Consider the following 144179-nt stretch of genomic DNA (forward strand, 5'->3'; position numbering starts at 1 on the left):
CCCAGGAAGAGGAAGATTCTTAGAAAGGAGAGTATCCCTTGGGGGCTTGAAGGTGAAAAGAAAGAAAAACATGACCCCACCCCACAAAATCCCTCAAGCAAGGCAGTATCAAAGAATCAGAAAAAGTCAAATTAAAAAGCCCTGTTTGTTAAAGGATCCATTCTTCTCTGTAGCAATGAGAAAGAGATTTTAAGCTTAGAACCAAGTAAGCCACTCACACCACTCCCTCCTATCTCTATGCTTATCTGTTAGGAAAGTCCAACTGAAATAAATAATAATAAACATTAAAATAACACAACATTCACACAAAGTTACTTTAAAAAGAAAATGGAAAATGAGAATCAAAACATTACAGCAGATGAAAACAATGCTCACACAAAGACATGCCACAGGAAAACTATAACACAACACCCCAATAGGGGTTAAAACACTTAAAAAATCAATTTTAGATATTAAAGACTGATACTTTTTGACAAGTTCAAAACTCAAAATATAGTGTCAACAGGAAGGCATGAAATAGGAGCTGGCTGGACTCGAGAAATGGAAAGAAACATAAAAGCATATGAAAAATAAAGAATAAATTACAAGAAACCCCAGGGGAGAACAGATACACCAAGAAGATGGAAATGAAAAGAGCCAAGAAAACAAAGCCAGAAGAAAAGGTTTGAAGGATTGGAGAGAACATGACAGAGACTGAAGACAGGCAAAGAAGATTCACGTAAGTATCATCAGAGTTCTTGAATTAGAAAAGAAAAACAAAGGACCAGGACCCTTAATTAAAACAATAATTCAAGAACTCTCTGAAACAAAAGAAGACATGAATTTACACATTGAAAGGGATGCTCAGAATGATCACCTCCAAGTCATATCCTAGTAACAATATTAGATATTCAAGTAGAAGAAAATACCCTCTGAGCTTTCAAACATGAAGACCAAGGAAATAAAATAATCTTGGAACTACTTTTATCAATAGCAACTGTCTTTTTAAATGTTTATTTTTTTATTATACTTTAAGTTCTGGGGTACATGTGCAGAACATTCAGGTTTGTTACATAGGTATGCACATGCCATGGAGGTTTGCTGCATCCATCACCTCGTCATCTACATTAGGTATTTCTCCTAATGCTATCCCTCCCCTAGCCCCCCACCCCCTGATAGGCCCTGGTGTGTGATGCTCCCCTCCCTGTGTCCATGTGTTCTCATTGTTCAACTCTCACTTATGAGTGAGAACATGTGGTGTTTGGTTTTCTGTTCTTGTGTCAGTTTGCTGAGAATGACGGTTTCCAGCTTCATCCATGTCCCTGCAAAGGACATGAACTCATCCTTTTTTATGGCTGCATAGTATTCTATGGTGTATATGTGCCACATTTTCTTTACTCAATCTATCACTGATGGGCATTTAGGTTGGTTCCAAGTCTTTGCTTATCAATAGCAACTGTCTTAGCGCATTTGTATCACTATAACAGAATACCTAAGACTGAGTAATTTTACAGAGAACAGAAATTTATTTCTCATGATATGAAGGCTAAGAAGTCCAAGATTAAGGTGCTGACATTGGTGCTGGTCAGGGCTTCTCCTTGCTTCCAAGAAGTACCTTGTTTCTGTGTCTTCACATGGTGGCAGGTGGAAGGACAAGAAAGGGATGAACTCTGTGTCCTCACATGGCAGAAGACTGCAAGAGAGTGAACCCACTCCTGAAAGCCCTGTTATAACAACTTTGATCCATTTTTGAGGATCCCTCCTGGGACCTAAATACCTCCCAAAAGGCTCCAGCTCCCAACGTTGTGGCACTGAGGATTAAGTTTCTAGCACATAAATTTTGGGGCACACATTCAGACTACAGCAGCAATATATACAGCTAGTCATCCATAGAGTAACGTTTCCAAGAAACTCAAGTTAAAATAAACCTGGAAGGAAGGAATTTTATGTTCAGTGATCTGTCTTTCCATATAAAGACTAAGAAAAATAGTTCAAATGTAAAAAAATTATAGAATATTGCATTCATGAGTCCCTTTCAACAAATCTACCAGAGGAAGAACTTTATCCAACCAGGAGATGATTGGAGAAATGTTGACAGAAGAACAGATTTTGATCATTGGATATATTTAATCATAGATATATAAATCTAAAATTTAGATTTCCACAAAGATGGAAGAATAGTATATAAATGTTCTATATTCTGAGAAAGTTGAAATCACATGACTAAAAAGGAGCAAGGGAGAGAAGAAGGGAAAGGTGAAATAAGCTAATTATTGCTGCATGGTGAGAATCGAAGAGCATCATCTAAAGTCAACAAAGCAAAGAGTAGTTAATAAAAGTAAGGAAAGGGGACCAACAGCATTAAGTAAAGCTGTTAGTATGAATATAACCACTAAAGCAAATATTCAAACCTTTCTAAACACCAAAGGAAATAAAAACACAAAACAAAAATCAGATTGGCTTATGAAATAAAACTCAACTCTACCCTGTTTTCAAGACATATATCAGAAACTGAGTGAGTTGGTAAGGCTAAATAATAAAGGATTGAGCCAAAGTATGCAAGGTGAAAAGAAATCTGATACCTTGACCTACCATAAGATAAAATTCAGGCCAGAAAAATTAAGTGATACAAAGCAGAACACTTAATAATTACAGGCTGCAGTTGACGATGAAGATTTAACAATATGGATATCAACACAGAAAATAACATAGAGCAGCAGTCCTTAACCTTTTTGGCACCAGAGAACAGTTTCATGGAATTCAGGTTTTCTGCAGACAGCAGTGGGAGTGGGAATGGTTTCAGGACGAAACTCTTCCACCTCAAATCATCAGACATTAGATTCTCATAAGGAGTATGCAGCCTAGATCCCTCACGTGTGTAGTTCACAACATGGTTCACAGTCCTATGAGAATTTAATGGTGTTGCTGATCTGACAGGTGGTGGAGCTCAGATAGTAATGCTCACTCACCCGCCTGCTATGCAGCCTGGTTCCTAGCAGGCCATGGACCAGGGACTGGGGACCCCTGACATAAAGCAATCTTCACAAGCAGAAACTATAGGAAATGCAAACAGAAATGTATAGAAACCACTAATGATGGGAGATTTTAAATATCACTCTCACTCCAAAAAGGTGAAGTGGACAAAAGATAAAAATGGATAAAATTTCTAAACAACAAAATCAGTAAGATAAATCTCATGTATAGCTATCAAAATTTACACCCTGATGGTACAGAATACATCTTTTATTCAAGTGCACATGAAACATTCATAAAAATTAATGATACACTGGATTACAGTGGAAACTTTTATAAGTTCCAGGAAAAACAATATAGACAGACTGCATAGACAAACTTTGTCATGAAAAATAATCAGGAAGAACAAATACACGAAATAAGAAATGACAAGGAAGAAATAACCATTGAAACAGAAGAAGTCAGTCAGATCACTCTGTATAATTGAGTGTAAATTTTAAAGCCTAGATGGAATGAATGATTTTCTAGGAAAAATATCATTTACCAGAATTGACACAAAGGGAGAGAGCTTAAATAGATCAATGTCCATAATAAATAAAGTTATGGAATAACCAACCATAAAACTACTGGGTCCACATGGTTTCAGAGGGGAATTATACTATTCCTTCAAAAATCAGACTATCCCAGTGCCATTTAAACTGTTTCAAATAACAGAAAAATAATGCAAATTTTGAATTTCATTTGTACAATGAAAATAATATTGATACCTTAACCCAATAAATGTTGTGCAAAAACGCTACAGACCAATCTCACATATCAATAACTACACAAAAATCGTATCAAAAAGCCCAATAGCACATTGAAAATAATACATATGACCAAGTTTTATTACAACAATTCAAGAATGATTCAATATTAGGAAATTAGTGTAATTCTAAAACTTAACAATTCAAAGAAGAAAAGTAATACAGTTATCTTCATAAATACTCTTCTTAAGATAATACAACTCAATATATCCTCAAAGGAATAAATAAATTTAGGCCAATTGCAGTAAAAATACCAACACTTTTTTTTTTCTGAAACTAGACAACTTGATTCTAAAGTTCATATAAAAACAAACAAGAACAGCCAGGGAGCCATCAAAAATTTAGAGCAATAGTCAGAGGAGCTAGTTCTCTCAGATACTAAACTATATAAGAAAACCTCTAAAATTAAAATTATACAGTATTAACACATAATTTGACAGATATATCAATGGAACAGGATTAAAAGACCAGAAATAGACCCACTACACATGGAAATTTGATGCTACTAAAAGGAGGAATCTCAAATCTTTGGAGAAATATGAACTTTAACACAAATGATACGGGACAACCAATTAGTCACTTGGGAAATCATAAAATTGGATTGTTACATCATACCTAAATGAATTTATGGGTAGATAGAGGAATGGATAGAAGAAAAAAGATCCACAAGACTGCAAAGTGGAACACGGCCTGGAACAGCAGTTGTTCCTGGATTCTGGGGGGTGTTGGAAGAATGAGGGGAGGGACTGAGCTAGAAAGGATGGTTGAGCCAGGTCATGGCGGGACTTGAGCGCTGTGCAGAGAAGTCTGGGCTGGCTATACTATACTAAACACCCTTGAACACAAATATTCTTATGCACTTTGGTTATTCCATAGATTGGCGATAGGGAGCCATGGAAAGTTTGTACATGGGGGAGGACATGGGCAGACAGTGATGTGTTCACCACTTTCTTCTCAATAGAAGACCATTTCTAAACAAATGCAAACAAACAAAGCCTACAGAAAGAATTGGAGCAAATTTTTGATGTGTTATTTATAAACTGAGAATTGGTCAAGTGGAAAAAAAAACCTTAACAAGATTAAAAATTGATGCACAAAGAACCACTCCGTGGCTTGTAAAAGTCCTTAGTAAAGAAGGAAAAAATGAAAAGCTGTTTCATAAAAGATTGAAGCTCCAGGGTACTAAAGGTTTGAGCACAAGCAGAAAGCTCTCTTGGCACCATAGTTCTGTAATAAATTGGAGTCGCTATGGTGGGAAGGCTTCATGGGGAGCAGGCACTTTCTGTGCTGGTTGGAGCACTGGTTATTGTCCAAGGGCTTGGGAACCACCAAACCTGGAGTGGATCTTTGCATCCTCTCATCACACCACACAGCCAGAGGCCAAAGTTGGGGGCATCACAGAACTAGAATCTCTCAGATTTGGAGAGACTAAAATGGTCACAGCATCCTCTGTGCTTTCTCATCCCCATCAAGAGATCATCTGTATTTTCTTCTCCATGAAACAAACAGAGCATTTATCATTTGTTTCTGACCACAAAACTAACAGATGTTCAATAGTAATTTGAAAAATATGAAAAAGCTCAAAGAACATTTTAAAAATCACACATCATTTTATCATCCAGAGATAGTTATATACATTTTTTATAAAATATAATCATATTGAATATGCTATTTTATAATATGCTTTCTTTATCTAATCATGTATTGTAAAATTTTACCCATATGAATGAACAATATCCTACGATAACATTAAAAACTCCTACTTAACCGATCCCCTTTTCTTGGACATTAAGTTTGCTTCCAATTTTATTTTAATGATAAATAATACTATAGTAAACACCCTTGAATACAAATATTCTTATGCAGTTTGGTTATTCCATAGAAAACAACTTTTTAAGATAGAAAATCATGTTTTTCCTTCCACATGAGTCATATTGTCCTGTGGCTCTCCATTCATTAAATCAACGATCTTTATTTCTTCAGGAACAGGTATGAGTACTACCTGGCATTTAGGCCAAAAAAATCATTGTTCTACTTTAAATCAGACTAGAGTTTTGAGGCAATAGCTTAAAAGATAGGTTTTTTTTTTTTTTTTTTTTTTTAGGAGTGTTCCTATTTCTCCACATCCTCTCCAGCATCTGTTGTCTCCTGATTTTTTTTTTTTTTATTGCATTTTAGGTTTTGGGGTACATGTGAAAAACATGCAAAGTTGTTGCATAGGTGCATTCATGGCAGTGTGATTTGCTGCCTCCCTCCCCCTCACCCATATCTGGCATTTCTCCCCATGCTATCCCTCCCCAACTCCCCCCCCGCTGTCCCCCCCACTCCCCCGCAACAGACCCCCGTGTAGAGTGCTCCCCTCCCTGTGTCCATGTGTTCTCCTTGTTCAACACCCTCCTATGAGTGAGAACATGTGGTGTTTGGTTTTGTGTTCTTGTGTCAGTTTTGTTAAGAAAGATTCAAGTTCTTTAAATTCTAAATGCTCCTTTACCATCCAGAACTAGAGCCTGATGATCTCGGATTGTGCGATTTTTCCATAAAGTCACATTATAGAGAAGATGATGATTGATAAGGTAAGTTTCCACCAGAGAGAAAGGGGAAGGAAAGGAAAAATGAGAAAGGAGGAAATACACCAAGTGGAGACTCAAGTGTCCTGGCTGTCTTTACAGTGGAAATCCCAGGATGGGGGCAGGGAAGGAATAGGTAGTAGAAAGGTCTCACGTATATCATAGGTGGAAGGTTGAAGGCAAATACACTTATGCTCCATTGTACCTTTCATTACTCTGGGAGGCAGCACCTTTATAGGGCACTCTTGCACCAACATGGGTAGCTGAAAGGAATTCAGGTGTCGTAAAATTAGGCTGAGAAAAAGCCCAGTTCCTTTCTCTGTATCACATAGAGGAGCTGGAAGTCCCCATATGCCCTAGCAGGAAACACGGCTGAGGTTGCCAGGGTGTAAGCTCACCACAGATACACACAGTCACTAGCAAAAGGGCCCTGAGCAGGGGTGATACAAGATGAACCACTGAATCTGGACGTGAAGTAGTATATTAGCCAAAATCCAAGGAATGTAGTACTGGCAAGAGCTGTTGACATGGGGACCTTGGTTAGCAGGGGAAAATGGCGGAACTTCCTGGGAGCAACCAGGAAGCATTTCCAGGGCACTGTTCCTGCACTGAAGGGCCTGTGCCTCCTATTCTTGATCACTAATCACTATCCTTAGCTGTTAAGGCAATTTGTCAGATATAACCACGGGTCTGAGCTCTCAACACTGGAAATGCATCCCGTGTACCAATGAGGGCTCAGATGCTAACCTTGTCACTGGACACCATCATGGGAAGGAAGGGAGAGAAACAGCCTCTTAACATCATCTTAAACAATGATGTTCTAGAAACTCACTGTCCCCCGCATCCGAGGATACTCCATCTTTGCTTCTAACAACATGTGTTTTTATTAATGTTAATGAGCTCTCAATCATTGTTCTAGACAAAGTATCACAATTTTATTTTGTCTTCTGTGTTCACTCCATTCAATTTGAGTGAGGGAGTTTGAGACATTGTGTTGGAAAGGGCTCTGGGACTTGGTCTGGCTCTATAGGAAAGCATCTATGATCAATTGTTGTTTGCCACTAGGTTGGAAGTGGCACATGCTGGTGCTTGGATTGGTTACCAGCAATCCTTGTTCTAAAGCCGTATCAAAGTAATCCAGCTTTCACGTGCTGGTCCTGCAGTTATTAAGATGGGGCTTATTTTCACCCTGCTTTCCTTTATTCAGGTTAAATTTCCCTTTATTTTTCCAATGTCCCTTCAGTGGTATAGTTTTCAGGCTCCCTATTAGCTCTGGACAGTTTATTATTGCCTCCCCATAAAATGGGGTACACAGAAACAAATATATTCAAGAATTAATTCAGAACTTAACCCATCGAGCATTTAATGAAAACTACCACCTCACCATGACGTGTTCCTTTTTATCTTTGGCACCAATGTAAACTGCAGCCCTGACTTGATTCTAGATGGTTGGACCAGTGAGGGTTACTATGAGATTGCCACTGGTCTCATTTTTGTCTTGAGGAATCTATTCAAACAGCCCGAATTCCTATCTGCTGACACCCTTGAGGTCTTTGCATGCCTGTGCCTGTGGAAGCCCATCACCCACAGCCTGCACCTGCACAGTGGGGTTGGATCCCGGGACAAGGCTTCCCTCTCGTCCCTATCAATTCCATCTCACTCTATTTGGCCCAGCTCTCCTGGCTGTTGAGATTTCTCTGACTCCAGACACGTCCACCCAGCATGTGTGTTCTCAGGCTAGTCTCTTCAGAATCTCTAAAGGAACTTGATGAGGTCCCCATTACTAACGGGATGAAAAAGCAAAGCCAGCCCCACCAACAGAGGGCCTCGCTGCAGTGAACGTATGAACACTTAGTCATCCCCAGTCATCTGTCTCACACACCGGGGTTCGTCCCTGAGTGTCCAGCAAGGTTGGGAATCTACAAGCATGTGATAAATTCCACATTTATCAGAGTAATTGCACATCTGCTGTGTGCCGGGCATGTCAATGAGTCTACCAGGATCCTAGCTCTCAAGCTTACATTCCAGCAGGGGTGGGAGGGGTGAGGGTGGGAGACACAGACAAGAAACAATACACTGTATAGTGTGTCAGAAGGCAATGAGGATGTGGAGAAAGAAAACATGGATTGGGGTGCTGACAGAGTTTGCAGGGTTAGGGCAATATGGTGGTCAGGGTAGGCATTGCTGAAAGTGACATTTGAGCAAAGACTTGGAAGAGGGGAGGAGGTGAGTCATGTGGACACATGGGATGGGGGTGGGGACAATCCAGGCAGAGGGAACAGCAAACATATGCCTGGAGCATCCCAGGAACAGCAAGGAGGTCAGTGTTGCTGAAGTGAAGCAAGTGACAGGGAAGATGCTAGGAGATAAGGTCAGAGGAGCAATGGAGGCAGGTGACACGGGGGGTTGGTCTGTCTGGGAATATGGCCCCTTCCCTGGGTGAGATGCACAGCCACTGCTGGGAGTGACGTGACCATGCTGATGTGTTTCAGGGTCACGCTGGCTCCTGGGTAGAGAATGGACTGTATAAAAGGGGCAAGGGTGGAAGCGGGGAACAAAATCAGAAAAGCCAGAAATGGAGCCCAGAGGCAGGCATGACCTGTCGGAAAGCACCCAGGAAGTAGGCGACAGAAGCAGGAAGAGGCTGGTTTTCCTGACTGCTACGCAGCCGTCTCGCTCTGCCCCTCGCCACGTGGGGTGCCCCAACCTTCAGATCAACAGGCTGCCCTGTCAGAGGCTTCAAGCTCATCCCCAAATCCCGAGTGAGGCTTTCATGAAGAAATGGTGGGGGCAGCTCTGGGATTACAGCCTTAATTTTGCTCTGATTCAACACAGCTCTCCCCTCCGGCATGATTAGTCAGGTACCATTACCATTTTGTAATGAGATTAATGAGAGAATTCATTCAGAAGTCATTATCTTACCTAATAATGACCTTACTGATTACTGTATCTCCTTCAACTAGGTTACTGATTTTGATGAAAATATAATAAATATAGCTTGCAGCACCTGGAAATTTGTTCTCTGCCTGGAATAGTTCTGAGGTGAAGACTTATTTTTAAGAATTTCTTGAAAGTGATTAAATATTTTGGTTCTCCTGAGGCGGTATTTCTGTGTTTTCACAGATGACATTTTTGAAATGTATGAAATATTTGATGATAAAATATTTAATAAGGCTGGCGTTCATATTTTTCAGACATCTGTTTCTAGTTTGAGACTGTCTGAATGTGATTTTACATGAAATTTCTATTTGCATGTTGTGTTGGTTTAAGAAAAGGGCTTGTGCTATGCATGACATATGCGTCTCATAAAATAATGAATGCCCGCGCCTCGCAGTCCAGAAGATATTGTACAAGGAGCATTGTGGTCTGCATATTAAAATGCATCTAAGTAAATCATTAAATAAAAACAGAACCATTTCCATGGGGGAATAATGGAACTCAACTCCTGTTGAGAACCTACTAGGCATTATGGTAAAAAATAAGAATAAGGCAAAAAAAAAAAAAAAAAAAGATCGATAAGATATATGGGCTTCACCCTCAAGGTTCAGATTCAGTAAAGGTTTATTAAGCTCTTACTCAGTATCTGGTGCTTTTCGACTCACTGTCTCATTTATGAGATAGAGTGGTACAAGGATATAGGTTTCTGGACTCAGATATAGGGGTGTGAAGCCCTGCTTCATCCCTTGGTGGTCTTGTCACCTTGAGCAAGTCATTTGCCCTCTCTGTGCCTCAGTTTCCACATCTGTGAAATGGGGATAATAACTCACTCCTTGGTCTGTTTGAAGGATGAATAATAAAATGAGAAAACAGACTCTTAGGGGTTAAAGGGCTTGCTGATGGTCAAAAGTCTAGCAAATAGTGGCGCTGGGAGTCCCAGCCCTTCCGACTTCAAGCTCCAAGGCCCTTGGATTGTGACATTCTGTCTCTTAACCCTGAAGTTTAACAATGCCGTGAAAACAGAGCAAGTTTCCATTTGGGGACTTGGTGTAAGCTCTGATATGATTTTCATAAATCTAAATAGTTATTCTATGATACCCACTTCACTCCACGTTCATCTTAATCCATGTGTCACCTGCAAAGATGGATGAGTAATTTGGAGGCTTGATTGATGTGGGTTTTGCCTTACGACTTTCCTCGAAGTTAATGGGAGCCATGCGGTCCCAGATCATGAATCACTCCAGCTGGAAACGCTCCATGAGAAGGAAAGAGAAAACGAAAGATCAGCAGGATGCCTGGAAAACAGTCACACTCAGGGCTGTGAGTGGATGGTAAAGAAACTCCGTGTTTGGAAGCATGGAGAAGGTGCAGTGAGCACTGGAATTGGAGTCAGCGTTGGCTCCCTGCTGTGCTGCCATTCTGTGGGCTCTTGAGTGCAAGTCATTTCTCCTCATTGGGCCTCAAGTTCCTCGTCTTTAAAATGGAAGTAATAATTCACCTTTCCCACAGGATAAAGGAATCACAACATTGCTGACTACAGTCAAGTGCCTACTGTCAGGCCTATTCTAGATGCCTCATATACATCTTATTTCATCTTTACAAGGACCTCACAAAGCAGCATCAGCCACATTTTGCAAATTAGGAAACTAAGACACAGAGAGGTTAAGTAACTAAGCCGAGGCCACCCAGCTGGGAAGTGGCAGAGACAGGATTTGAACACAGACAGGCAGAATGTGGAGCCCTGGCCCATAGCCTCTACCAGTACTACCTTGTGGGCATGAAACCACTTTATGCACAGGTGACACCTGTCATTGCCATGATGGTATCTTTTGTTGTGCCCTGATTCAGGCTTGCAATGAAAAGGCAGGATCAGAGAAAATGAAAAGAAGTGACTGTGTGATAGTGAAAGAGCACTCAGGGGACATATGTGGCAGACACAAGCACCAACACGATGCTTCATGGCTGCCCAACTAGGGAAAGAGGAATAGACGAGATGGAGCCAAGCTGGGGAGAGGGCTCTGCAGGAGCAACTGATGAAAACAAAGTAAGAGGCAAAGAGCCTCCGTCCTTGAGTTTATAGGGGCAGCGGGGGGTGGTGGGGGGGGGAGGGCAGGCGGGGAACCTCCCATATGCAAAACTGAGACAACTCCACGATGGGATAAATAGGTCAAGTCTTGACATTTGAAATGTGGTACATCAACCGGTAGTGACACCATGCAGGGCTTGTTAGAAGTGCAGAATCTCAGGCCCCACTGCCAAGGCCTATTGAATCAGAATCTGTATTTCACTGGATACCAGACATTTCCTTTGCACATTAAGCTTGGAGAAGCCCTGCTTTAAAGCCGTGTGCTGACAACTTGGGAGACTGTGGGGCAGTGGACCCAGAGGCAGAAGTCATGACCTCTTAAGCAGATTCTATTTGAAAGATGCCCAGTTTATATTTTTTCAAAGGCAAAGGTGCACAGTCATGGAAATTGAGTCACAGACAGTATAGGAATGTGTAACAGATACACATATATGGGATGAGGCTGGGGTATGCCCTGAAAATCATTCTTTTCAGAGTGACAAGAACTCTTAGAGTTCAGTGGCCCAGCTCAGTAGAAATGACACCGCCTGGGGTCTCATCTGGGCCCTGACACTACTGCCCTGTGGGATCTTCAAAGAAGCCAGATTGAGGAGCGGACAGCTGGACACCTGCCCAGGGCACAAATTCACCAGGGGAGCTGAGACACTGCTAGAATATATTGGTGGAATAATAGATGGTTCCACTTCCACCAAAGTAGACAGCGCCCTCCAGTGGAAGATAAAAATACAGCGTTTCTTCCATGCACAGCCCCCTGCTCTTCAGGAGGCACCAGAAGTTCTGTAAAGATGTGTTCCATGGACTGGGACTGTTTACGGGGAATAAGTGACTTCTTTCATCATCTAAATAGAAAATCCTTTAACATACCTGCCAAAAGTTGTACAGATTAGCAAGTTGCAAAAGAAAACGCTAGAGAGTCTAAAGACCACAGAAAAGTGGGAAATATTGGGCAGGCATTTTTCTAGATGTTGATACCACCACTTCTGCCCAAGATTTTTTTATTATTATTATTTAAGACAGAGTTTCACTCTGTTGCCCAGGCTGGAGTGCAGTGGCACAATCTCAGCTCACTGCAACCTCTGGCTCCCAGGTCAAGTGATTCTCCTGCCTTAGCCTCCCAAGTAGCTGGGACTATAGGTGCCTGCCACCACATCCAGCTAATTTTTACATTTTTAGTAGAGACAGGTTTTCACCATATTGGCCAGACTGGTCTCAAACTCCTGACCTTGTGATCCACCTGCCTCAGCTTCCCAAACTGCTGGATTACAGGCGTGAGCCACCGAGCCCGGCTCCAAGATTAATGAGTAAGAGAAATTCTTTTTCTGTGCAATTTCTACTAACAGCCAGTCTCTCTCCTCTTGAAATACATGTTGGGCAAATATTTAAGGATATTTGTTTGAAGGATTACCAACTAAACCACCAGCCTGGCCCACCCACAGTCCTTAATCCCACACTGCCCATAATCTCTTCCCCACCCTGTTCTTCCCTCCTCACTGGTAGGAGGCTCAAGGGAGAAAGTGAATTTCAAAAAAATACAACGAAGTCCCTCAAACTATAAACCCAACAAGGGGCTGCTCAGAGGCAGCGGGACTGACAAGGTCCCGCTGGGATTGACAAGGATTGCTCAGAGGCAGCGGGATTGACAAGGACTGACAGGTAGCATCATTGGTTCCTGCTCTGAGGCGAACTGTCCTGGTAAAGAGATTGGCTAGCTGGGCATGGTGGCTCACACCTGTAATCCCAGAACTTTGGGAGGCCGAGGCAGGTGGGTCACCTGAGGTCGGGAGTTCAAGACCAGTCTGACCAACATGGAGAAACCCCATGTCCACTAAAAACACAAAATTAGCCAGGCATGGTGGTGGGTGCCTGTAATCACAGCTACTCGGGAGGCTGAGGTAGGAGAATCACTTGAACCCAGGAGGTGGAGGTTGCGGTGAGCTGAGATTGTGCCATTGCACTCCAGCCTGAGCAACAAGAGTGAGACTCTGTCTTAAAGAAAAAAAAAGGAGAAAGAGAGAGTGAGAGATTGGCTGAATACGAGACAAGGACAAAGAGGCAACATACATGGACCAGAACCTGGAGCCTTTATACCAAACTCTGTGCTGCGAGCCTTTTCATGAATAGACATTTTGCTAGCTGCTGCTGGGGAAGTAGAGATGTTTGATTACAATGCTTCCCTCAAAGAGATTATAATCTACTACAGCTAGGGACAATGGCCAAGGCTAGAGAGATTTGGTTCCAACATTCTCTGCCATCTGGATGACATCTCAGTGACCTTAGCAAGTCACGGCACTTCTTGCAGTGCTGATTTCCTCACCTGTAACATGGGCAAGGCAATTCCTCTCATTAGAGATGGTTACAGCAGAAACTTCGTTCCTTTTGCCTCTCATTTCCATGTGGATGGAAGGCAAGAGTAACACTCCTGGCCTCTTGCCCTACCCCTTCCTCTTCCACCCCTCAGAGAGGAAGTAAATGAGTTACGTGATGTGGGGCCACGCACCCTTGGGACCACAGTTCTTGGTGGGCAGAGCTAAATTATTAAAAGTCTGTAAGACTAGGGTTTTCCTCTTCATCCCTTTTCTCTGCACCAGTGCTAGGCAGGAATCCTCGGTAGATGAGTGACTCTAAAGCCCAAACTTCCCCCACTAGGCTTTTCCAGGGTCTGTGTGGGGGACCCTGTATGGGTGCAAAGAGGGTTCTTAACCAACCCTTTGCCCACAAATACTAAGCCATGCTCTCCAATCCGTTTATTAATAAAAAGCTAACATTGATCTCCATTGCCAGTCTCCTGGATCTTATTTCTCAATTGGTCCTCATTTCAGAAGGGAAGAGAGAGTGATTTTCGCTGAACCCCTTAAAGTCTAACAAGAGGTCAGGTATAGTGACTCACACCTGTAATCCTAGCACTCAGGTAAGTCAAGGCAGGAGAATCACGCTTGAGGCCAGGAAGTGGAGACCAGCCTGGGTGACAGAGTGAAACCCTGTCTCTTTAAAAAAAAAAAAATTAAAAGTCTCATAAAGGCATGGTGAGAAGAAAATGAGATATGTATATGTATTTAAATTACCTGTTTCATAAGAGGCATCGATAGAAGATAATTATAGTCATATTGGCCCAGTTAGTAACCCAGACAGAGACTTTTTATCTAGACCCGAGAAAGACTGAAGTTATCAGTAGAGGCCTCCATGAGGAAATCAAGTACAAATCGGGTCTGGAGAAATGAGGAAGGAAACGAGAGGGCATTTCACACAGGAAGATTTCCATGGGTAAGGTGTAGATTTCCTCAACATTTCTTGCCATTTGTCCATCTTTGATGTCACCCTCTCTTTTGTTGGACTGGTTAGGTCTTCATCTTCATTCCTTCTGGGTGGTCTTTCTGTTCTCACAGCTCTCATCCTCATACGGCCATTCTCCAGTGCCAGACTTCCCCTTTTCTCTCATAAGAACAGAGCCTTCCCAGAATGAAAATGACACTCCCCCACCTTCCTTGCAGCTGGGGTTTGTGCCCATGTGAGTCAGTCCTGACTAATGGCGAGTGTGCGACAATGATGTGTGCAACTTCCAGGCCATGCCTTTGAAAGAGAGGACGCCTGCTCTTCCTGCGTGCCTGTCCTTTCCGTGTTGGAGGACTCATTTCTGCCCTTCCTTCTTCCCAGAAGCCTTTCCTCATAGCAGTGAGAAATGAAAGCCACCTTGGACCATGCCGATAAAGAATACATCCTAGACCGACACAGAAGGAACCTGCCTTACAGGCAGCTTTGTAAAGCAGAGCCTTCCTACTAACTAGAACTTCTAGGTGAGAAACAAATTAGCTACTATTTTATGCCAACTACTGTTATTTGGTCTCTGTTAGGCACTGCCAGAATTATCCTAGCCAATACTAGCTGCTGATCACTGTCACAGGAGTGAAGGCTTCCTAGAGGGAAGGGCAGGGATGAATCTGCAGGTATACAGCACAGCATAGATACAGGTAGAGAAGCTGGAAGAATCCACAGACCTGCAAGCAGCTGGGTGTGTCTGGGGCCAAGTCTAAGGCAGAAGGAGAGTGGTGAAAGAGGCTGACAGGGTCCAGACCAGGCAGGGTGTTTTATGGAAGTTACAGAATTTGGACTTTATCCAGCAAGCAATGGAAAGCCATGGATGTATTCTAGACAGGTGAATGGACTGTCTAAAACAGAGCTCCCCAACCTTTCTGGCACCAGGAACCAGTTTTCTGAAAGATATTTTTTCCATGGACAGGGGGTTGGGGAGATGGTTTTGGGATTAAATTGTTCCACCTCAGATCATCAGGTATTAATTAGATTCTCACAAGGAGTGTGCAACCTAGCTCCCTGGCACACACAGCTCACGATTCCCATGCTCCTGTCAGAATCTAATGCCCCCACTGATCTGACAGGAGGCAGAGCTCAGGCAGTAATGCTCACTCACCCACTGCTCACCCGCTGCCTGCTGTGTGACCCAATTTCAAACAGGCTAGGGACCAGTACCAGTCCATGGCCCTGGGGTGGGGGACCCCTGATCTAAAACACAGGGTTAGACTGTGTTCTATAAGGACAATGCTGGCCTCAGTATGCACAGGGTTGGAAGAGTCAGATGAGAGATGGCTTACGAGAACCTAGCTGCTCTCCCCATTCCCAGGCTGGTGTCACCCATCTGCCCCTAGAGGCACATCCCACACTCTTCTCCAGAACTTAAGAGACCCCACACTCAAGAGAAGGTTTGATTTTATGTTTGTTAGAAACAGGTTTACCTGGAACTACATCTGTACCCCCTCTAGATCTCAGCATTAAAATAACTGAATTTCTGTACCCTTCAGAGCTGTGTCCTTAGCCAATTAATATCAGTTCCATTTTTGGAGAACTGAGTTGATCTAACGTCAGTGGGATCATGTTGACAAAAAGTCAATAGGAAATTTTCAAGTAAAGCCACTAAATGTTTCCTCATGGCAAGGGTTTCAACAGGATGTACAGGTGAGATTTGTTCTTAAGTATTCAGGGGCCATAGAAGTTGCCTAGTCCTCAGGCCCGTACTCAGAAAAAAACTTCTCTGAAGGATATCAAGCCCACATAGACCACACTATGAGCCCTCAAGTTATTTTACTTCCCTTCCCACCTCCTAGAGAGCAGGAATGGTCTTTGCTCACATCTACATCCTCTCACTGCCTAGCACAAGTTGTACCATGTAAAAATTCAATACAACTTGGTCAAATTGGATTAGGCTCATCTATTCCTTACACTTCTACTTCGTCAAAGTTTACTCAGTTGGACATCACAGTTTTTCATCCAGGTTCATAGGTATGCATGTAAGTATTGCAATTGGATGAAGCCATGGTTTTTCTGAGATTTACTTCTATCCTCCACAGAGCCATCTCTTCACCCTCATAAAATGTGCTTGACAAAAGAAAAGGAAAATTTCCTTGTTATGGTGATCGGCGCCTTATTTCTATGTGTTCCTAAAATGCAAAACCAAGATAGATGTTTGGTGTATTTATACAACTTTGAAAGCAGCTGGAATAGTTTTGTCAGAGAAATATACCCAGGAGTACTGCCCCCAATGTGTAAGCATGACCTAAATATGTATTATCATTTTTAATCGTTTTAGGTTAATTTCCTCCTCTATCAAAGCAGGGAATCAACAGATACTGTCTCAGGCTAAAAAATCATTTTAAAATGTAAATGATGGCAGATTTCATACAATGCATAGTCAAGATAACAGTGTTTGCTTGTGTTTTGCCTACTCCTCCACCCCCCAGCCCTCTCCCTCCAAACACACAGTAACAATATCTAAAATGTAAAGAGGGAAACTTAAAAACACATAGGCATGCTTGAAACGAGAAGAATCTCCATGGACTGGAAATAAAAAGTGGGAAGAAGAGGCTGTACCTATGAGCCTCCTGGGCTGAAGGTTGGGAAGCAAACAGAAAAAGTGTGAATTTGGATTCTAGGATGTTACCAGAAGTAGCAGCCTTCAACATGAGGTGGGGCACTTGAGTCGGGCTCCCTGCTCCAAACCAGGGGTTTGAATGGGTATGTTTTGCTCTTGAAAGGAAGTTGAAATTGTCTGCTGACAGCTCCCAGTTATATCCCATATGAAACTGAAAGCTTAGGGAGACAGGGGGAGGACAGATCCTTACCAACAGGACATCAATCAAGCTGCTGGCTTGATGAAAGTATCTGCAGTATCCCCAGTGTCATCACTGGAGCTCCAGCCTGTTAATGCAAAACATGGCTCTGAACTAAGGGTCCCGAGGGGCTGGGTGGAGACAGCCACATAACTGCCAGACAGGGAGGAATGCAGGGCAAGAGAAAGAGCTCCCCCATTCAAAATGAACCTGTATACCAAAATTTAAAAACAACTGAAAAGCTGATACCAGTAAAATGGAAGTGCTAATGCTTCAAATATGTCATGAAAATACTAGCAAAAAAATTTTAGAATCAACTTTTTTAGAAGTCTGCAAGTTAATCAAATTCTCGTAGCAACCTGGGGAACAATTATCAAGCAAAAACAGCTAAATCTTAGTAAAGGCAGCAAGTGTTGTGGTATTTTAATTTGCCCTGTTTTCATCTCACGCTCTCCAGCTCCACAATAGCCTTGAAAATCAACAGCCTAAAATCATAGTAAAAATCAGCAGACTGCCAGCCACCATGAGAGCATAACAGGGTTGGTGTTCCTTCATAGCCTCATTTCCAGAAAATTGTCATCGTATGACAAGTCTAACAGTTGTCTGGAAGCCCTCACTTTAAAGAACTGTCTTTATTTGACCTGACTCAAGGGTCACACAGTACAAAAAGCTTTTTCCCTAGGGGTGTTTGTTAAAAACAATTAGAGGCAATTGATTACATTTGTAGCTTCCCAAGGCAGTTAGATAATTGGGGTAAACAATAGGCTAAACAAAAAGCTTAAAAGAAAAAGCTGAGGCATTAGATGTCCATAGGGGCTTTAAAAAGTTTTCACATGTTCCTGGCACTCTAGAAGGCCACACACATGCAAAGGTCTATACACATGCCTGGGGCTGTGCACAGACTCAGGAAAAACCTGAGAAGGTGCTAAGCTCCCACCTTGGGTTGACTTTGAGATCTTGCACAAATAAAAAGTGAAGGGTTAGACAGAGTTGCTAACAGCCTGGCTGAGTTTGGAAATCATGCACCAACACACACACACACACACTACAGTCCTTTGACAAAGAGAGGGAGATTTACTGATTGCAAGAGTTTTAAGGAAATCTCTATCCAATCATTTGCTCACCACTAAGGTAAGAGACTTAGATGACTAAACACAACTAGTAACACAGACTCTACGGAGTTAGTTCAGAAAAGTTACTAAAGAAATTAACAAAAGCAACAAACAGTAACAACAAATCCTGGAGAATCTGATTTCCAGAGTTGCCAAATTTATAATTTCCTATTTTCCATAAATTATTAAGAGATATTTAAAGAAACAAGAAAGTATTTTATTTGCAAGGGGACTTAAGAAAAATTAATCAATTAATAATAAAGAAACAAGAAAGTATGGCCCATTTACAGGAAAAAGATCAATCAATAGAAACTGATTCTGAGGAACACCACACACTGGTCTTACTAGACAGAGACTTTATTTTTCTTATTTATTTATTTATATATTTATTCTTCTTTTGTGTGTGAGACAGGGTCTCACTCTGTTGTGCTGGCTGGAGTGCAGTGGCACAAACATGACTCACTGCAGCCTTAACCTCCCAGACTCAAACAATCCTTCTGCTTCAATCTCCTGAGTAGCTAGAACCACAAGTGCAAACCACTATGCCTGGCTAATTTTTGGTTGTTTTTTTGCTTGTTTTTGTTTTTGGTAGAGACAGGATCTTGCCATGTTGCCTAGGCTGGTCTCAAACTCCTTAGGCTCAAGCAATCCTCCTGCCATAGGCTCCAATAGACAGACTTTAAATCATTTATTTAAATTATGTTCAATGAGCTAAGGAAACTATGTCCAAAGAAGAGAGCATGAGAATGATGGCTCATCAAATAGAGAATATCAATAAAAATGTAGAAAATTATAAAAAGGAACCAGTTAGATATTCTGGAATAGAAAAATAACTGAAATAAAAATTTTACTTCCAGATATGGCTTAAATGCAATATTTTAGCAGGCAGAACAAACATATATCCACACAAAAATTGTTCATGAGAACACATGAACACAGGGAGTGGGGCATCACACACTGAGGTCTGTCGGGGGAAATAGGGGAGGGACAGCGGAGGGTGGGAAGTTGGGGAGAGAGAGTATGGGGAGAAATGCCAGATATAGGTGATGGGGAGGAAGGCAGCAAATGACACTGCCGTGTGTGTACCTATGCAACAATCTTGCATGTTCTTCACATGTACCCTAAAATCTAAAATGCAATAAAAAAAAAAAAAGAATGTTTAAGGTTCTCAATGAGATAATGAAAGCTGTCATCTGTCAAAAGAGAACAAGAATTTATGAAACAAATACTGATGGAAATAAAACAAGAGCAGGTGAATATAAAAAAGAACCAAGTATAAATCTTAGAAATAAAAATCTTACCATTTTAATTATAAACACTGGACATGGTGGCTCACACCTGTGATCCCAATGCTTTCAGAGGCCACAGTGGGAGGATCACTCAAGCCTGTAAGTTTGAGACCAGTCTATGTAATATAATGAGATCCTGTCTCTACAAAAAGAAAAAAAAGACTAGCTGGGCATGCTGTCATGTACCAGCAGTCCCAGCTACTTGGGGGACTAAAGTGGGAGGATCACTTGAGCCTGGGAAGTCAACACTGCAATGAGCCATAATCATACTATTGCGCACCAGTCTGGGCAACAGAGCAAAACCCTGTCTCAAAAATAAAATAAGAATAAAAATAAATTATAATCACAATGAAGAAAATAAATTCTACAGTGATACAGTAGGAGAAAGAATTAATAAATGGAAGATAGTATTGAGGAATTCATCTAGAATAAAGCACAAGGTAGATACATATATATACAAACATATACACACATGTGCTCACACACATATATACATATACACACACACACAGAAGAATGAAGAGTTAAGGGAGAAAGGATAGTTTAGGAAATCCAGCATACTTTTTTTTTTTTTTTTGAGACAGAGTCTTGCTCTGTCACCCAGGCTGGAGTACAGTGGCACAATCTTGGCTCACTACAACCTCTGCCTCCTGGGTTCAAGCAATTCTTGTGCCTCAGCCTCCCAAATAGCTGGAACTACAAGCATGTACCACCATAACTGGCTAATTTTTGTATTCTTAGTAGAGATAGGGTTTTTCCATTTTGCCCAAGCTGGTCTCCAACTCCTGGCCTCAAACAATTCATCCACCTCGGCCTCCCAAAGTGCTAGGATTACAAGCCTGAGCCACTGTGCCTGGCCTAGAGGATTCAGCATACTTCTAAAAGAATAGCCAAAATAGGAAAAAAGAAAGAATAGTGAAGAAACAATATTTAGTGAGACAATGACTGAGAATTTTTCACTATTAAAGAAAGATATAGCCGGGCGCGGTGGCTCACGCCTGTAATCCCAGCATTTTGGGAGGCCGAGGCGGGTGGATCACGAGGTCAAGAGATCGAGACCATCCTGGTCCACATGGTGAAACCCCGTCTCTACTAAAAATACAAAAAATTAGCTGGACATGGTGGCACGTGCCTGTAATCCCAGCTACTCAGGAGGCTGAGGCAGGAGAATTGTTTGAACCCAGGAGGCGGAGTTTGCGGTGAGCCGAGATCGCGCCATTGCACTCCAGCTTGGGTAACAAGAGCGAAACTCCGTCTCAAAAAAAAAAAAAAATATATATATATATATATATATATATATATATATCCCAACCTTGAAAGCATATAATACTGGACAGGAAAAATAAATCCACACCTAGATGCATTATAAAGAAATGTCAGTAAATGAAGGATATAGAGAAAACCTTAAAAGCTGCCAGAAAACAAATAAATGATGCTAAAAGCCAACCCTCACTGGCCAAATTAAAAGCTAAAAGAAAATTAAAGAATTAACTTGAAAGTGCAAAGGAAAAGTGCTACCAACCTAGACTTCCATATTTTACCTAAATATAAAAGTCAACTATCATTCCAGAGGGAAGGTAAAACAAAGATTCCCTCCCCCCGCCAGATAGACCATTTATTACTCAATGGCTTTTCATCAAGAAGTCTGAAATCAAAGAGGACAGAATACAAAGAAAATGATTGTTAAGGTCTGAATTTTTGTGTGCCTGCTGCCCCTACCCTGCAAGTTCATATATTGTAATCCTAAACCCCATGGTGATGGTATTAGGAGGTAGAGCCTTGGGATGTAATTGGATCATGAAGGTAGAGCCCTCATGATTGAAATTAGTGCCCCAGAGAGCAAGCTAGCCCCTGCCACCATGAAAGGACACAGCTAGAAAGTGCCATCTGTGAACCTAGAAACGGGCTCAAATCTGTTGGTGTCTTGATCTCGAATTTCCCCTTATCCAGAGCAATGAGAGATTTCTGTTGTTTGTAAGCTACTAAGTCTATGGCATTTTGTTATAGCAGCCTGAATGGACTAAGAAAAACAGAAATTGATGAAATTGATAAAATTTAATTAACTGTTGACTACATGTAATAATCACACCGTCTTTTATAATTTAAACAGAAATAATACTAAATACCTAGACTGCAGGAACAAGGATGATTGATTATGAAATGTGAAAAACGTATGTCAAGTTGCACAAAAGATGACTGGAAATATTGAATAATTTTAGATTGTATTTGAGAAACTAATCAGTAAATATACATATATGTTAAAATTTTAATTGTAACCACTAAACAAATATAAATAAAATCTAAGCTTCCTAATAAGGAGGGGCAAAAAGAGGGAATATATACAGAAAACTTTATTAACGCAACAGAAGGCAGGAAAGTAAGTAAAATAAAATAAAAGGATAATTTAATTTGAAAATAATTCCAAACATCAGGGATCAAATAAATATAAATAGATTAAACTGGCATTAGCAATAGGGACTATCAGATTTAATTGAAAGAAAACAACAATGGTTCTGACCAATTAAAGTTTTTCATATTTCTTCCTTTAACTTTAAAGGGGTCTTAACCAACCAATTTCACTTGTTTGAAGAAACATTTATCTGAAGTTTCATTCCATTTTTATTTTTTGGTTGCTAAATTTAAATGTAACTAAATCTAATAATTTCAATTTTAAACTAGGAAGGATAGGCTGTTCTTATAAAATGTTTTATCTCTATCTTTTCTCTCTTTCTTCCTCTCTTTCTTGGTATATTCACATTCAGATGCTGAAATAGGAAGCTGCAACCAAAGCCTTGATTTCTGCACTGGGCCGATTTTGAAGTAGGACCTAAAAGTGCTTCAGGTTCATCATAAAGAATCCCACTTATGGCCAGGTGCGGCGACTCACACCTGCAATCCCAGCACTTTGGGAGGCCAGGGTGGGCGGATTTCTTGAGCCCAGGAATTCCAGACCAACCTGGGCAACATAGCAAAACCCCATAGTAAAAATACAAGAATTAGCTGGGCATTGGGGTGTGCAACTATCGTTTCAGCTACTCGGGAGGCTGAGGTGGGAGGATCATTTGAGCCCAGGAGGAGGTCCAAGCTGCAGTGAGTTGTGACTGCACCACTGCACTCCAGCCTGGCAGACAGAGCAAGACCCTGTCTCACCAAAAAAAAAAAAAGAGAGAGAGAGATTTAGTGTTTCTAACAAACTTTTCAATGATGCCCAAGATACTAAGGACAATCAATTGTAAAGCTTCCTTCTGTCCTGATCCTTGCTTTTTTTTTTATTTTATTTTAATAAGAAACTAGGTCTCACTATGTTGCCCAGGCTGGTTTCAAATTCCTGGGCTCAAGTAATCTACCCACCTCAGCCACCCAAAGTGCTGGAATTATGGGCTTGAGCCACCATGACCAGCAAAACACTACATCTTAAAGAAAAGATTTTTAGCAAACAGGCTCACAAGTTATTAAATTATTCCAAAGTAGATTAAAAAGGAACAATTACACACAAAAGACTAAAAATAATCCCATAATAAAGGGATGGTACCCATGTTTAAAATAACTCTAAGAAATATAAAACCAGGCCCAGGCACTGTGGCTCACACCTGTAATCCCAGCACTTTGGGAGGCTGAGGCAGGCAAATCACCTGAGGTAGAAGGTTCAAGACCAGCCGGACCAACATGAAGAAAGCCCATCTCTACTAAAAATACAAAATTAGCCGGGCATGGTGGCACAAGCCTGTAATTCCAGCTACTCGGGAGGCTAAGGCAGGAGAATCTCTTGAACCCAGGAGGCAGAGGTTGTGATAAGTCAAGATCATGCCATTGCACTCCAGCCTGGGCAATAAGAGTGAAATTCCATCTCAAAAAAAAAAGGCAATATAAAATCAGAAGTACCCTTAGACAATTTATTAAAAACACTTAACATGTCAAAAGATGGCAAAATGGAAAAAAGAATGATAATTGAATAGACACAAAAACACCTATAGGCAGAGTGGTAAATTTTTAAAGAATTGGTTATTAGATGGATTGATAATTAGCAAAGTGATTTTTCAGGGATTTGGTCTGTTACCATTTCAACCTTGTTGGAATCTGAGTATTCATTTTATCTTCTATTTCCTTTTCATTTCACATTATCACTTAACTATTTTCTTCTTCATCACATACTCCGTATAAAATTAATTGCTACTTCAATGACGGTAGTTTTTTCTGGTTATAAAAGTCATATGTGTTCATCATAGAACATTTGAAATATACATAAAAGCATAAAGAAGAAAACAAAAATTAACCATAATTCCATCATCTAGAAGTAACCATTGTTTCATTTTAATGAGAATTAAAACGAAAAGCATCCTAGTCTTGTTGATGTTAAGAGAGAATATATATACGGCAATTACTATTTTTAATGTCAATTTATTATTCTGTCACAAGTTTTTCTATAATTCTATCATCTATTTTCAATTTATGGGATATTTTTGTTGCTTCTGCTTTTTTTGTCTTTATAGATAACTTTGCATTGAACAGTTTTAAACATATAACTTCCTGCTTTTGTTAAATTTTTTCCTTTGGGAACATTTTCTAAGTATGGAATTGCAGGATCAAAAGTTTTTACGCAAAATTCAACCCCTAGGCTGTTAAAAGAGAAAATTGAGGCTTAGAGGAGAAAAGAGACATCTAGCCTTTGAGTAGCCTAGGACCCAGGTCTCCCAACTCCCAGCTACCACCGTAGTCTTGTACCATCCAGCCTATTTAGGACAGCAAGACATTCCAGATATGGGGAATCCACTGTTGTTGGATTTGTTGTCCTTCCCTGATTAAATTAAAGAGATTATAAAAGTTTTCTAATAACCAAATCCTTCAAAATGAACTGTTGGAAGGTTCTAAAATTTCACCCTAGAGCAAGATATTTACTAGGCTAAAATAAATCTCTGCAATGCCTTTATAGGATCCTTAAAACCCAATTTCACAACAAAATGCTTGTTTTTACTATAAATTGAGTTTTTATTATCAGCATGAATGCAAACAGTGCTGCTGAGACATGGTAAACACGAAGCATGTGTGCAGTCATAAATATTCACACACCTTTGGCAGAAGTAATTGTGACCTAGAGCAACAGTTCTAGCCAGATTCTGATGGGCACTCCCAGTGAAATGGAGGATTTAAAATGTGAGACAATTCCCATCCCCTTCAGAAAAGGACAGAGATGAGCAAGATCACAGTGGCCCTGCCTCTGAAGCCCAGGTGGCTGGTCTTTGGAAATCATGAGAGGCAGGGACAGAAGGGTATCTGTCTGCGTACAACTCGTGTCACTGCAAGGCAGGATGGGAAGACTGGAATAATTGGACATCACAGGCTGATCCACTTTTGGTTTGTTTGTTTGTTTACTTTAGGACAGAGTCTAGCTCTGTCGGGCAGGCTGAGTACAGTGATGCAATCTTGGCTCACCACAGCCTCTGCCTCCCAGGCCCAAGCAATCCTCCCACCTCAGCTTCCCAAGTAGCTGGGACTACAGGCACGTACTACCACACCCGGCTAATTTTTGTATTTTTTGTAGAAATAAGGTTTTGGCATGTAGCCCAGTCTGGTCTTGAACTCCTGGACTCAGGTGATCTGCCCTCCTCAGCCTCCCAAAGTGCTGGGATTGCAGATATGAGCCACCGAGTCTGATGTTTTTTGTTTTTACTGAGGTAAAACTTATGTAACATAAAATTCAGCATTTCAAAGTGTACAGTTCAGTTGCAGTAATACATTAACAATTTTGCGCAGCCATCAGCTCTATCTAGTTCCAAAATATTTCCTTCACCCCAAAGGGAAACCCTGTACCCATTAAGCAGTCTCTCCCAATCCTCCCTCTCCCAGCCCCTGGTAACCATCAGTCTGTTTTCTGACACTTTGGGTTTACCTGTTCTGGATAGTTTATATAAATGGAATCATACAATATGTGACCTTTAATGTCTGGCTTGGTTCACTTAGCACAGTGTTTTCGTGGTTCATGAACGTTGTAGCATGTATCAGAACTTCATTCCTTTACATGGCTGAATAATATTTCATTGTGGGGATAGACTACATGTTGCTTATCTATTCATTCAGTGATAGACATTTGAGTTGTTTCCACCTTTTGGCAATTGTGGCTAGTGCTGCTATCAACATATGTACAAGTTTTTGTTTAAATTTTTCAATTCTTTTGGGTGTATGTCTAGGAGTGGAATTGCTGGGTCATATGGTAATTTTGTGTTTCACTTTTTAAAAAATAGCCAAACATTTCCACAGAGGCTGCATGATTTTACACTTCAATAAGCAATATACAAGGATTCCAATCTATTTACATCTTTGCCAATGCTTATTTCCCATTAATTATTATTATTGTTACAGCCATCCTAGTGGGTGTATAGTGCTATCTCATTGTTTTGATTTGCATGCTATGATATTGAAAATCTTTTCAAATCCCTTGCCCATTTTTAAATTGGATTGTCTTCTTGTTGTTAAGTTTTAGGAGTTCTTTACATATTCTGGACACAATTTCCATGTCAGATATACAACTTGTAAATATTTTGTCCCATTATGTATGTTGTCTTTTCATTTTTTTAATATTGTCCTTTGGTATACAAAAGTTTTTAATTTTGATGAAGTCCAATTCATCTATTTTTTTCTGGCTTCTGCTTTTACTGTTCTATCTAAGAATTTATTACCAAATCCAAGCTCATGAAGATTTACTCCTGTTTTCTTCTAACAGTTATAGTTTTAGCTCTTTTAGGTCTTTGACCCACTATGAGTTAATTTTCATACATAATGTGAGAAAACATTATTTTTTTTTTGGTATCCTTGTGGGAAATTAACTGACAGTAATATGGATTTATTTGTGGCCTCTCAATTATTCCATTGATCCACACATCTATCTTTCTGTTGGTAATACACTATTTGGATTACTGTAGGTTTGTAGTAAGTTTTCAAATTAGGAAGCATGAGCTTTTGTTCCTCTTTTACAAAATTGTTTTGGGTATTCAGGATCCTGTGCAATTTCATATGAATCTGGGGATCAGCTTTTCCATTTATGCAAAAACGCCATTGGGATTTTGATAGAAATTGCATTGACTCTGTAGATTGCTTTGCGGAGTACTGACATCTCACCAATATTAAATCTTCTGATCCATGAACATGGGATATCTTTCCTTGATTTCGATTTTAATTATTTTCAGTAATATTTTGTAGCTTTCAGTGCATAAATCTTGTACCTCTTTGGTTAAATTTGTTCTTATGTATTTTATTGTTTTTGATGGTATTTTAAATTGAATTATTGTCTTCATTTCCTTTTTGGATTGCTCATTGCTAGTGTATAGAAATGTAACTGATTTTTGCATGTTTATCTTTTATCCCATAACTTTTATCCCACAAATGTCTTAGCTTGAATGTCTTTTGTTGATTCTTTAGGATTTCCTATATATCAGGCTATGTCAACTTTGAATATAAACAATTTTACTTCTTCCTTTCCAATTTGGATGCCTTTAATTTCATTTAAGAAATTGCCCAAAATTCGTCAGGTGTGGTGGTGCATGACTGTAGTCCTAGCTACTCAGCAGGCTGAGATGGGAGTATTGCTTGAGCCCAGGAGTTCACAGTTACAATGAGCCATGATGGTGCCATGGCAACTCCAGCCTGGGCAACAGAGAGAGACCTTATCCCTACAAAATTAATTAACTAATTTAAAATAAATAAAATAAATTACCCTTTCAAGAGATCTACCACACAACATGGTGACTATAATTAATAACAATGTATTTTATACTTGCAAATTGCTAAGAGTAGATTTTAAGTGTTCTCACCACAAATAAATAAGCATGTGAGGTGACGCATATGGTAATTTGATTTAGCCATTCCACAATGTATACTTATTTCAAAACATGTTGTATGAGTGTATAATTTTTGTCAATTTAAGAAATAAAAAAGTCTTCTTTTCATACTGACAAAAAAAAAAAAAATTATCCTGATTGCCCTAGCAAGAATTCCCAGTACAATGTGTTTTATTTTGTTTTGTTTTGTTTGAGATGGAGTCTCACTCTGTTGCCCAGGCTGCAGTGAGATGGTGTGATCTCAGCTCACTGCAACCTCTGTCTCCAGAGTTCAAGTGATTCTTGTGCCTCAGTCCCCTGAGGAGCTGTGATTACAGGTGTGCACCACCATGCCTGGCTAATTTTTGTATTTTTAGTAGAGACAAGGTTTCACCATGTTGGCCAGGCTGGTCTCAAACTCCTGACCTCAAGTGATCCACTCACTTCAGCCTCCCAAAGTGCTGGGATTACAGGTGTGAGCCACTATGCCCGGCTCCCAGAACAATGCTGAATAGAAGTGGCAAGAGTAAGCATTCTTGCCCTGTTCCTGATCCTAGGGGGAAAGCTTTCAGTTATTTAGCACTGAGTATGGTTGAGGATGGGTTTTTAATAAATGTCATTTATCATGTTGAGGAAGTTCTCTGCTGTTCCCAGTGCGTTGTTTTTGTCATGTACACCCTACTTCTCATCCAGTCATTCCACAACACCTGCTGAGATTTCTGCTGCATGCCACATCCTGTGTTGTGTGCTAGGAATAGGACAGCCAGGTCCCTTCTCTTTTCTAGCTCACACTGAAGTCAGGGAGGGGGTACCTAGACAGATAAATAGTACACAGAATTGTACGTGGCTTAAGGAGGGATAATAGAAGGGCACCTACTCCTGTTTAGATGAGAGAAGAGGTGTCTTGATTTGCATCTCTGAAAGCACAGCCTGAGACAAGGACATGTGAGCAGGGGGTTTATCTGGGCAGTGATCTCCAGATACAGAGCTGAGGAATGCAGAGCAGAAGAAGGGAAAGAGGGAGAGCAAATGCAGGTGTGGAACTGAGCTGGGTATACTTAGGGCTACCCAGGGCTCAATTCAAGGAGACTGAAGAATTGTTCAGAATATGCCTAGAATTGGCATTCCAAAGGAAGGAAGGGTGGAGCCAAAAGCTTCAGTAGGCACTTTGGGTAGAAGCCTGGTGATAGGAACAGGTGATGTGCATGAGAACCACCTGTTCCAGCTCCAGCTGCAGGTGGAGGTAGGAGTGCCAGGAGGTGGCGCAGACACTAATAGCGTATCCTAGAAGGGGTCGGGGAGCTTTCCAGGAAGAACAGCTCTGTGATAGCCTCAAAATGGGGAGAAATGAGCTGGATAGAGCAGGCAGGGGATAGACCCTGCAGGGTGCATTAGTTGGCTTAGCCACACTAACAAAATGTCTCAAATTGGGAAGTTTAAACATCAGAAATGCATTTTCTCACAGTTCTGGAGACTGGGAAGTCTAGGATCAAGGTTCCAATCAAGTCAGTTTTTAGTGAGGACTCTCTTCCTGGCTCACACACGGCCGCCTTCTCACTGTGTCCTCGCATGGCAGAGAGTGAGCTCCTCTAACAGTGTCCTCCTCTAAGGACACTGATCCCATCAGATCAGGACTCCATCCTTGTAAGCTCATTAAACCCTTATTACCTCTTAAAGACCCTATCTCCAAATAGTCACATTGGGGTTTGGGCTTCAACATATGAATTTTAGGGAGAGACACAATTCAGTCCATAGCACAGGACTTTGGACACTGTCCTTGGGGCAACAGGGGAACCAGGGAAGGATTTTAAACCCAGAAGCATCACTATGAAACCTGCTTTCAGTCAATGTCTCTGGTCATGGTGCAGAGAATGTTCAGGAGGGAGGTGAGAGTGAAAGCACCTCTCCTAGAAATTCTACAGAGGTCCATGCCAGAGCTGATGGGCCAACAGTTGAGTCAGGGGAGTGGAGAAGAACAGTCAGATTTGAGAGTCATCAGAGGGCAGCTCAATGGGAGGGGTCAATGACTGAATGTGGGCTGAGAAGGAAAGAGAATCAGAGATATTGCCCAGTTTTCTAGCTTGAGCAGTTGGGTTTCTGATGGAGACAGGGAATCTAAAAGAAAGAAGAGATGAACAGCATGAGGTCGGTTTTGGACACGTGGAGGTCGTGGTATCTGGGGAAGAGAGGTCCTGCAAGATAGCTCTAGCATTATCTTGCCACCCCTTGGAGCCAAGCTGACATGCTTTCATTCCTGTAAAATTGCCTGGCCTCAGCAGGTACTCAAGAAGTGTTTGTTGATTGAATAAATGACTGACTGTTGGCCCACATAGATCCATTGCTCACTTTGTTCTCTGTTCTCTTATTTCTTCTCTTTATCAATTTAAATCTTGCCCTTCCCATGAAAAGCCTCCTTCTCCAGGAGCCACCAACTCTATGGCCAGTCTGTAGACCCCAGGACAGGAACCATGAGAAGCCTTGGGGAGGGGCTCAGGGTAACACACATTTGGCTGCATCATCTGGGGACGGCCCCCAGGGTCCAGAACAGTTGTATCCTCTGTCCTGACATAGATACAGGAACATTGGAGGGCCTCCAGGGCAGAGCCCAGGCTCAGAAGAAACCTTCATAGTGGAACAGGCCAGACACACTTGGTCAGTTGAGGAGCACAGAGCTCTCCGGCCCGGATTGTTTCTTGTCTGCTCACCCAAGTGAACAACTCAGTGAAAGCAGCCATGAAGCACGAAGGCACTGCCAAGGAGCCTAGAATGGAGCTTGCAATTGCTTGTGATATGGGTCCGTGTAGCAGATGCCAGTGCCTGGGAAGGAGCTGAGGAGGACAAAACATTCCTCCTCTCTTCCAAGGCTAAGGAACAAGCAGTAATGGACGTGCTGGGAAGGGCAGCTCAGGTGCTTTTCCAAGTACTTGGGTGCTTTGCCAGGTTCTTGGGACAGGCATGTGCCTTCTGCACCCACTGGCTTGTTTTTCTCATTGTACCCAATGCACTGTATATTCAAGCCTCGCCTCCCTGCCTTCATTTCTGCAGTATGATCATCCATAACACTCTCTCCAGTTCTCCCTGCCCGTCACATCCTAGCCAACATACAGAGCCTAATTCAAGGAGATGCTCAATCCTTCTCAATGGTTACTTTCTTTGATTAAGTGACACTTCCCCCAGGAAGACTTCCCTGTGTCTTCCAGCCCCTTCCAATCTCTCCCCACTGAGTATCTATAATCCTTCATCTGAGGCAGCCAGTAGAGTTCACAGGTTCAACACCCAGAATCTGAATCCAGCTGGTCTAGATTCAAAGTCTGGTTCTACCACTTAACAGCAGTAAGAGCCTGGGCAAATTATTTAACCTCTCTATGCTGCAGTTTTCTCACCTGTCAACTAGTGTCAATAATAGTTTCTACCCCACAGAGCCCTTGGTGGGACTAAGTGAAACAATAGCTGTGAAGTATTAGCTGTGTGTGTCCCTTAACCCAGCTGCCAAACATGGCACCCCCTGTCCAACCAATGAAAAGAATAGAAATCCACAATCCACCACATGGGAATCTTTGTTACAGGTAAACCCAAAACAAAGGTCCAAATCTTGGAGCTGAGTTATTGAACAGCTTAAACTAATTTGGGGCCCATGAGGCTTGGATGTGAATCCTGGCTCTGCCAGCCTTGTGAGCTTTTGCAAGTTATTCCATTGGTCTTGGCCTCAGTTTCTGCATCTGTAAAATGGGGATAATCATGCCCAATATATAGGAGGGATAAAATGAGATGATGTTTGCATAGTGGAACTGTGGTGCATGAACAAATACCCTCCTTCACATTGGAGGTGCTCGTGCTCCAGCATACTGTGAGAATGGGTGACTGACGGCTCTCAAGCCAGACGATCTGTCTTCATCCATCTGTGCTGCTATAACAAACTACCTTAGACTGGGTAATCTATAAAGAATAGGAATTTATTTCTCACAGTTCTGGAGACTGAGAAGTCCAAAATCAAGATGCCAGTGGATTCAATGTCTGGTGAGGACTGCTCTCTGCTTCCAGGACAGCGCTTTGTAACTGTGTCCTCACATGGCGGAATAGAAGTAAATGAACCCAATCCTTCAAGCCCTTTTATAAGGTCCCTAATCCCATTTATGAGGTGATTAGTGATAGTGTGTTATATCAAAACTTAATCACCAATGTGATAGTGTTAAGAAGTGGAGCCTTTAGGCAGTGATTAAGTCCTCATGACTTAATCTAGTGATTGGTCTATGCAGAGAAATAATGGCCCAGCCTCCCTGCCTTGCTTCAACTGGAACAAGAACCAACCCAGCTTCCAAGCTCCCAGTGGAACCAAGGGAGGCCTCTGCTGCAACTGCATTGCAGCCTGACTTTTCTCTGTGCCCTGGCCTGTTTCCCTTACTCCTCTAAGATGCTGTTTCCAAGAACACTTGCCTACACACTATCTGCATGCACCTGTCCAGCTCACAGTGGCAGTTCATTTTATATGTCAGTTTGGCCACATTACCCAGATATTTGGTCAAACTCCAACCTGAATGTTGCTGTGAAAGTATTTGTTAGATGAAATTAACACTTAAGGCCAGGCATGGTGGCTCATGCTCGTAATCCCAGCACTTTGGGAGGCTGAGAGGTGGGCAGATCACAAGTTCTGGAGTTGGAGACCAGCCTGGCCAACATGGTGAAACCCTATCTCTACTAAAAATACAAAAATTAGCTGGGCGTGGTGGCATACACCTGTAATCCCAGCTACTCGGGAGGCTGAGGCAGTAGAATCGCTTGAAGGTTGCAGTGAGCAGAGACCATGCCATTGCACTCCAGCCTGGGCAACAGAGCAAGACTCCGTCTCAAAAAAAAAAAGAAAGAAATTAACATTTAAATCAATAGACTTTAAGTAAAGCAGAGTACCCTCTATAATAGGGGTGGGCCTTACTCAGTTAGTTGAAGGCCTTAAGGAAAAACAGACTGAGGGTCCCTGAGGAAGAGGGAATTCTGCCTTAACCCTGTATTCAAACTCAAGCTGCAACATCATGGCTTCCCTGGATCTCCAGTTTGCCAGTCTAACCTGTAGGATTTGGACTTGCCAGCTTCCATAATCATGTGAGCTTATTCCTTTAAAAAAAAATTTCTCTCACATACACACACATGCACACATACCCCATTGGTTCTGTTTCTCTGGAGAACCCAGACTAATACACCCACCACTCAAGCTAAGACCTGCAAAGTGCCTGTGGGAAGCACCCCCAGGTCGGTGGTTTGTATTAATGCATTGAGAAGTTGAGTGGGTGTCTGTCTTCTGATCTATACATCACAGATGTATCTTCAGAGTCTCTATCAGCTCCCACACCCTGTGGATCCATGCAGGTGCCCCTGGTTAGGCTGAAACGTGAGGTTGGAAATAACACACAAGATTCTTTACTCAGATGCTTTAGAATTAAAGGAGCTTTGGAGGAGGAGGTTAAACCTGACATCCTATGTTTCCCCTTTGATTTCCTTTCTGGTACTGTATGTTGAAGTTAGTCTTAGTAAAAATGGTTTATGACGTATTATTCTTTCTCTTCCAACAAGTACAGTGTGGTAGGCAGTAGTCTATATACTTAGGGAACATCTGATCACCATCACTGGGTTTTGGTGTCTATAATAGTTTCCTATAAACAGACATTTTAAAAGGCCTTCTTTAAGACTTACTCTGCAGTTACGATTATTAACATCTGTTCATGTTTACAGAGAGATTAAGTTAGAAAATCAAAGAATGTACAAGGAAACACCTACACCTTTCAGGTTTCATTTTTATCCACAAACATGACAAGGTACTCAGGGCTCAGATTCATGGCCATCAAAGCATGAAGCCCATATATCCAAGGAGCCCATTCTACCAGGATCCTCAAGGCAGGATCTGTGAGATGTAGGCACGGTTTTAAAGGCTGGCACTTGACCAGAAGTTTGATGTTCCTGCATACACAAGCTTCACCTCAAAGCACGCTCCAAGGTGTGAGTCCTCGCCAAGCAAGAGAGGCCATGCATGACCTAAGAGGCCCCACAGAAATGGTTCAGCCGGTTTGTGGCTTGGAAGAAAATCACAGGCTTTGTCGAATGATGTCATCTCGCCCAGCAGCCCTGACGTGCCTTGAGAACAATTTGAGGCCAATCTTGACATGGATCCACTGGCAGAGGTTTCCCTTGCTATTTATTTCATTCATTTTTATTTTGTCATGAGGAAGGAAGGCTGACTCTCAGAATACTTTGATAGGAAGGACATCCTTCTGCCTGGGCTCCCTTGGTGGCTGACTTTTGTCATACAAATGAGGTGCATATTTCAGGGCCTGTGGTAGTTTACAGATTCACTGAAAATTATCCATTTAGATTGAGGCGTTTCTGATGTATACCGTGAAACTGTGCATTGGTGTGTCCTTATCTGAGTTAACCTCTTTCGTATTGGTAGTTACGCCCGATTCTCATTCATGAGTTCTTTTTTTCCCTGTGGTTGGATTTGCCAGAAGTTTGTATATTTCATTAGTGCTTTTAAAGAGCTAGCTCTTGGTTTCATTTATAAATGCCACTGAGTTCTTTTGTTTTCGTTGTCCTCTAATTTCTTTGCTTCAGCTTTTATCTTTATTATTACAGTATTCTCACCATTTACCTTCGCCTTTTGTTCCTTTCCTAGTACATAAAGTTGTTTGGCTCCTCTTTTTGAGGATAATATCATATAAAGTTGTGAATTTCCCTGTAAGTACTGCTATGTCTGCATCCTGCAAAAATCACTCTATTATTTTGATTGGTCTATACATGTTTTTTATAGACAAATTAGAGGTTTCAGAGAAAAACTAAACAAAAACAAAAGCAAAAATAAAATCACCAGAAATCCGACTTCCCAGTTATATTGATATTTGAATATATATCTTCTAGATTTTCTTTCTTTTCAAATTTGTGTGTATTTTTACATATCTTGTAAAATATGTAAAAGTGAGGTCACACTTTACACTATTTTGTAATGTGCTTTATTTATCTAAAGAATAAAATTAGAACATATTTTCTTGTTATTAAGACTGAATCTACATTGTCAAATTTAGTGGTTGTTGGGGATTTATTGTTGTGTGGATTGCCCATAATTTACCAATATTTATTATTAAACATTTAGGTTGTTTTCAGTTTATTTTGTTACTTAAAAAAAAAAAGCTTCGGGCCGGGTACAGTGGCTCACGCCTGTAATCCCAGCACTTTGGGAGGCCAAGGTGGGCAGATCACAAAGTCAGGAGTTCGAGACTGGCCTGATCTACATGGTGAAACCCCGTCTCTACTAAAAATACAAAAATTAGCCAGGCATGGTGGCACATGCCTGTAATCCCAGCTACTCAGGAGGCTAAGCCAGGAGAATCACTTGAACCTGGGAGGCAGAGGTTGCAGTGAGTGGAGATTGCGCCACTGCACTCCCGCCTGGGTGACAGAGCAAGACTCCATCTCAAACAAACAAACAAACACACAAAAATCACTGCAATGTATATTCTGGTTGCTAAATAGTTACATACATCCACGATTACTTTCTCAGGATAAAATCGTAGAATTGCCAGCAGAGGCAGTTGTCGTTTTAAGATATTTGATGCATCATATTTTTTTTTTTTTTTTGAGACGGAGTTTCGCTCTTGTTACCCAGGCTGGAGTGCAATGGCGCGATCTCGGCTCACTGCAACCTCCGCCCCCTGGGTTCAGGCAATTCTCCTGCGTTCAGGCAATTCTCCTGCCTCAGCCTCCCGAGTAGCTGGGATTACAGGCATGCGCCACCATGCCCAGCTAATTTTTTTTATTTTTATTTTTAGTAGAGACGGGGTTTCACCATGTTGCCCAGGCTGGTCTCGAACTCCTGGCCTCATGTGATCCACCTGCCTCAACCTCCCAAAGTGCTGGGGTTACAGGCATGAGCCACTGTTCCCGGCCACATCATGTTTTACCTACCCACAGAGTAGTCGTACCAGTGATTTTCCCTTAGCCTAAAAGCTCCCATTTCTATCTACACTCACCAATACTGAGTATTTCCAATGTTGGACTACTGGTGAGTGCTATGGTTTGAATGCATCTCCAAGTTTGTGTGTTGGAAAGCTAATCCCAATGCAACTCTTGATGCAACAGTGTTGGGAGTGGGGACCTTTAAGAGGTGATTAGGCCATGAGGGCTCTATCCTCATAAATGGATTGGTGCTGTTATTCTGGGAGTAGGAATGGATTTGTGATGGTGGGAGTGACTTTCTTAGAAAAGCATGAGTCTTGCCCCCTTCTCTCACTCAGAGGCGTTCTCTTGCCTTTTTGCCATAGATGATGCTGGCATCTTGATATTGGACTTTCCAACCTCCAGAAGCATGAGAAATATATTTCTGTTCTTTATAAATTAGTCTGTGGTGTTTTGTTAAAGCAGCACCAAACAGACTGTCAGTGAGAGAAGAAGTGATTATTTTAACTCTAACTTATTTTATCATTGGCAAAGGTGAATACTTCTATACATTTATTAGTCACCTATTTTGGGGCTGCCTTTTCATATCCCTTGCCCTTTCATCCTTATTCTTGTTACTTTAAAAGAGCTCTTGACCCTTTGCCATCTATGTTCCAAATATTTTGACCATTGTATTATGAGACTTTCAAATTTGTGTAAGTATTCTTGCCTTATGGAATTTTCAAAATTTTATTCAGTTAAATACATCGATCTTTTTTCTTCCATGGTTTTTGTCTTTATGCATATGTTTAGAATGCTCTTACAGAGTGAAGATCAAATTCTTTTTGGGGGGGGTAGAGGTGTCTGTCACCCAGGCTGGAGTGCACTGGTGCGATCTCAGCTCTTCAAGTGAGTCTCATGCCCATGCCTAAGCCTCCCGAGTAGCTGGGAATACAGGCACACGTCACCACACCTGATTAACTTTTCATATTTTTAGTAGAGATGGGTTTTTGCCATGTTGCCGGGTTGATCTTGAACTCCTGGGCTCAAGCAATCTGTCCGCCTTGGCCTTCCACAGTGCTCGGATTGCAGGTGTGAGCCACTGCATTCAGCCGAAGATTAAATTATTCTACATTTATTATTATCTGTTTATATATAAATCTTATAAGCATCTGGGATTTATTTTAGCATGTGATATAAACTGATCTGATTTTTCCAGTAGCCTGTCAGTTTCAGCAATACCCCATCCTTTGAAATGGTAGTTATTATATGCAAATTGTATATAGATACGTATAAAATCACACCTTCACACCTGTTTCTGGCTTTCTGTTATTATCACATTGACTATCTAATCATGCACAGACCTGGCTCAACTTAACTGTAGTGGCTAAGAGGGCCAGCTCTGATGTCACCTGGCAACCCATGAACCTGTCCTCTCTACTGACCTCCCTAGAGAACAGGAGAGATGGTTAACCAGAAGCACATTCCCAGAGCCTCTCCTAAGCCTGGTGCCCTCCCCATCCATGCACATCCTTACAGTAAACCTTCCTTTCTCAAGACGGCACAGGGGACATCCAGTCTTTGCAACTGAGATTCCAGTGCACCTCCATTTTATAGATGGGGGACACAAGCTCTGGGAGGTTTCAGAACAGGGTCAGGTCACACATTTCAAAAGTGGCAGAACTGGTGGGGCACGGTGACTCACGGCTGTAATCCCAGCACTTTGGGAGGCTGAGGCAGGTGGATCACAAGGTCAGGAGTTCAAGAAGAGCCTGGATAATATGGTGAAACACCATCTCTACTAAAAATACAAAAATTAGCTGGGTGTGGTGGCCCACGCCTGAAGTCCTAGCCATACTACTCAGGCGGCTGAGGCAGGATAATCACTTGAACTCAGGAGGTGGCGGTGTAGTGAACCAAGATCGCAACACTGCACTCCAGCCTGGATGACAGAGCAAGACTCCGCCTCAAAAAAAAAAAAAAAAAGAGTGGCAGAACAGACACAATCCCAAACCAGAACTCCCTGATAGCAGAAGCCTTGATCTTTCCAGACCTCAACACACAGGGTTTACCAGCTACCCAAAGGTGCCACTGCCAACCGGGAGACACCAGCTCCTCCTCTCGTGTGTCACCTAGTCTCCTGGACCAGCCTGCCATCCTTAGCTACACTTCATGGAGTAAAAACAGCATGTATTCAGGCCTTTACCTACTGCACAGATCTTATCTTCACAACCCTTTAAGGTACATATTATTCCAATTTTACAAGTGAACAAACCAGAGTTCAGAGAAATAGAGTCACTTGTCCATAGTCACAGAACAAGAAGCGATGGTGCCAGGACTTAAAAGCTACCAGAGTCTCTGCTCTTAACTCCTATGGTACATTTCAGCAGTGGAGGCAGGGGTAACACTGTTGCTCCTCCTCCAGAGCAGCCAGGCCAGTCTCCTTGCTGCTCCTTGTGCACATGATGTGCTGTCAACACATTTTCTCATGCTGTTCTGTTTTCCTGTGAACATTCTACCCACCCCTACAATTACATCTCCTCCAGGAAGTCCTCCCTGATTCCCCTGTTGACAGTTCTCTCTCCCTCCACCATTCCACAGCTGTCACTCTACCTTGAGTGGTGGGTCATCTCATTATTTAATTAGCTCCCTAGCAACAAGAGGCCAGGATCTCTGTTGTGTTCACCTCTGCATACCTGGCACCTAGTACTTCATAGTTTACAAAGTGTCCTTAAGTCCATTCTCTCTCTATGTACCTTTAACATTGACCAAGAGTCAGAGGGACAGAGACAATGATTTCACTTCAAAAATGAGGAAAGTGATTTCCTCTGGCCTGATCAAAAAGCTTTGTTCTCTGAACTTGGCTTTGTGACGCAGATTTCACAGAAAGACTGGGCAGTGGTGACTCCAAATGCATATTTACAGGTTTGTCAAGTGTTGCAAGAGCCTGCAGATCCCTAGCTTCTGCATAAAGAGGCCTCATGAAAGCCAATGAAGTCACACCCCCACACCCAGAGCCCTGCCTGCTGGCACAGTGCCGTCCCTCTCTGGGTGAGATCCCACTGAATACATTCACATCACCTGAGGGCCGGCAGCAGGCTGGGGACACCTGCGCATGCTCCTAGGAACGAGCCAGTGGACCCTCATGTGGCCATTGAGGAAGCTGAGGAAGAGGGCCCAGAATGTTCCCGGGTCTTGAAGCAAATTCGTGGCAGAGCCTTTCTCCCTAACAGGGGAGAACGGAATTGAGATATGAGCAGGTGGCAACTGCAGGCCCTCCCGACATCTTTCCCTCACTCTGTACTTTTGTCACAATGATGTGGCTGATGCAGGAACAAATAATCCCCAAATCTCTGTACTCTCTCTAGTACCTCTGTACTAGAAAATTAATTTCATTCTCATGAAAATCCACAGTGGTCCCAGGAAGTGACTCAATACAAGCTGCTTTGATTCTGCGGCTCCCATCAGCACCTGAGGCTCCCTCCACAACCACTGTGGCAGGGGAAGAGAGAAACTGTGGGAGGACACTGGAATGCCACTGCCGTGGCCTGAGAGTGGAGTGCCACCTGCATTTCTGATTTTTTTTTTTTTTTTTTTTTTTGAGATGAAGTCTCACTCTGTCACCCAGGCTGGAGTGCAGTGGTGCGATCTTGGCTCACTGCAACCTCCGCCTCCCAGGTTCAAGCAATTCTCCTGTCTCAGCCTCCTGAGTAGCTGGGACTACAGGTGCACACCACTATGCCCAGCTAATTTTGGTATTTTTAGTAGAGAGGGGTTTCACCATGTTGGCCAGAATGGTCTTGATCGTCTGACCTCGTGATCTGCCATTCTCAGCCTCCCGAAGTGCTGGGATTACAGACGTGAGCCACCACTCCTGGCCTCAGATCATATTTCACAAGCCAGAAATATGTATGTGGCCCTGACAAACTTGAAGAGGGCTGTAAAGTTTCCCATATGCTGAGGGAAAAGGGAGACCTGGGGATCAGTAATGTCTATTGCATGATCTCCAGGGACTCAAACATCATAGCTCTCTCCATGTCCCTCCTCTTGAGCTGTGTTAAAAGGTACCCTTTTAGGGAAGTGTATTGGTCAGCAATTGCTGCACCAAGGTTGTGTAACAAACCACTCCAACACTCAGTGGCTTCCAATGATAAGCATTTATTTTTCCTCCTCATGAGTTTGTAGATTGAGTGGCTTGGCTGTGTTCCAGGTTGCAGGTTGGCCTGGGTTGACTGCAGGCTTTGACATGGACTCAGTCTGCTCCTAAGACCAACAACTGTTCTGGGCACATGTTTTCATGGCAGATCAGAGGGCACAAAAGGCCAAGTCAAACCATGCCACACATTTAAGACCTCCCTCTGCACACATCACATGTGCTAACATTCCTTTAGCCAAAGCAGGTCACACAGCCAAGCCCAAAGTCAAAGGATGGGGAGGTAACCTCTGCCCACCGTGAAGCCACAGCAAGTGTGAGGAGGCACCATTCTATTAAGGGAGGAGGTAAAGATTTTGGGGCAATGAGCCAATCAGCCATGAGTGGTTGTGTTAGTCTGTTTTCACACTGCTGATAAAGACATACCCAAGACTGGGTAAATTATAAAGAAAAAGAGGCTTAATGGACTCACAGTTCCACATGGCTGGGGAGGCCTCATAACCATGGCAGAAGGTGAAAGGCATGTCTCACGTGGCGGCAGACAAGAGAATAAAAGCCAAGCAAAAGGGGTTTCCCCTTATAAAACTATCAGAACTCATAAGACTTGATCACTACCATGATAATAGTATGGGGGAACCACCCCAATGATTCAATTATCTCCCACTGGGTCCCTCCCACAACACGAGGGAATTATGGGAGCTACAATTCAAGATGAGATTTGGATGGGGACACAGCCAAACCATATCAGAGTTCTTCGGGAAAGTCGTGAGATTTGGAATCACACAGATAAGTGGTTTGAATAACAGCTCCACCACTTATGAGCTGTGTACCCCTGGGTAACCTCTCTACCTCTCTGAGCTTCAACAACCACTTCTATAGAATGAGACTAATACCTTTCTCTTGGGATTCCTGTGCCATTCAAAAATCACAAATAACAGTTACTGAGTTCCCACCACATGTTAGAACCAGGAGAATGTTTTACACCATCATTAATTAGCTCTTCATCCCCTAAAGGTACTTGTTCTCTCATTATACCCACATTAGTGTGGATTAGCAGATTTGGGAGTTAGGAGCCAAAAGACCCACCAGGGCAAAGGAAAGGATACTGAAAGGAAAGCAAAAACAAAGGCCCAATGTCGATGTCACCAAAATCACAGTGCCTGGCACTAGGAAGCATCCTCCAGAGAAAAAGACCCAATAGAATATATATATGCACATAGACATGCATGTATATGTATAAACACATTATATATGTGTGTATGTGTGTGTGTGTATAGATTATAAAGAATTGGCTCACAAAACTATGGAGGTTGAGAAGTCCTAAGATCTGCAGCCAGCAAGCTGGGAACCCAGGAGAGCTAATGGTGTAGTCCCAGTCCAGGTCCAAAGGCCTGAAAATCAGGAGGCCAGTGGTATAAGTTCCTGTCTGAAGGTTGGCAGGGTTGAGAACCTTTCAGTTCAAGTCTAAAGGCAGGAAAAGACTGAAGCCCCAGCTCAAGGCAGTCAGGCAGGAAGAGTCTCCTGTTACCAGTGGGAGGGTCAGCCTTTTTGTTCTTTTTGGGCCTATCAACTATTGAGTGAGGCCCACATTGGGTAGGGCCATTGGCTTTACTCTGTCTACCCATTCAGATGTGAATGGCAGGGGCCAGCTTGGAAGCCAGGCAGCCTGATCCCCAGGGTCTATGCTCTCACACCAAGCTGGCATCTCGCCTGGTTTCATCCAATCAGAATGTCAATATTTGTTTCTAAACAGCCAGCCAGTTAACCTGTATCCTCCAGAAGATTCACTTTTGAGGGACCTTCTGAAACCAACTGAGTAAATTATGTAACAATCTAAATCATTCAGCCATCCATTCCCTTATGTGGTCAGCCCAGTGCTAAACACACAAACATGTGACAGAGGTCTCTGCCTTCAAGGACTCCCCAGATTCCTGAAATGCCACCCTTCCAGGATTTTTCCTTTGGCTGAAGGGTTCCTTCCTGTGAAAAGTCCACTTTAAATGGAAGGTGTTCATTTGCCTAACTAGCTACAGGAAGATGACCCCAAATCAGAGGCTTAGCCATTGCTCCATTTTGCATCTGAGCACCTACTGCAGTTATACTGCAACAAAAATGGGCCCAAGGTCATCTTGGTTGTAGGTAAACCAATATTTGCTCTTGATTTTGATAAAGGGAGGGGATTAAATCAGCCTGTCCCAGCCATGCCTGGCAGAGCTTATGAGAAGGTGACTTTTCCATTAAAAGCCCAGCTTATGTTTTATGTATTTCTAAAGTGCCACAATTTGAACTTAATTCCTCCTTTAAGACAAGAGCCCCAAAGTTAGTATTTAAAATGTCACACACACAGCCAGAGGCTTCCGGTGGGTCATGGAGGGCGGGACAATGTATACTGAGAAGTAATAAAATTGACACCAAATGACTTCAAGACTCAGAGAGTTGCCCTAGGAGTTCAAGAATAGAACATTTGAAGCCAAACCATGAATAAATCTTAGGAAGTTGATAGCAGAGCTTTAAAAAAAAAGAAACGGGTAAATAAGCTGAGCTTAAGCTTTGAATTCGCATGATGAGGGTTAAAGAAAGTGACCCCTAGGGTGGCAGTAAATTGTGGAGAGTTGTGTGCAAGAAGCGGGCGCCTCGCCAAGGTCACCTCCTTTCAACAGTCTCCTTATTTACCAAGGGACACTCCAAGAAGGGAGGGAGTGTCCTCCCTTGGGACCCAGAGCTAGTAAGTGGCAAAACCAGGATCTGAACCCAAGTCTGCCTGGATTCACATATGTGAAGGACTCAAAAACAGCGCCGGGCACATAGAAAGCACCATATCTCCATTGACCATTATTGTTATTGTATTTCGAAGCGTAAAGACAAGTCCAGTTTTTTTTTTTGACAGAGTCTCGCCCTGTCACCCAGGCTGGAATGCAGTGGTGCTATCTCGGCTCACTGCAGCCTTGACCTTCAGGGCTGAAGGGATCCTCCCACCTCAGCTTACCAAGTAGCTGGGACTACAGGCACACACCACCACGCCTGGCTAATTTTTTTTTTCTTTTTCTTTTTAGTAGAGATGGGATTTCACCATGTTGGTCAGGCTAGTCTTGAACTCTTGACCTCAAGTGATCCACTCACCTCAGCCTCCCAAAGTGCTAGGATTATAAGCATGAGCCACAGTGTCCAGCAAGTTCAGCTTTCTTCATCACGAGTCTCATAGTGTAATCCCTTCAAAGACCCTTTACGGTGTCACCTAAAAGTTACCTCAAGTATTCTGGAAACTCTAATGTGTTGCCAAAAGTGGATCATGGCAGAAACTATTAGCCATCATGACTAATTCCCCTGCCCACTGCTGCCCCAAAACACTATGTGTAGTGATAGCTTTTATCACCCACCCTATCTTGCAGTTTGCTTTCTTCACTATACTAATAGATGTGTACATCTCTCCGCCTGGGTACGCAGAGCTTCCACGTTGTTGGCAATGGTTGTTTAGCCATCCATAACACAGCTGTATGACCTTTTATGTAACCATTCCCTCATATGTTGGTCACTTTGGTTCTTTTCAGTTTTTCACTATTAAAAACAATACTGTGCTGAGCACCTGGTATAGTAGTCTGGTGTATTCATGTTAGTATTTCTGTAGAACAGATTCCTAGAAGTAGAATTACCAGGTCAAGGGTGGGTGCATTTACAATTTTGATAATTAACGCACAGTAGCCCTCCCCAAAAGTCCTATTTACACTTTCCCCAACAACATTGGAGATTTCTCATTTCCCCTCACCCCACAATATAGGTCATATCAATTTTTTTTTAACCAGATGGGTAAAAATAGCTGTATTCGTCTGTTTTCATAATGTTATAAAGAACTGCCTGAGACTGGGTAATTTTTAAAGGAAAGAGAATTAATTGACTCACAGTTCAGCGTGACTGGGGAGGCCTCAGGAAGTTTACAAGCACAGCAGAAGGCCAAAGGGATGAAAGACACCTTCTTCTCAAAGCAGCAGGAAAGAGAAGGGCTGAGAGAAGGGGGAAGAGCCCCTTATGAAACCATCAGATCTCGTGAGAACTCACTCCCCATCACAAGAACAGCCTGGGGAAAACTGCCCCCATGATTCAACTGCCTCCACCTGGTCTCTCCCTTAACAAGTGGGGAGTTCAGAGATTACAATTCAAGAAGAGATTCAGGTGGGGACACAACGCCTAACTGTATTAATAGCTATATCTAATTTATATTTATATGATTATTAATGAAGTTGAACATCTTTTATACATTTACTGGCATATAAATCTATATTTTTCTGTACATATTTCTTCTTCTGAAAATTACCTCTTTTGTCATTTGCCCACTTTTAATAGGTCGTTGTCTTTTTCTTATTAATTTGTAAGCACAGTTAATGCCTTATGGATACTAACCCTTGGTTTGTTATACAGGTTGCAAATATTTGCTCCTAGCATATCATACATCTTTTTGTTTATTGCTTATTTTACAAAATAGAGTTTTAAATTTGAGGGGAAGCCAATTTGTCAATCTTTTCCTTGTGACTTCTGCAATTTATTATGTTTTGAAAGGACTTCCTCACTCCAAAATTATGAAAATATTTCTCTACAAGGAATTTTATTCTTTGAATGTATATTTTTAATCTATATGGAATTTATTATTATTTGCAACATGAAGAAAGATCTAGTTGAATTTATTAGATGTATAGTCAGTTGACCCAGCCTCATTACTGAAAATTTACCTTTTCTCTCCAATCCTAAAATTTCACTTTTATCACATACTAAATTCCCACATACACCTGAGTCTGTTTCTAGATTCCCTAATCCAGTGGTTCTCAAAGTTTGCTGCACATTGGACTCACCTGGGGAGTTTTTTAAAAATTCCCCACACCTGGTTCATACCCCAACTAATTAAATCTCCCCGACTAATTAATCTCTGGGAGTGCAACCAAGGTGACAATGTTTTTTAACTCCTCAAGTTTGAGAATACTATAATGCACTGGTTCTTCAACCTTGGTTAACATACAGAGGCTCAGGTTCTGTTCTTTTTTCTTTTTGAGACAGGGTCTCTCTCTGTCCCCCAGGCTGGAGTACAGTAGTACATGGCTGGTGCAAACATGGCTTGCTGCAGCCTTGAACCCCTGGGCTCAAGCAATCCTCCAACCTCAGCCTCTTTTGTAGCTGGTACCACAGGTATACACTTTATTTTTTGTAGAGACGAGGGTCTTGCCGTGTTGCTCAGGCTGGTCTAGAACTCCTGGGCTTGAGCAATCCTCTTGCCTCAACCTTCCATAGTGCTGGGATTACAGGTATGAGCTGCACCTGGCCTTGTTCTCGTTCAGCGAGCCCTTGTCTTAACTCATTGCATTCTAGGTGATTCTGACACACCTGTGTCTGATAGCCACAGCCTCCTCCTCAGAGGATTCCAGAGAAGCATAATTCAACAAAGAATCCCACTGCTCCACTAGCAACTAAGGGCATCTGAATCCTGAATTCCAAATATCAGGTGTTGGGAGCGAGAGGGTGGCAGGTGTTGAGATCTGTTCTCAAATCTCCCTCTAGGGTTTGAAGGTACAGCCTAGACTAGAGACTTAAGAACCACTGGGCTGGGTCACACAGTGCACAGCCTGCATAGGACCTTCCTTCCCTGAAAACCCAGGGAAAGTATCTGGGGTCACCAACTGCTGCACCTGCTTCATGAGGAAGCCCAGACACTTCCAGCGGCTTATGGCTGGCTGGCTCAGGTTGGGGATTCCAGCAAAGCTCAGGACTAGGAAAGGCTGTGTTCCTTTGCAGAGAGGGATTTTGCACTGCATAGCATTTCTCCCTGTAACCAAACCTAATTATTACCATCCCTCAAATGACATTGAGCAACCTGGCCATGAGAGCTGAGCATTTCTACGAACTGACTCCATGAGCACACCAGGGCTTAGAAGGCAGGGCCACCCCTTTTTGTTTTCTTCTGTTTTGTTTTGCTTAGTTTAAGCATCTACACCCCCAAAGCAATTCTTTTTCATGTTTTTCCATACAAATCATCCACTTCAGCCCTGCTTTGCCTCACGCTGCTCCCAGAGCACAGCCCACTCATCTCTCCAGCCTTCCACTGCCAGCAGAATCATGGTCCCCCATCGAGCGCTAGCTCTCCACCTTAGCTGCGCATTTGAACCACCTAGGGGGATTTTTAAAAATCCTGAAGCCCAAGCCCTGCCCCAGGCCAATTAAAACAGCACCTCTGGGCGGAATCCAGGCATCAGGACTTCTAAAGCTCCACAGGTGATTCCAGAGTACAGCCAGGGGTGGGAACCACTGAATTCTAAGCGGAGCCCAAATGCTGCTGTTCTGTGAAGTGGCCTCTAACTTCTCCACTCCCAGCCTGACCTACACACATACCACAATTATTTTCTTGTAAATAAGAACGTTACCTTTATTTGTTCATTTTGGAATAGGGAATAGATTCAAAACGCAGAAGGTACAAAAGAATGCAAAGAAGTCTTCCACTATTTCCTGCTTAGATGCCCTCCCCAGAAGGAGGGCCTCAGCAGAATCAAAGGCTCCACTGCTGCCCTGTGACAGTACCATGACTGAGGGAACTGGCAAAGTCTTGGGGTCACAGAGGCCTGGGTTTGATTTTTTTTTTTTCAATAGAGACAGGCCTTGCCATGTTGCCCAGGCTGGTCTCAAACTCGTGGGCTCAGGTGATCCTTCTGCCTCGGGCTCCCAAAGTGCTGGGATTACAGGCATGAGCCACTGCACCCAGCCAGAGGCCTGGGTTTCAATCCACTTCAGCCATCGACTTCCCATATGATGTTGAACTAGCCATTCACCTATCCAATCCTGTTTCCTTATCTGTAGAGATAACAGCACCTGCCTCTCAAGGTTATGCAGGAGAATTAAAGAGGTGGTTTTGGTTCTCTATTGGAGCCTAGCAAACTGCCCCAACACTTAGTGGCTTATAAAAATAACCATTTTATGTGCTCATAATTCTGTGAGTTTGGGATTCAGGCCTCGGTGATTCTGGTAGTCAAGGTGTCTCCTGGGGTCATTCTCCTGGCTGGTGGATGGTCCAACCATGACAACTTCACTCACAAAACTGATGTATTAGGGCTCTACTACATGGCCTCTGGCCTCATGATAGCTTGGGCTTCCTCACAGCATGGTCTCTGGTAGCCAGTCATCTATGGCTAAGACCATTTACAGCAGGAAAGTAGACATGCTATCAATCTCTTAAGGCCCAGTCTTAGAAGTTACACAATCAACCCAGATTTAAGGGGAGGAGAAATATACACCAACTCTTGATGGGAAAGTGGTATGGTCACATAGCAAAAGAGCATATAGGATGCGTTAGAGTTGCAGGCATCTCTGGAAACACAATCCACCATAAGAGAAATGAATGTAAAGTGTCCAGCACACAGTATGTGCCCAACAAATGTTAGCTCCCATCTTTCTCCTTGGCACACAGTTCTTTTGCCTTTTATTGTAGTTCAATGTTTATAAAGCCGTTGATGTTCCTTCCTAGTGCCTGGCCAAGAGCCTGGCACAGAACAGATGACCAGTGAATGTTTATATAAAATCTCAGAAGTGGCCATGAAGCCAGCATTCACCCAGTCCTGTGAGTCTAATGTGCTGAATTCCTAAAATGCCAAGCCATGAGACTCTCCCTCCCTGACCTCCACCCTCACTATCCCCTCTTGCATGCTGTTACTCTGGCCTGCTATGTCCACAACCTGAAATACCTTCCTTCTCTCTTGTTATCACCTGGCTCCCACCTGGTTGGCCACAAAGTGAGTGAGAAGGGGAGATTTGGCAACCAGATTAAGCAAGGTCTCAAATGCTCTATAATGAACACAAGGGAGCCATTGCAGGCACTTTTAGGGAAGGTGAAACATAATTAGACATGCAGGCAGTTGTGCAGGCATCAGATGCACAGAGAGTGAAGAAATGACGTTTCTTCATGTACCATCTTAGTACTCAGAGTTCATGAAACCTGAACAGTCTGAGCAAGGCTATCCACTGCAAATTCCCCTCCCTATTGAATGCAGAAAGACTGAGGCCTGGCGGAGGAAGGGGATTGCCCATGGCACGGGCCATGGGCCCTTGGCCATGCGGCTGGATTCCAGAGACTACGTCTGCGAAGCATGTGTCTGACATTGAGCAATGTCTCAGCAGCATAGGGAGTAATGATTGATGGGTCTGATGAATGCAACCCCATTATTATTGAAATTTATACACGTACCACTGATGGAAGAATCTCAGGGCATGTGCCTCATTTAATATTCACAGCTGTTGTTTTTCAACTAGGAACCCAAGAGTCAGGCCCTAGGATTGACAAAGATGAAATCTGGGGACACTTTCCAGAAAGCCAATTCTGGACACAAAGCCCCCAGGTGGAAACTGCCCTTTGCCACTCACTTGCATGTGACCTGGGCAAGGTGTCTATTGACACAGAGCCATGCTCTGGGTGGATGCACCAGGTCACTCAGATCCTCTTAAGCTGGAAGCCTCCAGTCCCCTTTGAGTATTCACTTGGCCATTCTCCTGCAGCTTACTGTCATGTGGAGTAGACAGACTATAAAGCAAACAAATTAAAAAGCAGAATAAAAGCCAATACAGCTGTGAGAAGGGCCATGCCTCCAGACAAACAAGGTGCTGTGACAGGCACCTGGCAGGAAGTGATTTGGTTAGGGGCTGTCACCTGACGAAAGCTCCTGAGCCCTAAGACATGTTGGCCACCAGACTAGGCCCTTATGCTCCATTAGATAGAGTTGGTCCAAAATCACAAAGAGAGAAGCGACCCACGGAACCAGGCATGGCATGTAGGCAGGCATCAGCATCAGCCATTCTGCACACACTGGGGTCTTGTCTTCATAAACTCAGATGTTGCCTCTGCCATGTTCCACCTCCATTACTTTCTCTTTTTTCTCTTTCTTTCTTTTTTTTTTTGTTGGAGACAGAATCTTTCTCTGTCTGTCACCCAGGCTGGAGTGCAGTGGCATGATCTCGGCTCACTGCAACCTCCATCTTCCAGGTTCAAGTGATCCTCCTGCCTCAGTCTCCCAAGTAGGGGGGACTACAGGTACACACCACCACACCTAGCTAATTTTTTTGTATTTTTACTAGAGACAGGGTTTCACCATGCTGGCCAGGCTGGTCTCGAGCTCCTGAGCTCAGGTGATCCACCCACCTCAGCCTCCCAAAGTGCTGGGATTACAGGCATGAGCCACCGTGCGCAGCCCAACTCCATTACTTTCTGTCAGACCTAAGACAAGGTGCTTAGCCCTTCTATGCCTCAGTTTCCTTATCTGTACCATGATGCTTTAGTGTCCTTATCTGTACCATCATAGACTCTCTGAGGAGGGTCCATCAAATCTATGAGGCTTGGGTGAGTTAGTACATGTGAAATGCTTAGAATGTGTCTGGCACTGAGTCTTCACTAGTATTATTCCCCATATCCTCAGATGGGGTTCCCATTGACAGTTGGGTTTGAGAGTTTGTTATGCAAAGCTGGCTAAAAGGTTCCAGGAGGGACCTGTCTTGGTTTGAGTTCCCCCAGAAGCTCCCCCTGAGGCAAGGATTTGCAGGCGAGTTGTTTATTTTGGGAGGCGAAGAAACACCTTAAGAAGTGGGGAAGCAAGAGAGAGAACAGTGTGTTCCCAAGCCCACTAGTGCCTGGAGCTTCATCTCAGTATTATCCATTCTCACACTGCTATAAAGAACTACCTGATACTGGGTAATTATAAAGAAAAGAGGTTTAATTGACTCACAGCTCTGCAGGCTTCGCAGAAAGCATGGCTAGGAGGCCTCAGGAAACTTACGATCATGGTGGAAGGCGAAGGGGAAAGTAGACAGCTTACTTACAAGGCTGCAGGAGGGAGTGTGTGTGAGAACAAGGAAGTGCCACACTTTAAAACCATCAGCTCTCACGAGAATTCACACACTATCGCAAGAACAGCATGGGGGAAACCGCCCCCATGATCCAATCACCTCGCACCTGGTCCCTCCCCTGACACGTGGGGATTACAATCTGAGATGAGATTTGGGTGGGGACACACAGCCAAACCATATCAATCTCCCTGGAGAACTCTGGAGCCAGTGTGGTTCACAGCCTCAGATTTATCTCATGAAAGGGCGAACCAGCTAGGGTATTTACCACCACTCTCCTCAGTTATTAATTGAGGGTTATGGTGGTGGTAGAGAGGCGTGCTCATTTTCTCAAGCCTGGCAGGCAACATGGGCCCTGGCAACCTCAAAAAGCTGTCAGGCAAGCAGCACAGGCTCCAGGAGGCAGTACACTGCAGGAGTCCCAGTGAGTAAAATGGGCTCAACAGGACTGGGAACAGCCCCAGGGTGAGCAGGGAACAGTGAGGCAAGTAGGGCAGCAGGTCTTTCACCTCCAGGGGCTGACGAGGATCAGGAGGAGATTGATGTCATGCTGATCCCAGGTTAGAAGGGCCTGGAAAGCTAAGGGACTAGGACTTTATTCTGTGGGTGGTAGGCAGCTGCCAGAGGTGTCTGAGGAGGGGGAGGACACAGAAAAGAAACAATTACCTCAGTAAGGTGTGGACTTAACACCAAGCATCTAGCTCTATTCCCACTAATACCACTCTACAGCCTGAACCTGATTAACAGGCAGGCCAGCCAGGAGGTTTCCTAAAGACACAAACTCTAAGGGAAGTATATTAGTCTGTTCTCTCATTACTATAAAGAATTACCTGAGACTGGGTAATTTATCATGAGAAGAGGTTTAAAGGCTGGGCGCAGTGGCTCACACCTGTAATCCCAGCACTTTGGGAGGCCAAGGTGGGTGGATCACTTGAGGGCCAGGAGTTTGAGGCCAGCCTGGCCAACATTCATGTAGAAACCCATCTATACAAAAAATATAAAAATTAGCCAGGCATGGTAACACATACCTATAATCGCAGCTACTCAGGAGGCCGAGGCATGAGAATCATTTGAACTTGGGAGGCAGAGGCTGCAGTGAGGTGAAGAATGACACCCCACGGACCTTCTCAAATAACAGCTCGGTCTTTCACCACCTCCCTAGATTGGTGATGGCTAATAAAGAGTCATATATGCAAGTTTGGGGCAGAGTTGAATTCCTCAGCTTGGTAGTCCAAGGGCTTCTACTAGAGCGTCTTCTCCGTCCCTCACCCCAATGCCTTCTCTGAACAAATGTCAAAGAAATATTAAAGACTGTCATTTGCAAGGACAGCCATACTGTAGCATTCACATGGTGTGTATGTGTCTCAGCCCTGTCTTAGCATCCAAAGCAGGGACAGATGGGGGTAGAGAACTACAGTCCCTTTGAGCGACTGCAGGCACTATACTTGCATGCTCACTGTGCCAGATCCTGTCTAATTCTCTCAATGACCCAGGAGGATGGAGTGTTTCCTCTCCATCATCCAGAGGTGAAAACTCAGACTACAAGAGGTTAGACACTTGTCCCAATAGCAGAGCTGGGATTATAACTGGAAGGTTCTGAATACTCCAGATTAGGGGGTTCAGACTTACCAAAGGCCTGTGGTCAAATGTCAAGATGATTCCATCAGAGCTGGGAACCCCTGAAGAAGGAGGTGCTGCCATCAGATGGGTCTTGAGGTGAAAGAGGGAAAAGAAATAGGCCCAGAAATTAAACAACATCTGAGTATTTGTGTCACCACAATTTATAGACAAGACACCAAGTTGGGAGAAAGGAAGCAAGAGACAAACCACATTAGAAGGGAATGTAATGCACATGAATCACCCGCCAGTTTGCAGTAATAACCAGAAGAAAATGCAGAATGCCAACGCTGTTATTCAAAGCAATATTTTGCTGACATGAGTGAATCAGAACTGGGAAAGAGTGACAGAAGGGGAAGCCAGTGGATGAGGAGTGGGCTTGTTGCTCTGGAAGCTTCAGGTTCCCAGGCATCCTTGCAGAGCTCCCAGAGGCAGAGAAAGGGAGCCTGTACTATATTCTGGAGGTCTGCGTATGTGCATGAGTGTGTTTGCGTGCACATGTGTGCATGTGGATGCCTATGTGTCTGTGCATGTACATGTGTGCATGTGAAAGCATGGTGCTTATGTGCATTTGTATGTCCATGTGTACGTGTGCACACATGCATATGAATATGTGCATGCATTTGTGCTTATATTTCATGAATTGTGCATTGTGCATGCATGAGTGCATCTGTGCAATTGTTTGCATGTCTGTGGGTGCTCATTGTGTGTATGTTAGTGAGCACATGCTCATATGCATGCATGTACATGCATGTGTACGTGTGTGTATGTGTATGTTTGGGAAGTCTTGCTGTCACATTGGTTATCCCTGCCCCTGCCAATGTCAGTGGCAAATCAGGTTTCAGGAGCAGTACACCACTTGAAATTTGGGCCACTTACAGCACTTAGTAGGGTTAATACTTAACTAGTCAAGCCTACCGAACTTGGGTTCTTGCCCAGGTACTCACTGTCTGATTCCCCCCAAAAAGGAAGAGTTTAGGACAAGAGATTCAAAGTGGGGTTCCATTTTTCACCAGTAGAACGGGAATTTCTCTCCTTTCTTTGTCTGTCTTCCCTGCCCATGATTCTTCTCCCTCCTCATTCCCAACTCCGTTACTTCATTCCAGCCACACTGCCCTTCCTTCAGCTCCGGGAGTCATTTGCCCTCCATGGGACCTTTGCCCAGGCATTCTTCCATGATGAAGCACTCGCTTTCCAAACCTCTTCCTATGTGCCACCCACAATCCAATCATCACCTCGCTCTGCTCACACCATGGGTCTCTGCTTAGGCATCATCTGCTGGAAACCTCCCCTGATCACTCAGAGCTTTTATTTGTTAACAGCTTTATTGAGATATAATTCACATATGATACAATTCACCTACTTAAAACATACAATTCAATGATTTTCACACGGTTGTGCTACCATCACCACAATCTAATTTTAGAATATTTTCACTCTCCATAAAGAAACCCCATAACCATAAACAGTTATTCCCTTTTCCTCCCTCCCCTAGTCACTCATCTATTTTCTGTCTCCACAGATTTGCCTATTCTATTCTATGGATTTATACAGGAGGTGGTCTTTTGCAATTGGCTTCTTTCATTTAGAATAACTTTTTCAAAGTTTATGCATCTTGTAGCATATATCAGTACTCTACTTCTTTTTATTGACAAATCACATTCCATTGAATCGATATACTGCATTTTATTTATCCATTCATCAACTAGTGGCCATTGGGGCTGTTTGCACCAAACTTTTTGGCTGTTATGAAAAAGGCTGCTATAAACATTTGTTTACAGCTTCTACTGTACAGATATATTTTTCTTTCTTGTGGGTTTGTACCTATGCATGGAATTTCTGGGTCATATGTTAACTGTTTAACCCTTTGAGGAACGGCCAAACTGTTTTCCAAAGTGGTTGTACCATTTTACACTCCCACCAGCAATCTATTGAGTTCCAATTTCTCTACATTCTTGGTTCTTTTACTGAAATCATCCTAATGGGTGTGAAGTAGTGATTTAGATTTGCAGTTCTCCGATGACTAATGACGTTGAGCATCTTTTCACATGCTTATTGGCCATGTATACCTCTTTAGAGAAAAATTTATTCAAATCTTTTGCCAATTTTTTATAATTGTCTTTTTGTTGTCGAGTTTCAAGAATTCTTTTTCTGTTTCTGGGTACTAGACTGTATGAGACATATGATTTGAAACTATTTTCTCCTATAAGTTGTCTTTTCATTTTCTTGGCAGTGGTCTTTGAAGCTCAAAATTTTTAATCGGATAAAGTTCAATTTATCTATTTTTTCTTTTGTCATTTGTGCTTTTGGTGTCATATTTAAGAAATCATTACCTAACTCAAATTCACAGAAATGTATTTCTATTGTTTCTTCTAAAAGTTTTATAGCTGTAGTCCTTATATTAGGTCTATGATCTATTTTGAGCCATTCAACAACTATTTATTGGGCAGTTACTGTGCTGGTCATCAATTTAGGAGTGGGTATATATACTTCAATACACCAGTAAGCAAAATAAACAACCTTGAAGAGCTAACATTCCAGTGAAAGAAACAGATAATAACCAAAAAAACAAACACACAGGATAAGGACAGTTTGAGCTGGTGTTGGTGCCCTGGGGAATGAAACCACGTGTGACATTCAGGAAACGGGGTAGTTTCTGTACTGTACGGGAGCTCTGGAGCAAGTGTTAGGGGCTGCAGTAAGAGACAGGGTCACAGGAGCTGGCTAAAGGAGCCTTCTAAATCTACCCAGTTTATTTATTGTAATTAATTATTATAACATTTAATTTAATGTTTAATTACTGTAATTTTGATCTTTTGTCATTTCTCTTATTACTTATATCATCAGTACTATTTATTTCATTTTACTGTGGGATGCTCCCCCTTCCCACTCCTGGACCCCTGGCAGACATGAATAATCAATCCAGGGTTCTCGCCCACTAAGCCTCTTGGTGTCCCTGGCTAGCAACTTTCCTAACAGCAATATAATCTTATTAAATTAAATGGAAAGGCTCAAGGAAGAAGCACCTAAACAAAGCATCTGGGTTCCAGGCTTCAACTTCTCCTACCCCTCTCCTGAGGTTGGCAGCCAGGCTATTGCTGGAGAGATGCCATACATTTTCTGCACAATTAGGTTTGTGACCGGTAGGAAGCAGCAGAAAGTGCTCTGACAGTACCTGAGCAGTGCCCTGTGTTACATACTAAAACCCTCTTAGATTAGATAATCTGCATGATTTTTATGGGCAATCCCCTCACTGTCTTGATGAATGGCTGTGCTCTTAGATAGCTATTTCTGTTTGGAAAAGATAACATCTCAGTTAATCCATTTCTCTGTTTGCCTCTGCTAAAACTTCTCCCTTAATCTTCATTATCTCCAACCATGTGCTTTTGTTGGGACTTTACTGAACCTAATTCACCCCAAGGGCCTCCACACAGTTCTAAGAAGAGGAGATAAAATTCAGAGCATCTTGGAACTTTGCTGGCTTGGGAGCTAGGTTGGCTGTCACTTACCTGAAATTTTATCAACTGGACTCTCAGGTTCCCAGGTCATAGGAAATCCCTCAGCCTGACACGTCTTCCCTTTGGGGGGTCTGTGACTACTTTGTGGGATTCTCCTGGCAATAGAAAAGGACAAAAATCCAACTATTAGCTGCTATAAGGGGTCCTGTGTCAGGAATCAGCATTTCCGAATTTTAGTAGTGATGAGAGTCATCTCCATCTGAGACAGCAGATGGGGTTCATCTCGCAGGTTATCACCGACTCTGTCCCTGGGAAGAAGGAGAAGCAATTCGCCTACTTTGGCTGAGGATGGAAGAGGGGGCCTCTCTGCTGGTGGAGACAGCACTCCACCAGGAATCAGGAAACCTGGGTATGTACCACTGGGCAAGTCTCCGGGTCTCAGTTTTCTCCAGGTAAAAAATAGCAGATTTGGCTTGAACAGTCTCTAAGCCTCCTGGAGAACTAAGCTGGCTTCTGAACACATGCACACGAGGCACAGTGCTGGGTGACAACATGTTCACTTTGGTAGGGGTGAAGTAGACGTTCACTTTCTAATGAGATCACTGCTGTAGGTTTAGCTCTGCTAAGCCCACCCCAGTCGCCACTTGCCGCATGTACCTATTGAAATTTCAGTTGGTTTAAACTAAATACAATGTAAAATACAGTGCTTCAATGCATTAGCCACATTTCAGGTGTTCAACAGCCACACGTGGCTAGCAGCAACTCTATCAGACAGTGCAGATAGAAAACATTTTCATCCTCCAAGAAAGTTCTGACAGCGCTGGTGTAGATAGCGTTTTCTTATCACTCTCTTATAACTTTGTGTTACAATTCAGGGAGATGAGGGGAAGGGGGCTAAGACTAAGAGATTTCATTCCTACTCTGCTTTCTCGGGACTGCTTTCACATACCCAGCAAGCACAATCCACTCAATATCTTGTCCAAGAAAACATCATTATTTCCTTTTCCTAGGTAGAAAAATTGTGGCTAGTGAAGCACAGAGTTATTCAGCTGGTAACCGACCCCACTATGCGGCACAGCGACAGCAGAGCAGGCCCAGACATTTGCCTTTTGCAAACGAGGAGACTGAGGCTCAGGAAGTCACGTGGCTCCAGCCAGGCATCCCTGCCCTGCAGTGGCTCAGCAAGGCCTCTCACCACTCCAGGCAGCAGGGACCCATGAAATAGAGGCTTCCAGGGGCTTCCTGCAGCTGGTCCTGCGCTCCAGGAGGAACATTTTTCTGTCTGGAAAGTGACAAATTAACAGAAAATTCATTCTTTTGCAGTGATGAAAATATCTAATTTGCTAGTCAAAAGCATTTCCCTGTTTAGAGATAAGAGTAAATTTGAGTCTTTGTTATCAGTGATGAATACAGCACTGTGCAGAGCTTTCTGAGGCTCTCTGGCTCCATTCTGTGGTCCGGGAATGGTGTACCTGGCTGTCACAACGGGCTGGTCCCCAAATTTAGGCTTGCCTGATCTCGTTGCCAACACTGCTGGGTAATTTTTTCTTTTTTTAAGGAAAGTCTGCCATGGAGGAAGGATTTACGTGCATGTGTTTGCATGTTTCACGGTGTCTGGAGCTGTCTCATTAGGTCAGAGAAATGGGAGGACCTTTGAAGGAAGGAGACTTCTAAGTGATATTTGCATGCAGAGCACTGGATTGGGTGGGTGTCAGGAAATCCAGGCACTGAGCCTAGCTTGCCTCTTCCTCCTTGAGCCTTTCAAGTTAATTTAATAAGAATTTATTGCCTTTAGGATAGTTGCTAGCCAGGGAAGCAAAACGGGTCTCAGCTCTCATGACAACTTCAATTGATTGGTGGTGACTACCTAGAGTGTTTGATGGAGAAGCATTCCGAAGGCATGAAGAGACAAAAACTCCTGATTGATTGCTCATGTCTGGGGTTACAGGAATAGGAAGTGGCAGCATCCCACAGTAAAATGAGATAAATAGTAATGATATAAATAATAATAACAGTAATTAGAATAAGGCTTTCCTGGTCAAGTTGTATGGTGGGGCGGGAGCAGACACTTTCAGTTTTCCTGATAGGATATGCCCAGGTCCTCGGCCTCTCTTGTCCCAGGAATGGGGGAAGGGGCCCTGGAGGCAAGGTGAGCTTACTGTTTGAATAAATATCATGGACCCAAAGAGTTTAGCAGAGAGCGATTTATTAGGCAGAGAGAGAGACAGAGAGAGAGGAGAGAGAGAGAAAGAGAGGAGAGAGAGAGCTCCCATGCTGCCGTGGAAGGGTAATCTGGAGGGGATATCCGTATAGGTAAGGAGCAGTGGGTTTTTAACCTTGGAGTTATTCCCGCCCCATTCATGTTCTTGTCCAATGAGAGGAGTTCTTTTTAACTTCCGCTGGAGTGATTGATCTTTCACTTCAATACTAGATTGGCTGCTAGGTCCACAACAGAGGCCCTTCCTCCCAGAGCTTTTCTTGGGCTTTTTGAACAAAGAAGCACACCTGGAATTTCTACCTAGCTGGAGTACAGGAAAATCAGGCAAAGAACTTTACATTCCCAGATGCAGGTGTGGATGGAGGTGTGGCGCTGGGGAGCTTCTGCCTTTGAAACCACGCCCTTCGTGGACACACACAGTCTCTCAAAGTCATTGGTCAACTCATCAAGTAAAATCATGGATGTGAAGGTGCTTTGGGACCTAGGTAGATAGACTCATGATGTCTAGACTCAATTATTAAGTGCTTTGGTGTGAATCATGAGCTCCTTGTTCATGCTACTTGAACCTTTTCCCCAGAGGATTGCCCAGCCTTGTCATGAGCCTGGAGGCAGCAGCGATGTGGAAGGAGACTGGTGGGTGAATGCACATTCACGCATTCATTCCTGCACTCGCCCTTCGCAGCTCTGTTCATTTATTCAAGACACATGTCAGAGGGTCTTTAAAGGTCCAGGTAACTGGCACCAAGACAGGTCTTCCTGACCCCTCCCTCCTCAGAGCTCCTGAATAGGAGCAAGTTTGGGCAAGTTTTGATCAGTTGTAGCACTTAAAGTTCATTGGCTTAGCCATTTTATTACCAGGATGGGGAAAATGAGAGAAGGTAAGAGACATGTGCAAGTTCACATAGCAAGTTCCTAGCAATGGTACTCTGACCCTAGTGCCTACTACCTGGGAGTGACTTTGCATAATTATCTCTAAGTCTTGCCATCACCCCACCAGGCAGAGGTTACTGTTCCATTTTATGGTTTGAAAAAACTGGGCTCTGGGAGGGGAGGCATTAACTCAAAAGCATAAACAGCAGAGGCAGATTTCAAATTAGATCTATCTGACTCCATAACCTTGGGTCTTTTCACCGTTGTACAGAGCCAGCAGGAGCTTCCAGCAAAGACTGGGAGGCTCAGAGCCTGGGGTTCTACCCAATGCCTCACACAGTCAAGGCAGGGGGCACCTCCTGGATCAAGGCCCTCAACCTGGCAGGCTGTTTTAAACTCCTTCAAGAGCTCAGAGCTAGTCTATTGCTGGGTATCTCTGTACTGAGGGTGACCCCTCATCCTCAGAGGAACAGCCTTAAAAGGAGATGGGAGAGAGTTGGGAGCCAATACCCTTCAGAGAGGTCAATGGGGACATCCCCGCTTCATGACACCATGAAGGAGCTGTGGAGGGAGCCTGCAGACCTGGACCTTCCTGCTTATCAGTTGTGCACCCTAAAGAAAGGCACCCAGAGCCTGGAGCCTCAGTATCCCCACCTGCAAAATGGGGCAATTATAACAACAGCCAGCACTTACTGGGGAACACATTGAATTCTCAAACTAACCATGGAAACTAATGTCATCCCTACTTATAAAAGTAGGGATGATCTACTTTTTGAAAATTCTATTCGTAAAGTAGAATTTTCGAGGCCACAAAAGAAATAGCACTCGAATATCAATTTCCTCAGCAAGGCAACTTACGTCTATAGAAGGGTGTGGCTCACAGATGGAACAGTGGCGAGTGCACACCTGGACGAGGAGGGGAGGGGTACTTATGCCTGACTGAGGTCGCCCCTACTGCTGTGTCGTTCCCCTATTGGCTAGGGTTACCAAGCACAGTCTAGTCTAATTCCAACTGGCTATTTTAAAGGCAGCAGAGGTATGAGCCGGAGTGGCGGGGTGGGTAATTTGGCAGGAAGGACAGTTACCGGCAGGTCAAAGCAGGTAAGCAGGGGTCAAAGCAGGTGACCGGAGCAGGTGACCAGAGCAGGTGACCGGGATGAGTCAGGAAGGGGCAGGGGACCGGGGGAACAGATGTGAACTACTGATTAGAACTGGTGGAAAAGGTTGTTCACTGAAACTACAAGGAAATTAAACTTTAAAATAGAGAATTAAAGAATAAGAGAATTGAACATACTGACATACTGACTCTTTAAAGAGAAACTTGGGGTTCACTATATCTAACAAAACTGAGGCATAGAAATGCTGCACGACTCTCTCAAGGTCATTCAGCACCGAGGTTAGAAACTGGGCAGCTGGATTCCAAAGCCTCACCCTTCCAGCACCTGGAAAAACTACATGATGAGCCTCCCCCACCCACACAGCAAGCACACAACCCTTGCTTACAAAGCGGTTTTGATGAACATGCATGTATTCTCTGGGGCAATATGCATCTCCACGGCTTTCTAATGAGGAAACAGATCCGAGAGGGTCCAAAGTCAAGGCAGCGCCAAAGCTGGGTGCAAACTAGTGTTTGGACTCCACACTGGGGTCAGTAGGCTGAGCATGCGGGCTGCAGGGTGGGATCCCCTGCTCCCTCCCCTGACCCCCAGCCCCACCCACTCGGTCCTCAGGGGCCCCGCTGGGAGCTCAGCAGAAGAGCTGACTCCACAGTTTCTGACCCTCCATACCCTGCAGTGCAGCCTGGAAACGTCCCCAATGACTCTTGCCCGAGGCAGCGACGCCAGGCACCTCTGGAAGCGTTTATGGAGAGCCTGGGGCAGGAGAGCTCGCAGCGGAGGGGAGGAAGGGGGAAGAGGGCCGAGGACAGGGCACAGAATTACTAGAAGCTGAGAAGGTGACAATGATCCACCTTGTGTGGGTGGCTGCTGAACAGAGCAGTTGACTCCCAAACTGCCACAGCAGCGCCTTGCTCTGCCTACCCAGCCCTCAGCACACACAGAGTGAGAAATTCCGCAGATGGGAAGGGGGCAGGCAGAAAGCCACTAGAAAGGGCACCTAGACACCTCCTGCTCAGAAGGAGAAACTGAGGCCCCAGGAAGAAGAGATCCAGGAGTCCTCATTCCCTGCAGAGGGTAGACTCCTTCCTTTCAAAGGTGATGCAAGGTCGATATCCACATTCCCCCTTCCTTCCACCCCACTTCCTCCTCCACCCTCCTCCCTCCTTTCTGCCTTCCTCCTCCCTGCTCTCTGCCTACCTCCTCCTCCTCTCTGCCTCCCTCCTCCCTCCTTTCCCCACCTTCATCTCTTCCCCACCATCCTCTCTACTCTCCCTTCCTCTTCCCTCCTCCCTCTTTCCTTCTCCCTCCCTTCTCCACCCTCCTCCCTGCCTTCCTCCTCCTTCCTCTCTGCCTGCCTCCTTCTTCCCTTCCCCACCCTTCTCCTTCCTCTCTGCCTTTGTCCTCCCTTTTCCCTCCTCTCTACCTTCTTCCTCCCTCCCTTCCGCACCCCCCTCCCTCCTCTCTACCTTCCTCTTCCTCTTCCCTCTTCTCCCCACCCTCCTCCTCCCTCCTTTCCCTACCCTTCTCCCTTCTCTCTGCCTTCCTCCTCTCTTCCTTCTCCACCCTCCTTCCTCCTGTCTTCCTCCTCCTTCTTCCCTCCTCCCTCCTCTCTTCCTTCCTCTTCCCTCCTCCCTACTTTCCCCTTCTCCTCTGCAGCATTTACAGAGGCTCCAAGAGGAATTATCCCAGTGTCTGCCTTTGACAGCCTTGAGAACTGCTCCTGTGTCAAATCCTGGCCTCGTCCTTTGCAGAGAGGGGTGGCCCTGTGGCTTCACAAGGCTTGAAGGGAGCAGGAGAGAAGAGAAAGAGCCTGAGCAGGGTCTACACTGGGCCCCCCTTCCCTCAGAGCCTGTGCCTCCCCAGCCCACTGGGAGACCTGGTTTCCAGCCCCAGCCCTGCAAGGCAAGTCACTGCGACACAGGACGCTTCATTCCCTCCTCTGTATAGGGGAACAACAATGACAACCACCCCTCACCACTTCAGGGGAGTCGGGGGCCCCAGAAAAGCCTGCAGGATCTGGCTCCCGTCTGCCTCAGTGCGCTCACCCTGCCCCTCATAGCCATTGCTCCCACCAATATCCCTTCTCTGTAGGTCCCGTAATTTCCATGCTGTCTGCTGACTGCAGCTATCACACCTGCTCGTACCCTCCACCTGGAATGCCCTCAGTGCAATTACAAATTGAAGAAAAGATGTTCAAGGACCCCTCCTAGTTGAGGGCAGAGTGGAGACTCGTCCATGTCTGGTCATTTACCATGGGGCCCTTCAAACCAGGCCCCAGAATTCTGTGCAGCAGGAGAGCTCCGTGGAGTCAGGGTGGCCTTTTTTTCTCCTGAACAACCCAGTTCCAGGCCCATATGGATGGAACTTTGGGTTCCTTTGCAAGGATGGGGAGGGAAAGAGGAAAGAGACAGGAAAATAAATAATCCGTGCTTAATCTAGAAGGAGAAAACACAAAAAGAACAAAAGGGAGAGAAAAACATCGCCCTCCACCCTCAGCACCCAGAGATAAAGAACCTTAGGTTGTGGGTGGAGCCTTCCAGAGTGTTTTATGCATATATATGCATATGGCGGGTGTATTAGTCCATTCTAAAGCTGCTAATAAAGACATACCCAAGACCGGGTAATTTATAAAGGAAAGATAAAGGTTTAATTGACTCACAGTTCAGCCTGGCTGGGGACGCCTCAGGAAACATACAATCGTGGCAGAAGGGGAAGCAAACACCTCCTCCTTCACATGGCAGCAGGAAGGAGAAAAATGAGTGCCCAGTGAAGGGGAAAGCTCCTCATAAAGCCATCAGATCTCATAGGAACTAACTTATTATCACGAGAACAGGATGGGGGAACTGCCCCCATGATTCAATTATCTCCACCTGGTCCCTCCCTCAACATGTGGGGATTATGAAAACAACAAGATGAGATTTGGGTGGGGACACAGCCAAACCATATCAGTGGGTGTGGCCTTTACTCCAGAAACTCCAGATACAAGAAATATCACTGCATGACTATTTTTCTAAAATCAAAACAAAAGCTGACTCCAGCCAGTCCCACCTGGAGCCAGGCACCTATGAGATCTGCAGACCTAGGCTCCCTCCTTCGTCTTGGGAAATCTCTCTGCCCTCACTCTGGTTTGTTGCTCAAAATGTCAATCAAATTTTGAGTTCCTAATCTTTTCTCCAAAATCCCCAGTCTTCCTTTTCTCAGTAAATGGTTTCCCAACTGCTCAGTTGCTCAAGCAAGAAATAGAGGACTCACCCTCTACCCCTCCCCGCTCTCTCCCTCTTTTCTCCTTATCCTCCTGACAAACCATCACCAAATCCTGTTGTGAACCCCAAAGCCTATCTCTAGGCTGTCACCTTCTCTCTATTGCAATAGTTATCTCCAATCCAGTCTCTGCCCAGCAACCAGAGGGATTTGAGATGCAGGAAATTGGTGCAGAACGCTCCTGTTCGACCCCTGTGAGATGCTTCCACTGCTGAGAAGGAATCTGAGCCTTCTGTGCCCACGTGGAACAGCCTCAGCCTCCTTTGCAGGTCACAACGCTCACCACCACTACTACAGCCTCCCTTCAAACACCAGTGCTAGCAGTCTGCTACATGAGGCTTATGCCTGTAATAGCTTGAGACCAAGAGTTTGAGTTCAGCCTGGGCAACATAGCAAGAACCACCATCTCTGAAAAATAATGCTTTTAAGAAAAAGAAATTAGCCAGGCACGGTGGTGCATGCCTGTAGTCCCAGCTACTCAGGAGGGTGAAGTGGGAGGATTGCTTGAACCCAGGAGTTCCAGGTTACAGTGAACCCTGATGGCGCCACTGCACTCCAGCCTGGGTGACAGAGTGGGACCCTGTCTCTAGAAAAAAAAAAAAAAGAAAAGAAAATAACAAAAACACCCATGCCTCCTCTGGTCATCACAACACCTCCATGAACACCCTTTCCCTTTCTCCCACCCATCATTCAGATCTCAGGGGAGCTGAGGAGCTGTCACTTCCTCAGGGAAGCCTCCTGCCTACCGTCCCCGCCCTAGCAGCTTTGAGATCCTGGATCTTCATCCTCCCTCACCCCAGTGTGCCACTTCATTCCTGCCATGTCTGGTGCTCTGTATGTGGCGTCTGAGGGCAGGGACCACGTTGACTGTTGCTCACTGATCTATCCCCAGTGCTTCACACAGGGCCTGGCATGTAGCAGGCTTCAGTCTTTGCTGAATAAGTGAATGAATGAATGAATCAATCAATCAATGCATTTCCAGATGACTGTGACTCACAGCTATAGCACACTCACACCTTGACCAAATGTCCCTTCATTCCTGTTTCCCATCTCCACGAATCCCATGGACTTTACTCCAAAATGGGCACCAAATTCATCCTCTCCACTTCTACCACGCCCACTCCAACTGGTCTCCCAGCTTCCTCTGTCTTCCCCGTACAGATTCACATGGATGTAAAGGGCAGCCCCAACCCCTTTTGAAAGAGGCAAAATCAGATTCTGCCATGACCCTGCTTCATGCCTTCTGATGGGCGTCCCACTGTATTCCAGTTACATCCAGTGCTTTCTGGTGGCTTCCAGAGCCCTTCAAGGTCTTTGTCCACCCCTTCCCTGACCCATCTCCCACCTCACTAACCATACACTCTCCTTCAGTCACACTGGCCTTTGGAGCTTCTCAAAACATGATCAAGCCATTCCTACCCCAGGGCCTTGGCATTTGCCCTTCCTCCTGCCGAAGACTCCGCCTTCATGGCCAGCAGGGGCTGTGCTCCTGGTTCAGTGAGGGATTCCTGTGGTTCAGCAGGCTGGGGCATAGTAGGTGCTCTATCCAGATTTGCCAAATAAGTGAAAGGACCTCTGCATGCCTTTGCATCTTGTACATCTGTTTGGAGCCAAAGTATAGACCCAGATGTGTTATTTTCCCTTGTTAATTACTGCAGAGTAATTATAGTAAGAAGTGTAAGTACAGCAAGCATTAATGGGGAAAAGAACAGCTTTCACGCACTAGCTCGCAGAACATTTGAACCAGAGATGGGTCTCCCCACAGCCTGCGAGAATTCTGGAGGAGGTAATTTGGCCCCGAGTCATAGCCTGTGCCCAGCTCATCCCAGTTTTTCACGGCTTCTGTGGAAAATCACCTCCAAGCCGGTCTCCTCCTCAGTAAAAGCCGTCTTGGGGCTGAGGGAGCCTGCGCCTTTCTGGGGTTAAAAATCTGGATTCTGTGTGTTTCTGAAAAGCTGGGTAGCATCAGGCAGATGACTGAACGTCTCTGAGCCTCCGTTTTCCCATCTGTAAAATGAGGATAGTCGACATCTCCCTCCCACGTTGTTGTGGGCCCTAAAAGTGACAACAGATGCAAAATGCCCATTGTGGATTTCAGCCAAGGTGCCTCCCTTCCCTCCCGTCCCAGTGTGGTAGAGAAAAGACGCGCTCCCTGCCTGCCCACTGCAGGCCCTCCTGTGACTCTTCCCAGGAGAAATGGTTAAGGATTGATGTGCTTCCTCTGTTTTGAAAAACCAGATTGATTTCAACAAGATTGGTGAAAAATGTCTTCCATATGATTGCTTCAGGCCCAGAGTTTCAAAAAGGAGTTGCTATTGGCAAAAAGGGAGTGCCACATCTTGACGAGCGGGACTGTACAGCTTTCGCCGGGCTATTTGCCTCTCTGCCCTCTCCGGCCACTCCCACATATGAACAAACACTAAATGCCAGTTGCATCTCACTAGGCAGAGAGAACCACAAACGCCCCCAGGGCTGGAAACCACTGGGAGAACTGGCCTTGTGAGGTGAAAATAACGTGGGGGTGGAGAGTCTAATGTAAACTGTAAAGTACTGGAGAGGCAGGGTCATTGCCGATATTCCAGAACCTACTCATTAGTCATTGCCAGCTGCTGGGAAGCGGATTTTGGACTTGAGTTTCGCCTTCCGGATGACCCTGAGACGCCCTCTTGTGGGCGTCCGTGGTAGTGAGTGGCACGTTTTCCAACTTGCTCTCTCATTTGCCCGTGGAGCCTTGCTTTTCTTTTCGTCTTTTCTTTTCCTTTCTTTTCTTTATGTTTCTTTTCTTTTTCAGTACTCATTTATTCAGTGCCACAATTCTTATGCAGATGATATCCCCAAATACCACTTTTCTGGTCTCCAAAGTGAAGAAAGATGACCCAATCTCATAGGGATCCCACCTTTAAAAAAGTAATGTATTTTTGCCTTTTGAAAATCATTAGACAAAATTTTGAAAATGCCAGAAAACACAAGCAAGTCAGTAAAACTCGAGAGTAAGCGTTCTAACTCGACCACGCAGGCAGCAGGAGAAAGGAAGGAGGGTGCAGTCTTCCTGGTTCACCAAGTGTTGATAGGAGCATTTCTGCAAAGCACGTTGCCGATTTGAGTTCAATTCTGAGCTCATGAAGGAGGGCGAGTATCTGGGCTCAGGAACTGAATGAGACAAAGCTGTTAGTCATGTAACTGAGGATTCTTTCTGAGTTTCTCTACCCACACCCCTCTTTTTCTTCCTACAGAGACCGTCCTGAGCAGTTAGTGCAGGGGATAGAATGAGCTCTGGGGTGTTCTGTTCATTCATCCATTCATTCATGCGTTCATTCAACAATGCTCAATGATCATCTCTTGTAGGCCAGACCCTGTGCTGGCACCTGGAGACACAAAGCCTAAAACACGGTCCTTGCTACTCAGAACTCGTGGTCTAGACTGGACACAATTAGATAAACAGGTGATTACCAAGCCTGCTTTGATGAGGGAAGCACAGGGTACTATAGGAACTGGAGGCTAATCCTGGATCCACCTCTCCTCAGGTATGTGGACAAGCCACATCTCCCCTCTGAACTTCAGTTTCCCCATCTGTAAAATGGGGATAATAGGACCAGCCTCATTGAATTACGGCAGTGATTGAATGAATATGAAGTACATCATGAAACATGCAGCCCATGGTGCAGGCACCTACTAAATACCCCTCTCCATCCGTACTAAATTCTCTTTCTTCAGACTCTGAAGACCAAATTTGAACAGGATCACCTATGAAAGTCTGGATCCCTTTGGACTTTTAGGAACATCACAAAATTTTGCATATAGTCAGTGCCAGAAAGGGCGTCCAAGAAATCATCCAGCCAAGTCTCCTTATTTTAGAGAAGAGGAAACAGGGCCCAGAGAGGAGAGGAGGTTGCACCGAGGTCACACAGAAGATCTGGAGAGCCTCTAGGCTCAGTCGTTAAGGCCCCAATCTCTGCAGGGAGAAGGCAGACCCCCTGCACTTGAATCCAAGGCTCCATGACTTACTAGGTTGGGCAAGTTGGTTAACTAAGTCTCCATGTCTCGGCCCTCCATCTGTAAAATGGGCCTAGGAACAACCTCCTTAGGGTGTGTGGGAGGGTTACGTCAACCAAGTCCCAATCCAGTGCTCCATCTACTATACCTAGAATTTATGCAGCTCAGAGTTTTAGGAAAGCAACTCTTGATTCTGAATCTGTACATTTTGTATCCAGAATCCACGGGTCGAGACTTGGCTCAGGTTCGTCCCTAAATGTAAAGGCCTCTTCATAGAAGCATTGGGCAAGAGGAAACATGTTTCTATTCCAAGCGGCAGAGGAGTAAATTATGATCAAAGAGTTAAGATCAAAGCAGTGCCACCTCCTCTCCCTCAGATTAACCTTGCTCTACATCAATGCAGTGAACATGGCTGGGTCATATTTTAAGGAAACAGGCTGCTTCTTGGTCACTAATAGTCAGTTGCCTCTCTTGGCATGCCCAAGATGAATTATAATGGTTTAAGGTCAAAAACAAAATACGAACAATTGCATCAAAACATCAGATTAAATAAAAATAAAAATAAGCAAACATCAGAATAGGTTAGCATCTGGGTGAACTCTTGCTAATGCTGGCCACCCCTCAGCCTTTTCCTCTTTTCCTTCAAAAATAGCTATATGCTCAGAAGCCTTTCAGGGGTCACCCAAATAGAAAAGCAATCCCTTGAGATTGGTTGCAAACTCCAGTTTATCCATTTCCCTTTCAATATCACAATGGAAAATCACCAAGGCCACATGGAGATCTGTAATGATTTTCTGTACACTCGTGTAAACAAAAGAACATACAATTTCCCTTCTCTCCCCAGTGGAGTGTTTTATTTTTGATTTTTTCAGTTTAGGGGAAATGTTAAGATCATTTAGGGGGTTGCTGAAATGTCTAAAAATCAAAGATACAATAGGAAAGAAAGAAGCCAGTGGAAGGGGTTGTGTTTGTGGTGGAGCCGCTTGTTTTATTTCACTATAAGGTTTCAACGTTTTCAGGAAGCAAGAGCAAAGGGCAAGGGAGAAGTGGAAAATTCCAGAAGGTGATGGATGTCAGGCTCTCATGGAGGTTGGGAGCACCCATTTCAGGCTGATAAGGCAGTCCATATGCTCAAATGACCCACTTACAGACTATTTTCTTTTCTTTTTTTTTGAGAGGGAATTGCATACTCTGTCACTCAGGCTGGAGTGCAGTGGCACCATTTCAGCTCACTGCAACCTCTGCCTCCCGGGTTCAAGCGATCTTCCTGCCTCAGCCTCCCGAGTAGCTGGGACTACAGGTGTGTTCCACTATGCCCAGCTAATTTTTGTATTTTTAGTAGAAATGAGGTTTCACCATATTAGACAGGCTGTTCTTCAACTCCTGACCTTGTGATCTGCCCGCCTCGGCCTCCCAAAGTGCTGGGATTACAAGCATGAGCCACAGTGCCCAGCCTATTTTTTTTTTTTTTTTTTTTTTTTTTTTTGAGACGGAGTCTCACTCTATCTCATCCAGGCTGGAGTGCAGTGGCACGATCTTGGCTCACTGAAGCCTCCGACTCCTGGATTCAAGCAATTCTCCTGTCTTAGCCTCCCAAGTAGCTGGGACTACAGGCATGTGCCACCAAACCCGTTAATTTTTTTTTGTCTTTTTAGTAGAGATGGGGTTTCACCATGTTGGCCAGGCTGGTCTTGAACTCCTGACCTCAGGTGATCCACCTGCCTCCGCCTCCACCTCCCAAAGTGCTGGGACTACAGGTGTGAACCACCGCACCTGGCCTGACTTACAGACTCTTTTCAAGAATAGCAGTTGCTCACAACTTGACCGTCCTGTGCTGCATGGTAGGCCACGTGGGGCAGTAGAAAGAACGCAGTTCTCAGCCCAGACCAAAGAGGTCTCAATCTGACCCTAGCCAGGGTCCTTTGCCAGGTGAGTGGTTTCACCTGGGTAAGTGGTTTCACCTCCCTGAGTCTTGGTTTCCTTATCAGCAAAATGTGATGTTTGAAAAGCACCTAGAATCGAACCCGCGGCTTTACTGCCAACACTCTGTCCTCATCACACTGTTGTCAGCATTCTGTCACAAACAGCATTTTATTTGATACCCCCCCAAAACCTTCTGAGGTTCTTGCAACTGGAATTTTTGTTCTTACTTCAATGATCAAGAGCTTCTAGTCCCCTAAAGACAATTCACTTCTTAGTGAAGAACACGGGTGTTTTGCGGGGGGGGCAGTGAGACCTGGGTTTCAAGTCCCAGCTCCACCAAGTGATGTCACCAACTGAGGACATGGTGCAGGTGATTTCCCTCCTTACACTCCAGCCTCCTGCTGTGTGTTAACACCTCTCCCGCTGGTCTGGTTACTGCATGAGCAATACCCCTGGAGACTCCAAGCTCTTTGCAGATTCCAGACACCAAACACAGTACCCACGCTGTGAACTGAGGATGAACTGAGGGCCATCAGAGTGCTCAAGGCTGTCCACAGAGGGGATAAGCCCCTTCGTATGTCTAATCAAGAAAGCAGACAACTTCCCCAAGCACCGAGACGTCGGCTGGACTTCCATAAACACGCTTTCCCCTCACAGTCTCACTTTGCTTTTCATGTTCTAGTTTGCCTCCTTTCCCAAGGGATGAGCCTGGCTGTTCATGTCTGCAGTGAGGGGCCTGGGGAGAGGTCACGGAACTTGGTTCATGTGGTCAGAGGTATGGCGTCTCAGCAGGATGCCAGCCGGGGGGGCCATGGCCAGGATGGGGCTCCCAGCCATTGATCTCAGGTGTCAGGTTCATTACAGCCTCCCATAGCTTAAAGGCAGGGAAAGAAAAGAAAAGAGAAAGAAGAGAGAGAAAGAAGGAGGGAGGCTGGTCGCGGTGGCTCACACCTGTAATCTCAGCACTTTGGGAGGCCAAGGCGGGTGGATCACGAGGTCAAGAGATCGAGACCATCCTGGTCAACATGGTGAAACCCCGTCTCTACTTAAAAATACAAAAAATTAGCTGGGCATGGTGGCGCACGCCTGTAATCCCAGCTACTCAGGAGGCTGAGGCAGGAGAATTGCCTGAACCCAGGAGGCGGAGGTTGCGGTGAGCTGAGATCGCGCCATTGCACTCCAGCCTGGGTAACAAGAGTGAAACTCCGTCTCCAAAAAAAAAAAAAAAGGAGGGAAAGAGGGGGAAGAGAGAGAGAAAGAAAGAGAAAGGAAGGAAGGACAGAAGGAAGGAAGGAGAGAGAAGGAGAGAAAGGGGAAAGAGAGAAAGAAAAAGAAAGAAAAAAGAAAGGAAAGAAAGAAAGAAAAGAAACGAAGAAAGAGAGAGAGAAAGGAAGGAGAGGGAGGGAAAGAGGAGGAAGAGAGAAAGAAAGAAAAAGGAAGGAAGGGGAGAGAGAGGGAAAGGGGAAGAGAGAGAGAAGGAAAGAAGGGAAGGGGGAGGGAGGGAGGAAGAAGAGAGGAAGAAAGGAAGGAGGGAGGGAAGGGAAGAAGGAGGAGGAAGAGGAGGGAGGGAGGGAGGGAATGAAGGGGAAAGGATGTGGGAGAGCCTCGTGCAGTGAGTCAGGAGACCTTGGCTCCAGCGCCAGTCCTGCCCAATGACCTTGACTCTGGTCTTCATTTCTCCATCTGTACAACAGGAGGTTGGATGATGTTAGCGTTTCTCAAAATTTATTTCATAGAACAACAATTCTATAAATGCGCCCTCAGAACAAGAGTTTCTGGGGTCCAATAACTCTGGGAAACACAGCCGTCTTACCCCCTTTTGGTGATACCCATTTGTATATTAAAGCCTCTGAGAAGTTCTGCAGAAGAGAAAACCCTTCAACCTTCTTACTAGACTATAAACCCCAAGCAAAGACTTTTCTATTTCATTCCCTTGCATGCTCACAGCCCTTAGCGCACTGGTGTATAATAAATAATCGATATCTGTTGGATGAATGAATAAGTGAACTTTCTTCAACCCAATATTCCCCAAACTTCTATCACAGAACCTTTTTCTATTTATCAGAGCAGCCCTAGGCATCCCTGAAACGTGGCCCTCTGGGGAACTCGCCAACTGGAACTCTCGGCTCTGTCTGACCTTCTGTACCAGGTGCCTGTCTGTGGCCCTGCGAGCCCACGCAGCAGGTCTGGAGTCTGGACACGCTCACAGGACACACAGCTGCACTGCAGTGGAAATGGTGTCCGCTCCTCTCCTGGGGCACTCACGGTTTTCGACACCCACCCTTACATGCTTTTGTGGTTCTGAAGATGGAGGGGTAGGTGCCTCAAACAAGGGGCACCAGGCCCTCCAGGAGGGCTCTCCAGCCCCTCCCCAGGATGCAGGATTCCAGCCACCACCCTGCTCACATCAGAGCACGTGGGACATTGTGAAACACCAACCAGCCCCCAGGTGCCAGCTTTCACTCCTCCCTCTCTTCCAAGGCTTCTCTTCAAAAGCACCACTCACAGCCGCCCGTCTACTCGACCCCTGCGCGGGCTGAGGGTTGTGGGCTTTGTGTGCCCAGCATTCTTCTTTCTCACTTGTTCTGGTCCCTTCAGGCTACTCCAGCTCTCTACCTGGCCTTGGCAGAAGTCTATCATCATCCCCACCTCCAACTGCCCCCACCCCCGGGAGCCAGAGAGGACAGAGGATGGCCCAGGCTGGACGTTAGGGCACCCATTGCCCTTGAAGCCACAGATGTTTTTAGGGACAGGGTGCCTGACCAAGCAAAAGCAGTCAGAGGTTTCCCTGGAATCAATGGTGGGAAATAGGGAAAAAGAAATTCTCTTTCCTCCGGATTTACAGCGCCAGGAGGAGGTAGGTCGGGGACTGCCAGTGGCTCACTCAGCTGACACTTTAGCCGCACAGAGCTGAGCAGAGCCAAGTGATAGAGGGAGACGCCCAAGTGGCCCTGTTTGAGCCCCTGCTGTCAGCTAGTTCCACCCGTCTCCCAGGTCGGTGACTGTGGCAGGCTGGTGACTGGCTGGCCCAGCCTCTTTTCTGATCCCCTTTCCTCTGACTTCTCTTATAGAGACAGAAACTGCTCACAGCTCAGTCTGCCTAGACTAGCCTTGATGAAGCCTTGGGAACCAGCACTGTGTCACGTGGCCACCACACTCCACTCTCACACCATCCACACCACCCAGTGCCTGGCACCTTTGTGGCTCCTCCCAGTGAGAGGTAGAGTCTATTTCTCCACCTGTTTTTTGTTGTTGTTGTTTTTTCTGAGACAGAGTCTCACTCTGTTGCCCAGGCTGGAGTGCAGTGGTATGATCTTGACTCACTACAACCTCTGCTTCCCAGATTCAAGCAATTCTCCTGCCTCAATCTCCCGAGTAGCTGGGATTACAGGCACACGCCACCCAGCCCAGTTAATTTTTGTATCTTTAGTAGAGACAGAGTTTCACCCTGTTGGCCAGGCTGGTCTCAACTCCTGACCTCAAATGATCTGCCCACCTCTGCCTCCCAAAGTGCTGCCATTACAGGCATGAGCCATCGCACCCGGCCTCTTTGATTTCTCCACCTTTAATAGCTGAACTCACAACTTTGGGGCAATAGAAGGCAGGAGGAGTGACGCTGTTCCAGGCCTGAACCGAGGTCTCAAGAGTTTTGGGTATCGGCCGGGCGCGGTGGCTCACGCCTGTAATCCCAACACTTTGGGAGGCCGAGGTGGGTGGATCATGAGGTCAAGAGATCGAGACCATCTCAGTCAACATGGTGAAACCCCGTCTCTACTAAAAATACAAAAAATTAGCTGGGCACGGTGGTGCATGCCTGTAATCCCAGCTACTCAGGAGGCTAAGGCAGGAGAATTGCCTGAACCCAGGAGGTGGACGTTGCAGCGAGCCAAGATCGCGCCATTGCACTCCAGCCTGGGTAACTAGAGCGAAACTCTGTCTCAAAAAAAAGAGTTTTGGGTATCTCTCCTCCCTCTGTTGAACTCCAGCCCAGTCACCATGTGAGCAATCGCAGGCTAGCCTGCTGGAGGAAGGGAGACATCCCAGTGGCTGACAACCCGCCAAGCCAGCCATGTGAAAGGGCCATCCTAGATCAGCCATTCCCAATCGCCCACCAGCCTTTCACAGACACATGACTGAGCCCAGCCGAGATCAGCCAAGCCAGCCTCAAAACAGCAAAACTTCCGAGCCGACCCACAGACTCATCAGCGACAATGTGTGGTGGTGGTTTTCAACTGTTAGGTTTCGGGATGATTAGTCACACAGAAACAGATCACTGATATAGAAACATCATCAGAACTGCCGGTGGTACCTCCTTCCATTTTGCTATTTTTGTTTTTTCCTTCCTCTGGGTAAGGGCTAGGAATTTGCAGCTGCCTCACGACCAGAAGACAACAGGCTGGGGATGACGTGCCAGAAAGAGAGGATGGGTTGCTTAGTGCTCTCTCCTGCCCCAGACTGCCTGCCTCTGAACTTCTTTTTTTTTTTTTTGAGATGGAGTCTTACTCTGTAGCCCAGGCTGGAGTGTGGTGGCACAATCTAGGCTCACCACAGTCTCTGCCTCCTGGGTTCAAATGATCATCCAGCCTCAGCCTCCTGAGTAGCGGGGATTACAGGGACACTATGCCCGCTAATGTTTCTATTTTTAGTAGAGACAGGGTTTCACCATGTTGGTCAGGTTGGTCTTGAACTCCTGACCTCAAGTGATCCACCCACCTCAGCTACCCAAAGTGCTGGGATTATAGGCGTGAGCCACCATGCCTGGCTGTGCCACTGAACATTATGTGAGACAAAGAAAACCTTTATTTATGCCCACCGTAGTCAGAGTTTTTATTTGTAGCCAAACACATTTCTGATACAATCAATAAATGACCTTGTTTGCTTAAGCTAGTTCTGAGATGGATTTATGATCCTAACCAAAACAGCCCCTCTGTGTGTTCCTGTTCATCAGTTCATTTTCTGGGGGGGAGTAGCTCATAACATGTAGTTTTTATAAAACAGCAGGTTTATAAAATGTCATTTTTCATGGCTCTTCTGATTTCTCTTTAGGCCGCAGATGAGGGTCCACACTGGTTTGGGGTCACAGAGAGAAAACTCAGAAGCAGTGCTATGGTGTTTGCAGTATGAGGGCTAGACATGTTGGAATATTCCCAGGTGAGAAAGTAACAGGTATTCTCATAGAGGTCTCCGAGGGGTCAGGAGACGACCCCAGGGATCCTATTTCTCAGGTCTTTGGTGGTGCCTCGTGCTGAGGAAGCAGTGCCTGGCCATGTCCCCAAGAGTGAGTAATTAAGATACTCACCAGAAAGATGTCGCTTTGTGAATACCCCACTGTATCTTCCAAAAGTCCGGGTGACATTACTTTATTTTATGTTATGTTGTGTTATTTTATCTTTGAGACAGAGTTTTCACGCTTGTTGCCCAGGCTGGAGTGTAATGGCACAATCTCAGCTCACCGCTACCTCTGCTTCCCGGGTTCAAGCAATTCTCCTGCCTCAGCCTCCCAAGTAGCTGGGATTACAGGTGCCCACCACTATATCCAGATAAATTTTTTTGTATTTTTAGTAAAGATGGGTTACATCATGTTGGCCAGGCTCACTTCAAACTCCTGGCCTCAGGTGATCAACCTGCCTCAGCCTCCCAAAGAGCTGGATTACAGGCGTGAACCGCCGCACCTAGCCTGAGAGTTTTATTTTAATCGTCTACTCCATAGTTCATCTCTGCGAAACTTTCTCTGGTCCACAGTAGGAAGGAGCGCAGAAAATGTCTGTCCGGTGAGGGAAGGAACAGAGTTGAGTTGAAAAGGATGATACTTCTCTCTCTGTCTCTACTGTTTTCTGACACACACTCTCTCTCCACTCTCATTTTCTCCTTCTCTCTCGGGAGCACTGAGAAGCAGATGATCTCCCCATGCTCCTGGGAGCTAAAAAATGACTCACCAAACAAAGATTGCAAGCTAAACACGGGAGGATGCATCAGAACAGGGCGCAGACTCTGCCTTAGGGAAGCCCACAGCCTGTGGGAGCGCAGGTGTGGAGACATGATTGCAAGGCAGCTCTGAGTTCCTCAGAGAAAAATACACAAGCGTGAGTCCAGAGGAGCAGCCCCAAGCTGAGCCCACGGCAGGGTGGGGGCAGGGATGCGCTCCAAGAATAAGCAATGCTTATTGAGTCTTGGAAGTTAAGTAAGACTTCATGAGAAAGAGGCATTGGTAAGACAAAGAAATACCGTATGCAAAAATGCGTGCCCAGGAAGCAGCTCAGTGATTCTGGGGGCCCCACGTGATCCAGAATACAGGGGAAGAGGATTGAGGACAGGAGCAGCCTTGCAGGGGCTGGCTGCGGGGCTGAAGGCGGCAGGCTGACATAAGTCCCCTCGCAGCCTTTAAAGACAGACTATCTTCTATCTACAGCAAACATCCCAGGGAAGGGTTCTGATGGGTCCATTTTGGTTCACAGGCCCATTTCTGGGCCAGGGTAAGAAGCAGCAGTTTTCAAAGCTTGGCTACATATTTATTTATTTATTTAGAGATGGATTCTCACTCTGTCACCCAGGCTGGAGTGTAGTGGCACAATCTTGGCTCACTGTAACCTCCACCTCCCAGGTTCCAGCGATTCTCATGCCTCAGCCTCCCAAGTAGCTGAGACTACAGGCACCTGCCACCACAGTCGGCTAATTTCTGTATTTTAGTAGAGACCATGGCAGCTCAAAACTCCTGATCTCATGTGATCTGCCTGCCTCAGCCTCCCAAAGTGCTGGGATTACAGGCATGAGCCACTGCACCAGGCCAAAAATTGGCAACATTTTAGAATCACTTGGGAATTATTAAAAATCTTGATGTACAAACCATACCCCAGGCCAATTAGATCAGAATGTCTGGGGCTGCCCCCATCTGAACTGCTTGAAGTGAGGAAGCGGTAGTCCCCTTAAGAAGAGTTAAGAGGCCAGGCACGGTGGCTCACGCCTGTAATCCCAACACTTTGGGATACCAAGGCAGGTGGATCACAAGGTCAGGAGTTCGAGACCAGCCTGGCCAAGATAGTGAAACCCTGTCTGTACTAAAAATACAAAAATTAGCCAGGCACAGTGGCGGGCACCTGTAATCCCAGCTACTCGGGAGGCTGAGGCAGGAGAATGGCTTGAGCCTGGGAGGCGGAGGTTGCAGTGAGCCAAGATCGCGCCACTCCCCTCTAGCCCAGGTGACAGAGCAGGACTCTGTCTCAAAAAAAAAAAAGAAAAGAAAAGAGTTAAAGGCTGCTCTAATCAGGGGAAGGAAGGCTGGGCAAATGGAAATCAGCAACAACAGAAGACCTTCTTCACCTGGAGCTGGTGCTGGCACGGGCCAGTTGAGGCCACTGCGGGCATGGAGCCAAGACCGATAGGATGGCAAGGGGTCTGGCCTAGGTTTCTGGTTCCTGGCTCTAGATTGAGATCCTGACAGGAGGGCCTTTGCAAAGCTCAGAACTTAGATCACTCAAGAGGGGGCCTCTTCCTGCCCAAGGGGGTGGCTGGGGTGCTGTGTGGAGCACTGGAGCAGGAGGAAGCCAGTGTGAGCCCAAACCCAGCTCTGCCTGTGCTGCTCCTCTCCTGGCCTCAGTCCTCCTGCCCATAAATAAAGCTCTTCCAGCAGCAACAGCCTCCAACTTTTACTAGGTCTAGCCCGGCCCAGCCCCATCCATCCACCCGAGTCAGATCCATAACCAGGCCTGGGAAGAAGTCGAGCACATCTCACTCCCACTCTGCCAGGGAGTGGCCTGGATGAAATTTCAGATGAGGGCAAAGAGATGATTTGGAAAGACAAGAGAGTGAAGTAACCAAACGAATGTTTTGAGCAAAAATTCAAAATCTGCGTAGCTGGAAGGCAATATTTATACCAACCATGAACACAACAGCAAGGATAGGTGAAGGAGCCCAGGCTTCCTTAATGGGGTGAAAAACGACACAGCTGACAAACTGGCAGGCCTTACAGTTTGGCCACAAGGGTCTGGCAGTGCAGCTGTCACAAACCTAAGACTCAGCGTGACCGTGAAGGCCCAGTCCTTACCGCGCCGGGCACTGGTGTTTGTTCTGGGGTCCCGGGGTCTCCTGGCCTGGGCTTTTATGATCTTGCTGGGCCTAGAGAACAGACCCTCCTGCTGATGGCACTGGTGCCCAGGCTGGGGCCAGCCATTGGCAGATGGCCAAGCTGACATTATTTGTTATTTAAATTAATCGTCAAGCCTCTCGTTTTAATTCACCTGAAGGGACCTCGCCTTGCAAGTTGTAATTAGCCAGACAGAGTGAGGGCACAAGAGCCCAGTACAATCTTCCATCTATCTAACAAGACCTAATAAGGTCATCCACCTGTGGGAATCCAGAGATGCCAATGGCTGCTTGGAGGGAACTTACGGAGAAAACAATTGCCGTGGAGATTAGTTCGTGAGTCCGAAAGGGTGTGAGTTGCAGGAGGAGATCTCCACTCCCGGCCTGTCTGCACTATGAACGCTCAACATGCCTTCCTGCCTGGGCCTTTGACTTTATTTTTGTGTATTAATAAGTCTCGGGTTCAGAGGGAGATCCAGAAGTCAGTGGCCACACTGGTGACCAGCATGGGATCTCTCTCTGTGGGCACTGAGCCTTGGCTTTGCAGATTCACTCTGGGAAGCCCCAGACCTAATGCTCTCACCCATGGGGACCTAGTACAGCCAAGGATGGCCGTTTTGTTCCTTTGAGAGGCACCATGACTGCCAAGAAATCCGTATGTCCCCACAGATGACACAAGATAGGACTCTCCCCCAGGAATCAAACCCACTTGTTCCCTCAGGATTTGGTCATTTATTGATGTCCCTATTCAACAACTACAGTCATGTGCCACGTGACATTTCAGTCAATGACAGAATGCATGTACGACGATGGTCCCATAATACTGTATTTTTACTGTCCTTTTTTTATGTTTAGATATACAAATACTTACCATTGTGCTACAGTCACCAGTACCACAAGTGCAGATTAGTAGCCTAGGACCCATAGGCTGGACCACGTAGCCTCAGTGTGTGGTAGGCGCCACCATCTACAGTTGTGTGAGTATACTTTTTTTTTTTTAATTTGAGACGGAGTCTCGCACAGCCACCCAGGCTGCAGTGCAATGGCACGATCTCGGCTCACTACAACCTCTGCCTCCTGAGTTCACCAGATTCTCCCGCCTCAGCCTCCCGAATACCTGGGACTACAGGTGCACACCACCACACCTGGCTAATTTTTTGAATTTTTAGTAGAGACAGGGTTTCACTTTGTTGGCCAGACTGGTCTCAAACTCCTGACCTTGTGATCTGCCAGCCTTGGCCTCCGAAAATGCTGGGATTACAGGTGTGAGCCACTGTGCCCACCCTGTGTGAATACACTTTTATGACGATTGCAGAAAATCGCCTAACATCACACTTCTCAGAACGCAATGGGGACATTGTTAAGCGACACATGACTATACTGGTGAGCACTGATAATAAGCCAGTGCCTGGGCTGGGTGTGGGGATTCAGCAAGAAGCAAGATTGGCTTGGTCCTTCCTTCAGGACACTGACAGTTCAGGGACAAGTAATTACAACTGCAATGAATGTTGTGAGTGATAAGCACATCAGTGGGGCAAGAACGTGGACCACAGTGAGTGATCAGGGGCTCAGACCCCCTAAAGAAAAGTGACTTGTAAGCCACACCCCCCAAGATGAGAAGTGGATGGAAGAGCCTCCCTGGCTTAGCTAGCGGTGCACACAGCATTACCCTGAAGACTCAGTCCTTAGGGGTATTGGGCACTGAGATTGGTGTTACAGGAACTGCTTTTTGAAGCTGAACCATGGACTCAATGGGGGAGAGGAAGTAGAAGAAACAGACAGAGCCAGTCTTGGTAGGGCCTTGTAGGCATGAGCCCTTTGGCTTCATCCTGAGGATAACAGGAGACCATGAAAGTATTCTGGAGAAACTGCCTTTTCCTTTTGGTTCCAGAGAGGTCCTTTTGGTTCCATGATAGTGGATGGATTGTAGAGAGTGGATGCAGGGGGAACTCCAGCATTGAGATGGGATCTTTTTGGATACTCAATTGCTATTTCAGATTATTCAGCTACTTTTGAGTAGAATAAAAGAAGTGGGCCACAAAATATCAATTGTGAAAAGTGGAGAAGCATTACACAAAGAATTCTCAGGTGAAATCTGGCTTGGCCAAAGGGAAATAGATTAATCAGGAGGGCACCTGGTGTAACAACCAACCTCAAAATTTTCAAAGGCAAAACACCGTAAGTTTTGTTTTGTTCATACAACCATCCCCCATGGGTGTTTCTGGTTATAAATCTCTCTTGGATGGCTCTCCTCCAGAGGGTGACTCGGGGATCGAAGATCCTTCTAGCATGTGGTACTGTGGGAGTCTCTGCATCTGGTCAGCAGATGATGTAAGAAAGTGGAGATTCACATGAGGAGGTTTTCACAGATCAGGCCAAAAACATTTCCATCCACATTCTATTGACCAGAACCCGATGACGGGGCAGCACCTCACTGCAAGGAGGCAATGCAGGCTACTTGTGAGCCCAAGAGGAAAAGGGAAATGGTTTGGGGGAAACCAGCCTATCTCTGCCACAGAGGAGCTGCCACTGGGAAACTCAGGCCCAGACAGGAAAAGTCGCTTGGCTATGGTTACCCTTTAGGTTGGTGACAGCAAGGAGACCAGAATCTTACAATCTTGATTCTCAGATCCATCACTTTTCCCTTTTCTGTAGTGGGCAATGTGTGGTGAAATCATGCTGCTATGAAGTGTAAGGAGATAGAAAATCAGTCCAGCAAGCTTTTATGAGGGCCTGCTATTGCAATTAGTAGAAAGACATACGATTTCCTGCCTTCAAGTAGCTCACTGTTTCCCAGGCAAAGGGGAACATGTGCCAGGGGCATTCAGAGTAGAAAAGAAATGGTCTCCAGCCCCTTAGGGGAAAGCTGTGAGCTGAGCCTCAAAGGGCAGGCAGGGTTTTTGTGTTTGTTTCCATTTTGCTGTCTTTCTGGGTTTTGTTGCTGTTGTTGTTGTTTTGGGTTTTTTGTGCTTTTTCTAGTTTTCATGCAGATGCCATTTGGGCTACAGTGCCCTGGCACAGTTAAGGACATTAAATATTTATCCATGACCCAGTATGACCTCTCCTGGATGTCTATCTGAGAGACATCTCCTCTTGCACCCTGCAACTTGCATCTCATGGGACAAAAAGAAGCCCCCACCGCCACCCCTGGAGGCTATTCCAGCAGTGTAGTTTGGAGGATCAGGGACTTTGAGACCACCAGGGTGTCAATCGCTGAAGAAATGCATGAGAAGAATGTGCCGAATTCTCACCATGCAAAAGCATTGTGCATGGCTATAAGCAACTATCACAGACCATTGAATACACCTTGCTGCTAAAAGAGAAATGAAAACAAAAAACAGACAGAGCTACAGCACAGAATTAGTCATGTTAATTAAAAGCATATATACACAGAATAGCACAACATGTTTTATACGGATTCATGCATATTTAAGAACATATATCAAATACATTAGTGAAATTGCCCATGGGGTAAAGAGAATGGTAGTGGGAATCAGGGATAAAGGAGAAAAAGTTAAAAAAAAAAATAAAACCAAACCCACAAAAAAGGTTGTGTGCAGTTCAACAGTGAGAACTACTTTTGCTCTCTATAGCTAAGTCTGATAAAAACAGAAAGATGGCCAGGTATGGTGGCTCACACCTGTAATTCCAGCACTTTGGGAAACTGAGGCAGGTGGATCCCCTGAGGTCAAGAGTTCAAGACCAGCCTGGCCAACATGGCGAAACTCCTTCTCTACTAAAAATACAAAAATTAGCTGGGTGTGGTGGTGTGTACCTGTAATCCCAGCTACTTGGGAGGCTGAGGTAGGAGAACAGCTTGAACTCGGGAGGCGGAGGTTGCAGTGAGCTGAGATCGCGCCACTGCACTCCAACCTGGGCAACACAGCGAGACTTCTGTCTCAAATAAAAAGGCAGTGGTTTCTATGTGTTGTTTAAGTTTGCATATCTTGGATTTCAGCTGCATCTGCATCTCTTCAAGTACTTGTCTCCATTTTATCTTCTCCCTCTGCAAACTCCCTAGTGATATTCTTTGACCATTTGTATTGAATCTCCTGGAACTCCTATTGATTTGAAGGAGTTCTTTATCTATTATAGACGATAAGCTTTTTCTGATTTAGATATTAGAAGTCTTCTCCCAGCTTGACATCTGTTTGCCTACTTGTCTCTGCTTTCCTCTGCTGAACAGAAATCCTAAATTTTGACATAGTTGAATCTAACCATTTTACACCTTATTGTTTGTGCCTTTTCAGTCTTAGGAAGTCTTTTTTCCAACTCCCCACTCAAAAACCTGTTATTCCCAATCTTCCTCCATTCCCTTTAGAGTTTTAACTTTTTAAAAAAATTTTATTCATTAATTAATTTTTTTTTTTGAGATGGAGTTTTACTCTTGTTGCCCAGGCTGGAGTGCAATGGCGCTATCTGGGCTCACTGCAACCTCCACCTTCTGGGTTCAGTTAATTCTCCTGCCTCAGCCTCCTGAGTGGCTGGGATTACAGGCATGCACCACCAAGTCCGGCAACTTTTTGTATTTTTAGTAGAGACGGGGTTTCTCTATGATGGTCAGGCTGGTCTCGAACTCCCAGCCTCAGGTGATCCAATCGCCTCAGCCTTCCAAAGTGCTGGGATTACAGGTGTGAGCCACGGTGCCAGGCTGAGTTTTAACTTTATCCCTTTAATCTGTCTGGATTATGGGATGTAAGGCAGGCTTTAGCTGCATTTTTTTCCCACTTCAGACTGGTTTTCCAGACACTAAGAGATCTCTCCTTTCCTCACTGTCCTGTGGCCCTCCCTTTTCCATAGGCTGTTAGCAAGTTCCCGAGCATGTGGGAGCCTCACTCCGGGTGCTGTGCTCCATACTACTGTCTGTTGGCTTTCTCTTTGCCCTTTACCACAATGTTTTTCTCTGTGGCTCTGCAGTGTGTCTTAATACGACACATCTATGCTTTAAAAAATCTAAACAGAGGGCCTGGGAGGTTGGCTCACACCTGTAATCCTAAACACTTTGGGAGGCCGAGGCAGGTGGATCACCTGAGGTCGGGAGTTCGAGACCAGGCTGACGAACGTGGAGAAACTCCACCTCTACTAAAAATACAAAATTAACTGGGCGTGGTGGCACATGCCTGTAATCCCAGCTACTTGGGAGGCTGAGGCAGGAGAATCGCTTGAATCTGGGAAGTGGAGGTTGCCGTGAGTGGAGATCGTGCCATTGCACTCCAGCCTGGGCAACAAGCATGAAACTCTATCTTAAAAAATAAATAAAAATAAAAAAAATAAAAACTCTAAACAGGGAAAGAGCAACCCAGGTAGAAGAGTACCGCACATACGCCAGACCTGGAACCTTCTGCCCCCAACTCTTCACTTAACCAGCTCCTTCTCACCTTCAGTCCTTGAGCTGAACGTCCCCTCCCAAGAGAAGCTGGACCTGCTTGCCTTATGTAAGATGCCCTCATCAGATCACAAGGTCAGGAATTCGAGACCAGCCTGGCCAGCTAACATGGTGAAACCCGTCTCTACGAAAAATACAAAAATTAGCTGGGCATGGTGGTGGGCGCCTATAATCCCAGCTACTAGGGAGGCTGAGGCAGGAGAATCATTTGAACCCGGGAGGCGGAGGTTGCAATGAGCCAAGATTGTGCCATTGCACTCCAGCCTGGGAGACAGGGTGAGATGAGACTCCATCTCAAAAAACAATTTTTTGTAATTGAAAAAATAAAATGCCCTCATCATTCCCTATCATCGTCCTGTACTCTCTTGCATATGCAACACACACAGTTTGTAATTTAAAATGTGGCTGCTAATTTACAGTCCGTTTTCCTCACCAATCAGCAAACTCTACGAGGGCAGAAACTCATTTGTCTTACTTCCCAGCACAACACCAGGGCCACATCTAGAGTCAGTTCAGGCTCTAGGTTAAGTATACCACATGTATTGGCTTATTAATCTCCTAACCAGCTCTATGAGATGGGTCCTATTATTCTCTCCATTTTGTAAGATGGGGAAACTGGGGCACAGAGAGGTTTAGCAAATTGCCTAACACCACACAGCTGGAAAGTAGATGAGCTTGGCTTTGAACCCTAAACAGTCTGGCTCTGGAGTTCATGTTCATATCTGCTTGCTATACCACCTCTCCAGGCCACATTCTCAGAGCGTACAGTGACTGGATGAAAGAATGCATAAATGCAGGTGAGAAAGGGAAGGTGGATTTGATGATTACAACCAACTTTAACAAACACACGGGCACGGCTTCCTTTTCTAAGTTGTTATGTTCCAATAAGAGTTGTGTTTCCGCTAAGATGATGATTTTAATAAATTATAGAAAATGCTTTTTATGTTGTGGCCTGGGGTGGAGCACAGGAGAGTGATGAATGACTTTTTAAATTTCTTCACATTGGGTTAAAGAACTCTCCAAGACAAGACCGCATGTAGAATCTATAATTAATTATTATTCACACTTAATACAGTTAGATAATGTGAACACATACTTTCCATTAATTTATGTGGCTGATTCTTCATCATTTTCCCACAGGTATAGTTCACTGATTTCTCAAGTTATTAAAAATTAAAATTCATATTAGGGAGTGAGAGGAGCCTGGTGTCCCTATACCTATTTTTAGTCTAAAGTCACAAGCTGGGTGGGAGCCGAATGCCACTGCCTCCTTTGGACAATTCTCTTGTTGTTGTTGTTGTTGTTGTTGTTGTTGTTGAGATGGGGTCTTACTATGTTGCCCAGGCTGGTCTCAAAGTCCTGGCCTCAAGCAATCCCCCTGCCTTGGCTTCCCAAAGTCCTGGGATTACAGGTGCCAAACCATGCCCGGCCTTTTTTTTTTTTTTTTTTTTTTCTCGACAACTCTGAATTAAAGTAGGTGGGTGCATTTTTACCTTTTATTCATTAATTCCTTAAAGATTGACCAGTGACAGTTGATTGGTGACAATCCTGGGCCCACATGCTTGGGGTTCTACAAGGAAGACCAGCAGGTGTCTGTCCCCAGTGAGCCCACCACCTGGTGGGGAAGGTGGACGAGTGCTACCCAGGAGGCTGGGGACAAAGGGTGCCTGGCCTAGACTACGGAGGGGGAAGGAGAAGCCAGTATCCAAGCTGACCCTTGGAGGGAGAGTGGCAGTTAGACAGATGAAGAAGGCAGGGAAAGGCATTCCAGGAGCAAAAACGGTATGTGCAAAGCATAGGAGGCAAGAAAGGCATGGAAGCGTCCAGAAGGCCAAATACTTCATGGGGGAAGCACAAACATGGGGCAGCAGGAGTGAATGCTGGAGACAGGCAGGGGGGCATCACAAGAAAGCACTGAAGAAAAAGAGAGAGGATGGTACTTTCCAGAAACCTCCATACAGGAATCTAAACACGTAGGGTGATCACAAATCCTTGAGGCTCATAGAGACCAACTCACCCACTATGAAGGTGAGAAAACTGAGGCCCATCTGCTTTAAAAACAAAAACCAAAAACCTTCAGATCAGATGAAATTCATCCCTGCCAAGGTATCTGGGCCAATACTCTCCATATGGCAGGGGCATTTACATTCTGGTTCCTAGGCATTACTCAGAAGGGACTTGCAAGAGGCATGACACTGCAGACAGAAGCCCAACACTCCTCACTGCCCATGCCACCAGGAAGCTCTGAAGGTGGCATTTTTCAGATCACAGAATCACAGGTGCTCTCCTGGTTACAACACAGCCAGAGTCACTCCTGATTTGCATATTCTGCATAACTTTGCATAAAGCATTGACAAGTCTCAGAGCCTGTAAAAATAAAACTAATTGGCCAGACTTGGTGGCTCACGCCTATTATCCCAGCACTTTGGGAGGCCGAGGAGGGCAGATCCTGAGGTCAGGATATCAAGACCATCCTGGCTAACATAGTGAAACTCCATCTCTACTAAAAATCCAAAAAATTAGCCAGGCATGGTGGCACATGCCTGTAGTCCCAGCTACTTGGAGGCTGAGGCAGGAGAATCGCTTGAACCTGGGAGGTAGAGGTTGCAGTGAGCCGAGATCGCACCATTGCACTCCAGCTTGGGCAACAGAAAAAGACTCTGTCTCAAAAAATAAATACGAATAAATAAATAAAATAAAACTAATTAGAGTAGTCTCTTGCCCTGGTATCCAGACTTTGCATCTAAGACGAGGGGAAGGGTCATCTTTGTCCTCTCTACTGCCCACTTGAGTACAGCTATTGGGGCTGGTCAGGGAGAGAACGAGCCAACAACAGTACTGACTTGGAGTCAGGCTGGGTTCTAATCTCAGCTCTTCTGCTTCCTAACTGTGCAAACTTGAGCAAACCATGTCACTCATGAAATGCAGTAAGGGGCCACCAACCCTATATATAAAAAGGAGTAGAGTCATACGCACTAGTATGTCCAGTATGCCTGCCACAATGTCCAACACATATTCAACACTCAGCAAATATTTAGATATGTGGATCTGATCCAGGTGTAGCAAAACGTCCCACCTAATAATCAATGCCGGAAAATTTTGATCTCATTTCTGAATGAATTTCTTGCTTATGCCTCCCAGAAAGGAAATGACCAACATCCCTAAAACAGAAGGGAAATCCCAGGTCCCCAGAAAAATCACCATTGAGGAATTCATGAAATCAGAATATATAAATCCAACCTAATGAGAAAACTGAAGCCCAGAACAAGGAAGTAAAAATCAAGGGCTGGAACCCAGGTTTCTCAACTTCCTGTTGGAGTTCCCACAACTGCCCGCTGTAGACCTAGATTGAGGACGTTTTTTTCCTGTTTTGGTAGTCCTTGGGATTCCAACCCTGCACGGATAAATCTAGCTAGAGATTCCAAAGATCAATGCTGCTTTCGATACTCTCTCCCTGCGGCAAGCTCACGACATATTTTTTCACAAGTAATAATTAGCGACAGAAATATCTGACCTACTTACAACTCCACAAATACACACACTTGGCTGCCTGCACATCAGCTCCAAGGCCGTCAGAAGGAGCCTGTTTGGGAATAGCTTTTTTTAACCTGGTTGGATGACACTTCTGCAGTGGACAGTTTGGGATGGTAATTTCTGCCTACCTTACCTTTCAAGACTGGCATGCCCCTCTGTGCCCTGCCTCCTCCCCATTGAGGCGGCTTTTCAAGCCCTGAAGCTGTTGATTATTTTTATATTCAGTTCCCACAAGCAGAGGGGGAACTGAGTCGTTGTTGGAAAGATAGATTATGCATAGATCTTTTCAGATTTCTCAAAGCAACTTAGACAACGTTTTGTGTGTGTGTGTGTTTATGTGTGTGTGTGTGTGTGTGTGTTTAATGGTAAACAAAAAAGGGATAGTTTGGTGAATGTCCAGTTGTATAGTGTTAGTTCTGCCCTTGCATTTTGTAAACCTAGCCCTTCAAGGTTCAGTCAGAGTTTCCTACTCATCTCCCCTGTGCATCTGTACCTTGTCGTGGGAGAACACCCCTCCCTTTCTCTTGCCCTCAAAGACTTTCCTAGATTTGAAAATGTTCTTAACAAAATTAAACTATGCAGGATATGTGGTCCTGGGACAGGGCAAGGATAGGCCAGAGCTGGCAGACCTGGGTCAAATGGCCAGAGCATTCTGGAGCTTCCCTGTGGGAGGCTGTGGTCCCTTCCAACGGCCTCTCTCAGAACCCCAGCAGCACCAACTGTTGGGATTCAGCCTTCAAGTGACACCTGCTGTACTGCTACCTGCTAGTGAATGCAGTGCAAGTTGGTAATGGTAGTGAGGGCACCTCTGTTGAATTCCGTGTTTATGGGGTACCTGCTACTGAGCCTGGAGACGCAGTGAATAAGACATGTCCTTTCCAGTGCAGTTTAGGGCTTTGGGCTGCCTTAAGCTGCCAGTGAAAGAAACCCAAGCCACCAGGGCTTTAAACGACCCTGAAACTAAATACGATTTAGGAAATGTGTAGTGAATGGCCGGATGGAAGAATGTGGCATAGGATGGGAGATGGGAGGGGAATTTCTCCAGTCAGAGGACATCAGAGAAGGGTTCATGGGAGACACGCACCTGCACCTTATCTTATTAGTGTTTTCCAGGTGGGGATGAGGTGGGAGGGAAAGGCCACTGCAGCCCAAGGAAGCAGCTTGTGCAAAGGCAGAGAGGTCAGTGGAGAACGCAGAGCATTTGGGAAGTTGCATAAAGGTCAAAGGCAGTGTGGAAACTGAGGTTGGAGAGGGAGGTATGATGAGTTTGGAAGTGAGGGAATGTGTTCTCTTTCCGGGTCCACAAGGGGGCGTAGTTTTAAGGGCAAGAACTTCCCAGTGCCATGCCCCGCTCCCATCTCTCTCCATCCGGGAGATTTAATGGTTTATGTTTAAATTTCCTGGGCACGGGAAGAAACTAGGAGTCAATCACTCCAGCGCAAGTTCTAAGGAACTCCTTTCATTGGCCAGGGGTCTTAGAGAAGGTGAGGGTTTCTCCCAGGTTAAAAGTCCCCTTCTTCCACACCCCTTTGGACTCCATGCTTGGGTCCCTTTCCATGAACACTCCCTTCGTGGAAGCCATCTCTCTCTCTCCTGGATTTCCCCTCCGGAGTCCCCTTCCACACTCTCTCTTGGAAGCCTGTCTTCCCCTCCTAAACTCCATCTCTCTCTATTCCCTTCCACTCAAGAGTGGAAGCTGCTTTCCTCTCCTGGATTCCATCTTTCTGGATTCTCTCACTCAATGTGGAGGAACTTGGAGGAACGTCCTCTCAGGGGAGCTGAGGGCACCGTTAACCTCTGAACCCCAACATTACAGAAGGAACTTTGGAGAACGTGGAAGAGATTCAGACTCTAACATGAGGGCAAAGGGAGGTGAGTCAATTGCTTGAAGAAGGGAGTCACGTGATTCAGTTTGGACTTTATAGGTTCCTAGTACCAAGCGCCATCTGGATGAGAAAAAGGAGATTCTTCATAACTCTCCCACTCCCCAGTCCCCGACCCAGGGCCTGTGCCAGCCAGACACTGGTAGCTGTCCTCCTCTAACCCTCAAAAGGCACATGAAAGTTAAAGAATGAGGCCGGGTGTGGTGGCTCACGCCTGTAATCCCAGCACTTTGGGAGACCGAGGCAGATGGATCACTTGAGGTCAGGAGTTCGAGACCAGCCTGGCCAACATGGTGAAACCCCATCTCTACTAAAAATACAAAAATTAGCCTGGCATGGTGGCACACACCTGTAGTCCCAGCTACTTGGGAGGCTGAAGCAGGAGAATTGCTTGAACCTGGAAGGCGGAGGTTGCAGTGAGCCAAGATTACACCACTGCACTCCAGCCTGGGCAACAGAGCAAGTCACTGTCTTAAAAAAGAAAAAAAAAAAGTTGAAGAGTGAGAACACTGGCAACAATGTAGTAGCTTTTTTTTTTTTTTTTTTTGAGACCTAGTCTTGCATAGCAGCCTGGGCTGAAGTGCAATGGAGCCATCTTGGCTAGCTGCAACCTCCGCTTCCCAGGTTCATGTGATTCTCCTGCCTCGGTCTCCTGAGTAGCTGGGATTACAGGCACACACCACCACACCTGGCTAATTTTCTGTATTTTTAGTAGAGATGGCTCTCACTATGTCAGCCAGACTGGTCTCGAACTCCTTATCTCATGATCCTCCCGCCTCAGCCTCCCAAAGTGCTGGGATTACAAGCATGAGCCTCTACGCCAGGCCAATGCAGCACTTTTGAGAGGTCGAGTCCTAGCGGGGCAGGAGGAGGAGGCAGAAGGTGGCTGTGGCAGTGCCCCAGGGGCACAGTTCCACCATCCTACATCAATCAACATCATGGCAACCTGCACACCTCTCTGTGTGGGGTCGCCTGTCTGTTTTGCATTTTTTAAAAAACTAGACAGATCATGTTTACTTTGATTTTATATTCACTAACGTTTTAGAAAATATAGGTGCTGGCTTTGTGTGAGTAAAGAAGACCTGCAAGTATTTCAGTGGCATTCTCTAGTTGTTTCGATGTTTTGCACTTTCCCCCATTTGAGATAAGGAGTTAGTCTGGCTCCCTTCTTTTCTTCTTGAACTTTGTTGATATTATCTGAGGTTTTGGGATCCAGGCTATAATTCTTACATTACTGCCCTTTTGTCATACAACTGCCCTTATAATTATACAGTTGGACTTTTTGTATTCTGTTGTGGCCAGATGTATAATAACTTAGAATTTTGTCTGCTTCAACTAAAATTAGTGTTGTTGCCTGTTCTTTTTATGTCATGATTTCTTCATGCCTGTGCTCTTAAATTTGTTTCATCCCTCATTAGGTTGAAGTACTTCCTCAAGTAATTTTTTAAAAAGAGGTACAGAGGTAGTATATTTTCTGAGCCATTGTATGTCTGAGAATAAATTTCTCTTGCTTTCTTACTTAAATGACAAAGTCGCTTGGTCTAGAATTATTGCTTTACAACATATCCGAACTTCTTAGATGCTTTGCTATGGTCAGTAACGGCTGTGGAGTGAAGTAGTTTGGAAAAGCACAGATTCAAGTCCCAGACTGCCTATGGCCAAATAACAGCTCCGCCATCTGCTGTGTGACATTGGGCAGATTACTTCTCTGTCTCAGCTTGATCTGTTAGTGGAGATGACAATAACAGGACCTATCTCATAGGGCTGTGTGGAGGACAGAATGAGTGAATGTATGTACAGTGCTCGGTTCATGCCTGGGACATAGTAAGCCCGATGTGCATGTTCGCCCCTATCAGTTGGGCATTTAGGATTGTTCTCCATCTCTTCCTCCCCGCATCCTTCATATGCAGCTGCCTTTTCTTCCTGGATAATTTTTAGGACTTTTCCTTTTGCTTTCTAATTTGAAATTTTTCCAACCACGTTGCCTGGAACATAGGGAGTCCTTCTGATCTGCACACACAATTCCTTCTTCAGCTCAGAAGAGTTTCTTGGTATTGCCTCTTTGATTACAATGTTTGTTTCTTTTGATCATGAACACCAATTTTTTCATTCACTGGTCATCTCTTCTTTCTTCCCTATTTCTTCAAAATGATCCTATTATCAATCATCATTTTAATGTATTTTTTTTCCCTCTGCACTCTTCCTCCAAATCACCAATTTAGTGATCTGAGGCATCAGTTAGTTCTGCTGTGACTACCACCAGGGTGGCCATTGTGCTTTTCTGGTTTCCTTGCAATGCATCCTTGTCTCTCCCAGCTCCTTTTCCATCTCATCATGTTGGCCAAACTTTAGTCAGACTCCTGAACCTTCTACCAGGCCCATCTGTGTTTATAGAGTCCAGTTTTAGCAAAAGAACCTTGCTAAGTCGGTGTAGCCAGAAACCCCCTTCTTTAACATCTGATCATCCTCAATATCTGATCAGGTTCCTCACCCACCACCATCCCCCAGGGAAATGTCTGATCACCCTGACCCTTCAATGAGAATCCCAGGAATCCCACTAGGTAGATTTAACCAGAATCCCCCTCACCCCAAAGGTTTCCTCCTAGTAATTTTCCATCCACTGACCCCACCTGCCCCTTGGCTGTAAGTCCCACCTGCCCATGCTGTCTTCAGAGTTGTCTAATCTCTCGCAATGGTCCCTATACTGAGGAAGGAGACCCTTAATCCTCTTAAGCTTCTAAGAGCCCTTCCCCCTACACTTCTACATTGCATTTCAATAGGAGAAGTAAAGGCTATCAGACTGGCACTACCTTTAACTGCACTCCTATAGATCGCTGGCATGGCATGGAGGAATCTTTCTGAAAGGCACTGTTTCTACTTAAACATGATCACACCCCCACCTAAGTCACATACCCCACACCTACTTCATGGATCAAGACCCTTTCATATGTAACTTCTAGAGTTGTAAGCCTTTAAAAGGGCAGCTATTTTCTTTGTTAGGGAAGCTCAGCCGTTAGGCAACTAGCCCACCTCTGCTCCCGGCCAAATAAATCACCCCTTCCTTCCCAGTTCAGTGATCAAGAGGTCTGTTTTGTGGCCTTTCCTGCTTCAATACCTACGTCAAGGATCCTAACTAAGTCTTTGCTACTATGCTTTTAACAAGTGTCATTGAAGAGGTTTTCCTTTAACCCCTGCATGAGAACCACCTGAATCCTGGAGCCCATCATGAAATGCACTGAGTCACAATCCCTGGTGGGTCTGCCCAGATGTCTACAATTTAAACAATCCCTCTCTTATTTTAATACCATATATAGTTTGAGAACTACCCCCTAATAGGATCTTGAAGGTCTATATTTGGCAGAGCCCACATCCCTCGACGGAAAAAGATTTTGCTCCTAGTCTGGAGCATGGTTCTCAGATTGGTTCGTTCTTCAGGCATGTAGAATGCCGGCATTAGACTCTTCATGTTTATTTAAGGGGTATGATTCGAGGGGAGCAGAGTGAGGAGTGGTAACCCTGGGAGCAAAGCATGGGTCATAGCCCAGGCTTTTTTTCTGCCTCTGCATCCTCAGGAGACTTTGATGAGATTGTCCAGATACTGTGGCTTGCGTGCTGCCCACAGCTCAGGCACAAACAGCAGAGTTCACTAATTCTCATTTCCAGGCGAACCATCACCATCCATCCAGGCAGGTCCTCTCCATGCTTTGTTTCACTGAATTCTCTCAGTGCCCCACCCTGCCCCCACCACTTCCTACCAGCGCTTGCTCTAGTAGAAGTCCAGTGAGGAAATTCTCCCTTCCTCTCTCTTGTCCCGTCCTTGTTTCCCTTTCTCTCTCCTTCCCTCCCTCCCTTCTTCCCTCCCAAATTCCTGGAGCACCCATCTGCACTGGAGACGAGCACAGACAGGGCTCCACCCTCCAGGAGCTCACTGGGCAGTGGGGCACTGGGAGTGGAGCACTACAGGTAGAGGAGTCAGCCCTGAGAGGCTTGGAGGTATTGCATGCAGCACAGCGGGACAGATAGGATTACCGGGGCAGTGGAGAGAGGTCAGGCCTGCGCCCTACTCCAGGTCCTACTCATTACCCACAACACCTAGCAAAGCCATCCACTTGTTCTAGGGCAGGCACAAGCCTCGGGGATGACTACGTGTTTCCCAGGAACCCTGTGGCTTGGGCCTGGGAGCTTAGCTGGGACAAGAACAGGGAAAGGCTTTAGCCACTGACTGGTGCCATCTGGGAAGTGGCCACAAGGTGGTAGCAGAGGATCAGTGGCGTCACCAGGCTACAGCCCCAGAGCTCTGGTGATTTGGCTATGGCCCTGGACACTGATAATTGAGCCAGTCCCTGTGCCAGATCCTGGAGCAACGTGGTCACCACCCTGATGAAAGGAGAGAGTCAAAGTGTCAGAAACGCATGCATGTGCATGTACGTGGGCACGTGTGTAAGCATATGCATGTGCACACCTGTATATGTATTGTGTGTGTGTGTGTGCAATGTGTGCATCTGCATGCATACATGCGTGGGCATGATATACACATGTATATTTGCTGACAGGGGTATGCTCACACATGCACATCTATATACATGCATGCATTGTGTGCACACGTGTGTTGTGCATGTGTGAGCATTTGTGTATGTGTTGTGCATAGGTGTGTGTGCATGGGTTTGTGTATGTGTGCATATGATTCATGTCCATGTGTAGGGGGGGTGTGTGCGCACAACACAGGTGCATGTGTGTGTCTGCATTGTTGGCTCTTGGGCCTCCCCATCCCATCTTCCAAGGGTCTATCTCAGGGATGACGGAGACTGAGCTTCCAAGGAAGCCAGGATGACGGACACTGGAGCTGCAACTGAAGATTGTTCAGGACTCAGCCAAGCAGCTGGCCGCAGCCAAAAACCACGCCTGGCAGGCCTGCCAAGCACCAAGCCACCTGTGCACTAAGCCAAGTGCAGAGAAAGGTGCAGCGTGTGGAAGGTGATGTAACCACCAGCAGGTACTGCTGATGGTCAGGGAAGACCTCCATGTGGAGTGACCTTTGAGCAGAGCCAGGAAGGAAGTGTGGGTTCAAGGCAGGTGGATGTGGAAGGGGAGGGTCCAGACACTCCTGGGGTGAGATTGTGTTTGGGGCAATCAAGCAGCAGCAAGGGGTGGGTGGGTGAGGGGGTGGTTAGGAGTGGGGGCACGTGATTCTGAAGCCCACTTGGGCCCCTGCCACCTTTGGCTTCTTCTCTGCCCCCTTTCTGCCCCCTCCCACCACTCATCCAGATGCCTGCAACAGCCCCCCAGCCTGGGGAAGAAGCCCTGAAGCTTCAGGTCCTGATGCAGCCTCATTTTCCCTCCTTCTAAGGTTTGGCACCCACCTCCCTGCCCCTGCCACCGCCATTCCCTTGGCTTCTGCTCCCCCCACTGAATTGTACATCTGAATCCTACTCAACCTTCCAGGCCCACCTCACCCCTCACCTCCTCCAAGAAGCCCTTCCTGCCTTGTAAGCCTCCAACCTCACAGCCCAGCGTGGGTTATTTCTGTCCCCACGGCCAGCCCATCAGGATTCCTGAGGCCAGGGGCCCTCCACAGCACCCTCTCCTCCCCATCCTTTCCAGCTCATGGGACAGGAGGCTACACAGCCATCTTGGATGGTCTGAGGACGGGAGACTGTCCAGGATGGTCTACTTGGCTGGACTGGGAGAAGAGTAGCACAGTAGGTTTGTGGCCATCATCCCCAAGGCTCCAGATGTTGAAACTTCTAAATTTTGTCTTATAGTGTTAAAGGGCAGGCTCTGGAACCACACTGCCTAGATTGAGTCCTTGCTCCACCGCTGAGCAGCTGAGTGACCTTGGGTAAGTTACCTAGACTCTCTGTGCTCCCCATTTGCAAAACGGGGATAATAGTAGGGCTGCTGTAGCATCTATGTGAAAAGCACTGAGCTCAGCAGCATGTGGCAGAGCTAGGGCTTACAGAGTTATTAGTTATGATTGCTATTACCAGTTTCAAATCTAGCTGCATCTCTGTGATCTTGGACAAGTCAGTTAACATCTGGACCACCAAAGCCCAGCCCCCGTCCCGTGGCATCTTGAGTGTTCTTGTGCGCATGCACAAGTGCAGGCGCGCGCGCACACACACACACAGACAAAATGGATTGTTTTGTTTTTGTTTTTTTGAGACAGGGTCTCACTCTGTCACCCAGGCTGAAGTGTAGTGGCGCCATCTTGGCTCACTGTAACCTCCACCTCCTGGGTTCACATGATTCTCATAACTCAACCTCCCAAGTAGCTGGGATTACAGGCATGCACCACCATACCTGGCTAATTTTGTACTTTTAGTAGAGATGGGGTTTCGCCATGTTGGCCAGGCTGGTCTCGAACTCCTGACCTCAAGTGATTCGCCCACCTCAGCCTCCCAAAGTGCTGGGATTACAGGCATGAGGCACCATACTCAGCCCATAGAAAATGTTTGTTCACTTGTTTACTGTCTTCCTTCCCTATTGCAGACCTGAACATAAGCTCCATGGGGCAGAACATTGGTGCCGTTCACCAGGGAAGCACCAGCTCCCAACAAAGTGTCTGGCAAATAATAGGTGCTCAATTATTACTTGACAAACAAATGAACAAATGTGGACTTTCGTTATTTGTTAAACAGGGGATGATCATTCCTGTCTCACAAGGCTACTGTTGGAAATGAGCGAGACCACAACACATGGAAGCCCCCCAGTTTTCCTCCACCGAGTGGGAGAAGTGTCTCGAGACTGCTATCTTGGAAGTGGACGCAAGGAGGCAGCAAAAGGCCAAGTCACTCAGGACATGCTTAATCCTTGCCAAGGCATTTCCAATCCACCAGCTAGCAGGCAGGGGGAGTAGAAAGAGAAGAGGGGGGCCCTCTTGCAGCTCTTGCCAGGTGCCAGGGCTGGCATCTCTCGCGGAGCAGACTGATGCACCTCACTCATTCCTTCACCAAGCCTTAATTGGGTCACAGAGAGGGAGACACAGATTCTCACTCTTGCAGAGCTCTGAGCCTAGCAGGGAGACAGTCTCCGGACACACAGTTAAAGGAAGGTGTCTGCGCTAAAGGCATTTCATGAACACAATGACCCTGTGTTTTAGGCTGAGATGTGGTGGCTGAGCCAGAGTTAACCAGGTGAAGAGGAAGGGAGATGGTGAGAGCTTCAGGCAGAGGGAGCAGACTGTGCAAAGACTCCAATGCAGGAAAAGACAAATCCATTTCATCTTTGGCCTAGGGACAAAAAGGGACTCACCAAAATCACACAGTGAGAAGCAGAGCCCAGCTTTCTGGCTCCCTGTCCAGGCTCCGACCCTCATCCCTAGTCTCCCTTCTAACAAGCTTCATCTCTGCTGTAGCAGCAGCTGGGCCGGAGGCAGAGGAATTTTGGCCCTGACACAGCCTGACCCAACTTCCCCAGAATATGAGCTCATAAGAGATTTTAATTTTGATGTCTAGACTAAGACAATGACCAAATGTCCTGCAGCGAGTGAGGCTGATAAGAGCTTGTATTTGGGGAAACAAGACAGCCCTCTCTGTTATCATGCTTCCGTGGCCCCTGGCCAGGGCAAAGGGGCTGCAGAGGCTGGCAGAGCTGAGCATGGAGGTTTCTAACAGAGTGAAGGCATTGACTGGGACTCAGAGATACTTGGAAAGTTGCAGTTAAGACTGATCCTCATCTAGATGAGCATTCCAGGGAGACTTAGCTTGGGACAGGGTAACCGTGTTTCATCAGTGGGAATAGATAAGGTTATAGTGGAAACAAAACAACTGCTAAATCTAAGAGGCTTCAAATCATAAAGATGTATTTCTCACTCACGCAGAGTCAACTCCCATGCTGGCCAGGCGTGGCCCCTGGGTATCAGCCTAGGAGGAGAGCAAGAGAGAAACTGGAGCATCTGCAATTGAATGCTTCTACCCAGCAGCCACAGCCAGGTGTGTCCATGCCCAAGGTCAAGGTAGTGGCTTGGTGCTGTCATCGTGTGCTGGAGGGCAAAGAGGCCCAGGAACACAGAGCAAGCAGCACTGGCGTCCATCTCCCCACTGAGGCACAAACAGAGATGCCTGGGGAGCCACAATGGGGGCCAAGTCTCATGTGGTCAGGTGTCCCGAAAAGACGAGGCCTGGGGCTGGGCAACCTACCTTGGACAGTTGTGTCATTCATGAGTAATTACTCTCTGCCCTGTGCTCCGGGGTTATTAGGACATTTAATCCTCCCAACGACACCGTTATGTAGGTACTGATGTTCTCCCCCATTTTACAGATGCGAAAACTGAGGCATAGAAAGGTTAGATAATCTGGCTAAATCTACCCAGCATGTAAATGCCAGAGTGAGACATCACACCAGGGGTCCCACCTGTGAACCTGCGTCCCCAGCCACCAAACCGGTATTGAGAAAGACTGGGATACCCCACAGAGAAAGGCCTGGGGGCCAAGACAGGGGTGCCGGGGGCGGGGATAGGATGCAGAGGGCTGCTGGCACAAGTACTTGCAGCTTTGTGGAGAGAGAGAGAGAGAGAGAAAAGAGGGGTTTTATGAGGAGCAGCTTCTGTGGTAAGTGAAGCTTTGAGTGGAGGTTGGGGTAAGAGGATTGTTAGGACATTTTTCTGCCACAGGATACAAATCCTGCCTTTGTATCGTAGATTTCAGCAAAGATTTAGGGCTTTTATCTTTTTCTTTTACAATTATTTGCTTTTTCTTTCTGAGACAGAGTCTTGCTGTCACCCAGGCTGGAGTGCAATGGTGCAATCTTGACTCACTGCAACCTTTGCCTCCAAGGTTCAAGCAGTTCTGCCTCAGCCTCTTGAGTAGCTGGGATTACAGCCATGTACCACCATGCCCAGCTAATTTTTTTTTTCTTTTTTTTTGTAGTTTTGTATTTTTAGTACAGATAGGGTTTCTCCATGTTGCCCAGGCTGGTCTCAAACTCCTGACCTCATGATCCACCAATCTCGGCCTCCCAAAGTGCTGGGATTATAGGCGTGAGCCACCACACCCAGCCTATTTTTTTTTTTTTCTCTAATTTGGAATTTTTTTAACACATAGAATAGTTGAAAGAATACCCCTCTCTGAGATCCACCATTAACATCTCATCCCCTCCGTCAAGCTCTATTTTTCTTCTTCCTCCCCTTCTTTTGCCAAACCATCCAGTATTAAGCTGCAGACATCATGATACTTCACCCCCAAATACGTCTACACCTCTCAGGACCAAGGTCGTTCTACGCAATCTCACACCAGTGCCACACCAGGGATAATCAGCGTTGGGCAACATCACCCAACACAAAGTCCACGCTCGCATTCCACCAGCTGCCCCAAAACATGCTGCTGTTGATTTTTCCAATCCGGGATCCCGTCAAGTGTCCTGTGTGGCGTTTGGCAGTTGGCTGGTGTGTACCCCCACTCTGCTCCTCATGACACTAAATCTTTTCAACAATCCAGGCCACACGTCCTGCAGAATGTCTCATGATCCCAAGTGAGCTGCAGGCCAAACTTTTCCAGCAAGGATAGCACATCCTGTCAGCTCACATTGCATGGACAAGGCCCAGCCTGACTGCTTTGGGGAGGTGCTGGCTGCCGGGCCCTGCCATCCTCAAAGCACACCCCCAACCCCTGCAGTGAATACAAAATCTCTGGAGTGATACTTCAAAATTGTGAATATCCTGTTCCCCAACCACCTGCATCCCATGGTCTCTTCACATGCACTGATGATTCTCACCTCAATCACTTATCACATCAGAGGTTATAAAATGTTGATTTTCTAATTTTTTAAAGACAGGGCCTGACTCTGTTGTCCAGGCTGGAGTACAGTGGCACAATCATAAGTTCACTGCAGCCTCTAATTCCTAGGCTCAAGTCACCCTCCTGCCTCAGCCTTCTGAGCAGCTGGGACTACAGGTGTGAGCCATCACACCCAGCTAGTTTTTAAAACGTTTTGTAGAGATGGGGTCTTGCTATATATTGCTCAGGCTCGTCTCCAACTCCTGGCCTCCAGTGATCCTCCCACCTTGGCCTCCCAATAATTCTTTAGACAGATAGTGAGAGGAGGCCTGGTTCTTTTGATGCAGAACTATCTGAGACTTGTCCCTGGCCTTCCAGTGCCTTCCAAGTCACCCTGATGGCAGGTGGTAGGAGGGTGGGCAGGCTATCATGGCAGAGGAGGCTGGCACCAGGCCCAGCTCCAACACCAACTGCCTGTGGGACCCAAGTGTGGTCTCAGAAGCAGCAGCACTGACTCAGCTGAGACATCGCTGGAAACCCAGGGCTCCGAGAGGGAATCTGCATTCCAACGATTCCAGGGGACCTGTGTGCAAGTGAACAGAATCTGGCAAGAGATGGCCCGAGGAACCCCATGAGCCTCTCTGAGCTTGAGCTTTTCAAGGCTGAGACCATGAGTCAAACAGGTTCAGGCCCGTGTTTTTCAGAAAAGCAGATTCTAATGCCCACCTATGCGAGGAGGTGATGAAGGTTATGATGACAGCAACAACAACTGCCATTTCTAAGGAAGGAAAACGAGCTTGGACATTTCACCAAGGTTTCTGAATAGTATGTTTGTAATCAATAAGAAGGGTGGAATTTGTAGAGGAGGGGGCCTGGGGGTCATGAATCAGGAATGTGATGGATTGGGTTGACCTGTTCCATCATAGGGCCACACAGACAGTCTTCCTAAAGTTTCTGTGATGCAGAAAGAAAATAGCCCACACCAGGAGGTGGGTGGGTGGGAGCAGGGACAGAGGGGATGGAAGGGGGCAGGAGGCAGGGTAGGGGACAGAGCCTAGTGAGGCAAAAGCCTGCAATTGCCTTGAGTCTCCTTAGTCTCATGTGTTAGCTTCCAAATTCATGTCAAATTCTCCTTCTGTTTCATGATAAATAACAAATCTGGCCGGGAATGGTGGCTCATGCCTGTAATCTCAGCTCTTCGGGAGGCCGTGGCAGGTAGATCACGAGGTCAAGAGATTAAAACCAACCCTGGCCAACATGGTGAAACCCCATCTCTACTAAAAATACAAAAAATTAGCTGGGCATGGTGGCATGTGCCTGTAGTCCCACCTACTTGGGAGGCTGAGACAGAAGAATTGCTTGAATCCTGGAGGCAGATGTTGCAGTGAGCCAAAATGGCGCCATTGCATTCCAGCTTGGAGACAGAGCGAGACTCTGTCTCAAAAAATAAAAATAAATCCATGTTTGTTTTAAACTGCTATCAGGAGAGCATCAATTTCCTACCTTATTCATCCCACAGCTTTGTCCCTCCCCGAAGCAGCCCCGGGATGCAGGAATCTGTGAAGTTTCTAGCAGAGAGGGACCCTGGCAGAGGGGGACCTGTTCACAGCTGCAGGAGGCCTTTGCCAGTAGATAGGAGTTCACAGCTACAGAGAGACAGGGAGGCTCAGATATGTCCAGAATCTCAACTAGGTGAGATGTTTCTGCTCCACACAATCCTCACCTGTGTCCAGTGCTTTCGTCTGCAAGGCTAGAGAGGGGAAGCAGCATGCTGAATGTCACAAAGCATGTCAGAGGTAGATTCCAGACTTGAACTCAGGGCTCCCAATCTCAGTTCAGAGCTGTCTCTCTCAAGAGACCCCACAAGCAGGATCACTGGAGAGAGGCAGGGTCCTCTCTCCCCTGAAGATGTCAGTTTTGACAGTGACTGGTGAAGGAGCCCCTTGGCTCTGTGGTGGGACTTAGCCTGACTGAACAGGTGGACCCTGGCTATCTCTCCCCTTCCTGGAGTGCCAGGGGATTCCCTTCCAGAAAACCTCATGGCTCTGCAACCCACACTCAGGCTAGACAGGAAAGAAACCCATGAGTTCCTTGCCCTAGGAAGGCTGGGGGTCCCACCCAGGTCTGCCCCAATCATCACTCTAATTGGTATAGCATGTCCAAGTTCACAAAATGCTAGGTGACATTATACAAGTCCTTCCCCCTCCCTGGGCCTCAGTTTCCCCATCCATAAGCTGTATCAGAGGTTGGATGTCAATCTCTCACCACCATTGCCTCAGCTCTGGCATATGCAACAAAAATGGAGGCTTTGTTTCTTAACCCAAACAGATTAAAATATTCTGGTCCAAGGCAGCCTCATTTGAGTCCAGTCCCCATGCAGCTCTCACAATCAGAGCATCCTCCCCCAGCCTGAGGGCTCCAGATGGAGAGGCTCCTCTGGGCAGCGGGCCAGAGGCAGCCCAGCCACATCTGCTTCCACTCAGCGCCCTCAGCCGGCTGCTCTGTCAAGGCCTTGGCCCACAGCCTCACAGGCTCTCGGGGGCCTGGAGAGAGCACCGGGTCCCATTATGGGGGAGACAAAGGCCCCTGGCAGGACAGCACTTGAAGCTTGCACATGCTCTCCCGGCCCTGCACCAGCAGCCAGTCCTGCTCCCAGCCCAGACACCAGAAGGCCAGCCAGGGCAGACACTCAGTGACTCCAGGGGAACAAAGAGAGGCCATGAGTGGTTTACACAGACACAGGTCTTACAGGGCTGAGGGGCAGGGACAGAAAGGCAGCCATCCGGAGGTGTGGCTGCTGGAGGGGAAGCTGAGGGGCAGCCTGGGCCTAGGGGTGGAGGAAGGTGTTGGCTTTAGCGTCAGACCTGAGTTCGAATCCTCACTCTGCCACCTCCTAGTGGTACAACCTCAGGCACACCCTTTGCCCTGTCTGGTTTCTCATCTGTAAAATGGGATGGTGATGTTACCAAGTCTCACAATCACTGTGAGAATTGCATAAGCCCAGGCATGTAATGTGTCTTCTGTGTAGTGACACCAAGCCAATAGTAGTTGCTATTATAATTGCTATTATTACTTCCATAGACGTTAGTGTTGGGGAGAATGAAGTAGGTCCCTCCCAGTTTGATATTCTGCTCCCAATACATTGCCCCAAACAGCAAGCAGACAGGTTTCTAGATGCCACTACAGCCACAACACAGAGGGACAGAGAAGTCTTACGGGGACTGGGTGGGTGGAAACAGAGCTGAAAGGCAGAGGCCAGGCCCCGAGGCCTGTCCATACCCCACTGTGTAGCCCCGACCCACCTAGACCCCATAGGGGTTCAGGACCTGCAGGCTCTGACCTGAGTTCTGAGACTCTGGAGGTCTTCACTCAGTAGCATGGCCATAGAATCTGTTTTGAGAGTGAAGGACAATGGAGCAAGCCCTGTGGGTCTCCTGGGGCAGAATGGCCTGACCCTCTCTCCGAGGCAGTGTGACTTCCCAGCAAGGGCATTGCCACTAGATCAACAAGCTTTCAGCCAGTCTTGGGAACCTCATTTCTAATGGCAAGGGCAGCCTCAGGGTCTAGGGTGCCTCCAGGGACAGGGGACAGGCTCTGATGTGGTAACTGCTTTCTATAAGGCCCCACTTCTGGGATGTAAAAACTTAAGGAGAGGGGACTGACCATGCATAGGCAATGTTGTTCTTTCTCCAGGAATTCGGCTGTGATGGTTTATTAGTTGATGCACAGATACTTGCTAACATTTACTTTGCTTCCTGGGATAAAGGTGGTCCAAGGAAGCAAAGCAGAGGCAGAGCTGTAGTCGAGAAAAACCAGGGAACCGTTACCCTCAGAATGGTCAGGGAAGGCTCCTCCAAGGAGGTGTCAGTGCATGAGAAGGCAGTAGGTAGAAAGGAGGGGGCAGAGATAAATATACCCCAATTTTTCTCCTTTCTCTGTGTCCAGACCTTTAGCCCAGTGATCATATAGCTGGTTCTTATCTCTAAAGAGGCAGAACCTAGCTCCAGGTGCAGTGGCTCATGCCTGTAATCCCAGTACTTTGGGAGGCTGAGACAGGAGGATCACTTGAGCCCAGGAGTTCGAGACCAGCCTGGGCAACATACAAAGATCCCCCATCTCTATAAAAAATTTAAAAATTGGTCAGGCATGGTGGCAAATGCCTGTAATCCCAACTACTCAGGAGGCTTAGAGGGAGGATCGCTTGAGCCCAGGAGGTTAAGGATGTAGTGAGCCGTGATTGCACCACTGCACTCCAGCCTAGGTGACAGACCAAGACCCTGTCTCAGAAAAAAAGAGGCTGAGTCTATTTCCCCACCTTTGACTCTGGCCTTGGCCACGTGGTTTGCTTTGGTAGTAGGATGTTAGGAAACTTGACCCACACAGAGGTGAAAACATACTTCAGGATTCTGCCTTTTCCCTTGGACTCCTGCCTTGACCTCAGCAGACCTGCTGGGGAGAAGGAAAGACACACGGAAGAGAAGCCTGGTTGTCTAAGCCATGCCAGCCAAGGCCGGCCCAGACCAACTAACTGTCCGTCAACCACCAACACATGAGGGAGCGCAGCAGAGCTCAAGATCCGTGGAACCACCTGCTTCACTCACAGCTGCCTGCAGAAGCTTGAGTGGACCAACCAAGACCAACCAGCACCACCAGATCTGTGGAGCTGCCCAGCTCACCCACTGCCTCCCAAGGAACCACGAATGATCACTGTTTCACATCACTAGGTTTGGGATGTTTTGTTATCCAGCAATTAACTGAGACTGATAACTGATACAGGTTAACTGGTACAGGGGGAGGGCATTCCAGGCCGTGGGAACAGCAATTACTCAGAGATAAGAAAGAGCTGGGTGAGTTGAGAGAAAATGAAAAGTTGGCCAGCATAGCTGGAATGCAGTAAAGGACAAGGAGGGAGACAGAAAATGAGATCCCAGAGGTGGATCGGAGCCAGATCACGCAGGGCCTTGCAGGCCATTGAAAGGGTGTGGACATTTTTTAAGTACAGTGAAAGCCAGCGCTAGGTTTTAAGAACATAATGGAGCTGGGCAGCAGGAGGCGGGGGCGTGGCAGGGAAACCAGTGCCGGCATCTGATGCAATTGACTTTAAACTTCCCTCTGGCCACCCTGGGGGATGGATTAGAAGGACCAGGAGCGGAAATGAAAAGACCAGTTATGGGGCTCTCCCCTTTGCAAAACAGGTCTCAGGCACTGTTCACATCAACCCTGCAAAGTGGACATATAGGGAAACTGAGGCTGGGGGAAGGGGAGCAAATTGCCAATGGTCATACAGTGAATCCCATGGCAAGGGTAAGACTGGGACCCTGGGATCCTGATTTCTAGTCCAGAATTTTCTCTCCTGTTCCCCTTGGGCTTTACCAAGGGGCCAGAGGAAAGAAATTCACCCTACCTGCACCACCCGATGCTGCCTGCCATCTCTCCATCCAGCCGCCTCTCTGCCCATTTCCAACACTGGATGAAATTTCTTTTTCCTCACACTATCCTCAGTCTCCCAGACTTTCATCTCCGGTGCTCAGGGCTGACTTGGGTTTAACTGTGATTCCTTCTGTCTTGAACAGCTTCCTAACCATTCACTGTACACCAACCTCCACTTAGCTGCCAGAGGCATCCTTCTGGCTCTGATCCAAACTTCTCCATGCCTGCCATTACCTTCAGAATAAAGTCCAATCTCCCTTGTCCGGCATTCAAGTACCTCCATGACTGGGCCACCTCTCCAACTGGAAGAGCATGAGCTCTGCAGTTGGACTGTCTGGGATTCAAACTCCACTCCAATTGTGGAACAGGAAGCAATCTCCTAGACTCTCTGAGCCTCCACTTCCTTGAAGCTAAAATGGGTACAGCAATAGGACTCATCCTGCCCAAGTGCAGTAGGAACTGACTCACCTGCTGCCAGTACCTGGCTTGTAACAGGGCTCAGTGAATGGCTGCCCTGTCGCGACTGCCCTCCCTGGTAGGGTGAGTTCTCATGAAACTGCACTCTGTGGAGGGTCCCTTCCATTCCCAGCATTTATGTTACGTTTCCATTTCCACCATCGTGTAGGTGAGGGTCAGGAACTTTGGTCCTATAGAGCAACAGTCCCCAATTTTTTGGCACCAGGGACCGGTTTTGTGGAAAACAATTTTTCCACAGACAGGAGATGGGGATGGGGAGGGATGGTTTCAGGATGAAACTGTTCAACCTCAGATCACCAGGCATTCATTAGATTCCCATAAGGAGCGTGCAGCCTAGATCCCTCACAGTTCACAATAGGGTTCGCAATCCTATGAGAATCTAACGTCTCTGCTGATCTGACAGGAGGCGGGGCTCCGGTGTAATGCTCACTCACCCACAGCTCACCACCTGCTGTGCAGCTGGGTTCCTAACAGGCCACGGACTGGTGCCAGGGGCTGGGGACCCCCGCTATAGAGAACAAGAAGTTTAAATTCCCAGGTTCGTGAGTCTCAGAGTTTGTGAATTTATCTGTGCACACACGGTAACCTCCTTGAGAACCAGACCCACATCTAGTGAGGATGTGACCTGTTCACTCACCCAAACATGGGCCTCAAACCCAGGCCTGCCTCCAAGCCCTCCCAGCTCACCTGTGTAGGCCACCTTCTCCTTAAGATCATTCCATGGATCTCATGGCCCTTTCCTTCCCTGGGGCCTCAGATGGAACCACTTTATCCATCCTGCAACTGAAGCAGATCCTGTAGTTAATTGAGAAATTCTTTGAGTGACCTTAATCAGGCAGAGTACTACACTATCTTCTAAAGGCTTTTTATACAAATTGTTCTCCCTGCTCTGTACCTACTCAGTTTGCAAGAGATCTAAGGGAATCGCTGTCTACACGGGAACCCCAAAGATTGAAGCCCTCTGGCTCTACCTTCAATTAACAGCCTGATTAAGAGGCCATTCAAAGTATTCTCAGCTAACTAAGGGATCTGCTTCAAGATGATTTTATGATCCTGCTTCTCTTGATTAAAAAAAAAACCCTAATGAATCTCTGCCTTCTCAAGTACCCTATTAATTCTGAATCATCGGATTTTTCTTGTAATATACACAATCCCATTTGTGTAAGAGGAACACATCATAAAATCATAAAAATGATTTAAACAATCAGTAAGGATATCAGCAACGTTATCAACCAACTGAACTTAATTGACATTTAATTAATGCTCCCCCCAACTACAGCAGAATACACATTATCCAAGCACACGTGGAGCATTCACTAAGACAGGTCATATGCTGGGCCATAAAAAAAGTCTCAACACATTTTAAAAGACTGAAATCATGCTAAGTATGACCTCTGGTCACAACAGAATTAAACTGAAAATCAGTAACAGAAATTTTGAAAATTTCTAAATATTTGGAAATTAAAGTCATTATAAATAACACATGGGTCCAAGAAGAAATTACAAGGTGAATAAGAAACATTTGGAACCAAATAGAAATGAAAGCACGGCATATTAAAATGAGTGGGATGTAGCTAAAGAGTGCCTAAAGGGAAGTTTATAGCTTTAAATGTTAATAGTAGAAAAAAGATAGGATTAAAATCAATAATGTAAGCTTCCACCTGAAGAAGCCTAAAAAAGAAGAGTAAATAAACCCAAAAGAAGGAGAAAGGGCAATTTATTAGTGAATAGAAATCAATGAACTAGAAGAGAGAAAACAAATGGAGTGAATCAATAAAAGCAAAACATGGAAAAATAAATCTCTAACCAGACTGATTAAAGAAAAAGAAATGTAGACACAATTACCAGTAGCAGGAATGCACAGGTGCATCAACATAGATCCTGGCAGGATAAGGAGATTTTACAAATAGTTTTTTCCCCAAAAATATGACAACTCAGGTAAAAAGAAAAAATTTCTTAAAAGACAGAAACTACCAAAACTTAACTTGAAACGAATAGAAAATCTGAATACTTCTATACCTATTAAGGAATTGGATTTGTAATTGAAAGTTACAAACAAAACAAATTTCAGAATTTAATGATAAATTCTATCTGACATTTAAGGAAAAATAACACAACTATTATACAAACTCTTTGAAACAATATAGGAGAATTTCCCAACTCATTTTGTGAGGTCAGCATTCCCATGACACCAAAACTAGACAAAGACAATGCAAGAAAAGGAAAGAAGGGAAGGGGAGAGGAAGGAACTACAAAACAATGCTCCTCATAACCAGAGAGGCAAAAATCTTCATATTTTAGCAAACTGAATCCAGCAATGTATAAAATGACTGACTACATTTATCCCAGGAACACAAAATTAGTTTAACATTTGAAAATCAATTAATATTAATCACAATATTGGATAGGATAAATGAGAAAAGCTATATAATTATTTCAATAAATTAGGGGAAAAAATGACAGAATTCAACCATCATGTATGATTAAAAACCTCAGCAAGCTTGAAATAGAAGGAAATTCTTCAATTTGACAAAAAATATCTATTAAAAACCTCAGGGTAAAATTATATTTAATGGTGAAGATTTCTTTCTCACTAAAACTGGGAACAAGTTAAAATATCCATTCTCGCCACTTAGATTCTACACTGTACATGAGACATTAACCAATGCAATAAAGCATGAAACAGAAATAAAATACAAAATCCTAATAAAATACATACATATGGGAAGAGACGGAGTAAAACAGTATTTTAAAATGAAAACACAAGCCCCATAATTATACACATAGAAAATCCCAAGGAATCTAATAAAAAGCAACTAGAACTAATGAGTGAGTTTAGCATAGTCGCAAGATATAAAGTCAATGTTCAAAAATGAATTGTATTTCTATGTACTGACAATGAACACTTAAATACTGAATTTACAAAAATATCATTTACAGATGTGTCCAAAAAACATGACACATATAATGATATATTTACAAAATATATGCCATATCTCTAGGAGAAAAACTGTAAAACATCACTGAGTGATATTAAGGAACTCCCAAAGAAATGGAGAGATAATATATTCTTTGACTGAAAGTCTCAATATTGCTAAAATTGATCTATATATTCTCCCCCAAATTAATCTACAGATTCAATGCAATCCCAATTAACACTTAGCAGGCTTTTTTTTTTTTTTTTGGTAGAAATTGGCCAGATGATTATAAAATGTATATGGAAAACCAAAAGACCTAGAATAAAATAAATTGAAAAAGAACAAATTTAAAGGACTTAAACTACCTGATTTCAAGTCAATTATAAATCTATAGTACTTAATGCAGCGTGCTACCGGCAAAAGGATTGACATGACGATCGATGGAACAGAATAGAAAGCCCTGAAATAGACCCAAGCATATACAGTCAATTGATTTTGACAAAAGTGCCAAGATAATTCAGTGGGGGAAAGATTATGAACTTGAGGTAGGAAAGGATTTCTTATAAAGCACTAAGCATAAAGGAAAAATTTGATACATTTATTACATTAAATTTTTATGTGTCTGATCACCAAAAAGTGCAATTAAGAAAGTGAAAAGGCAGCTGGGCACGGTGGCTCACACCTGTAATACCAGCGCTTTGGGAGGCCGAAGCAGGCAGATCACGAGGTTAGGAGATGGAGACCATCGTGACTAACGCAGTGAAACCCATCTCTACTAAAAATACAAAAAATTAGCCAAGCATGGTGGCATGTGCCTGCAGTACCAGATACTTGAGAGGCTGAGGCAGGAGAATTACTTGAACTCAGAAGGCAGAGGTTGCAGTAAGCCAAGATTATGCCACTGCACTCCAACCTGGGTGACAGAGCGAGACTGTCTTAAAAAAAAATAAAGTGAAAAGGCATTATTGGGTGCAGTGGCTCACACCTGTAATCCCAATACTTTGGGAGGCCAAGGTGGAAGGATTGCTTGAGCCCAGGAGTTTGAGACCAACCCGGGCAACATAGGGCAACCCCATCTCTACAAATAATAAGAAAACGTATCTGGGTATGGTGACATGTGCTGTAATCCCAGCTACTTGAGAGGCTGATGGGGGAGGATCACTTGAACCTGGGAGTCTGAGTCCACCAGCCTGGGCAACATAGCAAGATCCCATCTCTAAAAAATTTAATACAAATATACTCGTGGTGGTGGCAGTGGCGGGCAGGGCAACACTGTCAGCTGCTTCCAGAAGCAGATGGCTTGTCTCTTGGAGTTGTCCTTTCCAGCTGCCACCTCCCTCTGTATTTACTATAAGTAAATAATAATGATTTTTTTAACAGATAAAATTAAACTCTGTGTTTTAGGAATGCCTATGTAGATGCAAACCTATAAAATAAAGCAAAAAATGATCAAACATCACAATTATGACTAACTCTAACAGACAGAAAGGTGCCCTGGGGGTTCTAGTTGCTGTTAATGTTCTATATCTTGACCTGGGTGTGTGTTAGGTGGGTGTTTGCCTTAAAATTATCTGTTAAACTACACACAGATGTTTATGCCCTTTTCTCTCTATATAAAGTATTTCAAAATAAAAATATCATAAAATATAACAAGAAAGAAAACGCTGGAAGATGTGCAGTTGAGAGAGAAACTAAATGTGCCTGAGGAAATCAAGGAAGACTTCACAGAAGAAGGAGTTGCTTCTTGTATCCTGGGAGTCCTCCACATGCCATACCCTGGAATGACAAAAGTAACCAAACACATGCTCCCTGCCCCGATGGAATTTACATTCCAGGAAGGGAGACAGGCAGGAATCAAATAAACATGCTGTAAATGCTTAAATTGCAGATGGAAATAATGGCTGTGTCCATCTGTTCTTACACTGCTATAAAGAAATACCTGAGACTGGGTAATTTATAAAGAAAAGAGGTTTAATCAGCTCACCGTTCCACAGACTATGTGGAAGCACAGTAGCATCTGCTTCAGGGGAGGCCTCAGGAAACTTACAATCATGGCAGAAGGCGAAGGGGGAGCCAGCACTTCACAGGGCCAGGGAGGGGGAAGAGGGAGGGGGAGGTGCCTCACACTTTTAAATGACCATATCTCAGGAGAACTCACTCACTATCACACGAACAGCACCAGGGGGGAATTCTGCCTTCATAAGCCAATCACCTCCCACCAGGCCCCACCTCCAACACTGGGGATTATAATTCAACGTGAGATTTGGATGGAGACACAGACCTAAACCATATCAATGACCCTGCAGGTAAAGTCCACGGGCCCTCTGTGTATGTTGGAGATGCCGTCTGAGCTGAGATTTGAGGGGTGGGCATGGGTTGCTCGGAATGGTGAGTGGGAGGGGGCAGCACCCAATGAAGGTCCTCAGGAGGGCAGAGGCTTGACTGTGTCCCCTCAACCCACAACTGCTGAAAGGTCACATGGCCACGTGCAGAGAATCAGTGAGGGAGTAGCATGACATGAGCAGCATGGAGAGGTGGGAGAGGATATCTGAACTGGGTTTTGAAGGGTGGAGAGGAGTTCACCAGACAGAAATTATGAAATCCTTGAGGGCTTCGAATTCTGTGTCTTGCTCACCTACGTCTCCTACATAGTTGTGCTCAGTAAATATTGTTTCTCCTGGAAAGTGAAAAGCCAGAGAATAGAAAAATGTCGAGGTTATAAAACTGAGGTCACTGGTCTTGACCTCAGGGAAATGGAGAGCAACTGGGGGAGAGACTTTCCTTAGCGTCCTGGGTTCTGTCTCATCTGTCAGCAGCTTTAATGGTCCAGTGAAGTCACCAACAGAGGGAGGTGGCAGCTGGAAAAGACAACTCCAAGAGACAAGCCATCTGCTTCTGGAAGCAGCTGACAGCGTTGCCCTGCCCACCGCCACCACCACGAGCCTGGCTTGCACCATCTCCGCCACACCCCCAACCCAAACCCCAGGGTCTCATGAGGGTGACAGCAGCAGGGCTGGGGATGCTGGAGCCAGATGCAATCAGAGTGGGCAGCCGCGGCTGCGGTGGCTTTGGAATCTGGTTGTTAGTGGGCGGCTAAGGGAGCCGTGCTGTCTCCCCTGTGTTTACTTGGCTCCACTGAGGGACTGGAAATTCGATCTCCGTGGGGACCGGGACCAGGTTAGCCCCTGCCTGGAGTCCAGTGGAGCCTTAGCCTCTCAGAGCTACTCAGAGGCCATCCTGTTATCTGGGGAAACTGAGGCCAGGGATCAAGTGGAGATGGGACTCTCCCAATCATAAACTGAATAATAACAGCCGCTGTTTAGGGGGTGCTTCTGATGTGCCAAATGTTTTCTATGTAACATCCCTGCAAGGAAAGTATTCTTCTTGTGTAACAGTTGGGGAAACTGATGCTCAGAGAGAGCAAGTAATTTGCTCAAAGTCACGCCGAGTGGGAGCCAGGATGGCATCCAGAGCTGCCCAATTGCCCGTGTCTCTCAGCAGCCTGCAATCCTGCCTGCAAGGGCAGTGCTCAGCATGTGGCTGGGGCACCTCAAAGAGCTCCATGCACGGTGAACCAGCCCTCTGTGGCTGATCCTGGAGTTGGGAATGTCTGCTGTCTCCTGGTCTGCTCACCTTCTCACAAGGAGCCTTCACACCTAGTACCCTCCCTGAGCCTACCTCTCTTGAGCCTCTGCAGCTCTGCCTGGTGCTCCCACTGCCTCTATTTACTTATTTATGTTTCTTTCTTCTTTTTAAGCGTGGATTCAAACTCATGTTTCCAGGGCAGACTGCATCCACTGCCTTTATGGTCCTGGAATGAGTCTGGGACTTTGAGCTCCCAATGGCAGGAATTCCTTCTCTAAACTGCCATAGAAAGTACGTAACTATGAGGCCAGGCACAGTGGCTCACTCTTGTATTCCCAGCACTTTGGGAGACCGAAGCAGGCGGATCACCTGAGGTCAGGAGTTTGAGACCAGCCTGGCTATTAGGGTGAAACCCCATCTCTACTAAAAATACAAAAATTCGCTGGGCATGGTGGCATGCACTTGTAATTCCAGTTGTTTGGGAAGGTGAGGCAGGAGAATCTCTTGAACCGGGAGGCGGAGGTTGCAGTGAGCCGAGATTGTGCCACTGGACTCCAGCCTGGGCTATAGAGTAAGACTCTGTCTCAAAAAAAAATTATATAACTATGAGAATGGGGTCTCTGTCCTGTTGTTCCTGATCCACAGCCCCCCACCAGCACCACATAACACAGTTCCTGACACAGAAAAGGAATGAGAAAGGCCCCCAGCTTGGGCACCTGGCATGGGTGTCTGTGGCGCAGCAGGGAAAGCTAGATCTGCTGCTAATGGCTGTGTGACCCTGGGCAAGGGATGCAACCTCTCTGAGCCCATAGCCTCTCTATTGGTACTGACTTTTCATCACACTCTCCATGATCTCATGCAGGAAAAGGACTTGGCACTCAGCATGTGCTCAAGGTTAGTGTCCTGGATTTGGACTTTGCCTTTCTTTTCCTTTGTTTTGGATTTTTACTCTCTAGTTTTCAGATTCTTCCAGCAATGTACTACAAATTTCTGGAAAAAAGGAACCACGTGCCCCTGCCAAGATGCCCAGTGCAGTACCAGGAATGGCCAATGCCGCCGCATAGTGTTCCTTTGTTGATCTGAAACCTCCACTTTTCCTTACTTCTCCATTTTTGTTAAGCGTCTGTAGACTTCTCTAAGCCTTGTTAAACCTGTTTAAAACTTCAGGCCAAATCCCTCTCAGAGCAAAGGGATCCAAGTGACTCCTTTATCTGGTTGAACTAAGTGTCTAACCGTAATCCCTCTGTCATTACAGCCCACTTTCTCACATTCAGTCAGAGGTATGGGAGCAGCTGTTCTTTCTCCTCTGGGAATCTGTGTCCTAAGCAGGAAGAAAGCACCCACGCCCAGCAACCCAGGAACCTCCCCCGTACCTTTCCTACAGGAAATTTCTGCGCTGTGTTGCTTTCCTCTCTTTGATGCAGCAGTGCCTCTTTGGGCCAGTCCCTCACCCACCAGGCCTTTTAGGGAGATGCTCTGAGCTTTCCCAGCTTGGGGAATTCCAAGGAACTCAAGTCAGACTTCCACGACCCTCCCCACTGCACAGGAAGGAGCCTAGCCAAGGCCCCTTCTTGGATAGATGGGGAGCTAGAAGGTCACCCAGTGCGTTGGTGGCACAGCAGGTTTCTGACTCACTGTCTGCTGCTTCCAGGCAGCTGGATCCACCTGTAGGGCCCTCACTTCCCCCGTCTCCTAAGGCAGGGTCCCCTCTAGCCAGTCTCAGAGAACAGAGGGTCAGGCTTTCTTGCATAAAGAAAGTCAGGGTTCCAGGGGTCTCCAAGCTTCCAGCCCTCCTGTTACTGTCCTCCTGGAATTTCGTGCCTATGTCCTGTGTCAACATTTGTGACCTCGAGTGCAGACTGTTCCTCATGGGGTGGTGAAGGAAAGAAAGCAGTGTTGACTCAGCACATCTAAACACACACATGCATGCGTGCAGACACACACACGCGCGCACACACACACCCCTCCACATATGTTGACGGCAGCAAGAGGGCCTCATGAATCTGCCAGATTTCTTAGTAATGCCTGGTTTCAAACTCTGTGACCTAGTTCTGGAAGCTCACCAGTAATCCCCACAACCCTTCCCAAAGCCCAAAACTGCATCACAGAGCTGAATCCTAGAGCCAGGGACCATCCATGCTCCTGCCCAGAGCAGAGTCCTCTTCTAGTCATCCTAGTGACAGAGACCTCATCACCTCCCAAGGCATCTTACTCCACTGTTGGATGACTCAGGAGGCTGGCTGGAGGAGCAGAAGTAGGGCTATGCAGTCAGAGAGACCTGAGTTCAAGCCCTAGCTCCAGTGCTTCGTAGCTGTGTGACCTCAGGCAAGCCATTTCCCCTCTCTGAACTTCTGATTCTTTATCTGTACTGTAAGGATTCAATATTTGCCTTGTGGACCTGGTGTGAGCATTAGATGAGAGAGCATACATGAAACCCAAATGTCAGCTGCCGCCTCCCTACCCCCCTGAGACAATGCAGCATAGGGACCATTCTCTATGATCAATATCAACTAAAATCAATGGAGAAGCGTGTCGGGGCTGGGCTCAGTGCTCTTTATGGGCCCTGCTATTTCATCTTCACAATGACATCTAAGGAAGCACTAATGTTACCCTCATTTCACAGATGAGGAAATTTGACTCGCCAAGGTCACATGGGTAGAAAGGGAAGGGCTGGGATTTGGGCCTCGGTACCCTGAACTGGCAACTTGCTTGTTTAACCACTGTACCTCACTCCAGGCCCGTGGCAGTTGAAAGCCCTCCCTGAGATTTTGTTGTGGGGGCTCTTGCCTTCTCATGGTCTCTCTGCTCCTCACCGCTGCCTCCCGCTGAGTCAGACCAGCTGTGGCTCATCTCAGCGGCCCCTTGATCTCTGACTCAGCTCCTCAGTGTGTCTCCTAAGATAAACCATTCGGCCCCTTCCTCAGTTACCAGGAAAAACCCATATTCCCAAGATCCGTGTGGGCAGGTGTAGACTGAACTGATGATGGAATGTGGAGGCATGTTTACACTGCAGAACATTACTTTGCACTGAACAACTGACGTCCCTGGTTTCAATATCCTTTTCTGCCCAACTCCACACCTCCAAGAACCTTCCTCTGCTCACTTTGCCTCTTAGGGCCTCCACCTTCCAGGGACCCAGTGTCCTACCCAGCCCCTCTCCTCCCATGCCTCCTCCCCCTTCACCCATTCAGGCTTGCTCTCTCCATCTGTTAAGGCTAGGAATTCCAATCCCTCCACCCCTTAGTCCTAAACCTTCCCACAGTCATACCCATCAAGGGGCCTTCCAGTGAGCCAGACCCACCCTCTTAACAGGGCAGTCTTTGAGGGGCTTCTTCATTCCTTGGCACTGTGCCTGCTGACTCAAGTGGCGATAGTTACATTAGCATAGAAAAATTCCTCCTCAAACTAAGTAGCAATGAGATCTTTTCCAATAACAATCTTAAAATATCAAAAGCCACAGACCTCGGAAATGATCCTACCCAGAATTTCTCAATGAGGCACAAGTGGCCTTCATGATGTGAGACTATCCTGTGCATCGCAGGACACTTAGAATCCCTGGCTTCTCGGAACTAAATGCCAGCCACACCCTGCCTTCACCCTTGTGACAACCAAAAATGCCTCCTCATTTCCAAATTCCCCCATCTCTCACACAAGCATACTCAGGCACAGCCTATGAACACACACACACACACACACACACGCACACGCACACAATGGATTAAGAATCAAGCATCTCTTTGTACACACGGGCTCATGAGACCTAGAGAGGCAAAGGTCTCTGCCTGAGATCATACAGCAGGTGAGGATGGAACACAGGACTGGCAGACTTGGGGAGAGCCTCTCTCCCAATACACAGGCTAAGGCTGCTCTGCCACTAGGCTGGGAGCCAGGGGACAAGGGCCTTGTCTTGCACGCCACTCTAGATTTCTGCAAACCCAATTCCCTCGATCCCTTGGTAAGGACCAACAGGATGCCAGACAGACACCAGCAGAGAAAACCTCAGGCTCTCATATTTTGAGGACTCGGCAGATTCTGCCTGGTTCCCAGTAAACCAGAAACATTGTCGCAAAGTGAAGTTAACACGGAGCGCTGCCCAAGAAGGCTGAGCCAGCCAGACCTCTCTGGGGAGGCAGAAATTCTTCCCAGAGCCTGGGACCCCTCCAGCCTGGCTGTGGGGAGTCAGCTGCTGTCAGCTGCCCAGAAATGGAGGTCAGGGGACAGGAGAGGGGATTTCCAAAACCCAAAAGCCAAGTGTCAGCAAGCCCATGCCTTCCAGATGTGAGGACCTACCAGGCCAAACACAGCTCCAGTCTCATCCAGAGACACAGCGCCAGGAGACAGGGAGGCAGGCTCAGGGAGGAGGGTGTGGTCTTTGACTGCACCCACTAGAGAGCACAGAGCACCCCCATTCGCCTCTGTGAATCCTTATAGTGACCCTGCAAGGTAACCAACTACAGCATCCCCATTTCACAGATGAGGAGATAGAGGCTCAGGAAGGCAGAACTGCCACCTACTAGCTGTGTGACCAAGGACATGTAATGTAACTACCCTGGGCTTCAGTTTCTCCTTCTGGATCATCTGGAGGGTATAGCCTGCCTCTAGGATGTTTCTGAGGCTAAATGAGGCAAATATTTTTCGTAGGAGCTGAATGCCTGGCTAGCAACAGGTATCGAAATAATACTATTGGAACCAGCAGGTTGAACAAGCCAGACTGGTAACGTAATCAAAAGCACAACTTTATTTTTGTGTCCCATTATCTCTTTAAAATATAGTCAGTGGGACAACTCTAGGAAGGGGGTAGGGGGGACTTTTTTTGCTGTCTTAGTAATGGCAATTCTTTTAAATTGCAAACACAGTCCAAGGCAATCATGAGAATGCCCAGACCTGTGCAGAATTTTCTGGTCCAGAAATAGAATGTCAGCTTCTTCTCATCTCCAGGCCCATTCTCCAGGCTGCAGTTTCAACCCTGCTGAGGGTTGAGTAGTAAGGAAGAAAGAGGGTTAAAGCGAGTGCACAGAAGAGTCCTTTCTCATTTCAAAATTAAGACAAACAAGACATTTCTTACATGTCTGAGTTTGTGGTTGCATCTCTATCTGCTATGCACACGCACACACATACACACACACATTCTAATACTGTTACTTTTTAGGAATTCTGGTATGTATGAATATGATAGATATTGTAACTAAGTTATGTACCCTGTGCTTTCCCTTTAATAAACCATGAACACTGTCTTCTCTCATTGCACATACTTATAATTTATTTTTTGAGATACAATTCACATAACATAAAACTCACTACTTTAAAGCGTACAATTCAGGCGAGGCGCAGTGGCTCATGCCTGTAATCCCAGCACTTTGGGAGGCCAAGGAAGGTGAACCACCTGAGGTCAGGAGTTCAAGAACAGCCTGGCCAACATGGTGAAACCCCATCGTTACTAAAAATACAAAAATAGCCATTAGCCAGGCATGGTGGCGGGCACCTCTAATCCCAGCTATTCGGGAGGCTGAGGCAGGAGAATCACTTGAACCCAGGAGGCAGAGGTTGCAGTGAGCCAAGATCGTGCCACTGCACTCCAGTCTGGGCAACAGAGTAAGACTCTGTCTGAAAAAATAAGTAAGTAAATGGCCGGGCGTGGTGGCTCATGTCTGTAATCGCAGCACTTTGCAGGGCTGAGGCAGGCAGATCACAAGGTCTAGAGATCGAGACCATCCTCGCCAATATGGTGAAACCCCGTCTCCACTAAAAATACAAAAATTAGCTGGGCGTGGTGACACATGCCTGTAGTCCTAGCTACACAGGAGGCTGAGGCAGAAGAATCACTTGAACCCGGGAGGTGGAGGTTGCAGTGAACCGAGATTGTGTCACTGCACTCCAGCCTGGGCAACAGAGTGAAACTCTGTCTCAAAAAATAATAAAAAAAAAAAAGAAAGAAATTGTACAATTCAGTGGCTTATAGTATATTCACTGTATTGTACAACTATCACCACTACCTAATTCTAGAACATTTCTATCATCCCCAAAAGAAACCTTATACCTACTATTAGGTTGGTGCACAAGTAATTGCAGTTTTTGACATTTTTATTTGAAGTGGCATAAACTGCGATTACTTCTGCACTGACCTAATACTGACTAGCCAGTCACAACTTCCCTTCCCCTCATCTTCTGGCAACTAATATGCTTTCTACCTGTCTGGATTTGGCACCTGGGTAGGTTACATAATTGGAATTCTACAACATAACTATTTGTAACTGGTTTCTTTCATTTGGCATAACATTTTCAAGGTTAAACATTTTAAGTTGTAGCATAAATCAGTACTTCATTCTTTTTTATGGCTAAATAATACTCCACTGTTTAGAAAGGTCATATTTTGTGTATCTCTTTATCAACTGGTCAACATTTGAGTTTTTTCTACTCTTTGGAAAGTATTAATCATGTGCTATGAGCATTCATTTACAGGTTTTCGCGTGAACATATTTCCACTTCTCTTAGATCTATACCTAGGAGTGAAATTGCTGAATCCTATGGTAAATCTATGTTTAGTTTTTTGAGCAACTGCTAGACTGTTTGTCACAGTGGTTGCACCATTTTATATTCCCACTCGCAATATATAAGGATTCCAATTTCTCCACATCCTCACCAACAACAGTTATTTTCCCTTTTTTTAAAGCTATAGTGAGTGTAAAGTAGCAACTCATCATGGTTTTTATTTGCATCTCCCTAATGACTAATGCTGTTAGTCATGAATATGAAAAAACATTCCATGCTCATGGATAGGAAGAATCATTATCATGAAAATGGCCATACTGCCCAAATAAATTTATAGATTCAATGCTATATCCATCAAGCTACCATTGACTTTCTTCAGAGAATTAGAAAAAACACTTTAAATTTCATATGGATCCAAAAAAGAGCCCATATAGCCAAGACAATCCTAAGCAAAAAGAACAAAGCTGGAGATATCACACTACCTGACTTCAAACTATACTGTAAGTCAACAGTAATCAAAACAGCATGGAACTGATACCAAAACAGATATATAGACCAATGGAACAGAACAGAGGCCTCAGAAATAACACCACACATCTACAACCATCTGATCTTTGACAAACCTGACAAAAAAAAGCAATGAAGAAAGGATTCCCTATTTAATAAATGATGTTGGGAAAACTAGCTAGCCACATGCAGAAAACTGACACTGGACCCCTTCCTTACACCTTATGCAAAAATTAACTCAAGATGAATTAAAGACTTAAACATAAGACCTAAAACCATAAAAACCCTAGAAGAAAACCTAGGCAATACCATTCAGGACATAGGCATAGGCAAAGACTTCATGACTAAAACACCAAAAGCCAAAATTGACAAATAGGATCTAATTAAACTAAAGAGCTTCTGCACAACAAAATAAACTATCATCAGAGTCAACAGGCAACCTACAGAATGGGAGAAAAATTTTGCAATCTATCCATCTGACAAAGGGCTAATATCCAGAATCTACAAGGAACTGAAACAAATATACAAGAAAAAAAAAAAAAACATCAAAAAGTGGGGCAAAGGATATGAACAGACACTTCTCAAAAGAAAACATTTATGTAGCCAACAAACACATGAAAAAAAGCTTATCATCACTGTTAGAGAAATGCACATCAAAACCACAATGAGATACCATCTCACGACAGTTAGAATGGCGATCATTAAAATGTCAGGAAACAACAGATGCTGGAGATGATGTGGAGAAAAAGGAACGCTTTTACACTGTTGTCGGGAGTGTGTAAATTAGTTCAATCATTGTGGAAGACAGTGTGGTGATTCCTCAAGGATCTAGAACCAGAAATACCATTTGACCCAGCAATCCCATTACTGGGTACATACTCAAAGGATTATAAATCATTTTAAAAGACACATGCACACGTATGTTTATTGCAGCACTATTCACAATAGCAAAGACTTGGAACCAACCCAAATGCCCATCAATGATAGACCGGATAAAGAAAACGTGGCATATATACACCATGGAATACCATGCACCCAGAAAAAAGGATGAGTTCATGACATTTGCAGGGGCATGAAGCTGGAAACCATCACTCTCAGCAAACTAACACAAGAACAGAAAACCAAACACCGCATGTTCTCATTTATAAGTGGGAGTTGAACAATGAGAACACATGGACATAGGGAGGGGAACATCACATACTGGGGACTGTCGGGGGGTGGGGGTCTAGGGGAGAGATAGCATTAGGAGAAATGCCTAATGTAGATGATGGGTTGATAGATGCAGCAAACCACCATGGTGCATGTATACCTATGTAACAAACCTGCACGTTCTGCATATGTATCCCAGAACTTAAAGATGATAAAAAAAAAGAATATGCCTTTAAATTACAATTTTAATGTCCATGCAGATTGCATTGTAGATTACTATATTTTTAATTGGCTATTAAGTATTCAAGTTGTTTCTATTTTTTCAAATTCACTCATATATATAAGCCTTGTGTCTCATAATCATCTCTGATTCAACAACATTCATCCATTCACTCATTTATTCAATAGCCATCTACCAAGCCAGGCCTCTTCTAGGTTCTATTGTGCAATGCTGATCAAGACAAAACAGATCCAATCTCTGCCCACCTAGAGCATACAGTTCAGTGATTTATTAAACAGTTGTGCAAATAAGTCTATCATTAGGCTGATGAGTATCAGTAAGGAAACACACAGAGTGCAAATGTAAGAGGAGCGTATCATTCAGAGTGGGTGGCCAGGAAAAGCCAGCCAGGCATGGGAGATGGGAAGAGCATTCCAAACAGAGGGAACAGCATGTGCAAAGCCCTTGAGAAACTAACAGAGACCTGAGTGCCCGGGGGGGGTCTCAGCAAAGAAGGGATGAAGAGAAGGAAGAAGTGGGGGAGAGGGGATTTCTGAAGATGGAACACTTAAAGGAATGGGGTCCTGCCCTGTCTGTGCCTACACTGTCCAAGTTGAGCATCTTTCAGTTGTCCAGCCCATCAGTCACCTGCCAGCATCCACACCCAATCTCAGCAGCTTACACCACACATGATACTGAGTGATCTCTACCCTGGCCAAGTGGGTATTTTACCTAACAGCAGCCAATCTTGAGGTTGGTCAGTGGGGTGAGAAGTGGTCTGGTGTGGTATGAAATATAAATATTTGGTCTTGGTCTCTAATTCCTGGCACAGAGCTTCTAAAACCCTTGAATGTATTGTCTTTCATATGCTAATGAGATTACTTACGGAGGAGCCCTAGAGAGCTTCTTGATGAGGACTGCTTACCCCCACACCCCCAGCCTCCATAGGGATAAGATGGGCTGGAGATCGAATTCAATTGCCAATGGCCAACGATTTAATCAACCATAATGAAACTGCAATGAAAACGCCCAAACAACAGGGTTTGGGAGCCTCTGGGCTGGTGAACACATGGACTTGCTGGAGGACGTGGAAGCTTCGTGCAAATCCCCCATGTTTTGTCCCCTGCATCTCTTCTGTGAGTCTGTTCTTGAGTAGTATCCTTCTAATCCACTGGTAATAGTCAGTAAAGCACTTTCCTGAGTTTTGTGAGTTGTTCTAGTGAATTATCTAACGAGAAGAGGTTATAGGAACCCTGAAATTCAGAGTCAGATGGTCAGATGTACAGATGGTCCCTGGACTTGTGACTTGTAGCTGAAGGGCGGCAGCCCTGTGGGGCTGAGCCCTAAACCTTGGGGGTCTACACTAACTCCCAGAGTAAGTGTCAGAATTGAACTGAATAATTCAACACCTAGCTGGAGTTAGGGAATCAGAGACCTCGTATAAGAACTTGCTTAATCCATGGCCTGTCCTGGTGGGGGTCTTCCAAACCAATCAAGTCCTCCCTCTGAGGGCACTGAGTGTAAGTTAAGAAGTTGGGAGTGACAGCCAAAGCGGGAAAGATTCATAAAGGGAAGCAAAGAGAAACTGGGGCTATAGAAGCCATGAGCTCACCAGAACTGGACAGCAAGAGAAACCCACAAGGAGGCAGAGGCTGCAGGAAGCAGAAGGCACGCGACAGAAAGGGGAGAAAACGCAGCAGGCTACAGAGGCAGGTACAGGAAGAGGTGAGCTGAGCACCAGAGAAGTGCTGGAGCTGACAAATTAGCCTGGATCTGAACAACTCTCCACTTCTCCAAAGAGCATTCTAGGCTCTGAGAGCCCTGGCTAGGCAACAGCAGAGGTTCTGTTTTCCTCGTTTCCTCATGGAGGCTGCGGCAAATGACCTGGCAGCATCTCTGCTCCTTATGCTGTCTCTGGTTCCAGGCACGTGGGCCTGGGCTTGGCTCAGGAATCCCCAGCCTCGTTTTGCAGAAAAGGGATCTAGGAGAAGAAGAAAGCTCTGTAGAAAGGCATAGGAAATCCTCAGGGTGAGGCTGCCAGGGAGAACAGGGGTGTGGGGGTGGGAATAGGGGCCCAGGGGGTGCAGCTCAGAGATCCAGGAGTCAAGAAGCACAGATCTGACTCTGAGTCACTAGAGGCCCCCCAAGAAAAGGCTGTGCCCTCTCTGGGTCTCAGTTTCCCCATCTCTGAAAGCAGGTGCCTTCTGCATCCCATTCCAGCATGAATATTTGTTGAAGCTGGTATGAGAGAAAAAATCATTTACAAAAGAAAAAGCCAGAAACTTATAAACACAGTAGGCCAACAGATGTTTGAGAAACACAGCATCAAACATTTAAGATAACCAATACAATTTTCTTTCCAAAATCTGAAGTTTGAAACTTTTAAAGTTGAGATATTTTCAATACTGGGCTCCGAAGGCTGCTGGGAGGAGAGGGGTCAGGTCTGCTGCCGAATTTCCTCCTCTACACCAAGAGGACCCCATCCACTCTAAGACCAACACAGCCCCAAAATGAAATCCCTCAAATTCCACAATGTCAAAAGAGTTCAAGATTGTTCAAGTTCTCCAGGTTTAAAGATTCTCCAGATTCTAAAACGCCCAAGATTTCAAAAGATCCTGAAAGCTGCGAAGCTTCCCGGGTTCTCAAACTTTCATAGGCCTCAACTTCCCAAATTCTAAAAGTCCCAAATACACACTGTGAGCCTAGCAGGGATATGGCTTGAGAAGCTTGAAAGTACAGGGCCATCTTTACCATTTGCTTTTTCTCCGGCCAGAGGCTGGGGCCCTCCCTTTGGGCATAGCTGTCCCTGAGAGTGAGGGAAGGGGCAGTGTTTTCTGTGATCAGGGTGGTTCCCAAGTAGAGTAAGTTGGGCCTTAATTTTTCTCCATGCCTCTAGGGGCCCTAACCCTTCTCTCAGTAAGGACAGCTGCTGTCTAGGGTCCTAGGCCCCAAGACTCACCTTGTATTTCATTCCCAATGGCTCTGTCCTCGAGAGCTTACAGTCTAGCGGGGGCCACAAACAAGCAAGCAGAAAAGAGCCCTGGAAAGGGCGTTCACAGGTTAGTGGCCCAGCCAAGTGTGACTCCCTCTGGGGGGCCTGAGCTCCTGCCCTGCATGGCATCCCCACCTGACAGCTGCACCCAGGTTACATCCCAGGGATGCCAGTCATCAGCTCTAGACTCAGGAGGAAGCATCTTAGAGGCTTCAATCCATGGCAGGTCAGAGGACATCTCCCAGACTACTGCCTGCCTTGGCTTCTGCTGTTGTGGACCTGCTGGTCTGACTGCCCATCCCAGGCCTGAGCCTCCACCTTGTGACCTGTGAGGGTAACTCCAGCTCAGCCTCTGCTATGGTTCTGCTGCTCCCTGAACTGGGCCCTTACTTTCCAGCTGTAATCCTCCATGGGATGACTGTGCCTCAAGTCTCAGGAGAGATGAAAGATGCCTGAGGTCAGCTACCATCCCCCAAGTCAGGACTCCCCCCCGCAAAGGGCTGTTGGGTGGCACCAGGTGGAGGGAGAAGAGACTTTGGAGGGGGTACTGGCCCAGAACCCAGACTTAACTATATATCCCTAGGCTGCTCTAGAAACATCCACTATAAAGCGGGATTTTAATTCCTACCCCACTCAGTAGTAGGGGAATTGGGTGACCAGCTGCCTCCCAACTTGTTAAAGAACCCATTAAGTGTACTTCCCCTTCCTTTCCATTCCCAATTCCCCCAACCCTGAATGAGTCTCCCCAGAATCAGCAGCACTGAAGGGGTGGTGCTAAGGCTCACCCAGGGGTGGAGAGTCAGAGAATGGGTTTTAACACAAACACTAATTGTGGATCCCAGAATGGCCTCCTTGGCTCCATTCATGAAACTAGTATTTTTAGCCCAGGATCAGCTGCCTGCGGCCCCAGTGGGGACGGCCAGGCCATGTGTCATGTCTGAGTGATGATGGACTCACTCTGCCCAGGAAACAAGCCCACAGGGGCCTGCTGCCAGATCCCAGGGCTACCGCTGCATCCGGGAAGAGCTAGATGTTCAGTTAAACCTTCTCAACCCAAGGGGCACATCACAAGGTGTCAGGAATGATAGTAATAATTAATATGCATTAAGCATTTCCTAGGTACCAGGCACTGTCCTGGCTTTACAGGCATTAACTTATTTAATCATTACTATGAGGTAGATACTATTATTATTCCCATTTTATAGATGAGAAAACTGAAGCTGGAGCAGTTAATTCACCTACTTGAGTCCACACCCCAGTAGCAAGCGGAGTAGGGAATTTAAAGCCAGGCAGTCAAACTCCAAACTGGTTTTTTTTTTTTTTTTTTTTTGCTTTTCTGCTTTTCTGCTTTTTTGAGATGGAGTCTCACTCTTGTTGCCCAAGCTGGAGTGCAATGGCACAATCTCAACTCACTGCAACCTCCGCCTCCCAAGTTCAAGCAATTCTCCTGCCTCAGCCTTCCCAGTAGCTGGGATTACAGGCGCACACCACCACATCTGGCTAATTTTTGTATTTTAAGTAGAGACAGGGTTTTGCCATATTGGCCAGGCTGGTCTTGAACTCCTGACCTCAGGTGATCCACCCACATCAGCCTCCCAAAGTTCTGGAATTACAGGTGTGAGCCACTGTGCCCAGCCAGTTCATGCTCTTTCTGCCTAGTCACTTGGAATCTGGACCAGGGTGGATGGCCAGTAGGTTCTCCTGGCTCAGCCCACTGATTGCAGAGGACCAACCAGTCCTACCCTCCTTCAGAGGTGAGGAAATTGAGGCCCATCAAGGTTAAGGAGCCATTTGGTCCTAATTCCCAAGCCACAACTTTTCCCACTGAATGACTCCATGGGCAAGTTCATCTTGTTACCCGCTCACCTCCTCAGCCTATCCCCAGCTCCCAGGTCAAATGAGCTGGCTTTAGAGAAAAGAGCCTGGACTCTGGATGAAGATGTGAGCCCCACTCCTGACTTGCTATGTGACCTTGGGGGCATGTCAGCTCACCTCTCAGAACTTCAGTTTTCCCCTCTGTAAAATGCATGTGATTGAGGTATATTCATAAGACTGTGTGGTGGGTATAAACTGCCTGGAGATTCATTAAATATGAGTTTCTTTATCTTGGGCTCCTTGAACTATTAATTAATCCCCACTCTCAACAAGACACGTGGTATACACCTGCCCAGGGCTACTCTTGGAGATGGATGGTCCGCTGGTAGAATTGTAGGCACTGTGATCAGCTGTTGGGGAGATATTTGGAGCAAATCATGCCATGAGCCATGACTGCATCTACCCAGTCTTCAGATTCCCAACAGAAAAAAATTTAGCAGAAAGAGAGAGAAGAGAGACAAGGCTTGTCCATGCTCTGAGCCAGCTGTGGGGGTAGGAAACAGAACATGCATGACAGAGCTCAGGACCAGTTTAACCATGTCCCCTCTGGATAATCATGGGTCAGTCTCTCCTTCCCCCAGGGCCTCAATCTCCCAAATGCAGAGAGGGGAACAGGACTCTTTCATCCTCTCCCTGCCCTGATTTCTGTGACTTGATTAGGACAAGCCCCTCCCTCATGGGCTTGGGACACTGTGTCCTCACCCATCCTCCAGCACATGCACACATGCGTGCACGCACAAACACACACACACAGACTCTGCTCAGGAAGCCCCCACAGACCAGCTTCCACATTCACTCTAGGCCCCATTCACCCCAGGGCTCATAGGGCCTCAGCCTCTGAGTCACATGGTCTGCGAGCGCAGCTCCCCTCAGAGCAAGTGACTCTTCCAGCTCTGAATCCCAATTGCAAATTTCCTGATCGGAAAATGTGACTGGCTCAGGTGGCATCAGGGGGCCAGTGGGCTGGGTTATGTGTCATGTGTCATGGGCTAGGTGTGGAGCAGCTTCTCCAAGAACAGGCTGCAGATGAGGAGGAAATGAAGGCACCTCTAAGTCAGAAGCAAAACGAGTTCACCCAGAATGTAAATTAGTTACATGGAAAAATCGATCTACACTCATTTATCTAGAAAGCTCTCAGAAAGTAGCTGTTATTGGGCTGAAAATTAGAAAGAAAAAAAAATTACCCCTTATTCTCAGCTGCCAAAATAAACATCAAAAATCCATGCCCCTAACTCATCAAAGAATTGTCTCATTCATTGTTTATGAACTCTTATACTACATACATTTCTGATACACATGGGTTGTTGGTTTTTCATTTGAAGGAGTCATGGTAACATGGCGAGAAGTAACTGCTGATATTTCATGAGGAAGAAATCTTTAAAAATACAGAAGCAGGCTGGGCGCGGTGGTTCACGCCTGTAATCCCAACACTTTGGGAGGCCAACGCGGGCGGATCACCTGAGGTCGGGAGTTCAAGACCAGCCTGACCAACATGGAGAAACTCTGTCTCTACTAAAAATACAAAATTAGCTGGGCATGGTGGCACACACCTGTAATCCCAGCTACTCTGGAGGCTGAGGCAGGAGAATCGCTTGAATCTGGGAGACGGAGGTTGTGATGAGCCATGATTACACCATTGCACTCCAGCCTCGGCAACAAGAGTGAAACTCCATCTCAAAAAAAAAATATATATATATATATATACACACATATATATATATACACACACACACATATATATATATATACACACACATATATATATACACACACACACACACACACACATATATATATATATATATATATGCAAAGCAGAACTTTTAAAAGGAGACACAAGGATTAAGCCGCTTGGGGGACATTCGTAGTTCAAGCACGGTGAGTTTGGGAGTCCCTAAAATTTACATTGATGCATATGGTAGTTAAAACTCACAATGACAACCCCGGAGCATTGAAAATGAGTAAAATTACATTTCCTGATCTTCATTTAAGGTGGTAAAAATAGGTAACACATGGTGAAAGACTTCCATTTAAAAAAAGAGAACAGTTTTAAGTTTTTAACAGAAAAAATAAATCTCATCTGGAAAATGCACTCTTGTGGAATAATGCACTATAAATGATGTATGACTATACAAGGGTTTATAAACCAATCCAACAAAAATAATAAATGGCACAATTTTGAAACCAAACTCTGTAACTAGCAGCTCGGGTTTCATCACTGGAGGAATAAAGTGCTTTAACAGTGACTTCAGTTGGACTGAGGACATCAGAGACCCTGCCAAAAGCTTGAAAGCAGATAATTGTTAGGAGCAATGCACAGTCTCAGCCCACCCCATAATTCTACCCTCTAGCTTCATTACCCTATGCTTAGTTATGAGGGGGGGAAGAAGAGTGAAAAGCTGTGGTATGTTCAAACTTGAGATTGGGTGGAAAATTCAAAGTCCTTGGTGTCGTGGGTTCCAAAACTTATATACATCAAAATCACTTAGAAGTGCATAAAAACTTTAGGAGGTCTGGAAGAGGAATCAGAAATACCAGGAATATGCATAAACATATTCCCTAAATAGTTCTGATGCAGGTGGTCCATGGACCCCTTGTTGAACATGGCTCCCCTCATTCTGCAGATGGAGAAATCAGGACCCAGAGAGGAACAGAAAAGTAGCCCAAAGTCACACAGCAAGTCAGAAGCTGGGCTGGCCTCTGGCCCATCCAGGGCTTCCTGCCACCAAATTCCGCCTGCACATGGACTACCCCCTGGGGCTAACATTCCAAAGAGCCATGTAACGGGAAAGGAAATGTCAGCCGTGCCTGCTCCGATGTTCGAAGGCCCATTGTAACTACAGGTTCCACCAGAAACAGCCCTCAGAGCTCGGGCGGCCAAGATCCATGAGCTTGCTTTTTCCAGATGGGATCGGGGATGGGATTACAACAGCCAGCATTTATTTTTATTTCCCTAGGAAAATAAATCGGCAGTTTTGCTCCAAGAAAAGTGATCAGAGGAAGCAGTGTTCCTGACCAGAAGGAGGGCCTGGACCACTTCCAGCCCCTCCCAGCCCCCCTCCAGGCCTGCCTCCCATCCTGATGGTGCCTGACATAAAGTCAGAGCCTCAGACAAAGCAACCTTTGGGCTTTGGATTCAAGAACCCTCTCCTGCCTACAGCAGTGGATAAAGGTCTTAGGAGCTGGAGGGTTACTTTCTCCCACCCCGACTTAGGTGAAAGACCCTGGCAATGTCTGGATTTGAGAACTGGAGAGGGGTGCTACTGGTCTCTAGGAGGTCGAGGCCGGGGATACTGCCAAACATCCCGCCATGCAAAGGACAGCCCCCACAACAAAACTCCTTGGCCCAAAATGTCAACAGTGTTGAGGGTGAAAAACCCCCAACCATGGGCAAGTGGCCACAGATGTTAGGAGTTTGAGTGTGAGTCCAAGTTTTGCCTGTAAATGCTGTGTGAGCTTGGGCAAGGCTCTGCCCTCTCTGGGTCTCAGATTCCCAACCACACGAGGAGGAGGCAGAAGAGACTTGTCTCTAGGGCCCCTGCCATTTTGGCCATTCCAGGCTCCAGAGTCCAGGAAGCCTGAGACAGTGCCTTGCCTTACAACTCAGATATGGTTGTCAGAGGGGAGGGGTCCACCTGGCCCCGCTCGCCTGAGGGGTACACAATCAGCTCTCTTGAGCCCCTCCCCCAGAGCACTGTATCTGGAACTCCTGCTCCACCAGGAACGGAAAAACCATTATCTGCAGATGACATCACTTTGCAAAAATGTAGACGAGTGGTTGCCAAACAGAACTCCAGGGAAACGGCGGGAAGGAAGGGCTCAGAGCATGCCAGCCACTGGCACACCAGCATCCAGCACCTTCACAAATCTCAGCACAACCCTGGACAAATTACTCTGCTTCTCTGGACTTCAGTCCTCCCATCCATACACGAAGAGGATGCATCTGGGTTTTGCTAAGAGCCCTTCCATTGGAACAGTCCAAGATCCTGCGACTCTCTCAGGTCAAGCATTGGAGGGCTTCTGGGCTGCAGGAGCACAAAGGGAGCCCCTCCAAGTACAACAGTCCAGAGTCAGGGCTAAGAGGAGAAGAAATTGGCTGCCCTGCTTGACTATCACACAGAGGCTGCTGATGCCACCAAACTATTGAGAACAGCTCTCCTCCCGGAGTGCTGGTCATGTGTCTTGTACACCGACCCGATCTTTCTTTGTCTAGCATTTGGAGCACACTGTGAACCAGCAGAGCACTGGCTAATGGCTAGCCAGGGAACCTGCTTCAGTGGGGGAACCACAATGACTTGCAATGCCCATCTTTCCACCTGTGGGCTCCCAGAATATGAAGGGTGGTAAAGATCAGCTCTGATAAGCACAGCAGGCCCAGGACACGCTGCATAGAGCCCTGAGGCCTGGGTTCTAGCCACAGACATAAATCTGGGCCTCAGTTTCTCCTTCTGGACAGTGAGTAGTTTGATCCAGAGACTCTGCGGGGTCTCTTTCCGCTGTAGCAGGTGGTGGCTCCAGGATCAGATGAGAACAAGTTACACATAGGGGCAGAGCTTGGAAGAGCTGCCTGCCTTCAGCAGGGTGATAATTCCCTCTCCTGCCTGTACCCTCATCAAAAACAGAATTGCCTTTCAGACACATTGCTTTCTAAATGGAAGAGGAAGGAAGGAGAAGGCAGATGAGCCATGGCCAAGCTCAAGGGAGGGGCGGCATCCGGCTGAAAGGGCACTGCCTCCACCACTCTCCCTCATTGGGTGCTGCCCACTGCCAGGAGGCAGTATAGCTTATGGGTTAGAATAATCGGGCTGGCATCTCCTAGACCAGAGTCCAAATCTTGGTCCAATTCCCTCTAAACTGTCAAACATGACTCTCAGTTTCCTCAACTGCAAATAGAGTCCGCAACATATACCTCTTTTTTGGGTGACTCTATTTGCCCCCTGCCCCCACCATCATCAGATTCTCACCCCTCCTTGCCCTGCTCTGATCCCCAGGAGGCTGACCTCACCCAGGCAGGATACTGGAAGGCAGCAGGAAGACAGGGAGGTTGAGGAACTCCCTCTGCTGTGGCTGCATCCCTCTCTCAGAGCCCCCCATCCTATTGGGCAGCCCCTTCTGCAGCTCCTGCTCTGCAATTCTGGTACCCAATGCCCTCCTCTGGTCCTCAGGCCTAGAGGTGGTTACAACATGCTGCTTTCACTTGTCTCTGGTGCATCATCATCCCCTACCAGGTCCTTTAACCCTGGCACACCACAGTAAAAAGTCCCTTCATTACCTCTCCAAAGATGACTTACAAACAGCCAACAAGCACATGAAAAGATGCTCAGCACCATTCATCATTAGAGAAATGCAAATCAAATTCATAATGAGCTAGTACTTCACACCCAGGAAGATGGCTACTCTCCAAGAAACAAAATAACAAGTGTTGGTGAGGATGTGGGGAAATTGGAACTCTTTCACACTCTTGGTGTGATTATAAAATGGTGTGGCTGATATGGAAAACAATAGGATGGTTCCTCAAAAAACTAAAAATAGAATTACCATAAGATCCTGCAATCCCAATTCTGGGCATATATATCCAAAACAATGGAAAGCAAGGTCTCAAAGAGATGTCTGCAAGCCCATGTTCACAGCAGCATTATTCACAATAGAAGTCACCTAAATGCTCGTGACCGATGAACGGATCAAGAAATTGTGGTACATACATACAGCAGAATATTATTCAGCCTTAAGGGAGGAAATCCTGCCATATGTGACAAGGATGAACCTTGAGGACCTTATGCTAGTGCAATCAGTCAGTCACAAAAAGACATTCTGTGTAATTCCACTTCCTTTTTTTGTTGTTGTTCTTTGAGACGGAGTGTGGCTCTATCACCCAGGCTGGAGTGCAGTGGCATGATCTTGGCTCACTGCAGCCTCTGTCTCCTAGGATCATGCAATTCTATGCCCCAGCCACCAGAGTAACTGGGATTACAGGCGTGTGCCACCATGCCCAGCTATTTTTTTTTTTGGTCTTTTTAGTAGAGATGGGGTTTCACCATGTTGGCCAGGCTGGTCTCGAACTCCTAACCTCAGGTGATCCACCTACCTCAGCCTCCCCAAAGTGCTAGGATTACAGCACTTTGGTCACTGTGCCCGGCCTGTGTGATTCCTCTTCCATGAGGTACGTAGAGTCATCAAAGAGACAGAAAGTAGAATGGAGGTTGCCAGGGGCTAGGGGAGGGGAAGTGAGGAGTTGTTTGAAGGGGACAGTCTCCTTGCACAATATGAACATACTTATATATGAATATACTTCAACATACACTGCTGAACGATACACGTAAATGGTTCAGATGGTTTTTAAAAACGTATCAAATTGTATGTTTGGAATATGTGCAACTTATTGAGCGTCGATTATACCTCAATAAAACTTTTTTTAAAGTTCCTTCATTAAACTCTCTTCAGGAAAACTGGTGGTTCCCAAACCTGTACGCATATTAGGAAGTTCTGGGATCTTTTAAAAATTCCCAATCCCAGGCCACTCCCCAGAGCCATTAAACCACAACCCCTGGGAGTGAGATACAGGCAGCAGGAGTATTTGATACGCCCCAGGAATTCCAACACACAATCACACCCACAGAACTGCGTCCTTCAACTGAGCCATGTGTTTTTTGTCAGCAATCTGTGTAATTAGCTACTTCTTAGGCTTATCATGAGGATTAAAGGGGATAGTGGGTGCAAAGCATTTCGCACAGCTGCTGGCACCGACAGTGCTTAATATAACGTACTGAAAATATCGTTGGTGGTGTTGCTATTGTTATTAGTATTCTTTCTCCGCGACCCCAGGTTCTTGTGGGTCTCAAGATGCTACAGAGGAAGGTAGAGGGGGGGTATCAGGATCAAAGGCAAGGTGTGATGGAAAAGCAAGCAAGGCAGGAAGGAGGGGTGCGCTCAGAGGCAGAGAAAGAGGGGAATTCCGTGCTGGCTGGGGATCCCGGGTTGCAAGACTGTGAAGAGCCTAGGGCGAGAGGATGGCAGCTCTGCCACCATGCCAGGAAGTGCCTCCCTCCAGGGGCTGCTGCCAGGCACTGCTGCAGCGGGCACCACTCAGAGGCTTCAGAAACACTGGGTGGCACCCAGGGCCATGGAAGTTGGTCCAGGAAGCAGCAGGCCTACAATGTACATGCGCTTACCACTTAAGGACTTTTAGCTGGTCTGCCCTTGTGGGGCCCTTTCTAATCTTCAGAGGTTCCCAACAACCCTTGGCGGCTGTGGCAAGCCCTCTCTCAGCCTCTCCTCTGGGATCCCTGGTCTGAGGCAACTATGGACTGCCACCTCCGTTTACCTCCAAGTGTCTGCCCCGGGGCCCTTCACCTTGCTGGGCTGGCCGTGGCGGGTGCAAGCGTCCATTATCAATCCGAACCCCGAGAGCGCGCCAACAATCAACAGGAGGCAGTGTGAAGCAACGCGCTAGTTTAACGAGCGCCTAAAAGCAGACGAGCTGCGGCCTAAAATGGCGTCAGCCCCACGTGAGGGCAAGGCAGGGATTTATAGTCTCCTGTAAACCGGAAGTGCCCCACTCTGACGTAACTGTTTCGTGGTACCTGGATGGCCTCTCTCCTGCTCTTCAGGGGGTGCTTGTGTTCCGGTCTCCCCTCTTCCGGCTTATGCTCTCAAGCTGCTGCGCCTGAGGAGGGAGGAGTCATACCCTCAAGCTTTCAGGCCCGGAGGAGAATCTTTCGATGGCGGGGCAAAGGGCACGGGTCTTCAGGGAGGGAGACCACATTCCCTACCTTGATTGCCGCGTGGGAACTGGAAGATGGTGAAAGGCCATGATATTGGGGTTCACCAATATGATGAACTCTTCCAGCCAGCAGAGGATTCTGGAGGAGGAGGTAGAGCCACCAGCCCCACCTGGATTTTCTGCCCCGCAATAGTAGGCCAGACATCCATTGCAAAAGCATTTCCTAAGCTCCCACTACGTGCCGGCTTGGGGCCCTGGGATCCGATGGTGAACAAGACACCCTGGCAGAGCTCAGGTCTGGCTGGAGGGAGCAGGAATGCGGCAGGAAGGAGAGGCCCCCCGTGGCAGAGTAGCCAGGGCCCGACAGACAGAGCTCACATCCCAGCTCTGTTCAGTCCCAGCTGCAGGTCTTGGGGGAAGTTGATCCAGTGCTCCAGCCTCAGTTTTGACTTCTGCAAAAGAGGGTGACAAACCCAGCCTCACAGAGCTGCTGCTGGAGGGAATGAGACAAAATGACATGAGGGTCCCGTTTGCCACCACTTGAGTTCCTCCCCCAGGAGGGAAGAGCAGGCGCCTCCACCGGGGTTCCAGTACAGGCTGCTTCCTGCAAGGCTGATGGGCGAGGCAGCTCTCTGGGGACAGAGCTGTAGCCAGAAGCCAGCCCCTGGGGCTCCAAGAACCACAAATCCACAGCAGGAAATCCTCCTCTAGAGCCTGGAGCCTGGGTGCCCGTGGCCTCGTCCTGCTGGCTGCTGATAGCGCTAGGTGAATGTGGACAGTCCCTTTCCCAGTCTGGAGTCCACCTTCTCCCTCTGTCCAGCAGAGCTCAGGCTGGACACCAGTGAACCCTCCAGCACTGACATTCCGGAAAAAGGGAAAGCCCTCGTGATTCCTTCTTGCAGGTGGCAAGTTAGAGGCCTAAGAAGGACACTCTGCTCAAGGGCACACAAGTTCATACAGCAGTCAGAAGTAGAAGCCAGATCTCCTGACTCCAAACCCATAGCACCTGCCCACACTAGCGCCTCTCCAAAGACTTGTGCCACAGTATGAGCCAGGGTACTGGGAAGCCCAGTTAGAAGGTGTGGCTCCCTCTCTAAGGGACTCCTCGACAAAGCCCTCAGCTCCAATGAGGTAACCAGCCTCCCCCTCCAGATACCCTCCAAGATCTGGATAAGTCACTCCTTTGTTCAAGAACCTTCCACAGCTCTCAATCAGCCAGTGAACATGTCACCCAGCATTCAGGGTCCCAGCCTTCCTCCCCGGCAGCTCCCCCTGACCCTGCCCCCACCTTTCCCTTCCATCGTGGTCACCACACAGTAATGACTATCCCCGTCTCCTGGCCTTTCTGACTCTGGTTCCCCCATCCTAGAACACCCTTCCCTGCTCCTTCCTTTAAGGCCTTCTGGGCTGGGCATGGTGGCTCATGCCTGTAATCCTAGAACTTTCGGAGGCCGAGGCGGGTGGATTACCTGAGGTTAGGAGTTTGAGACCAACCTGAATGACATGGAGAAACCTCATCTTTACTAAAAATACAAAAAAATTAGCAGGGCGTGGTGGTGCATACCTGTAATCCCAGCTACTTGGGAGGCTGAGGCAGGAGAATCACTTGAACCTGGGAGGCAGAGGTTGCAGTGAGCCAAGATCGTGCCATTGCACTCCAGACTGGGCAACAAGAGTGAAACTCCATCTCAAAAAATAATAATAATAAGGCCATCTGAAGGTCACCTGCTCCAGGAAGACTTCCTGCTCCTCAGATTAAGCATGGCCTCTCCTTCCTCTAGACTGCCAGAGGAGGGAGCCTCAGACTGTAACTGGGTACCTCGTGTGCCCATCTGCCTCCCCCCCACCAGACGGGGAAGTACCTGGGCACAGATTCCAAGAAACGCCCACTTCTTGACATCTTCTCATCCTCTGCACCAAGAATTGAAAGTGGAAGAGCTAAGTGACTCCTGGGTCCTTGGGCCCATTTCAGGACAAACAAACAGGGACCGTTTGGTGCCCATTTGGGACGCAATTCCAGGGCAGAGGTAGCTAGAGACTCGGCCTGGCGCCTAAACACAGGCGTCGATCCCGCCTCCAACAGCTGTTTTTGTTTTCCTTTTCCCTGGGCAGAGGCTGCGGGGGCGTTCTGGGCCACAGCTGGTTTCTATTGCATCAAGGCTCAAAAAAGCCCTGAGCATATTTTTAGAGAGAAGGGGGAAAAAAGAATCTTTTCTTCCCTGACCCAAGATGAGGGCTTGCTCCAATTTTCCATCTGCTCTCTCTTCTGGGTGGAGCTGGGCGGGAAGTTTCTCTGCAGGGGAGTCCTTTAGGACAGCGTGGTTTGTGAGCTCATAGTTAGGGCAGAGAGAGAGACTGCCGGCACGATGCCCACCTCCCTCCCCGATACACATACAAACACAAATGTGCGCACACACACAACCTCGGGCATGTGATATGGAGGGGGAGCCATATGCCTGAGTAAGAATAGTGGAGGAGCAAGAGGGACTTGGAGCCACTAGTGGCTCCAGCCCAATCTCCTACTGGAGGCAAGTAACTGAATGGTGGCCTGAACCAGGGGTTGCCACACTTGCACCCAGAAGCGTGGGATGTGCGGCATTTCCACTGGGGTGCCTGGATCCAGAAGACCTGGCCACATCTGGGACTGGAATACAGAATGTGTCCGATGCATCTTCAAATGGCTGGTTTTCAATTGTCTGAAGATGCTGTTGGGATGAAGGAAAGACCAAATCATTTAAGCCTCTCTGAACTCTTAGAGCTTTTGTTGAAATGCATTTTCTCAATCAAAAGATGCTAAATGCACCAGCACTCTGCTGATATGTGTGTGTTTGGTGTGTGTGTATGTGCTGTGGCATGTGTGTAAATCTGTGTGTGGTGTGTGTGTATGTCCTCTTTGTATAACGTATGGTGTATGTGTTGTGTTAGGTGGTTGTGTGTTGTGTTTCTATGTGTACTGTGTGTATTTGTAGTATAATTTGTGTTGTGTATGTGTGTGGTACATGTGTTTCACATGTTTCATATAAGATGGGTGTATATGTGTGTCAGATGTGTTTGATATGTGCTGTGTGTGTGTTGTGTCCGTATGATGCATGCTGTGTGTTTGTTACAGGCTGTGTGTGTGCTTGATATGTGCTGTGCCTATGTGTGTTGTGTGTTTAATGTATGCAGTATGTATAAGTATGTGTTGTGTCTGATGTGTGTTGTGTATCATGTGTGGCATGTGTGCTGTGTGTCTCTAATATGTGTTGCGTGTCTGATGTGGGTATGTGTGGTTGCTGTAATCAGAGGCCATTCTTGGTATCAGCCGGAGGCACGTCTGGAACTAGGGTTAGGGGCTGTGTTGGGAAGAGTATCCCTGCCTCCCCCGAGCACACTTCCAAAGTGACACCTTTTAGAGATTTTCCAGGTCACTCTGTTGAGTAAAGCACCATGGGGAGAGAAGGTAGTTGGAGGGAAAGGGCCCTTTTCTTTTTCTTTCTTTTTTTTTTTTGGAGACAGGGCTCTGTTGCCCAGACTGGAGTGCAGTGGCACCATCTCAGCTCACTGCAACTCCGCCTCCCAGGTTCAGGCGAGTCTCCTGCCTCAGCCTCCGAGTAGCTGGGATCACAGGCATGTGGCACCATGCCCGGCTACTACCATTTTATGAACTTGCTGCCCACCAGCCCCTGCCCCGATGTCAGACCAGTCTTTGCCTCTGGTGGCACCCAGTTTTAAAATCCTCCAGCCCAAACAGCTGCAGGCCACGAAGCCAAAGCACAGAGAAGCACATGACCCAGTGTCACCGACAGGACAGGAGTCAGAGCCCAGACCTTCCTCCTCCTCATGGTGACCCTGGCCCTGAAGGCCCTTCAGTGCCAGTGACCAGCCAGCAGGGAAGTGGAGACTGCGACAATAAAACCACAACCCGCCCAGAGACATCATTACAGCCCAGGAACCGCACCTGGAGCTGGCTCTCAGGGCCTAAGCTCTCTGCAAACACAGCCTATTTCCCTCTTGCACTCACCCTTCAGGGGAGTATCATTGCCCTGTTATAACAAAAGAAACAGGCTTAGAGGGGAGACAGAGGTGAAGGCAGGCCCCTGGGCCAGGAGGGTAAGTTCCTGGCTTTGGGGATCAGGTGGGGAAGCTGGTGGCAGCTTCCAGGGTGCAGGGATTTAGCTCCACCAAGGGGCGGTGCCTTTTCATTCCTGTCTGCAGAGACACAGGCCCTGCCCAGGGTCAGAGCCAGGAGACAGGTGGGCATGCCAGGGTCATGGGCCTTTGCCCTGCCCAGCTCTCCACCTTTCCCAGGCAGCTCGGCCAGGCCAGGCATCCTCTTCCCCACAAAGCCACTTCTGTCCCCAGGCAGGAAGGGCTGCTACAGGCTCACCCTCCCACTTCTTGGAAACTGAGGCAGCCCAGGTATGGCCCAGGGGAGTTTCTCGGAAATCGGGCTTTAAAGAAAGGCCCAGATTCAATGCTTTCCCAGTCCTGGGTCTTGAGTAAATCCTCTCCTTCCCTGAGCCTCAGTTTCTTCCTTTGTAAAATGGGGCTGCCACCCGTTTCCTCCTGGGATGGTTGGGAGGAACATGTGCAGGTGTATGAGGTACTTGGCACAGGCCTAGCACGAGGGACCCATTCAATCCACGTGTGCTGTTACCGTCTTCAGCTACCCTGGTCAGCCATGAGTTATAAATTGGACTTGACTGGTCCAAACTTTCCTCTCCTGAACCCAGCAGAAGCTGCAGGGGAGAAACAGTGGTTCTTGGAAAGTCACCACCAAGTCCTTCCAGAAACTGGAGTGCCATTGGTCAACATGTCACCTGGCATTCCCACCAACCGCCAGGCCTTGAGTAGCCCTCCCTGACCCATCAGCTGACCACATCAAATGCCATAGTGCTGTTTGTCACTCCGTGTCTACCCCACACTGGGGACTCGTCAAACACCCTCAGGCCCTCCCTCCCTGAAGTCATCTCACTCAGCGCTCCCGTGCTCAAAGCTGCCAGGCTCCCCACACATAACACAACATACACACCATATGTATCAGACACATGGATGATATACACACATATTTACACACATGCCACACCACACACACCAGCAGAGCACAGGCGCCTTTAGCAGGAAGTCCCTACTCTGCAGCCGGGCACTCCAAGCCCCAGGGTACCTGAACTCTCAGAGTGTTCTGGAAACTGCTTCTCCCCACTTAGGTCCCCTCACCCTTCTCATTTATAATGCCAGCACTGTTCAGGACTTCCACTCCTTGGACATCCCAGGAGGGGCCTCACCTGACAGGATTTACTATCTGCCAATGTGCAAAAGTGGCTACTGTCAGTCATTTTAAATCACCATTGTTATGGAACGAAATATGTCTCCCCAAATTTCCAGTGTTGAAGTCCTAATTCGCAGTCCTGGAGAATGTCACTGTATTTAGAGACAGGGTCTTTACAGAGGTGATTAACTTACAGTGAGGTCATTAGAGTGGGAATGACTGTCTTTCTATTTATTTTTATTTATTTATTTTAAAGACGGGGTTTCACCATGTTGGTCAGGCTGGTCTTGAACTCCCGACCTCAGGTGATCCACCCGCCTTGGCCTCCAAAGTGCTTGGATTACAGGCGTGAGCCACCATGTCCGGCCATGACTGTCTTTCTAAGCCAGTGTGACTGATGTCCTTACAAGAAGAGGAGGTGAGGACAGAAGGGTGCACAGGGAAGACCCATAAAGTCATAGGGAGAAGACGGCCAACTACAAGCCAAAGAGAGCAGCCACGCCTGGATCCTGAACTTCCAGCCTCCAGAACTGTGAGAAAACAGATTTCTGTTGCTTAAGGCATCAGCAGGATGTGGGACTGTGTCTGGACCTCGAGCAGACTAATGTAGATGTTTCTCATGCATCTCGCTCATGGGGCTGTCCTCACCTGTTAATGAGCCTGTCTCCTCTCTCCTCTTCCAGACGGGAATTCCTGAATTCCCCAAAGGCAATGGGCAGATTGGACCTGTCCCTCCCTCAGAGCCTAGAAGCCACCACACCCAGAATGGAATTCCTGGGTGAAGACCTTCAGCAATGAACAGAACTGTGCTTCATGGGCTTTTTAAATCATCAGACACTGGAAAGTGGAGGCCAGACAATGCTGGTCCCTTCCCCATCTGTGAAGCACCATCCCACACTGCTCTGAATGAAAGGGTCCCCCCGATTATACCGATGAGTAAACCAAGGCCAAGGAAGACAAGTGACTTGCCTGAGGTCATTCCTGGAGCCCCTGGGAGTGGGAGGGCCCTGAGCGGGGGGGCAGACTGGAGTTGGGTGACTCTGCAGTGTCCACACTCTGGAAGGAGACAGAGAGGGCCTGAGTTTGAATCCTGACTCCTCCTCATATTTGCTGTGTGTGAGCAGGTTCCTGGTCTCTTTGAACTGGGCCTCAGTTTCCACATGTGAACAATGAGGCTGATAAATACAAGAGGACACTCAGTTCTCATCACTGTGTCTGGCCCACGGAACGGGCTCAAGAAATGTTGGAAACGCTGCAGCCGGCACTAACAAACACAGCCTTCCCAAAATACTTGCTGGCTCCGCACCTGGCCCCACAGGAAGTCTAACAAAGAGCTTGGGTAGCTTTTCCTGCCTGTCGGCATGGGGGAGGCAGCCAGGCAACCTCTGTCCACCTCTGAGTACTGCCCCCACCCACTCTATCATTTATCCTTCTCCTGGCCTTACAGGGCACAGGGCCTCCATAAGGTTCAATGGCTCATTGTTCTCCATCCAGGCCCAAACCAGGCCAGGCCTGCCAGGAACCAGCAACTAAAAATAGCCCCACCGGGTGTTTGGGTCTAGCTGCTTCTCTCAGTCTGGGGGTCAAAAGGTGCCCACGCTCTTCCTGGTCACTATTTTGGGTGAACGCCAGCTTGGCCGACTGCCAGATCACCCTGACTGGAGAGCACACACTCACACCCACAAAATATTTAGTGGAAAATTCAAGAGCTGCTACGATTCCCCAAGGGACAGAGCCTCGGTGCAGACTTTCAGAGCCGTGGAATTCAGAGTTCAGAGGTGGGGCGGGGTTTAGCCTGCCGAGGATTGGGAGGAAGGGCCTGGACGAACATTCCGGAATTGGTTGAGGCAAAGAGAGACAGGGAAGACATCCCAGGTGGCAGGGACAGCAGAAGCAAGGGATGAGGGGGAGGCTAGATGTGACAGTGAGAGGCTACAGGAGGGCTATCGGGGAGAGCAGGAGGGGTGTCTTCTAGGGGAGGCCCAGGCTCACTCCAGAAGGGCCCTGAATGCCTGGCAAGACTTAAAAAAAAAAAAAAAGAATAAAGAATAAAATGGAAAGACTCACTCTACCTGAATTATTTATTATTTATTTTATTTTATTCGTTTGTCTATTATTGAAACAAAGTCATACTCTGTTGCCCAGGCTGCAGGGCAGTGGTGTGATCTCAGCCTTCGCCTTCTGGGTTGAAGTGATTCTCCTGCCTCAGCCTCAAGTGATCCACCTGCCTCAGCCTCTCAAAGTATAGGAATTACAAGCGTGAGCCACCACGCCCAGCCCACTCTACCTGATTTTAAGACATCATATAGTACAGTAACCAAGACTGTGTAGCACTGGCAGAAAGATAGAAATAGACCATCAGAACAGAGAACCTAGACATAGACCCACAGGGTATGACCAAATGATTCTTGGCAAAGGTGGAAAAGCAATTCAATGATACCACTTCACACCCACTGGGATGATTGTAATAAAAAAGACATCATACGTCCGGGTGCAGTGGCTCACACCTGTAATCCCAGCACTTTGGGAGGCCAAGGTGGGCTGATTGCTTGATCTCAGGAGTTCGAGACCGGCCTGGCCAGCATGGTGAAACCCCGTCGCTACAAAAAATACAAAAATTAGCAGGTGCAGTGGTGGGCACCTGTAATCCCAGCTACTCAGGAGGCTGAGGCAGGAGGATCACTTGAGCCAGGGAGGTGGAGGCTGCAGTGAGCCAAAAATCACACCATTTGCACTCCAGCATGGGCGACAGGAAACTCTGTCTCAAAAAAGATAAAAAATCCTAACAAATGTTGGTGAAGATGTGTAGAAATTGGACTCCTCACACACTGCTGGTAGAAATGTAAATGACAAAGTTTGGCATTTCCTCAAAAGGTTACACATAGAGCCTGTTTATGACTCAGCAATTGCACATCTATGTAAATATCCAAGAGAACTGGAAACAAAGAACTTTGTACTTGCCTATTCATAGCCGCATCATTCATAATCGACAAAAAGTAGAAACCACCCAAATGTCCGTCAACTGACGAATGGATAAATAAAATGTGGTCTATTCTGCGGCATATAAAATGTAGTATACACAGTGGAATACTGTTAGGTAATAAAAAGAAACTGAGTACCGATACATGCCACAACACGGTTAACCTTGAAAACATTACGCTAAGTGAAAGAAGCCAGTTGCAAAGGACTGCATATCGTGTGGTTGCATTTACATGAAATGACTATAGTAGGCAAATCGTAGAGGCAGAAAGTAGATTAGTGGTTGTCCAGGGCTGGGAGGGTGAGGTATACGGGAGGGAGTGACTGCTAATGGGTATGGAGTTGTTTTAGGGGCTGACGAAAATGTCCTAAAATTGATTGTGATGATGTACAACTGATTGTATGACTCTGCAAAATCACACCATTTGCACTCCAGCGTGGGCGACAAGAAACTCTGTCTCAAAAAAAAAAATAAAAAATCCTAACAAATGTTGGTGAAGATGTGTAGAAATTGGACTCCTCACACACTGCTGGTAGAAATGTAAATTTCAGTCTGTAAAATTGATTGTGCAGCTCTGTGAATATGCTAAAAAAAACCACTGTAACCTTGTAACCTTGAAATAGGTGAATTGTACCATATGTGGTCATACCTCAATGAAGCTGTTTTTTAACAAAAGGAATTCAGAAGGATAGTCTTTTCAGCAAATAGTGCTGGAGCAATTAGCTATCCTTTTGTATTTATTTATGTATTTATTTATTTATTTTTGAGACGGAATTTCGCTCTTGTTGTCCAGGCTGGAGGGCAATGGCACAATCTCATCTCACTGCAACCTCTGCCTCCTGGGTTCAAGCTGTTCTCCTGCCTCATCCTCCCAAGTAGCCGGGATTACAGGCACCCACCACCACGTCCAGCTAATTTTGGTATTTTTGGTAGAGACAGGGTTTCACCATGTTGACCAGGCTGGTCTCGAACACCTGATGTCATGTGATCCACCTGCCTCGGCCTCCCTAAGTGCTGGAATTACAGACACGTGCCACCGTGCCCGGCCGCAATTGACTATCGTTATGCTAAATAAATAAATAAGTAAATAACCTCAACCTAAACTTAACATCATACAAGAATTAGCTTAAACTAGATCACAGATTTAAATGTAAAACAATACAACTTTTAGAAGAAAACGTAGGAGAAAATCTTTAGGATTTCCTGTACAACCCAGCAACTGCACTCCTTGTTATTTATCCCAGAGAAATGAAAAGTTTTATCCCACAAAACTTACTGTATGATAGTTCATAGCGGCTTTATATGTTATGGCCCCACTGCCTGTATGTACAGCTCCTACGGTTTGGTGAAAAGCTCTTAGACAACAGCAAAAGCATGATCCATTTTTTAAAAAGGACAAATTGTACTTCATCAACAGTAAAAACTTTTGCTTTGCAAAAGATACTGTTAGAAGAATGAAAAGACAAACTACAGACTGAGAACATTGTTCACAGATCGTGTATCTGACAAGGATTCGTACATAGACTGTGTAAACTCTCAAAACTCAACAGTAAAAGAAGCAAACAATCTAATTAGAAAATGGGCAAAAGACATGGAAAGACATTTCACCAGTGAAGATATACAGACGGCAAATAGTACATGAAAAGATGGTCAATATCACCAGTCATTAGGGAAATGCAAATTAAGACCTGGGTGAAAAGCACCACGAATCTGTTAGAAGAGCTAAAATAAAACACTGGGACAACATTCAATGCTGGCAAGGATGCAGCGACATTGGATCGCTCGTGGTACAGCTACTCTGGAAGATAGTTGGCAGTTTCTTAAAAACTAAACCTATACTTACTCTACAACCCAGCAATTGCACTCCTGGTCATTTATCCCAGAAAAATGAGAAGTTACGTCCACACAAAACTCTCCCCACAACAGTTCATAGCAACTTTATATGTAATAGCCCCAAACTGGAAACGATCAGAATGTCCCTCAATAGGCAAATGGCTAAACAAACTGTAGTACATCCATCCCACAGAATGTTACTCAGCAATAAATAGGACTGAACGCAACATAAATAGGATACCCACAACATCTTGGACGAAGCTCAAGGACATTATACTCAGTGAAAAAAGACAATCTTAAAAGGTCACATAGTGTACAATTCCATTTATATAACATTCTTGAAATGACAAAATTATATAGATAGAGTACAGATTAGTGGTTGCGAGGGGTTAGGAATGGGGAATGGGTGGGGCTATAGAAGGGTATCGAGGGAGATCTTTGTGGCGATGGAATAGTTCCGTATCTTGATTGCGGTGGTGTTTATACAAATCTGCATGTGATAAAATGACATAGAACTGTACATATGTATTGTAACAATGTCAATTTCAAGTTTTGATACTGCACTATAATTATATAAGGTGTGCTCATTGGGGCACACTAGGTGAAAGGTACATGAGACCTCTCTGTACTATCTTTGCAATTTCCTGTGAATATATAATTATTTCAAAATTTAAGCCAGGCGCGGTGGCTCAAGCCTGTAATCCCAGCACTTTGGGAGGCCGAGGCGGGTGGATCACGAGGTCAAGAGATCGAGACCATCCTGGTCAACATGGTGAAACCCTGTCTCTACTAATACAAAAAAATTAGCTGGGCATGGTGGCGCGTGCCTGTAGTCCCAGCTACTCAGGAGGCTGAGGCAGGAGAATTGCCTGAACCCAGGAGGCGGAGGTTGCGGTGAGCCGAGATCGCGCCATTGCACTCCAGCCTGAGTAATGAGCAAAACTCCGTCTCAAAAAAAAAAAAAAAAATTAAAAGTTTGAAAAACACACACACATACTTTCACTGCAGTGAGAACTTTCCCCAGGTAGAGCTGACCCTTCTGCCTGGGGGAAAGAGTTACAGCAAGCAGATATGAGCCTAGCCCCCAGGGAGGGGCCAAGTCCAGCCCAGCTCCTCCTAGATCAGTTAACTCCAGAAGCGTAAGAGAGAATAAGTGATTGTTATTTGAGGCCTTGTACTTTGGGGTGGGATTTATTTATTTATTTTGAGAGGAAGTCTCACTCTGTCACCCAGGCTGGAGTGCAGTGGCGCGATCTTGGCTCACTGCAACCTCCACCTCCTGGGTTCAAGTGATTCTCCTGCCTCAGCCTCCCAAGTAGCTGTGATTACAGGCATGTGCCACCACACCTGGCTAATTTTTGTATTTTTAGTACAGACAGGGTTTCACTATGTTGGCCAAGCTGGTCTCAAACTCCTGACCTCGAGTGATCCACCCGCCTAGGCCTCCCAAAGTGCTAGGATTATAGGCGTGAGCTACTGCACCCAGCCTGGGGTGATTTGTTTTGCAGCACTATTTATCAGTAGCTAACTGACACATGCCCACTTGCCCCACTTCCTCTCCGTAGCCCTATGAGGATGGATGTCTGTCATTGATGATAGTGGCAGAGACAGATAGTTGTCCCCAACATCTGCTCTGCCTTTGTGTTACCCCAGAGTAACAGAACCTCTGAATTTTATCTGGCCACGTGACTCTCTAGATTAACACTACATTTCCCAGCCTTCCTTGTTCTCATTTATTTACTTATTTATTTTCAGAGACAGGGTCTCACTATGTCATCCAGGCTTGAGTGCAGTGGCACCATCATAGCTCACTGCAGTCTTGAACTCCTGGACTCAAAGGTTTCTCCCATCTCAACCTCCTGAATAGCTGGGACTACAGACATTCATTACCATTCCTGGCTAATTTTTTTATTTTTTGTAGAGACAGGGTCTCACTATGTTATCCATAGTAAGGCTTATAGTGAGGCTGGTCTCAAACTCCTGGCCTCAGGTGATCCTCCCACCTTGGCCTCCCCAAGTGTTGGGATTACAGGTGTAAGCCACTGTTCCCAGCCTCCTTCTAAACAGGTGTGGCCATGTGCTCAGTTCTGGCCAATGGAGTGTAAGGGAAAGTGTCATATGACAGTTTCTGAGCATGTTCTCTAAGACAACTGATGTTTACCTTTCACCCCCTCTTTCTTGGCCCCTTCAGCTTTATGTGATGGCTGGAGCTCCAGCAGCCATCTTGGACAAGAAGTGGAAGCTATATTTTGAGGATGGCAAAGCAACAGAAGAGATGAAATCAGGGTTCCTGATGATCATGAAAAGGCCACGCCAGCACTCGGCTGCTTCTACTGGTCTTCCTTTATGGAGGAGATAGAAACTTCTACCTTGTGTTATTGTCACTCACAATAGAACTCAATCTTTACTCATACAGTGGCTTCTTATCCAGACTTTTTGTTCAAGGTTTCACCATGTTGGCCAAGCTGGTCTCAAACTCCTGACCTCAAGTGGGCTTGTCCTGTACAACCCACCATGCTAAGCAATATATGGCCTTTTATCCAATCAAGAAGCATTTATTAAGCACCTACCATGCACCAGGCACTGTGATAAGGCTGGGGCGACAGTGAGAAGTAAGACAGACAAGGTTTCTGCCCCAAAGGACTTATGATTGAGAGGAAGACAGCAATGAGTGAACACATGCGTGTGTGTAATTACAACCTGTGACAAGCGCCACGAAACAGGAGCACAAGGCTTTGGGGGCAGTCAGCAGGGGCCCTCTTAGAGTCAAAGTTATGGGGAAGGCTTCCCTGAGATAGTGACATCTAAACCAAGCTCTGGAGAAGGGGGGAAGGAATACATCCTAATAATACTCAAGAGCACAGGCTTCAGAGCCAGCCCAGCCCGAGTTCAAATCCCATTTCCTCTTGCTACTATGGAACCTTGGACAAGGCGCAGTCTCTTTGCATCTCAGTTGTTTCATCTGAAAAATAGAGATTTAGTTAATAGAACATTGATACCGCATTTACAATGTGCCAGGCCTGGTTCTAAGCACTTTACAGTTAGTAACTCTGTATTCTTATTATAGCTACCTTCTAGTATAAGCACTATTCCTATCTCAGTTTACAGATGGGTAAACTGAGGCACAGAATGTGAAGTAAGTTCCCTGAGTTTACACAACTAAGTGGAAGAGCTGGGAGTTCCCCTAAGCAATCTGTCACCAGGCCTGGCCTAAGGGCACTATGCTGTAGGGATTAATAATAACAGCTCTTCACTCCCAGGATTTTTGTGAGCATGAAAAAAGAAAATGTCAGTCAAGTACTTAGCACAGTGCCTGGAAAATATTAAATGTTAGCTATCATCTTCATCATCATCATCATCACCATTATTAAATAAGGGAGCAGGGGAAAGAGTGTTCCAGGAAGGAGGACTGCACGTGCGAAGGCCCCAAATGGAAGGCAGCACGGCGCATTTGACGACCAGAAGGCAGACCAGCGGGGCTGAATGCAGACAGCTCACCCCTGCTTTTGTCTGATCACAACTGTACTAGGTAAGAACTATTATTACCCCCTCTTTATAAATGTGGAAACAGTGGTCTAGAGAAGTTAAGTGACTTGCCCAAGGTCACGCAGTAAAGAATCATCTGAACCTGGACTCAAGCCCAGGTCTGTCAGCCTCCAAAGCCCATGCCCCCAGTCACCACCCTCCTCTGCCTTGGAATGGACAGAACTCGAGAGCAAGCCAGTTCCTGCTGCAGTGGCACCTCAGAAGGAAAAGCTATACAGCCTGAGGCGTCAGAGTCAGAGGGCTGCTGGAGCGCACTTTGACTATGCCCCACTCATTTTAATCACTTTAGACACACCCTGCCCATTTTTAATCACTTTGAATGTGCCCCACCCATTTTTAAGATGGGGAAAGTGAGGTCCAGCAAGGAAAGGGACTTGCCACAGACAGAAGGGCAGCAGAACCGGGCCTAGAGACTGTATTCCCCTCCAGTTCAGGGGCCAGCAGCTTTGCCTTTGTTCAGGCCCTTCTTTTTTATTATCTCCTTGGGGATAGCAAACTGTGATAACTCCCCTGAGGGGCAGCTCTGGCCCCCGGGTGCCGTTTGTGTGTG

Source organism: Aotus nancymaae, unplaced genomic scaffold (assembly GCF_030222135.1).
Source record: "Aotus nancymaae isolate 86718 unplaced genomic scaffold, 86718_ANA_hifiasm-v0.15.2.pri h1tg000003l, whole genome shotgun sequence".
Lineage (NCBI taxonomy): Eukaryota > Metazoa > Chordata > Mammalia > Primates > Aotidae > Aotus > Aotus nancymaae.